Source organism: Schistocerca piceifrons, chromosome 5 (assembly GCF_021461385.2).
Source record: "Schistocerca piceifrons isolate TAMUIC-IGC-003096 chromosome 5, iqSchPice1.1, whole genome shotgun sequence".
Lineage (NCBI taxonomy): Eukaryota > Metazoa > Arthropoda > Insecta > Orthoptera > Acrididae > Schistocerca > Schistocerca piceifrons.
In genome coordinates, this window is record NC_060142.1 from 161,418,514 (window position 1) to 161,522,856 (window position 104,343).

Sequence of the window (104,343 nt, forward strand, 5' to 3'; positions counted from 1 at the left end):
TTTACCCAAAGAGTGTAACTCCACAATAATTTTGATAATTAAAATAAATTAGATCGAAAAGCAATTTACAAAAGAAAAACCTCGAACTGGTTACTATCGTCTTACTATTAACCTGATGGGTCAAACAATTGTATAAGCACGTGGTACTGGTTTCACAAAGTACACCCCACGTGGGTTGAACATAAAGAAAAGTTGCTATATTGAAAAATATTGTCAGACGAGATGTTATAATCTCACGCACATTCGCATTTAAGATTGATGAACTTAGTTAGAGTTACTGATCAACACGTGGTTCGACTTTACTCACAAAGTAGTGACAAAGCAACTACCGGAATATATTCTGAACTTCACACGAGAATTACACTGCGCTGCAATTTAAGATAACATTAGATATTTTAGAGCTAAACCTGAAATAAAGGTGATTAAATTTTCAGTTAGGCTGAACTTAAGAAATCCATTGTCCTACGGACTTAGCAGACACGTGCTTAGCCGGAGATCTTACCACTTCAGACGCTCGCCACGGACCGACTGACCTGGTCCCTTCCTGAAGGTTGGCTCACAAATACAAACGGAAGTGGCCAGAGGGGCAGCTTCCTATACCAACATGACAAAGGACAGACAGGACCATACTAAGGATAGAAACCTCTTTGCTTTTAGAAAGCGTAGCTACCTGTTCCGACGTTGGTCCTACTGTTCTCTAGCAGACAGGCTTGTCTGCTACCCTGAGGCATGCAACTAGAAATACATTTTCTCATTCATCCTCTCACACAGAAGGGAAGGGGGTTGACAGTATCTTATCATATACAGTATATAAAAGAAAGCGGATGTAGGTTCCGTATGAGACTGTGTGACATGAATTACATATAAACTGTGTTTTAAAGTGTAGTAGTGTGACAGATCGTTCTTGTTTATGTGTAAAAGTAACACGTTCCACTACTCAGTCTCCTCCCAGATACTCAGAAACGCCACAGTAAATTTAGAAGAGTAATTTATGCCGTAAATGACAACAGATTTAAAAAATCAAACATGAAAGGAATCCAACAGAGACCTTTCATAACCCCAACGCTCCGGGAAAAGACTGTGCAGGGAATTTTCTTACCATGCTAGGACATTCTCAAGCAGGCTTCTCACACCCAACTTAAACCAAAAATGTAAAGAAAAGGCAAAAGGTCACCAGCTACTTGCTAAAACACAATAATTTCAACACATCTTTAGAATCTACCAATTTCAAAGAGAAAAAAAACAATCTGTGACACCTATTTAAAAGATAGTGTAGACCTAATTCAGTCAGCAAGTAAAAACAATGGTTCCTGTGTCATTAATATGAAAACAATTTCTGGTTGTTACCCTTATGGAGTTCACCAGTATTTGCTCATTGCAAGAGCCAACTGATCACAGGAAAATTTATGACTGTTTATTAACAAGCAAAATTTATGAAAATAGCAAAGGTGCCACAGCAATTAAAAAAGAACATGAAATAACATCAGTATTATAAAGCAGAACATTACAATGCACAATCCGCAAAAGCAAAAAAATGATAAGAGAAAAAACATGTTTTACAAAGTGGTTATCGCAAAAAAATTCTATATCTTATAAAACTAATAATTTGTAGAATTAAAATAACTTTGTGGCACTAATTTAATCACTCTACTATATTTCAGTTAGTTAGCAAACAATGACCACCGTGTCATTATACTGAAACTACAATTAATTATTTGATTATTACCCTTAAGGGGTTCCTCACAATAAATATGCCCCATGCAAAGGCTAATCGATCACAGTCCAATGAGAGTGAATAGCTATCTGACTGATAAACGAAGCGATGCCACAGGAGTGAATTTACGAAACAAAATATCACAAATCTAATACATCACACAAGAACAAACATTGATCAATAAAACAGCTCTGAAAGTACCATAGTCAACATCCAAAAAAAACACCAATGAGTAAAACACCTGCAAAATACAAGAGTCAAAGTCTAAAAAAAACAATAAATAGAACACCTGCAAAATACAAGAGTCAGTCTAATAAACACCAATAAATCGAACCCCTGCAAAAACACACGAGTCAAAGTTTCTCTGACAGAAACACACGTATATGCATTGAACTAAGAACTGTATAATCACTGTTCACTGACACACTCAGTAGTTCCACTGTTCCGAGGCACAATATAAAGAGGGGCGGGGGGGGGGGGGGGGGGGGGGGGGGTCGTCGCCGCAGCTGTCACTAGGGATTATTTTGCCCATCTGTTGCGTGCAATCCCGCCGACTCTGCCCTCTCATGAAGTTTCTCTTGGTGGCCCATGTCACGTACATCTCGATTTGGTTCCATGTTTGTGTTGTCAAATTCGTGCGGTATCCTCGTTTGACACGCCAGGTTGATATTCCTGGGCAAGGATGACACTTAATGGCTCTTCTTTGTGCCACCCTTAGCTACCAGAGAACATCGAACTATGATTTACTGTCGCTTGACAGTGGGCATCCGACAGGAAATGTTGATAGGCGTCGTTGAAGTCTGCCAGTTTCCCTGGACAGTGCGTGTCAAAAGGTTCCACGCCCCTTGTGTCGTTACATTCTTGAGTTATCCTCAAATGGCTCGCCGGTTTGATATTCCTGGGCAAGGATGACACTTAATGGCTCTTCTTTGTGCCACCCTTAGCGAGCAGAGAACATCGAACCATGATTTACTGTCGCTTGACAGTGGGCATCCGTCAGGAAATGTTGATAGGCGTCGTTGAAGTCTGCCAATTTCTCTGGACAGTACGTGTCAAAAGGCTCGACGCCCCTTTATCCCCTGTCTTTGGTCGTTTCACCGCGCACGTCTCGCCACGGTCGCGTGCGTGTGGTGCGTTGCCAGCAGATGGATTTCCGCGCGGTGGACCGCTCGGCCATCTCAGGTCATCGCCTCCAGGAAGGGTCACACGGGGCGGCCGCCCATCAGCTCCAGGTGCAAGGGAAAGTGTTTGTCGCGTGCCCTTCTTTTGTTGTCGACCGCGCTCCCGAAGTGGCCCGGTTGACAGCGTGTCCTGCTGGGAAACCCGCCAGTTTACAACTAGCCCTCCTCCTCGCTGCTCCCGCTGTCTCGTAAGAGTTTAGCCGGTTCGCTTTCACGTTCTCAACTGCATTCATAGAAATTGTTCATCATACTTATGTGATTACAAAATGTCATACATAATACCACTTCGTATTGTCTTTCTCAATTTTTAAGAACGAAAGTGAGACTTTATTTTGTTTTGAAATAAAAAAAATTACATGAATCGACAATATAAAAATAGAAGTTAAATGACTTGAAAATATAAAAAAAATAAAAGTGAAATGACTTGACAGTATAAAAATAAAAATTAAATGAACTGACAATATAATATTTAAATCCACATCACTAATGTGGTTCACTTACGTTTTAATAAATCAAATGCTACTTATTAATTCACTAAAATGAATAGGATTATGCCTTGTGCAAGTATAGGTCAGGACAGCATAGGGTTCACATGTTATTTACACACACACATGCACACCTGTTGTCTATTCTACAAACTAACTACCCATAAACATGCATTACTCAAAATTCTACTTCTATCCACTACTAGTTAATCCAACAAGCTACTTCAATGCTACTTCAACAAAGTGTTTACACCACTACAACATTGTTCTAATTCGTCCTCTTCTTGACGCTCGCGGCATGTCTTGTTACATGATAAATATGGAGAACTTTCCTTAAACATACATAGTAAAAAGAACAATGGTTATTTACACGCCAAAACATTTATACCAGTTGACACACCTGATAAGAGACTCGCAATAACATTTATCATACTCATACATTCACACATGAAAGAGTAAGAAAATTTCATCTAAAATTACGTTATCACAAGAATTAATCACGCAGATGACTCTGAGAACGGTAAAAATATCTGCATTATACAGGTTATACTACATTTTCTTACCCATTTTTCTGCGACTTCGTTCCTTCTTTAAGTTACCTTTCGCTTCCAAATCAGTTATTTCGCCTGTGGTGGTTATTCTGGATTCATTTCTCATGAATGGCAAAATTGTGGTCACCTCTATTCTGTAAAAAAGTTTCATCTTAACATGTTGAACTCACAACAGACACAAAAGATCCGAATCCTCCTGTAGTTTAAATGACAAATGTTTTGCTTCATCCTTATTACCTTAAACCAAGCTTTCCTTCGGTCCCATAATCAAAATTATTTACTCTTCCTCTACATTCAAGAGGGAAATTTCCTCAGTACAAATCATATAGGCTGCAGTGCATCCCGCACCAGCGAAAACAGTAAGCTGTAATGCTCACAGCATCAGCAAAACACATAAACGTCGCTTTTCTAGGACATGTATTAACGCAGAATAATTTTTCAGGCTTTGACACAACATCAATCAAGACTACAAAAAGGATCCATATTTCCGTTCCATTCTCCATTTGCTTGAAAACTGCTCGTCATTTGACTGCCATAATAATATTTCAGGGCCACGTAAATCACACAAACCACAATTCTTCTTTCACCTTGAAGGGAATCAATACACTGACGAAATCCACAGACAGCACTTTACATACTCAGCTATAAAGAACAAAAAAGACACATATCGTCAATATTAACATATTAGTGTATATTGGGAAGCCATTGGTTAAACAATCGTGTTATCGCATCCTGTTTTCAAGATTCCAAACTTACTCATTCCTTTCTCTGAGTTCTCCTATCTTAAAATATTTGTACAACACGCATACTATAGTAAGAGATCCTCATTTATACTGACAGATATAGAATAGTAATAGATAGATAGTAGCACTGAAAGCAGAAAATCGGAAACAAGGCTACTAACAGCTGGGGACCTGGGTTTGCCAGACCCATAATACCCACGGATCGGATATTCCCCTGAGTTTTGCAATAATTCAACACAGATCCCGCTTCCCTCAGGAGCGACTCGTTTCAATTTACACAAAAAAACATAAACAACATTTCACTCGTTCACAAAGAAACCTTTTATCTTCACATTTGAACCAAACTAAATCCTAATTGCACAAGGAAAGAAAAAAAATTAAAACATCACTTCAATCAATCACATAGAAACATCTTTATCACTATTTTTACCAACATATTATTCAAAATGCTTGTGTCACAAATGTAAACTAATCAATTCATTCTCCTCTCTATAAACCCTATGTACTCATTTGCCATGTCGCTCATTTGTTCCGATTGGGCGCCTTCTGCGCTAATCGTTTGTCATTGCCGGTTTTGTTCTTTTCCATTTGCTGGATTATGTTCCACGTTCCACTACTCAGTCTCCTCCCAGATAGTCAGAAACGCCATAGTAAATTTAGAAGAGTAATTTATCCCGTAAATGACAACAGATTTAAGAAATCAAACATGAAAGGAATCCAACAGAGACCTTTCACATTATACCAAAAGGACAGTAATTATTCGAGACATTAAACAGGCACTTCCAGGTAGACTTCATGATTTTTATAAGCATTTTCCTATTACCTAAACATTTATTATGATCCTTATCTTCACTCACGACCCAAAACTATCCTTGGAATTATATTCTCTATGGTGGGACTTATAAGTACAGTATTACGTAAATAATGTGCTTAAATGAAATGTGAACAATACATACTCAAACACGGTTTTCATTTATTCTAAATGTCGTTACCATTTTCATATTACTACAATCATATTATAATTTCCTGCCAATTTATAAACGGACCAGCGTACTGTAGTACGTAATATCATAGGCATATTATGCGTGGAGGTCCATCAATGGAAGGCAGTGCTGATTTTGACGTGTGTAGTGTTGGGCCAACTTTCACAGATGCCCTCAACACGCCCAGTGCATCCTATAGCTGGTGTGTTTATGGTTGGCAGAAGGATGTACCTCCGGTGGACAAGAGCTGGGGGAACTGTAACCGACAGGAAGGTTACCCCTGCATATCACTCAGAGGAGAGGCAACTGGCATTGGGTTTGTTTTTTACTTACCGCGACACACAGTGTGTGAAGTGATGTACCAACTGGCCATTAAAATGGAAACAGACAGATGAACACTAACGAAAAAAGCCGCCCATAATGTAGCAGCAAGAAAAAGACTAAATTTTGCATCCATATCAACAAGTAAACAAGTCACGGCAATACATTAAAGCGTGTCCCATCCTCTTGTCACAGAGCCAGCACCCAGCATTATGCTAGAAATAGTGATGTAACTTCCAGAAAATCATCTGAAGCTGAACCTCAAAAGATTCAAAAACCGATTCATAGAATAACAAACGACTATTCAAAAAAGTTACTGGCAGCATCTTATGTACTTACACTAACATTGTATTCTTCTATGCGTGTACGTTCTATGGCAGCTTCCGACAACTCTCAAACTGCGAAGCATATTAGCCCATTCAACGAAGACCAAGAAAAGGTCGAATAGGGAAAAAATTCATGTAGTCTCAAATTTTTGCACTGTCTGATAGGAGGTAGTGTCCTAAACAACGTACAAAGAATCCTGACCGGTCGAGTGTGAGCATGGAGCTGTGGATGCGTTTAAGTGGCCCTTTTTAATGTTTTTATTTAATACCTCGAAAGTCGCGGCTTCTAACGAAAATGTTTCCCAGTGCAAAATTAAATTACATTGAATTTCCTAATAAAAGGTCAATTCATTTATTTCTCTAGGACCAACAGTGTCCGCGTTGCAGGGCATGAAACACTCACAGATTGTTAAAAGTGCTGTTTTAATGGTATAAAATTAATGTGAGTTATTATATGAAGAGGATTAAGAACAAATATTAAATCTGTGTACCGCACCTAAGTACAGTAGAACCGTACCAAGGGATAAACTGGGGTCTGGGGCTGTGGCAGGTTTGAAAGACGGAGGGGGTGGAGATTAGAAACGTGAGGTCGTCAGATTGCAGTCATGCACCTCCCTCCTTCACAGATCTGCAGACTGAAATACCAGCAGGCGATTCCCCACTCTGTCTGATGCACCAAGTCACAAAAAGCAACTACAGGGTGTTTCACAAAGTTACACCGCCCCTTCCACAACGAGCCTTACCACTCACTTCATTTTTATAACCTGCGATTTTTCCACGCCTTGCAACGCGAGAACTACACTCCTGGAAATTGAAATAAGAACACCGTGAATTCATTGTCCCAGGAAGGGGAAACTTTATTGACACATTCCTGGGGTCAGATACATCACATGATCACACTGACAGAACCACAGGCACATAGACACAGGCAACAGAGCATGCACAATGTCGGCACTAGTACAATGTATATCCACCTTTCGCAGCAATGCAGGCTGCTATTCTCCCATGGAGACGATCGTAGAGATGCTGGATGTAGTCCTGTGGAACGGCTTCTCATGCCATTTCCACCTGGCGCCTCAGTTGGACCAGCGTTCGTGCTGGACGTGCAGACCGCGTGAGACGACGCTTCATCCAGTCCCAAACATGCTCAATGGGGGACAGATCCGGAGATCTTGCTCTCCAGGGTAGTTGACTTACACCTTCTAGAGCACGTTGGGTGGCACGGGATACATGCGGACGTGCATTGTCCTGTTGGAACAGCAAGTTCCCTTGCCGGTCTAGGAATGGTAGAACGATGGGTTCGATGACGGTTTGGATGTACCGTGCACTATTCAGTGCCCCTCGACGATCACCAGTGGCGTACGGCCAGTGTAGGACATCGCTCCCCACACCATGATGCCGGGTGTTGGCCCTGTGTGCCTCGGTCGTATGCAGTCCTGATTGTGGCGCTCACCTGCACGGCGCCAAACACGCATACGATCATCATTGGCACCAAGGCAGAAGCGACTCTCATCGCTGAAGACGACACGTCTCCATTCGTCCCTCCATTCACGCCTGTCGCGACACCACTGGAGGCGGGCTGCACGATGCTGGGGCGTGAGCGGAAGACGGCCTAACGGTGTGCGGGACCGTAGCCCAGCTTCATGGAGACAGTTGCGAATGGTCCTCGCCGATACCCCAGGAGCAACAGTGTCCCTAATTTGCTGGGAAGTGGCGGTGCGGTCCCCTACGGCACTGCGTAGGATCCTACGGTCTTGGCGTGCATCCGTGCGTCGCTGCGGTCCGGTCCCAGGTCGACGGGCACGTGCACCTTCCGCCGACCACTGGCGACAACATCGATGTACTGTGGAGACCTCACGCCCCACGTGTTGAGCAATTCGGCGGTACGTCCACCCGGCCTCCCGCATGCCCACTATACGCCCTCGCTCAAAGTCCGTCAACTGCACATACGGTTCACGTCCACGCTGTCGCAGCATGCTACCAGTGTTAAAGACTGCGATGGAGCTCCGTATGCCACGGCAAACTGGCTGACACTGACGGCGGCGGTGCACAAATGCTGCGCAGCTAGCGCCATTCGACGGCCAACACCGCGGTTCCTGGTGTGTCCGCTGTGCCGTGCGTGTGATCATTGCTTGTACAGCCCTCTCGCAGTGTCCGGAGCAAGTATGGTGGGTCTGACACACCGGCGTCAATGTGTTCTTTTTTCCATTTCCAGGAGTGTATTAGTCCTAGAGAAATAATGGTAGGACCCATTTTGTAGGAAATTTAATGTAGTTTAATTTTGTACCTAGAATCCGTGGTTCTCGAGGTACTCAAGTATACCGTAAGAAAGTGACGCTCACATCCCACAGGTCACGACTTTTAGTATGTTGTTCAGGACACTCCTTACTACCACTGTACAAAAGATTGTGACCACATGATTTTTTTACCCCTAATATTCGTTCGTTGACGGGACTGTATCGAGAGGCCCCTGAAAACCAAGGGACAGCTTGTGTCTCTATCGTGTGTGGAATGATCTGTTGTACAACTTAAATGACTTTCAAAAGTAGACACATATGTTGTCATGGAGCGTCTAAATCCCTGGAAGGTATGGTTCGCTACACCAAATGAACAGAGCCATGGATCTAGAAACCAAAAGCTAGAACGGCTTCCTGGCCAAAAATCTTCGAGGCTGTCGGGTATGTTATGTACTGATTCTCGGTATATGACTGCGACCACAACTTGGCCCTCCAGTAGAATAATTTGTATTTTAGTAGTTGTTTATGCATCCCTTGAGATTTCCAGGAGGCAACATAGCTTACGAATCTTCAGTGGTGATTGTACGCAGAGGGTCTCACATTTGACAGTAACTTAACTCGAGTCTGTTTGCAGTGTCAGAGTTTTTATTAGCTTACTCGGGTCGGAGGTTTTGTGTTGAGGGTGGGTACCACACCGTTGAAGTGTAAGTGATGTGGATGACGACACGAATGCATGTGCTGAGGCTGATGTTAAAGAACAAAGATCATGTGTTCTGTGTTCTTGCGCCATTGTCCCACCACTTTCCACTGTTGGATATGCCTACGCAGATGCTTGTGAAAACTTTTATGACGCTACTGGTGTGGATTTCGACATCACGGTGCTGCTATGCTAATTCACTGCCCAGGCAGAGACGCTACAATTACTGTACTTGCGAGATGATGAAGCCTTCATCAGAGACTGAGAGCCGTAATCGGAAGACAGGAAGCATCATGCCAAAGATGACGATCAGCTACTGAGCCGTGGCGGCTCATATCGATAGTGCCACTCTGGTGGTTTATCTTTCCAGCCACGATCAGGGCGGTAAGCAACGCTCTCTGGGGTCTACGCGAGGAGTAACGAGGCGAGGTCCTGTGGGGGTGTGCTCCGGGACGTGGTGGAAGACGGTTGTTGGGTTGGCACAGCGAGTGTAGGACTGGACCTATCACATGGAGATATACAAGTTGGCTCTGAACGGAAGGCGGCGTAGCAAGCAGCGGGAAGCGGGCGTCCTGTAATTTGTGTGAAGGAGTAACGATTTTTGCATTGGATGTCCCAGAGGTTCCCGAGAGTTGCGGTGGCTGCTTTCGGGGAAGAGAATTGGTAAGAGCATGTGTCTACGTTCTTTTCCGTACGATGTTGCTGCCTGCCGTTATAAACGGCTGAAAATCAGGCGCTTGTTTTGACTATACGGGAACTGGTGATGTAAAATTACATTTGTGATTGAGTCTCACTTGTACTGTGACAATTTAGAGGCGAAAACTGTGGTGGTTTCATTAGGTCTGGTTCTTTGCTGTGCAACTAAGGGAGTCAGTTATTTGGGGTAACTGAGGGAGCACCATTATGTTGGTCTAAGTGATACGTTCTCCACGTTTTGTCTATGGCCTTGCGAATCGAAATCGTGGGGGAGTACATGTGTGAGTAATTTGCTATTGTATTGATGGTTGTGTTTTAAAGACTGTTCTCTGGTGTGTTAAATCACACGCTGATTTGTAGCCAATCTAAACAGAAGTTACCATTGCTACTTGCTTATGTGCTACTGTCCTTATAATTGGCGTTGTTTGTCTTTTTATTGTGGGTGTGCTCATGTTTTTAAAAAAAATAAAATTACGGCTACTATTCACAAGGGTTGTCTAGTAAGGAAATTGCTTATGCTTTATCATATGCTGGTCTGTTTGCCTGTTACATTGGCTTTCTATGCAGTAACTGAAGGAATGTGTATGGTGGTTCAAGATTGTAGGCTGACTAGTATTTGAACTGGTGTTGAGGTTAGGGGTGAGATCGGCATGCTGCAAACCCACACACTGTGCGTGGTTAAATGTTCCGCTATTGGGGAGCCGGCTCTCTGTTCTTGGATTTTGTAAGGATACATGATGAGTGCATCGCTATAGTTTTTAGCGTGCTAAATTTCTGGGTGTTGGTGGCGTCCTAGGGCTAGACTTGTGATTTATGTTATGTTAAAAGGAATTAACTGTACCAAACTTAAGAGAGCTTTTAGTTTGTTTTAGGTCTGTACATGAAATTATGTTGATATTTTGGCGATTGCGGCAATAACTTTCTGTGTGGGAGATCGTCTGAGGGACTTGTATTGTACTGTTGCAGTGCAGTCCATCTGAAACGTCCTGCTTAAAATTTGGGACTGCAGCTCTCTGATGTTATATATTACTGTTTAATCTTAAATGTCTTGGATGTAATATGGTTGTTGAGGATTATGTAATTAATTTTGATCGCTGGTTCCTTAAAGGAAGAATTTCGTTTTAAAATATGTGCTCGGTCAGAGCCTATTTAAATATGATTTTAACTCATCATTCAAATTTTCTAGTCTTGCTTTCTTAAAAGGCTTTCAGTTAAATCATTGCTATTTGCCTGTTTGAATGTTTGAGTGACTTAAAGGAAAAGAATATTATTTTGTAATTTGTACTGATTGTTCCTTTTGGGTAATACCTGACTTATGTGTTCAATAAATGAGCGTCTTGTCAATGGTGATGCACTGCTCTATTGCTAGCCTACCCGTTCCACTCCACAGCCTACTGAGATGCTTTGTGTCGAAATTGTGTTCAGAACACCCCTCTGACCTGACACCTCAGCTACATCTATAACTTGATTTCTGTTTGTGTTATTTACAATGTGGAGCGATTAATTTGACGTCCAAAAAGGCACGGTCATTGGCTTTCAGGCAATGGTGAAAGCTGTTCGTGTGCATCCGTGGTTAAAGTACCCCATGCGTGGCAAAATGGCGCTATCCAAACATGGCGGCCAGTCAGCTGTGATGCAACACGGGCTATAAATGATAGGGGTAAACTTCGGCTGTGAAGATGTGTACTGGCGAGTAGACGTGCAACTGTTGAATAACTGCCTGCCCAAATGAACCAAGGGGCTTCCATCAATGTCTCCTCAACGACTGTTCAGCGAACGTTGCTGTGTATGGGCCTCTGTAGCAGAAGCCTGGTTTAGGCACCCATGCTGATTGCTATTCATCGGTGACGAAGGCTGGAATTTTCACGTTAAAATCTCAACTGGGTGTCCACTGAGTGGCGACAGCTGGCCTTTTTTGGGTGGATAACATTTTATACTGCATCGGACAGATGGCCTTTGGCGTTTACCACTCTCCAACGATCGTCGGAACCAGGCCTGAGAAGGAAGCAATATGCACTGAGGAATAGCATTCCCTGGGTGATCTTGTCATTCTGGAAGAGACAATGGATCAAGATAAGTGTACATCTATCCTTGAGGCTCATGTACGACCCTAATGCAGTTTGTTTTTCCTCGGCGCAATGGTACCTACCAGCAGGACAATGCAATGTGTCACGCAGTTCGCAGTGTACTACTTGGTTCGAAGACTAGCAGGATGAATTTACCATACTCTGCTGCCCACTAAGTCCCCCCAGATTCAAGCCCAGTCGAGAACCTGTGGGAACCGCTTTCACAGGGCTGTTCGTGCCTTGGATCCTCAACCGTGAAACAAGGTCATGGCACTGGAGTTGCGTGGCTCCACGTCCCTGTCAGTAACTTCAAGAAACTCACTGACACACTTCCTACACGTCCGCATTGCTAAAGGTGGTTATTCAGGCTTTTGACAGGTGGACACATTAATGTGACTGGACGCGTAGCTAACACAGTCTCATCTATGTGAGGCTTGAGTTCCTAATTGTTCAAGGGAATTTTAAATCTCGGTGTGCGTGGTATTTGCTGGCAAATAACATACACATACCCACCGCAAACACTAACGCCACCACACAACGAAATGCGACCAACATGAAAAGTTATCGATACTGAATGTTAATTATCAGCAGGTGAGTTATCATTACTTCTGTCCCTCGGTTGCCAGCCGCTGTGGCCGAGCGCTTCTAGGTGCTTCAGTCTGGAACCGCGAGACCGCTACAGTTGCAGGTTCGAATCCTGCCTCGGGCATAGATGTGTGTGATGTCCTTAGGTTAGTTAGGTTTAAGTAGTTCTAAGTTCTAGGAGACTATTGACCTGAGATGTTAAGTCCCATTGTGCTCAGAGCCATTTTTTGTCCCTCAGTTCTTTGACCAGGAAGAGGTCAGGATTCCATGCACATTTTAAGCAGAAACCTTCATAGCTATTTACGAGGGGCGTTTGAAAAGTCCGTGCAAAGTCCGAGAGGTGCCACCACCAGCGCGTATCAAGCTCTGAGTACTATGGGACTTAACATCTGAGTTCATCAGTCCCCTAGAATTTAGAAGTACTTAAACCTAACTACCCTAAGGACATCACATACATCCATGCCCGAGGCAGGATTCGACCCTGCGACCGTAGCGGTCGCGCGGTTCCCGACTGAAGCGCCTGGAACCGCTCGGCGGCGCGTATCGAGGTCATGTTTAGTTAGTAGCATCTTTGGAAAGAACGCACAGCAAGTTTCAGCCATATTGGTTTATTTCTTTGTGTTTGGCATTCGTGTGAATCAAGGAAGTCGAGTGATTGTCAAAAAATGGAAGAAAAAGAATTTCGTGTGGTGATTAAGCATAACTTTATGAAAGGCAAAACGCCTCACTAGACTAATGAGAAGCTTGATAAATATTATTGTGACTCTGCACCTTCTTTTAGAACAGTTTATAAGTGGTTTCAAAATTTTCGGAGTGGCCATGTGGTCACAAGTGATGCTGAACGTTCTGAACGCCCTGTGGAGGTTACGACTCCAGAAATAATTGATCAAATCCATGATATGGTGATGGATGACAGAAGAGTTAAAGTGCGTGAGATTGCTAGTGCTGTGGGAATCCCGAATGAACGGGTACATAATATTTTGCATAAACATTTGGACATGAGAACGCTATCAGCAAGAAGGGTTCCACGATTGCTTACGCTTGACTAAAAACGGAATCGTGTGAAGTGTCGCCAGGATGGTTTGCAACTGTTCCGGAAGAATCTGCAGGACTTTAAGCGTCGTTTCGTCACTGTGGATCAAACATGGATACATTACTACACACCTGAGACCAAAGAACAATCTAAACAATGGGTTACCAAGGGAGAATCTGCACCAAAAAAGGCGAAGGCCATTCCTTCGGCCGGAAAGGTTATGGCGACTGTCTTTTGGGACTCGCGAGGGATAATCCTCGTCACTATCTGGAACAGGTGCATATTATTCATCGTTATTAGACCGTTTGAAAACCGATCTGCAAGAAGAACGCCGGCTGATGGACCGCAGCAAAGTCCTTTTCAATCACTACAATGCAGCAGCACACACCTCAGCAGTAGTGCTCGCAAAATTAGTGAAAATAGGATTCTAACTCGTGTCATACTACCCCCCCCCCCCCTCCCGGTTCCCTATTCTCCAGACTTGGCTCCCTCAGGCTACTATTTGTTCCCCAATTTGAAGAAATGACTTTCGGGACAAAGATTTTATTCAAACGAGGAGGTGGTTGCAGTAACTAATAGCTATTTTGCAGACTTGGACAATTCTTACTATTCGGAAGGGATCAGCAAATTAGAACAACGTTGGACGAAGTGTATAAGTCTAAAAGGAGACTATGTCGAAAAATAAAAAAGGTTTACCCCAAACACGTACGTAGTTTTTATTTTTGCACGGATTTTTCAAACGCCCCTCGTATAAAGTCACTTGCTAATTCAGTCTCAACTCCTTGCTGAGCGTGTGAGACGCGTATGCTCAATTCACCGGTCCTCCACAGTCCTGATGGCCTCACCAGTGTATAACATGCCACAACTGCAAATCGTCCGCCTTATGCAAGCCCTTATTATCCTTTACAGGTACTAAAAGAGCCCTAATCTACAGACCCTGGCCGAAAAACTCACGTGACGTGATGCTTCTGCACAATACGACCAATCCTGTTGAAACGCTGCCCGCATAAGGCAAAAAGGCCTCAGACTTTGGTGCCACCTCGTTATTTTCATCAATCAGGCGATTCACGTTTAGTCGATGGTGCAACGCCTGTCTGACCTGTCCTCCACCATAACCATTCTGGTGAAAGATGACTTCGAGGTGCGCTAACACTGTTGGCAAAGTTTCAGGGTCTGAGATGACGTGGGCCATATGTACCAAAGTACGAGGTACCCCTCCACGCTGAGCTGGATGGTGACAACTATCAGCTTGAACCAAAATCAGTATAAACTGACCTCGAATAAACGGCATATCCCAATTCATCATCAATCTTCCTATTGGACAAAACTTCAAAAATGGGAAGGCAGCCATCCTTCTCCACTTCCATCGTGAAGCGAATATTCGAGTGGATTAAATTAAGATGTTCTAAAAATGTAATTATCAGTGACTGTAGTCAGCTGAATATGGCATACTTGGGGAAACTTGTCTTTCTCGGCGAAATGAAATGTTATACGGTGTTGGCGTGATGTATCCTTGGCGGTAACAATTTTTTGTCCGATGTGCTTATTTTGTATTATTGTTTGCCTCGGCAGATGATTGAAACGGAGATCATGGTGCTCTCACCGATGCAAGTTCTTCCTGTGCAATATTTCAGAGTCGGTGCATTTATTCCGACGTTCCCATTGACGCACTAACATTGAACATAAAGAAAACAAACCTCCAATTTCAGCTTGCTTAGGGTAAATAATGTTGTCCAATGAAATTATGGCTCAAATGGCTCTGAGCACTATGGGACTCAACTGCTGAGGTCATAAGTCCCCTAGAACTTAGAACTACTTAAACCTAACTAACCTAAGGACAACACACACATCCATGCCCGAGGCAGGATTCGAACCTGCGACCGTAGCGGTCACGCGGTTCCAGACTGTAGCGCCTAGAACCGCACGACCACTCCGGCCGGCAATCAAATTAAGTCATAAATACATAGTTTATGAAACAAACGAAATAATTTTAGAGATAAAGATTGACTGCCAGCAGTAGTGGTATGAGCGCCAAGACTGTCAATATCTTACGTCTTAAGGACCTTGACATAGGACCGTAGCAGCAGCTGCCTCGTAGTTATATACAATTATCATGTAGTCCATATTACTAGTATACTTACCCTATTTCATATTCCTAAGCTCTATCGTTCATTACGAAGCGTTGCATGAAGTATGTATGGTTAATGTCTCGCTGTGCACGTGCGGGAAGGAAATAGGATTTCAAAACAAATAGGGTATGTGTGAATTGGTTGAAACCATGTACTTCCTTTTGATCATGGAATAAACTCTAATGAAACTGAGTGATTATTTTTAAAATTCCAGTGAGACTTTCACATAAACTTCTGCCCATTATAGTTCCTCCCACATAATAATGGCATTTCTCAGCGGAAGGCGTCCGCCCCCAGAAGCTGAGTGGCTTCGGCAGGGTAGCTTAGCGTGTTCGGTCAGAGAGTTATCAGCCCTCTGTAATAAAAAGAACTGAGTCAACGGCTCAACACTGAACTAGAACGGGTGTCCTGGGACATCCACATCGAACAAATGCAACGAACAACATCGAACAAAATTAGAACAATTAAAAAAAAAGTGGTCAGCGCGTGAGAATGTCAAACTCGAAGGGCCCGGCTTCGAAATCCGGCTGGGTCGGAGATTTCCTCCGCTCAGGGACTGGGTGTTCTGTTGTCCTAATCATCATCATTTCATCCCCATCAACGCGCAAGTTGCTGAAGTGGCGTCAAATCGAAAGACTTGATCCCGGCGAACGGTCTACCCGACGGGGGGCCATAGTGACACGACATTTACACTTTAGCGCAAGGTCATATCTTACAAATAATGAGAAATTTGGACAAGGGGTTAAGGCTGATTGCTTACATTATAGAAGGTGAATGTTTGTCTTCATCAGGGTTCGTAATGGAAGTCTTTTATTTTTAGGAGCGCTTTACGAAAGATGAATGTCTTAGTTTAATCTGAGTTAGGATTACACCGAAAGAATATGACAGAGTAGATGGACGAAAGCACCTAGATGTTTAGTTCCGTTTGACCTGCTCGTTCGTTGAATAAAACGACAGATCTTTATGTATTAAAAAACAACACCTCATGGACATTGCTTCATTTTGGACACTTTGAAGTAGAAACTTTTATTGGAAGATATCACTCGAAAAGAAATTACCAAACGTGACTCAAAATTTTTCGAAGCAAAGGTATTTAAACAGAACTAATTTTAGCCAGCTAATTTTCACAATACTACGTTCGCTCGAGTAAGTACATGTAACGCCGTCGAGCACTCTGTGTAATATGTACGCCCTTAGCGATAAAGAGTAGATAAGTTCAAGTGGTCATTTCTGATCCATTTAATAAAACAACAATTTGCCTCGGAACTTTAAGTCATTCTCCCTGTTCCACGCAGCGTGTCTCATAACATGACTGATTCTTTATTGTACGTAATGTTGTAATCTGACGTTTGTGTAAAGATTTGTTGTCGTTAAGATGGTGAGACATCCTTCACGGCTATTGTTGAAGTCGGAAACAATGGCGGCTGATTGACGGTGCATTCGGTGACGTGAAATTATGTCCACTTTCCAGGAGCATTGGACACCCTGCCGTAGTCTATTAGGCCGCACCGTACTGTGGGTTTCCCGCGTGGGCCTCTGCCCTACTCAGTCCCCCTTTGTTATCAGATGGTGTAAGTCACTATATTCAGGTTAACAGGGTTTTATTGATGCTTTCAGAAGACAGCCTTTCTTTAGTAACAAGAGCATTGTCTGGAAACTGTTAAACACAAGGAAATTTCTTTCTGACTTCAGCCACTGGAAAATGATGGCGATAGTAAATAAAAGAACTTTCAGCATTGTAGCGCGTCAGCAATCGTAAGTATCGAAATAATTATGAAAAATCCGCCTCGATTGCACAAACTTCCTGGTGTTTACCTATGTTTCAGCGTGGGTAACCACGCCTTCTTCAGAACAAATATATAACAAGCTGTTTTATATTTGTTCTGAAGAAGGCGTGATTACCCACGCTGAAACCTAGGTAAACACCAGGTAGTTTGTGCAATCGAGGCGGATTTTTCATAATTATTTCGATAGTAAATAACGTAACACAGCTGCCTCCTCGACAATTCTGCTGTAGTAATTGAACAATAAATGGCGTTTGGCTTGCGCCAGAGATACGATTAGAGGCCGCATGTTTGCAGTGCTTGCTACGATAACAAGTACCGCCCATATGGCGTCTCAAGGCCAAGGCAGACGACCCTTGGTACAAGGCGATTGAGTATCTAATCGCAACTTATCACGGCTTCAGTAATTATCTGTGGGTTTTTCCGTACTGCTCTGCCTGCCATACTCTATTAGGCTGCACGAGTACTGGGGATTCCCCAAGTAGGCCTCTAGTTCACGCAGTTACCTTTAGATATCAGAGGTAGGGATGAGATTTCCTTATTTCATTTTATTTTCAGACACAACCATACACACACACAATTGAAAAAGACACTGATAGATTGTTGGCTTTCATAGAAATGACGATTGTTAGAGATTTATTGACGATACACGTGGTAAACAGATATAGAGTATACGGTCTTCTCGTAAAAGTTCCTGTTAGGACAGTTAATCTTCACTCTTCACACAGATCTCTTCTTCGCTCGCAGATGAAGCCCAGTTGCGGGCATAAACACTATGGTTAGTGGATCGAATTCAATTGGAATTTCAGTCTCATCGCATTTCTGGAATTCGATCTTTGACATCAGGTGAGCGAGGCCGATTTTGGACTGCAGGAGACCCAGTCTCATGCCTGTGAACAGAAAACGGAACAATTTATGTTTCACTGTCTTAACGTTTAATACGCAGTATAGCGATAACAGCAGGTTTTTACGATGACTGCTGTAGTAAATATAGAACGACGATGATACTTTGCGATAAGGGCGCACAACATTATCATACAACCAAGCTCTCACAAGATACGTATTCAAAAGAATCCACAACTGTAGATACAAGAAAGTATAAAGGAAGCAGTTCAGATTACGTGACAGACTACTTCGGATAATAAACTCCAAACTTACAATTTTCACTCCACAAATGAAACTATTGTCTAACAGTTTTAACTTTAAATTCACTCGTAGTGGAACAAGAGACGCCGAACATTTTCTCCATTCGGGCTACCACAGCAGCATATTTGCTGTAATGTTCTCGGCTCGGCTGTTGTTTACGCGTATTTACTTTATTTAATTTTTCACGGTTGCCCAATTCCGGCCTTATAGAACGTTCTCCTGCGCTGTGGGTGCCAACGCGTCGTAATATATCCGATGCCGGCTGCTAAATAATCGGATATATTATGACATGCCGACACCTACAGCACTTGTGAACGGACTATGAGGCCGAAATCGGCCAATCGTAGGAAATTAAATAAAGCAAATAAGTGTGAACAGCCGAAGTGGAACCATTACAACACCAAATAGTCGCAACGGAAAAAGTAGAGTATTTCGACAATTTTTAACGTAAGAAGGGGAATCCAAATGTAATTATTAGAGCCCGGATTTTATGTAATTACATGTTTTATTCCTTTATATGTAGTTATAAGAAAAAAAAACCAAGAACCACGGACCTTGCCGTTGGTGGGGTGGCTTGAGTGCCTCAGCGATACAGATAGCCGTACCGTAGGTGCAACCACAACGGAGGGGTATCTGTTGAGAGGCCAGACAAATGTGTGGTTCCTGAAGAGGGGCAGCAGCCTTTTCAGTAGTTGCAGGGGCAACAGTCAGGATGATTGACTGATCTGGCCTTGTAACACTAACCAAAACAGCCTTGCTGTGCTGGTACTGCGAACGGCTGAAAGCAAGGGGAAACTACGGCCGTCATGTTTCCCGAGGGCATGCAGCTTTACTGTATGATTAGATGATGATGGCGTCCTCTTGGGTAAAATATTCCGGAGGTAAAATAGTCCCCCATTCGGATCTCCGGGCGGGGACTACTCAAGAGGACGTCGTTATCAGGAGAAAGAAAACTGGCATTCTACGGATCGGAGCGTGGAATGTCAGATCCCTTAATCGGGCAGGGAGGTTAGAAAATTTAAAAAGGGAAATGGATAGGTTAAAGTTAGATATAGTGGGAATTAGTGAAGTTTGGTGGCAGCAGGAACAAGACTTCTGGTCAGGTGAGTACAGGGTTATAAATACAAAATCAAATACAGATAATGCAGGAGTCGGTTTAATAATGAATAAAAAAATAGGAGTGCGGGTAAGCTACTACCAACAGCATAGTGAACGCATTATTGTGGCCAAGATAGACACGAAGCCCACGCCTACTACAGTAGTACAGGTTTATATGCCAACTAGCTCTGCAGGTGACGAAGTAATTGAAGAAATGTATGATGAAATAAAAGAAATTATTCAGATAGTGAAGGGAGACGAAAATGTAATAGTCATGGGTGACTGGAATTCGGTATTAGGAAAAGGGAGAGAAGGAAACGTAGTAGGTGAATATGGATTGGGGCTAAGAAATGAAAGAGGCAGCCGCCTGGTAGAATTTTGCGCAGAACATAACTTAATCATAGCTAACACTTGGTTCAAGAATCATGAAAGAAGGTTGTATACATGGAAGAAACCTGGAGATAGTGACAGGTTTCAGATAGATTATATAATGGTAAGACAGAGATTTAGGAACCAGGTTTTAAATTGTAAGACATTTCCAGGGGCAGATGTGGACTCTGATCACAATCTATTGGTTATGAACTGTAGATTAAAACTTCGAAACTGCAAAAACGTGGGAATTTAAGGAGATGGGACCTGGATAAACTTAAAGAACCAGAGGTTGTACAGTGTTTCAGGGAGAGAATAAGGGAACAATTGACAAGAATGGAGGAAAGAAATACAGCTTTGAGAGATGAAGTAGTGAAGGCAGCAGAGGGCCTAGTAGATAAAAAGACGAGGGCTAGTAGAAATCCTTGGGTAACAGAAGAAATACTGAATTTAATCGATGAAAGGAGAAAATATAAAAATGCAGTAAATGAAGCAGGCAAAAAGGAATACAAACGTCTCAAAAACAAGATCGACAGGAAGTGCAAAATGGCTAGAGGACAAATGTAAGGATATAGAAGGTTACCTCACTAGCGGTAAGATAGATACAGGGTACAGGAAAATTAAAGAGGCCTTTGGAGAACGGAGAACCACTTGTATGAATATCAAGAGCTCAGATGGAAACCCGGTTCTAAGCAAAGAAGGGAAAGCAGAAAGGTGGAAGGAGTATATAGAGGGGGTTATACAAGGGCAATGTACTTGAGGACAATATTATGGAAATGGAAGAGGATGTAGATGAAGATGAAATGGGAGATACGATACTGCGTGAAGAGTTTGACAGAGCACTGAAAGACCTGAGTCGAAACAAGGCCCCGGGAGTAGACAACATTCCATTAGAACTACTGACAGACTTGGGAGAGCCAGTCCTGACAAAACTCTACCATCTGGTGAGCAAGATTTATGAGACAGGCGAAATACCCTCAGACTTCAAGAAGAATATAATAATTCCGATCCCAAAGAAAGCAGGTGCTGACAGATGTGAAAATTACCGAACAATCAGTTTAATAAGTCACGGATGCAAAATACTAACGCGTATTCTCTACAGACGAATAGAAAAACTGGTAGAAGCTGACCTCGGGGAAGATCACTTTGGATTCCGTAGAAATGTTGGACCACGTGAGGCAATACTGACCCTACGACGTATCTTAGAAGCTAGATTAAGGAAAGGCAAACCTATGTTTCTAGCATTTGTAGACTTAGAGAAAGCTTTTGACGATGAGACTGGAATACTCTCTTTCAAATTCTAAAGGTGGCAGGGGTAAAATACAGGGAGCGAAAGGCTATTTACAATTTGTACAGAAACCAGATGGCAGTTATAAGAGTCGAGGGGCATGAAAGGGAAGCAGTGGTTGGGAAGGGAGTGAGACAGGGTTGTAGCCTCTCCCCGATGTTATTCAATCTGTATATTGAGCAAGCAGTAAAGGAAACAAAAGAAAAATTCGGAGTAGGTATTAAAATCCATGGAGAAGAAATAAAAACTTTGAGGTTCGCCGATGACATTGTAATTCTGTCAGAGACAGCAAAGGACTTGGAAGAGCAGTTGAACGGAATCGACAGTGTCATGAAAGGAGGGTATAAGATGAACATCAACAAAAGCAAAACGAGGATAATGGAATGTAGTCGAATTAAGTCAGGTGATACTGAGAGAATTAGATTAAGAAATGAGACACTTAAAGTAGTAAAGGAGTTATGTTATTTGGGGAGCAAAATAACTGATGATGGTCGAAGTAGAGAGGATATCAAATGTAGACAGGCAATGGCAAGGAAAGCGTTTCTGAAGAAGAGAAATTTGTTAACATCGAGTATAGATTTAAGTGCCAGGAAGTCGTTTCTGAAAGTATTTGCATGGAGTGTAGCCATGTATGGAAGTGAAACGTGGACGATAAACAGTTTAGACAAGAAGAGAATAGAAGCTTTCGAAATGTGGTGTTACAGAAGAATGCTGAAGATTAGATGGGTAGATCACATAACTTATGAGGAGGTATTGAATAGAATTGGAGAGAATTTATGGCACAACTTGTCTAGAAGAAGTGATCGGTTGGTAGGGCATATTCTGAGGCATCAAGGGATCACCAATTTAGTATTGGAGGGCAGCGTGGAGGGTAAAAATTGTAGTGGGAGACCAAGAGATGAATACACTAAACAGATTCAGAGGGATGTAGGTTGCAGTAGGTACTGGGAGATGAAGAAGCTTGCACAGAATAGAGTAGCACGGAGAGCTGCATCAAACCAGTCTCAGGACTGAAGACCACATCATCATCATCATAAGAAAAACCGAAATGTCGATGAATTACACTAAAAGGACCCTTATTTCATGGTTTTAAATTACATATTTTGTACAAATTTGTGGTACAATATATATTTCACACTGTTTTACATAATTCTACTTATTTTAATATTATTGCGGGATTATTATAGATTTTCGGAATTCCCATACATTTTCGTTGCATAGGAAGATAGCGGAAAAAATTAAATTGTGTTATTATGTTTCTCACACAGTCGTCACAGCCTTTACATTCAAAGCTAAACTGCACAAGTTCGATGCGGACAACTATGACTTGCTTTAAACCGTTTGCTTTCTTGTTATCAGACGCTTCGCTATGTGTTAACACTCACTTGCATTTACGTTACCTATGGTACCGTTTGCGTCTTCACTGTCATCAAAGCTCTAAACATGGATTTCTATTGACAGTGCCTTAACAACTGATGGCAGATTGGTTCTCTGCCAACTTTGTGATAAGCGAACGGTAGTAACGTGTCGTACTGAACAACATTTACTGAGCAATCTACATATTAGGAAGAAACAATAGATTACTTCAAAGAAACAGGTCCTAATTAAATAGTTGCACGGAGAATCTACACCATCTAACAGAGAATTTTAAAAAGAACCGTGTCTTGCTATGGTTGCAGGAAACATTGCCTGGAACAAAGTTGAAGTACTTGAATTTAAACATTTCTTACAGAAATACCTGAAATGCAGAAGAACCTGAATTTAAACATTTCCTACACAATTACTACAACTGCAACATCACCGACGAGTCAACTCTCAGTAAGAATTACCTGAATTGCTGTTACGTTGACTTGTTAGAAAAAATCAGGGCTGACGTTGGCAAATCACCTACTGTAAACGGATTTCTATGAAGAGACGACGCATGCCGCAGGTTGTTTCTTCACTAATCTAACGATGGGCAAGCTGGACTTTAAGGCTGTATCCAAACGCTATTTAATTAATTGTAAACCTTTGAATGCAACAAATAGTGCAACATTTCGTTAATGATAGACTTAAGACACTACGGCCAGATGGCTTAAAAAGATAGGGTCTTACTGATATACACAGATGCAGCTCCATACATGTTGAAAGCGGGGAAATCGTCTAATGTACTTTATCTAAACTTAGTGTACGTTACGTGAACGGCTCATACAATGCAACGAGTGGCAGAGACATACATAAATTCTCAGACGTAAATTCACTGACATCAGCAATGAAGAAGGTTTTGCTGAAATGTCCTTATCGTGTAAAACGCTACAAGCAGCAGCTACTTGATGCATCTTTGCATCGGGAGCCGTGATAACAAAGTGGGCAACATGGATTGAAGCTGTTGCTTTGTACAGCAAGCACTCTGAAGCTGAGAAGTCCATGATGGAAAACTTTTCTTCTGATCCAGCAGTGTCTGTGAGTAAATCCTTGTCAGCATGCAACAGTTCTAAAGTGCTCAGTTCAGTTTCAGCTAGACAGTATCAAGAAACTGGAGACGTCAAATATGGGTCTCCAAGAGGCAAAATGAAGTTCGGAAGGTCATTATTGTACCAGGTGAAGGGGGTGATGTAGTTTCTAGTAAACTGCAACCTGTGCTGAGTAAGGACCCTGGATATTCAAAGTTTTTTATTTTGTCTCGCTTATTTAATGATGAAATCGTACATAGAACCTCCTGAGAACATTATACGTAGCACCATCACTCTATATAAATATGCACCGTTGATTTCTTGCGAAGTTGAGGGTTTTTCTCTTTTTATAAAGAAATGTTGTCAGACATAAGACTGTGCGTGGCAACAGAACATCTGGAAAAGCGTATTATAATTAATTGTGCATCCCCTTCCATTCTGGCTCAAAAGCTTGAGTAGGAGACACTTGTACTTCAGTATTTTGTAGCAGAAGTGAACTAATTAAGAAGTCGCATAGGGATATTTGTGGTAGCCTGCCTGTGGACTTACATTTTCTAGAAACAAAATAAAATTTGGGATTTTACATATAATTTTTTATTACATATTTATTTATATGTTTAGAATCTCAGTTCGATGCGCAAGTTGCCGAAGTGTCGTCAAATAGAAAGACTTGCACCCGGCGAACGGTCTGCTACGCGGGACGCCCTAGTCCCACAACTAATCTTGGTTGCATAATTATGCACATATTTCTTAATTTGATATTACATGAAATCCGAGGTCTAGTAATTATAATTCCCTAACCTGCCAATGGAGAGGCAATACTGACAGATTCTACTGCTGCGCCTTTATAGCGACCCAGCCATTATAATCTCGTTGTTCACCGTCTCGTAGATCTCTTCTTTCTTTCTTGTCCTAAAGCGGGATGCGGAGTGGACATAGGTGGGGAAATTGAATTTTATTGTCCGAATGATAATAGCCATTTATTCTTGCTGATAGCTTTTTCCTCTATGATAATACTTGACGGATATTATATGCCACAGTCTTCAACTGTTCTGTCTGATCAGCAGTATAATTAAACCTTGGACCATTCCGCACGACGAACTTTCATTTCAGTAAACTTCGTTATCATCCACAGACGAATCAAAGTGTCGGGACCAAAGCATACCTTTCTTTACTAAGACAGCTCGTCAACGACTCTGCCTACCCAGTCTTGCCAGTCCTCCAAAAGGAAATGAGCTAAATGTGACTCCAGTTATATGAAAAACATTGATCAATTTTTACTCACACACAACCCAGAAGGTAATCAACGCTGACATAATTTTGATGGATTTTCTTTGTTACTTTGGAATCAAGTTCTTCAAAAACGTTATTCGAGTTTACTCTCATCAGGTGTGTAATTCAGTTTAAAGCAACGACAGAAAATAATTATTCCACGGGATTTTGCATCATGTCTTAAATGGATGTCTGACGCTTCAATTTAATGGCTTTAAGAGCCAGCGAGAAGATGTATATTTGTTCAATAACGCAAAGCTTCCAGAATGATTTCTAGATGGACTCCAACTTCGAATGCAGTTATAACAATTTGAGATTTTATTTCCGAAACATGAATATCAAGTATCAGACCATATTTAAAACCTCAATATTTTTATCCGTAAACGTATTTAAACTTCTTAGTGCCAGTTTCTTTCTCATAACTTCCTTTTTCTCACAATAAAAATCTGAATAATCTTTCTGCTAGGTGGACCAACTTAAGAATAAACTTCAAAATAATTGCACTGTAATAATACGTTATTTGTCACTCTTAGGAAACTACCGCGCTCAATAGAGATTCGATGTTCATCTCTTAAGTCAGTTGCTGGCATATTGTTTGCTGTAACTGTGAAGCGGATGGCTTCCGATTCATCGTGCATAAATTAAACTCTGCTTTGCCTAGAACAGTTTCCTTCATTATTGTGAAGTTTCGATAATTTGATGATGTCACTTTTGTTCCAAACTGTTTCCAGTAAGGCCCTCAACCGTTCACATTTCGTAGTTGTGGTTTTGGTGTTGTGTGTATGTATGCTGACAAGCCCAGAACACACGCCTATACAGTTTTAGTTTGGTTTGATGTGCTTTATAATAAAATCTAATAATAAATTTTCATGGAATATTGAAGCGGGTTTCGAAATCTTAGTTCAATGCAAACAATTTTCCTTTAATCAATATGGGTTTTAATGCTTTCCTACAATCAAGGAAAAAAGCTAGACAAGAAGTCAAATGATTGTGATAAATCCATACTTCCGGACCCCAGCATAATCACTTCTCTGCGAGCTAAACAGTGTCACAAAGAAGCCACAGTTAAGTCTTAAATCAGTTTTTTTACTGATTTGGCAAAACTATGCCGACCGACTGTTACTGCCCAATCCATTTTTATGCAAACGAACCCACTGTTGTGGCCGGAGACGCAGTTTCACTTTTCTCAATCCTCGCCAATACTGTTGCCGGCTAAGCTCGTATCTAAACATCGATATTCGGACGAGTTGTGAGAACAGCAGCCTTACGTCTTCAACTATACTCTTCCCAGCTAAATGGCGCCGTGGCAAACGCTGGACGGGAAATCGGTTCAAAAACGCCTTCCAGCCATCCAATTTGAGTTTCCGTGATTTTCCTAAACTACTTAAGCCAAAAATCTGGATGGTTGCTTGGAAAGGGCACTGCCAATTTCCTTCCCCATTCTTTCTCAGTCCGAGCTGGTGTTCCATAATTATTCAATGACTTTTTCGTCGACGGGACGTTAAGCTTCAGTCTTCTGATTTTCTACTACACACTGTTTTGTATCAGCTTACTAACGTCACCCCACCAAAAGCTTCAGCTAGGTCGACGTGCTGGTTTTTATAAGCACTGTTTATCGTTTTCAGTACTTTTGCTGTTGCGGACTCCAAAGAACAGTGTGCTAACATGAATAAAATCAAAGGCCTAATAAGATATTCTTGTCAAAAATCACGAGGGACGATGTGAGCTCTTACTCCTATGATCAAGACACGAAGCAACAGTACAGCAAAGGGAAGCTCCTTCGGTACGATAAGTGTAGAAAGCAAAACAGGTGGAAACTAACACTAAATCAGATTCTGTTTTTTTTTTTCGACATTAAAGACGGATCACAAGCTAGGGTTGGGAAAGAACGGCAAAGCAAATCAGCCGCCCCCTTTCAAAGGAATCATCCCTGCATTTGCCTTATCCTAGCGAGGGAAATAGCGGAAAATTTGAATCTGAATGAAAGGCCGCGGATTTGGAGAGGAGGTCATCCAAATACGCGTCCAGTTACACAGAACTGTGATTCGTCACTCGGAGAAATCAGAGATTACGTAACACGACTAACAGGGTGTTTATAGACACTATTGCTTTAAAAATGAGACTCCCCGCGGCGTATCAAGAAGAGTGACTGTATATATCCTCATAGTTTCATCTGAAGGTTCCCCGTGCATAGCTTTGACCGCCAAGGCTTTTTAACATTTACCTGTTCCGCTGGATCCCTCAGTTGAAGGAAGGGTGCTGGAGCTCTGATCGAAATCCTTTTAACTTCTTCTAATATGGGAAAACACCACCAACTAGACTGCTATGCTAATTATAGCTTCTTGTTAACGGAAAGTTAGGAGACTAATAGAAACCTCACATTGTTGGTAGCAACCTATGACGCAAAACAGAGAGAAATATTTCGTCGTGGGATCTTAGCGCACGGTTCTCTAGTTATGGATTAACCTTCCTCCTTGCATCAAATGAAATGCACTCGTAGATCGAAATATACCACCAACGAAATATTTTCCAAATCATCCTACGTCGATTATAATGAAACTGTCGTGAGCATCTACCACAGCTTCTAATACAGCTGAATGACTATTTTTATAACTGAAAACACTTGTTTTTCTGGGAGTTTTAAACAAATGTATTGCTTCCTGCTAACTTTTACTGAATAGACAGACCATTTAATGTTCTATTTGACATACATTAATACAAACGATAAAACCTACGATACAGTAAGTGGATACACATCCTCAATTAAACATTACGCTGATCGTGAAATTATAATACCATCTCTTTAATAGAATCTATAAGATACAGTAAGTCGAGCGATCACAAAAGCCAGTGCGAAATGAACAAAGTGTAAAATTCAGATCTGGGGGTGGGAGGTGTCATACAGGGGCCGGACAAAAATATGCAATACCCGCGAGAAAAGGTTGCTTCAATATAATGCTAGCCAAGCCTGCAGGTCGATCTGTTGCATTTGGCAACGAACGGCACCTGTGCAACGTCCTCAACGTCCTTGCAAGGGTCATTCGTGGTCACAACAGTTTTCTGAATAGTTGCGAGTGCATTACGTCGGAGAGAGGTGTATTCTAAAGTGGCAAATTGTTGGTGTTCGTTTGACGGGTGCTTGCGTAACCAAGATAGCCGAAGTGTCTGGAGTGTCAAGAGGCACCGTATCGAAGATTTATACCGCATACAGGGAAAGTCAAGATACAAAGCGGACGAAAGTATGTTTTGAGTGATCGTGACAGACGCTCAATAAAGAGGATTGTAACGAACAATTAAGGGGACAATAACTGCAAGAGTCACTGTAGATATGAATGTTGCATTCTCGAACCCTGTCAGCACCAAAACAAAACGAAGAGAGCTCCATAACCAGGGAAGTGCAAGGCGAGCTGAAAGTCCAAAACCACTCATCAGTGACGCAAATGCCAGAGCAGGAAAACGTTGTGCTGAAGCCATAGAAAACCTGGACTATGGAGCAATGGAAAAAAGTTATTAGCTCGGATGAGTCTTCTTCGTTACTGCTTCTGGCCGAGTTTACGCCCCAAGAGTGAAGCGTGGAAGGGGTCCGGTGATGATTTGGGTAGCCAAACCGTCGTACACCAAGATCCCTTGGTTACTTTGTAAGATCACATTACTACCAAGGGCTATGTGACCATTTTGGCCGATCAGGTACATCTCAGTGTACAATGTTTGTTCCCCAGTGGTGATGCTATGCTCCAAGACGACAAATGCCCTCTTCACACAGCGCGCATGCTCAGGATTGGTATTGTGAGAACGAGGATGAATTCTTGCATCTCTTTGATGACCAATCACAGTCACCAGATCCCAATATTACTGAGTCTATATCTACATCTACATCTGCATGGATACTCTGCAAATCACATTTAAGTGCCTGGCAGAGGGTTCATCGAACCACCTTCACAATTCTCTATTATTCCATTCTCGCATAGCGCGCGGAAAGAATGAACACCTATATCTTTCCGTACGAGCTCTGATTTCCCTTAGTTTATCGTGGTGATCGTTCCGCCCTATGTAGGTCGCTGTCAACAAAATATTTTCACATTCGGAGGAGAAAGTTAGTGATTGGATTTTCGTGAGAAGATTCCGTCGCAACGAAAAACGCCTTTCTTTTATGATTTCCAGCCCAAATCCTATATCATTTCTGTGACACTCTGTCCCATATTTCGCGGTAATACAAAACGTGCTGCCTTTCTTTGATCTTTTTCGATGTACTCCGTCAGTCCTATCTGGTAAGAATCCCACACCGCGCAGCAGTATTCTAAAAGAGGACGAACAACCGTGTTGTAGGCAATCTCCTTAGTAGGTCTGTTACATTTTCTAAGTGTCCTGCCAATAAAACGCAGTCTTTGGTTAGGCTTCCCCACAACATTTTCTATGTGTTCCTTCCAATTTAAGTTGTTCGTACTTGTAATACCTAGGTATTTAGTTGAATTTACGGCTTTTAGATTAGACTGATTTATCGTGTAACCGAAGCTTAACGAGTTCCTTTTAGCACTCATGTGGATGACCTGTCACTTTTCGTTATTTAGGATCAATTGCCACTTTACTCACCATTCAGATATTTTTTCCAAATCGTTTTGCAGTTTGTTTTGATCTTCTGATGACTTTAGTATTCGATTAACGACAGCGTCATCTGCAAACAACCGAAGGCAGCTGCTCAGATTGTCTCCCAAATCGTTTATATAGATAAGGAACAGAAAAGGGCCTATAACACTACCTTCAGGAACGCCTGAAATCACTTCTGTTTTACTCGATGACTTTCCGTCAGTTACTACGAACTGTGACCTCTCTGACAGGAAATCGCAAATCCAGTCACATAACTGAGACGATATTCCATAAGCACGCAATTTCACTACGAGCTGCTTGTGTGGTACAGTGATCTACTTCAGAGAGAAGACCTCGTGATCGCTCTTCACCTCCATTATCGTTACCTGAACAACCTGCCGCTATTTTGCAGGAGGTCAGTGTAACATTCCCTTGAAAGCAATACAGGACCACATTCATCCATTCCGCTGAAAGCTGTTTTGAATAGCAATGGTTTTCCTCCGTATCAGGCATGATAATATGTTTTTGGTGGTACCATATTTTTCTGCACTGCCTGTAATTAGGCAGGCTATGGAGGTACATCGTTCACGTTGATTAGTAAACCAGCAAAGACTTACTTTCACGAATTGTTGCGTTCTAACGATACTTTTTCACGTAGATTTAAAGTTGAGAACCATGAGATACGAGGCATGTTTGCATCAGGCAATACGACCAGGCTCGATACACAACAAATACTCACAGTTAACGTCTACTTAAAATGTCCTATTGGTTATAAATTACGAGCTGCAACTCAGAACAAACATTAAGACACGGGAAAGGGACATTTCACAGGTTGGATCAGTGAAGAGAGAAGACGTTTTAGTTCAAAATTATTGGTAATAGCAGCGGGACAGCTACCGTCCAAGGTACCTTCTAACAGCCGTGTACCGCAAGTCTATAGAGGAACGGGAGGTTCCAAATGATTGGAAAAGAGCACAGGTAGTTCCAGTTTTCAAGAAGGGACGTCGAGCAGATGCGCAAAACTATAGGCCTATATCTCTGGCATCGATCTGATGTAGAATTTTAGAACATGTTTTTTGCTCGAGTATCATGTCATTTCTGGAAACCCAGAATCTACTCTGTAGGAATCAACATGGATTCCGGAAACAGCGATCGTGTGAGACCCAACTCGCCTTATTTGTTCGTGAGACCCAGAACATATTAGATACAGACTCCCAGGTGATGCCATTTTCCTTGACTTCCGGAAGGCGTCCGATACAGTTCCGCACTGTCGCCTGATAAACAAAGTAAGAGCCTACGGAATATCAGACCAGCTGTGTGGCTGGATTGAAGAGTTTTTAGCAAACAGAACACAGCACGTTGTTCTCAATGGAGAGACGTCTGCAGACGTTAAAGTAACCTCTGGCGTGCCACAGGGGAGTGTTATGGGACCATTGCTTTTCACAATATATATAAATGACCTAGTAGATATAGTCGGAAGTTCCATGCGGCATTTCGCGGATGATGCTGTAGTATACAGAGAAGTTGCAGCGTTAGAAAATTGCAGCGAAATGCAGGAAGATCTGTAGTGGATAGGCATTTGGTGCAGGGAGTGGCAACTGACCCTTAACATAGACAAATGTAATGTTTCGCGAATACATAGAAAGAAGGATCCTTTATTGTATGATTATATGATAGCGGAAGAAACACTGGTAGCAGTTACTTCTGTAAAGTATCTGGGAGTACGATTTGAAATGGAATGATAATATAAAATTAATTGTTGGTAAGGTGGGTGCCAGGTTGAGATTCATTGGGAGAGTCCTTAGAAAATGTAGTCCATCAACAAAGGAAGTGGCTTGCAAAACACTCGTTCGACCTATACTTGAGTATTGCTCATCAGTGTGGGATCCGTACCAGGTCGGGTTGACAGAGGAGATAGAGAAGATCCAAAGAAGAGCGGCGCGTTTCGTCACAGGGTTATTTGGTAAGCGTGATAGCGTTATGAAGATGTTTAGCAAACTCAAGTGGCAGACTCTGCAAGAGAGGCGCTCTGCATCGCGGTGTAGCTTGTAGTCCAGGTTTCGAGAGGGTGCGTTTCTCATGAGGTATCGAATATATTGCTTCCCCTACTTATACCTCCCGAGGAGATCACGAATGTAAAATTAGAGAGGTTCGAGCGCGTACGGAGGCTTTCCGGCAGTCGTTCTTCCAGCGAACCATACGCGACTGGAACAGGAAAGGGAGGTAATGACAGTGGCACGTAAAGTGCCCTCCGCCACACACCGTTTGGTGGCTTGCGGAGTATAAATGTAGATGGAGGTGTAGAACTTTTTGTTATGGATTTCTCTGAAATGGTTACAGTTCAGAGCGAGAAGACGCCCATTGTATTATCAAAAATAAAACCCAAGAACGTGTCTACAGTCAAACACATGGCGTTTACTTCGAGGAAAAGGTCAAATTGCTCCTGTTTCTCGACTCCGGCAACTACAGCAAAACACATCAGCCTGACAGAGGTGAGGACAGTGAGACTTACCTACGCAATTGCGTGGTCCCTCACCGAAGGGAAGATACACGTAGGGATGCCTCTTGGCTTTCTCCTCCTCGGAGAAGCGCTCCGGGTCAAAACGCTCCGGGTCAGGATAGTACTTGGGGTCATGGTGCAGTGCGTAGTTGGACACCGCGACCCCCATGTCCTTGTCGATGACCACCTTGGTGCCTCGAATCTGGTACGGGCGGGTGGTCTTACGTGGGAGGACCGCCACCGGCGGGTACTTCCTCAAGGTCTCTGTAACAAAAAGCCAATAACATTGATAAGTCTATTCTGTGACAATTAGTGACATTTTAAATTGATTATAAAAAAGTAATTAATACACCTTTGCAGGATGCCACAGTGTCATTAACTTTCCAGAAGGAATACTTTTCGCCACTACTACTAATAATTTTACTTTAGATTATTGGCAAATTTCGACAGAAATACCACTATCAAGTGGCAACTGCTACGAGAGATCCTAGAAATATGGCATGTTATCAGAAAATAAATTCAGTTTTCGTTCCATAGAAATAAAAATGATATGACTGTTGTGGATGTGGAACATATCAAAGTATAACATAAAAACATAGAAGATTTGAATATAATACTAAGTTTCGAGATCATTTGTCAGAATAGTGTAAAGAAATGTGATTACATTACAGTAAACTGGAAATGCTAATATTTACAGAATTAGTACAATGTCAGCACTTTTAATGAATTTGTCATAACACAAAATACCTAATCTTGACTGTTGTGACCAAGTGCTGTCAAAATTGAAATCTAACAGACATTTTTACATAAGCTGGTCTAAATGTCCGTTAAGATATTCATCTATAGAGTAGGAGGTGTTGCCTACCAAAAAGTCTTTCAAACTGTGCTTTAACTGGAAGCAACTTTTTAATGGCTGCTGGCAATTTATTGAAAATGTGTGTTCCTGAATATTGGAGGTAAGGTAAGGTAAGTGGTTTTAGTTCTTTATGTAAATTGTTCTTATTACTAGTATTGATATTGTGTATTGAGCTATTGGTTGGAAATAGAGACATATTATATGCATCAAACTTCATTAAGGAATAAATATACTGAGAAGCAGTGGTTAGGATACCCAGTCCCTTCAATAGATTTCTACATGATGTTCTCCAATCTACACCTCAAATGTGTCTTACTACATGCTTTTGCACTCTAAAAACTTTTGCTCAGTTTCATGAGTTATCCCAAAATATGATCCCACATGAAATAATAAAATCAAAGTAAGAAAAGTATGCAAGACTTTTCAGAGTTATGTCTCCTGTATCTAACACCATTTGCGTTGTAAATAATGACTTGTTTAGGCGCTTCAGTAATTCTATGGTATGCCCTTCCCAACTGAATTTAACACTCAGTCTCTTCTATCTGCACATCTTCATATGTTATACACATGCTAAAAGGAAATTCCTTAATGTTTTATAGGTTCTGAATTGCATATAGGGGTCTTTTCAAAGCTTTCAACCATCAATTAATGTCAGTGAAAATTTGATTATCAGCCATTTCTAAATCTGTACTTGACTTGCTATGTATTTCAATGTCTGTATCATCTGCAAACAAAACAAACTTAACATCTGGCAATGTAACAGACGAGATGTCGTTAACGTACACAAGAAAAAAACAACAGACCCAAACTGGATCCTTGAGGAACACCATATGTAATTGATTCCCTATCAGATGAAGACTGATTGCTTACTCCACAGGTATTTGGCAATGACATCCTTTGTTTCCTATTAGTTAGGTAAGACTCAAACCATTTTGCAGCAATGCCAGTGACACCATAAAATTCTGATTTACCTAAGAGAATACTGTAATTCACACAGTCGAAGGCTTTTGACCAGTCACAGAAAATGCCAGTAACATCTAATTTGTTATCTATTAAATTAAATACAGTCTTACTGCATTTGTAAATAGGCTTCCCTGTATCGAAACACTGGAACATAAACTATGACTTGGATAATATTTAGTGGCAGTAAGATGCTTAAGAATATGGTTGAACACAGCCTTTTCAAATATTTTTGAAAAAGCCGGCAAAAATGAAATTGGTCAATAGTTTAATGGTATCTCATTATCCCTTCTTGTAAAGACACTTAGCTTCAGCATATTTCAGCCAGTCTGGAAATGTTCTGCTGATAATAGATTGATTACACAAATAACTTAACACAGAACTCAACTCACATGAACATTCATTGATTAACTTTGTTGATACATTATCATAACTACTAGAATAATTTGATTTTAAGCATTTTATGATGGATGCTACTTCTCTGGGAGAAGTGAGTGTCTTCTAGGCGCGCAGTCCGGAGCCGCCCGACTGCTACGGTCGCAGGTTCGAATCCTGCCTCGGGCATGGATGAGTGTGATGTCCTTAGGTTAGTTAGGTTTAAGTAGTTCTAAGTTCTAGGGGACTGATGACCACAGATGTTAAGTCCCATAGTGCTCAGAACCATTTGAACCATCAAGTGAGTGTCATTTGCATTTCACTGGAGTTATTTTTAGAGACTGGTCTCAAATCTCCCATTGCACTGTATGCTGAACCTTGATAACCTCAAGCTGTCAGTAACAGAAACAAAATACTGATTTATTTTTAGAGCTATCTGTTTCTCTTCCTTTCTGGTCCCATCTGTCTATGCCTTCACTGTATCCCATGTAGTTTTTATTTTGTTGTCTGCTGTAATTATGTTTTTCTCACAATAAAACTGCTTCGATTTCTGTATTAGTTGCTTCAATAGTTCTCAGTATTCTTTGTAACATATGGCAAAGCTTACATCAGAGCAGTTCCTGGATAGTAGAAACAGCTACATTTTTGTCCCACATGATATCTGTATTTCTTGTGTAACCCATGGCTTATTTTTAGACTTCTGTTTGATCTCAGTTACCATTAGGGAAAAACAATTTTTGCAAATGAGGAAGTAACTTTATTAATGAATGCCTCGTATATGTATTTGACTCAGAAGTATCATAAACATCTATCCAGTTCATGTCTTCGAGCAATCTCCTAAAATTCTCAATGAGGAAGTAACTTTATTAATGAATACCTTGTATTTTTAATTGACTCAGAAATATCACAAACATCTACCCAGTTCATCCCTTGGAGCATTCTTACCCTTCTGTGCTCAGATTTAATAAATCTTATATCCTGTCAAGGTTTAACCCTTAACAGAAGATGCATGTCATGACCAGATAGCCCATTTGCTATTGGGTTTGTGATATGATTTTTTCCCATAGATTTGTCTATGAAGGTATTATCAATAGCAGTCTCAGTGCATTTACATACCATAATTGCAAAGCTCACAATAGGAATTAAACTGACTGACAGTGCTACTGATTGCAATAATTGTTCACTGTCGAAACTTTTCAATAAATCTACATTAAAATCACCAGCAACCACTATTTCCTGGTTTTTTATTGTTAGATAGGACAACAGAGCTTCCAGATATTTCATGAAGAGATAAAAGTTTCCTAAAGGTCCCTGTTCTCTTCAAAATGCAATATGTATGACATCTGTACAATGTTTATTTCTTGTGCAATAAACAATTGAAAGTGTTCCCAGACTTTATGTACACCATGTACTTACTATTATAAAGAACTTACTATGAAATGCTACTTCTGTTGCACAAGCTTCTAAGTACTGCTGCCGTGCGGGATTAGCCGAGCGGTCTGAGGCGCTGCAGTCATGGACTGTGCGGCTGGTCCCTGCGGAGGTTCGAGTCCTCCCTTGGGCATGGGTGTGTGTGTTTGTCCTTAGGATAATTTAGGTTAAGTAGTGTGTAAGCTTAGGGACTGATGACCTTAGCAGATAAGTTCCATAAGATTTCACACATATTTGAACATTTTTAAGTGCTGCTCTGAGCAAAACTTGTTAATATCAATATTCTTGAAACTAAAACAGTTTAGGACAAATGTAGGAACTCACCATTTCTCCATATTTTCTCTACAGAAGTAAGAGTCTAAGTTAAATCCTGTAACATTTAACATATCCATACTAGTGGTCCCATGATGTTCAGAGAGGCAGATTATATCAACTGGTTTGCTCAAGTCTAATTCTTCAACACAAATAAGCAACTCATAAGGCTTACTCCTCAGTTCGTGGACATTCTGATGCAATAATGATAAATGATTTTGTGCGCTAGCTGAATTGCAACTGGATGAACCTCATTTTTCTGTCAATTCCTGAACATCTCCAGTTTCAATTAGGAGCTATTTGAATGAATTGTGTAAATTTAAATTTGCTTTCTGGCTAACTGTGTTATCATTATGAATGTCATTTTCAACCTGTCTCTGAACATCTGTTGTTTCTGCCCTCCCTACCCCAAAAAAATAGTTGTCTTGTCGCTTGTAACCACTGGTACTTTACCACATGTGATAGTGCCCAACCTCTTCTTAAGGTATTTGAAAAACTGCTTATTGCTAAGAACTGTAAGGTAATGGACATTTTGGAGAAACTTGAAATCCAGATCAGCGGTGGAAAGATCCAATAGATCTTTTAAATGAGCAAACTGATGTATATTGCAGAAGGTATTTGGAAAACTTTACTCATATTATAAGTGAGTAGGATTGATAGCTTACTTTCTAAAATAATTTATCTGACTGATACGCAAGTTGTTCCAAGCGCTATTTTTAAATAGGGCTGTATTCGTATACTTTTACGTTTGGACCGTAATAGCTTCCATCTAATGTTTTCTGCATTGTTTGGTTTATACACGGAGGCGAGAAAAGTCATGGGTACCTTCTAGTATCAAGTAGGACCTCCTTTTTCCGGCGTAGTGCAGCAACTCGACGTGGCTTGGAATCAACAAGTCGTTGGAAGTCACAACAGAAATACTGAGCCATGCGCCTCTACAGCCGTCCATAGTTGCCAAAGTGTTGCCTGTGCAGGATTTTGTACACGAACTGACCTCTCGATTATGCCCGACAAATGTTCGGTGAGTGGCTAGATTATTCGCTCGAATTGTCCAGAATCTTGTTGCAAACAAACGCGAACAGTTGTTTGGGAACAGTAAGCGAATGATTAAAAATGATCTGCATCTGTATATGTGCATATCGCTATTCCATGACGGTGTCTCCTCAGTGTACGTTGTTCACAGTCCACTAAACAGCTCATATTAGTAATGAAAATTACGCCTTTGCGGCATGTCCCTCTAACCTCAGTGCTTATATCACTTACAATCTGGGTGTAGACGATCTCTGCCGAGGCCCCTGTGAACCGCTAATCAATGTTCAGCTGTTTACGACACATGTGGATATTAGTGCTTGTTGGTGTTTACTATTGTCTGGCAGTGCCTGATGTTAATTCTCTGTTTTAGCTGTTCGTATAGTCTACGGAAATATGATTATCAACGTTACGTCAAACTTTTCTCTGCTGGAACTGTCCTAAGTGAGGAAAATGTGTCACTCGTTTTACAATATGACGCATGTATGGGTAAGAATGTGATAAGATAAGCACTTACGCACGCGATGCAAGTCTTAAGATTACTTTTACTATGACGACTGAGAGTGTTTCCTCTCTTGTCTTTCACATTAGTACATATCTTTGATTTTTCGAGTGCCTCACATTTAAGTAAAAACACTGTGATTCCAGTTGTCATTGGAAAATGAAATGGTATTTTCACCGCAATTGACCAATTGTAGAAAATAAAATTTTTAAATGTCGTGGTTGAATGTATTCCTTCTGTGCATGTACTGTTGTTCCAGGTAATCCGGATGTAGGTTCATGTATGATTCGCATACATCTCCCATCGCGGCACCTCATAGTATCATACGCTGTCGATTGATAAGAGCTACAACTAACCAAACTATTCATGTATCTATTTGCTAAAATAGTTTAAAGATGTACTAAAATGACTCAGATATTCAGTACAATACCGGAAATATGCCCTGCGTCTTCCCAATCCCCAAGGGAGCGATACATAGGGAAGGTGTAGTAGAATATATTTCTCGATTTCTCACGTAATATAGGATTTTTAAACTATATCTACGGTCTTCCGTTAACTGTCTGCGAGAACCTCTGTAGGCAACGAACGAAATATACGTCTATATTCTTCCACAGCAGAAACGACAGTGTCCTTCGTCAGCATTAATTTTGTCATCTTCTTCCTCATTCAGGGGCAGATTGAGCAACGAAGGTACAAGAACTAAATACTTTTCTGGTTCATAACAACAAGCAGAGTAATCCAGAAAAGGGTAATAATCACATGAATTTAACGGAAAGATTTGAGCTGCAAGGTAACGAGAAACTGTAAACCGAACCTATAAACGTTGAAATACAGTGTGAGCGGTGGAACAGATAGCCAGCCACACCCCCAAGGCACCAACAGTATCGCAGCAGAAACGTTGAAGCTAATACTATAAGCAATGCATACGTTACCCGTCCATTGAGTCTCAGAAAGTTGTGAATGGTCAGGGATCGGAATGCCATTACCGTGGAGCTCTTGCTCGTTAACTTGCGAATGAAATTCCGCAAAAAATGAGTACTTGAACATAAATCCGAATGATAGCCAAGCCTGCAGGTTATGTTGTTCTATTTGTTCACGAACAACACCTGTGCAATGACCTCAATACTTTGCGAAGGTCGGGTGTGGACAGAACAGTGTTCTGTGCAGTTGTGTGTGCGTTTTGTCGGAGCTTAAGTGAATTCGAACGTGAGCAAACTGTTGGTCGTGGTACGATGGCTGCTTCCATACGAAGGTCGCCGAAGTGTCTGGAGTTTCAAGAGGCACCGTGTCTAAGATTTACATTGCATTCAGGGAAAGCTAAGTCGTAACGAAGATGAAAGCGTTTGTTGAGTGATCACAGACGCTCATTGAAGAGGATTGTGACGAGAAATAAGGGGATGACAGCTGCAAAACTCACTGCAGAACTGAATGTCGGACTCGCGATGCTTTTCAACACCAAAACAACACGAAAGGAGCTCCATAACCCGGGAATTGCAGGGCTAGTTGGAGTTCCGAATCTACTCATCAGTGATGCAATGACCCATGACGGAAAAACGAGGTGCCGAAGCCATAAAACTTGGACTATGGAGTAACGGAAAAAAGTCATCGGCTAGTATGCTTTTTTCAGCTTCTGACCGAGTTTACGTCCCAAGAGTGAAACATGGCGAGGGTTCGGTGATAGTTTGGGCAGTCATGCCGTGGTATTCCATAAGCCACGTGGGTTTTCCGAAAGGTCTCTTACTGCTAAGGATTACGTGACCATTTTGGCTGATCGGGTCCATTCCATGATACAATGTTTGTTCCCCAATGGTGACGCGACGTACCAGGATGATAGGGCGCCTGTTCTCACCGCTCTCATCATCCAGTACTGGTTTTGTGAACACGTGGGTCAATTGTCGTATCTCCACTGGCCACTACCGCCACCAGATCTTAATATTATTGAGCGCTTCTGGTCTACTTCGGAGAAAAGGGTGCATTATGGCTATTCACCTTCAGATGGTTTCGTGACCCTGTCACTGTTTTGCAGGATGATTAGAAACGAGCGATTTGGAGTGGTGAGTCACGCTATACCCTGTGGCCATCTTCTGGAATGGTTTGGGTTCGACGAATGCCTGGAGGACGTTACTTGCCAGCATGTGTACTACCAACAGTGATGTACGAAGGAGGTGGCGTTACGATATGGGAGTTTTTTAGTGGTTAGGGTGTGGTTCTTTTATTGAGCTTAAGTAAACGCTAAATATGGGAGAACACAGACTTATTTTACGTCACTATGTACTACATACACTAGACGAACTGTTCGGAGACGATAACTGTTCGTATGAGCCTAACAACGCTTCCTTTCGTAAAGCAGCATACGCGAGATAATGGTTTGTGGACAATAACGTTCCTGAAATATACTGGCCTGTCCAGAGTTCCGACCTGAACCCAACTGGACACTTTTGAGATGGGTTAGAATATCGGCTTCGCTCCGGACTTCAGCTTCCAACGTGACTACCACCTCTGGTTTCGGCTTTGGAGGAAGAATGGACTGCCATTCCTCCACGAACACTGAGACACCTCGCTGAAAGTGTTCCCAACAGAGTTGAATCCATCATAGAGGCAAAGCGTGGACACACGACATATGGAAGTGCATTAATAGGTACGCTATCAGATCGTGTACAAACGGTGTAGATACTGTCGATAGCAAGTCATGCTACCGAACCAAGATTCTGCCGGTCTCGGACCATCTCTTCGAAAGCACCCAGTGAGCTCTTTGCTGGTTTCTATTGAGAGATAACGAATTCATATTAAAATACGACACTAACAATGCCTGTAGCGATGTGTTGTCTTAATGTCACGAACATGCGATAGCGGCACGCAGAAGTCGAGTTTGATAGTAAACAGCCAGATGGAAACAAAAAAAAAAAAATGGTTCAAATGGCTCTGAGCACTATGGGACTTAACATCTGAGGTCATCAGTCCCCTAGAACTTAGAACTACTTAGACCTAACTAAGCTAAGGACATCACAGACATCCATCCCCGAGGCAGGATTCGAACCTGCGATCGTAGCGGTCGTGCGGTTCTAGTAGCGCCTAGAACCGCTCGAGCACATCGGCCGGCCTAGATGGAAACCAGGCAATTTGGAGTCCTCTGAAAATTCATGTAGATATAGATGTAGAACATAGCACCGTTATCGTCAGTTTACCGAGATATCAGGCTATACTGCTTACCGTCTAGCTACCTACACAAGCTCAGCAACTCGCTGAAGCCGTTAAACAACAGTAAATTTGACGAAATCTTTGACGAAATCTTTGCTGAATCTAATAAGAGAAATCGCGTCGAAGAGCAGTGGCAGATATGCAGGAACATCAATATTGCATATCTACCAATTTTCGGAAGATTGTAAATGACAATATCAAGACAAATGAGAAAAAACAAAATTCGTCTCTGTCCTACATCAACATGCGAGTTCTGTAGGTAAAAAATTCACGTGCGAAAACGTCACCACAATAGCTGCATTTCTGCGTAGCAAACCATTTATTATAGACCGAACAAATTCAAATTATACCTACATGAAGGAACTTTTTCATCCCGATAAATTTCGATACCTACACACTAAAAACAATACATCAACTTGTGTGATAGGATACACACTGACAAAATGTACATGACCACTACGCCAACCTCGACGATAATTACTGATACACCGAATGTGACAATCATGAAATAAGAACCCAGGAAAAGTATCAAGACACGTACGGTAGCATACCAAAAATTATGACTGGCCACTAACGACGCCACTATATTAAACAAAAAGGATTGCAAGAAGGTAACAACCACAGGAGTCTTTAACACCGTTCAGATTGTAGCCGACGCTGTCCGGCACCGTCGGATAGTAATGGTTTACAACGTGTCCAGTCAATTGAATACGCGACGAATTCGTTTGCCAAGCACTGTCACGGATCTCCACCTACAAACTGTTGGTTGACTGTCCATGAATCTAGGATCTTCCTGAAACTATTATTTGTATTCCATGCAATCTGTATAAGAAATGCTATTCAGCAAAAGAGGGGTCAGGAAACAATAGTAGAGACGGATTCTACTACACCGCCCTCCGCAGGGCACAAAGAACCACCAGGGTGTGCTTAAGCAACAATGAAGCGCCGCCTGGAATATGGCACGCAAAGAAGTATTCTTATTATTATTTATGACTTGATTTGCCTCATGATTGTGCGCTAAGTACAGAGTATCTTACTGACACATAAAGGCATACAGTAAAATGCTGAATAAATGGGTTAATGCACTGTCGTAAACTGGGGAAGTGTGTGCTGTATCCTGTGTCCTTAACTGGTGGAGCTACAGCACTGACCTGAGACGACCTTGTCGAGGTAGGGCATCCCCATGACGGCGTCGTACGTGAAGCGGCCGCCCGTCCTCTGCAGGGTTTCGTCCACCTCCTGTTGGAGCCGCCGCTGCACCTCCGGGTTGAGGGCCAGCTCGTACAGCGCGTAGCTCATCGTCGTCGACGACGTCTCGAAGCCCGCCGCGAAGAACAGCACAGCCTGAGCCGCCAAGTCTCCGTCGGATAGCTCTGCCAACGTAGAGGTCAACATGTACAGTAAGATACGATACCGTGTAAGGTAGGCATGTCGTTTTGATTTTTGTATGTTATCGATGTGCAAATCGGAGAGAGAGCAAGCTATGTTTCTGTTAAACAGACTTTGGTCTTGTTGTGTGGCACAGTCTTCACCTCTGCGCAGTCTGATACATTCTTAATTGAAATGTCGTAGGTGATGCGCGTATTCAGTAGTGATGTGTTGACTTGTGATTGTATCTGTTAGCTGAAAAAACATATATTGTAAGGGACGGCAAAGATGAATACGATGTATATATTGGAAGGCGAAAATAATATAAATTTTGAATAATATTATTTTTGAAAAGAAGACGTACACCAGTGGCAAAAAAAAAAAAAAAAAAAAAAAAAAAAACAGTCAATACCCTCACTGCGCGATAGCGATGGAAATGTTACCGATGATGGTATCACTAAAGCGGAGTTACAAAATACTGTTTTCCGTAATCCCTTCACGAAAGAAGACGAAGTAAATATTCCAGAATTCGAAACCAGAACAGCTACAAGCATGAGTGACATAAAAGTAGATATCTTAGGTGTTGCGAAACAACTCAAATCACTTATGAAAGGCAAGTCTTCCGGTCCAGATGGTATACCAATCAGGTTCCTATCAGAGTACGTAGACACAATAGCGCCTTTCTTAGCAATCATATACAGCCGTTCACTTGACGAAAGATCTGTTCCTAAAGACTGGAAAGTAGCACAGACCACACCAATATTCAAGAGAGGAAGTAGGAGTAACCCATTGAATTACAGACCCATATCACTGACCTCACTTTGCAGTACGATTTTGGAGCATATACTGTACTCGAACATTATAAATCACCTTGAAGAAAATGACTTATTGATACATAACCAACACGGATTCAGAAAATATCGTTCTTTGTACAACACATTCCCATGAAGTAATGAGTGTTGTCGACAAGTAATGAGTGCTGTCTCAGATCCATTCCATATTCCTAGATTTCCAGAAGGAGTTTGATACCGTTCCTCACAATCGACTATTAATCAAATTGCGTGCATATGGGGTATCGTCTCGGTTGTGTGACTGGATTCCTGGTTTCCTCTCAGAGAGGTCACACTTCGTAGTGATGGATGGTAAAGCATCGAGTAGAACAGAAAAGATATTTGGCATACCGCAAGGTAGTGTCACAGGCCCTCTGCTGTTCTGATTTATATAAATGATTTAGGTGATAATCTGAGCAGCCCTCTTAGACTGTTTGCAGATGACGCAGTAATTTACCGTCTAGTAAAATCATCAGTCGATCAATTCCAATTACAAAATGATCCAGAGAGAATTTCTGTATGGTGCGAAAAGTGGCAACTAGCCCTAAACAAAAGTGCGATGTCATCCACATTGGTACTAAAAGAAATCCGATAAATTTGGGTATGCGATAAATCGCACAAATCTAAGGGCTGACAATTCGACTAAATACCTAGCAATTACAATTATGAACAACTTAAATTGGAAAGACCACATAGATAATATTGTGGGGAAGGCGAAACAAAGATTGCACTTTGTTTGCAGAACCCTTAGAAGATGCAACAGACCCACTAAAGAGACAGCCTACATTACACTTGTCCGTCCACTGCTGGAATATTGCTGCGCAGTATGGGATCCTTAGCAGGTAGGATTGACGGAGGATATCGAAAAAGTGCAAAGAAGGGTAGCTCATTTCGCGTTATCGCGCAATAGGGGTGAGAGTGTCACTGATATGATACGCAAGTTGGGGTGGCAGTCACTGAAACAAAGGCGGTTGTCTTTGCGGCGAGATCTATTTACGAAATATCAATCACCAACTTTCTCTTCCGAATGCAAAAATATTTTGTTGACACCCACCTACTTGAGGAAAAATGATCGTCATAATAAAATAAGAGAAATCAGAGCTCGAACGGAAATATTTAGGTGTTCCTTTTTCCCACGCACCATTCGATAGTGGAATGGTAGAGAAGTAGTATGAAAATGGTTCGATGAACCCTTTGCCAGGCACTTAAGGGTGAATTGCAGAGTAACCATGTAGATGTAGATGTAGTTGTAGAAGTCTGAAGTGACACTGTAGCCCTGTGCTAGTTGCTTTTCGAATTGATTATTGTCCGCTAGTTGTCTTTGTTAACTTACTCACAGTTGAGAGAAAGACCACCCCACTTCCCTGAGTCATGGATTAAGATATCAAATGATTAAGCCGTTTGGTTTTATAGAAATTCTCTGTTAACATTGTACCCTTTTCAAGTCATTGTTCACTTTTTTAAGCATAGTACTGTTCAGACCAATGTTATGTGTGAAGATCACGCGAAATTTTACTCTGTCTTCCTGAATACGTACTTCATTCTAAAATCGTTGTCTTGGTATATCACTTTGTAGGAATAGTTTCTCTTCCCTTCCCACTGTTTAAAGAATGTTTATCGTTACGCATTACCACATTGCATCATATTGTATGCAACAGTTTGAATATTGTTTGCAAATTTTATTTAAAAATAGAAGTCTAGCTTAGCCTGTTTGTTGTTTGCTGCTGTGCTTTCGAGAAATCTACAACAATATTGTGAATGTACGTCAATGTCAATGTAAGTCGAAATTTTTATTAGGGCCAGATAATTATTTCACTTTAGTGCGCATTTAATACAAAGATAAGTTGTATTCAGACTAGCTACAGTTCAATTCAAATTCGGTTCTGTTTAGCCAAAGATTAGCATACGGGGTTACAGTTTGTGGCTGAATAGTTTTGGTAATACGTAGTGGGAGGTAAATTTGAACTAAATTTCATACAAAAACATATAGTGGGGAGCTTACAACCGCACGAAACTCAAAAGGCAAGAATACGACTTTGTTAAAACTCGTATTTGAGCAAGGCAATGACTGGTTAAAAACAATACGGAAGCATCAGTACGGAGTTTACGATGCACCAATTGTCCAAATGTAAGATTTATTTAATTTCAAAACACAGCTTGTTTCAGGGATGTAAAAGCTGAAACATAAAATTAGCACAGGTTAACATCTGAGGTCATCAGTCCCCTAGAACTTAGAATTACTTAAACCTAACTAATCAAAGGACATCACAGACATCCATGCCCGAGGCAGGATTTGAACCTGCGACCGTAGCAGCAGCGCGGTTCCGGACTGAAGCGCCTAGAACCGTTCGGTCACAACGGCTGGCTATGAAATAAGATTGTGATCAGGTATGTGGGTCATACGTGAAGAAGCTTTAAAATAAGGTCCAAAGAACATAATGATCAAGAGAATGGGTCATTGAAGTTACCAACGCACCTTAAAAATAACCAACACTCGCTAGGAAGCATCACGGACAGCTGGAATACATTGCATATAGAAGAAAAATGTCGGTTGCTGCCAAATTTAGAAGAGATATTAACATTTAGCGGTTTCAAAGATGAACTAGTCAGCTTGTTACACAAAAGACAGAAGTATCCTTTACGCATTTCTGGCCCACTTTAGCGATATGAAAAGCAGACAGAAGCCTGATATCCTTAGTAGTAATTAAGTTTTGTTTTGATGTTATGTTTAGAATGTTCAAAAATGGTTCAAATGGCTCTGAGCACTATGCGACTTAACTTCTGAGGTCATCAGTCGCCTAGAACTTAGAACTAATTAAACCTAACTAAGTTAAGGACATCACACACATCCATGCTCGAGGCAGGATTCGAACCTGCGACCGTAGCGGTCGCTCGGTTCCAGATTGTAGCGCCTAGAACCGCACGGCCACTCCGGCCGGCTTTAGAATGTTTCTCATTTACAATGTAAGTAGGGAACACATTTTGGAAGGCGGATTAAGCGTCAGTTGTGAGGATTCGATTGGTTACCAATGTTTGCGTATGTGATATGAATGTCAGTGAATGCCACTTTGTGCGAAATTTCAGTAGACTCAAAAATGGTGACTCAGATGTAAAATTGTTTTTAGGTTTTGATTAGAGATATACACGGATGTTGAAATGTCTTTTAGTCGAAAGCGATCGCTGACGGCGCTGATGCGTACGCAAGAAGATACGTGAATATAGGCTCTTTCGGCGTATACTGTTGGAGAAAACTTCTCGGGTATCGAGACGGGTGTCGTAGTTTAAAATACCGTGACGTTTCGACGAGTGTTATACTCATCATCTTCTGGCGAAGTGTCGAGATATACGGATACTTTGATATTTATATTAGTGGACATGCGGATACATTGATATTTATGTTAGTGGAATACCGGGAGGGTACGGCGGTGCAGCTGTAGTAGTGAGGGTAGCGGGTACTCCGTGTAGGCTATCGTGCCGCCTCTTGCTGGCTGGATGGTTGTTTGTGGTCGCACTCCTGTCGCACTGCCGCTAACGTCGGATGCCATGCCGCACTTACTTGGCGTCATTCGTCTCTGTCGACAAGATGTCGTGAACTTATGTTTCAAAGGATCTACATCTACATCTACATTTATACTCCGCAAGCCACCCAACGGTGTGTGGCGGAGGGCACTCTACGTGCCACGGTCATTACCTCCCTTTTCTGTTCCAGTCGCGTATGGGTCGCGGGAAGAACGACTGTCTGAAAGCCTCCGTACGCGCTCGAATCTCTCTAATTTTACATTCGTGATCTCCTCGGGAGGTATAAGTAGGGGGAAGCAATATATTCGATACCTCATCCATGCGTTTAAACTGAGGTGACAAAAGTCATGTGATAGTGATATGCACATGTACAGATGGCAGTAGTATCGCGTACACGAGGTATAAAAGGATAGTGTATTGGAGGAGCTGTCATTTGTACTCAAGCGATTCATGTGAAAAGGTTGCCGACGTGGTTATGGCCGCACGACGGGAATTGACATACTACAAGCGTTTGAAAAGTCCGTGCAAAAATAAAAAATTACTTACATGTTTGGGGTAAACCTCTTTTTAATTTTCGACATAGTCTCCTTTTAGTCTTATACACTTCGTCCAACGCTGTTCTAATTTGTTGATACCTTCCGAATAATAGAAATTGTCCAAGTCTGCAAAATAGCTATTAGTTGCTGCAGTCACCTCGTTTGAATAAAATCTTTGTCCCACCAGCCATTTCTTCTAATTGGGGAACAAACAGTAGTCGGAGGGAGCCAAGTCTGGAGAATAGGGGGGATATGAAACGAGACGGAGTCATATTTCCATTAATTTTGCGACCACAACTGGTGAGGTGTGTGCTGGTGCGTTGTTGTGATGGAAAAGGACTTTTTTGCGGTCCAATGGCTGGCGTTTTTCTTGCAGCTCGGTTTTCAAACGGTCCAATAACGATAAATAATATGCATCTGTAAAAGTTTTACCCTTTTCCGGATAGTCGATGAGTATTATCCCTTCCGAATCCCAAAAGACTCGCCATAACCTTTCCAGCCGAAGGACTGGTCTTCGCCTTTTTTGGTGCAGATTCTCCCTTGGTAACCCATTGTTTAGATTGTTGTTTGGTCTCAGGAGTATAGTAACGTATCCATGTTTCATCCACAGTGACGAAACGACGCTTAAAGCCATGCAGATTCTCCCTGAACAGCTGCAAACTATCCTTGCAACACTTTACACGAGTCCTTGGTCAAGCGTGAGCAGTCGCGGAACCCATCTTGCGGATAGCTTTCTCATGTCCAAATGTTTATGCAAAATATTCGTTCATTCGAAATGCCCGCAGCACTAGCAATCTCATGCACCTTAACTCTTCTGTCATCCATTAATTATTTCTGGAGTCGTAACCTCCACAGGGCGTCCAGAACGTTCAGCACCACTTGTGCCGATATGGCCACTGCGTAAGTTTTGAAACCACTTATAAACTGTTCTAATCGAAGGTGCAGAGTCACCGTAATGTTTATCAAGCTTCTCTTTAGTCTCCTGAGGCGTTTTGCCTTTCGTAAAGTAATGTTTTAATCACCACACAAAGTTCTTCTTCGTCCATTTTTTTGACAATCACTCTACTTCCTCGATTCACACGAATGCCAAACACAAAGAAATAGACCAATATGGCTGAGACTTGGTGTGCGTTCTTTCCAAAGATGCTACTAACTAAACATGACCTCAATACGCGCCGGTGGTGCCATCTCTCGGACTTTGCACGGACTTTTCAAATGCCCCTCGTACTTTGAACGCGGACTGGTAGTTGGAGCTACACGTTTGGGACATTCTGTTTCGGAAATCTTTAGGTAATTCAATACCCCGAGATCCATAGAGTCAAGAGTGTGCCGAGAATAACAAATTTCAGCCGTAACTTCTCACCACAGGCAACGCAGTGGCCGACGGCCTTCATTTAACGACAGAGACCAGAGGCGTTTGCGTACAGTTGTCGGTGCTAACAGACAAGCGACAGTGCGCGAAATAGCCGCAGGAATCAGTGTGGGACGCACGACAGACGAACGTATCCGTTAGGACAGTGCGGCGAAATGTGGCGTTAATGGGCTATGGCAGCAGCCAACCGACGCGAGTGCCTTCGCTAACAGCACGACATCGCCTGCAACGCCTCTACTGGACTCGTGACAATATTGGTTGGACCCTACATAACTGGAAAACTGTGAGCTGGTCAGATGAGTTCCGATTTCTGTCTATAAGAGCTGATGGTAGGGTTCGAATGCGACGCAGACCCCACGAAGCCATGGGCCAAAGTTGTCAAGAACGTACTGTGCAGGCTGATGGTGGCTCCATAATGGACTGCGTCCTCTGTTCCAACTGAACCGATCATTAAACAGAAATGGCTATATTCGGTTAATTGGAGACCATTGCCGTGGAATTACTACGGACGACAATGCGGCCCATGTCACCAGGCCGCAACTGTTCGCGATCGGTTTGAAGAACATTCTGAACAGTGCGAGCGAATGATTTGGTAGCCACCCGGATCGCCCGACATGTATCCTGTCGAATTTTTATGTGACACAACTGAGAGGTCAGTTCGTGCACAACTCCTGCAACGGTAACACTTTCGCAATTATGGACGGCTGTAGAGGAGCATGGCTCAGTTTTTCTGCAGGGGACTTACAGCGACTTTTGGAGTCCATACCACGTTGTGTTGCTGCAGTAAGCCGGACAAGAGGAGATTTGACACGATGTTAGGGGGTATCCCACGACTTTTGTCACCTCACTGTATGATGCTGTCTTAATAGCTGGTTACTCGGCGAAGCACCTCGGTGTTCTGGAAGTCACAGGCGTGGTTTTACTTGAGGTTATGCTGTGCTGTCGGTGATTTTTCTGTCCACCCACTCGCACATCCCCGATGTTCTTCTCACAGCGTTCCGAAATACAGCACTTCGTTTATCCAACGTATTGTTGGCCACGTTCGCAGGCAATTCTGTATATACGCAGTACTTCCATTTTTAGTGGATCTTTCACAGAGCCAAGTCATTCTTTTGTCTTCGGCGGTGGTCAGGTGACGGTTGTTTTGTTGAACTTTTCGAGTAGCCTCGCAATTTTGGCTGAGGGCGGTGCCAGGTATCGGAGGAAAGCGAGTCTCTTGTCTTCTTCTTAGTCTTCCTACTTTCCAGCATCTTACTTCTTCTATAATTCCATAATCTGCGCTTCACTGTATCCATTTTTGCGGATTACTTCCTTCATGTTTTTGGTTCGTTCTGGGGAGATTTTTATCACAGATAATGTGCACCCTTTGTTGCGGGGTGGTACAGCCTCACCCCGCCTCCCACCCCCACCCACCCACTCCGGCCGCCAGCCGGACTGTACGCGGCCGCTCACAGCCATGTGGAGGGGAGCACTCCACTAGTATAAATATCATAGCATCACCATATTGAAGCGCTTCGCCAGAAGTTGGTGAGTGTGACACTCGCCGAAATGTCGCATTATTTGTCCTAACCCTACGCACAGTCATTATGCTAGCTGGGCTGGTGGTAAGACTTTAGACCTCACGAATGATTCATTGCGCTCATTTCATTCGATTTTCTACATCTGCATCTACATCTACGTGGATACTCTGCAAATCACACTTAAGTCTTGGCAGACGATTTATCGAATCACCTTTCTAGTATTCCAATTTCGAACAGCGCTCGGAAAAAACGAGCACCTATGCGTTTCCGTGCGATAACTGATTTCCCTTATTTTATTATGACGATAGTTTCTCCCTATGTAGGTCGGCGTCAGCAGAACATTTTCGCATTCGGAGGAGAAAGTTGGTGATTGAAATTTCGTGAGAAAGTTCCGCCGCAACGAAAAACACCTTTGTTTTAATGATGCCCACTCCAAATACTGTATCATGTTCGTGACGCTCTCTCCCCTGTTTCGGGATAATGCAAAACGTGCTGCTCCTCTTTGAACTTTCTAGATGTACTCCGTTAATTCTATCAGATAAGGATCCCACACCGTGTAGCGGTACTCCAAAAGAGGACGGACAAGCGTAATATAGGCAGTCTCTTTAGTAGATCTGCTACATTTTCTAAGTGTTCTGTGAATGAAACGCAGTCTTTGGCTTGCCATCCCCACAAAATTTTCTGTGTCTTCTTTCCAATTTAAGTTGTTCGTAATTGAAATTCCTAAGTATTTAGTTGAATATACAGACTTTAGTTTTGACTGATTTATCGTGTAACCGATGTTTAACGGATTCCTTTTAGCTCTCATGTGGATGACCCCACACTTTTCATTATTCAGGGTCAATTGCCAATTTTCGCATTACACAAATATCTCCTCTAAATCGTTATATAATTGGTTTTGATCTTCTGATGACTTTACTAGTCGGTAAGCGACAATGTCATCTGCAAGCAACCTAAGACGGCTCCTCAGATTGTCTGCTAAATTATTTATATAGATAAGGAACGCCGGCCGGTGTGGCCGAGCGGTTCTAGGTGCTTCAGTCTGGAACCGCGCGCCCGCTACGGTCGCAGGTTCGAATCCTGCCTCGGGCGTGGATGTGTGTGACGTCTTTAGGTTAGTTAGGTTTAAGTAGTTCTAAGTTCTAGGGGACTGGTGACCTCACCAGTTAAGTCCCATAGTGCTCAGAGCCATTTGAACCATTTGAAGATAAGGCGCAGCAGAGGGCATGTAACACTTCCTTTTGGAACGCCAGAAATCACTTCTGTTTTACTCGATGACTTTCCTTCAGTTACTACGAACTGTGACGGCGAATCACGATTCCAGTCACATAACTGAGACGATATTCCATAAGCACCCAATCAGATTAAAAAGTCGCTTGTGTGGTACAGTGTCAAAAGCCTTCTTGAAATGTACAAACACCCTCCACAACGCTCGACGGCCTGCCTACTCTTGGCTTAGCTGCTGTTATTCCTTCGCGTTTCCACTTCAGAATCTCTTTGTTACTCAGGTGAGATCGAATGTTGTTGTTGTTGTGGTCTTCAGTCCTGAGACTGGTTTGATGCAGCTCTCCATGCTACTCTATCCTGTGCAAGCTTCTTCATCTCCCAGTACCTACTGCAACCTACATCCTTCTGAATCTGTTTAGTGTATTCATCTCTCGGTCTCCCTCTACGATTTTTACCCTCCACGCTGCCCTCCAATACTAAATTGGTGATTCCTTGATGCCTCAGAACATGTCCTACCAACCGATCCCTTCTTCTAGTCAAGTTGTGCCACAAACTTCTCCCCAATCCTATTCAGTACCTCCTCATTAGTTACGTGATCTACCCACCTTATCTTCAGCATTCTTCTGTAGCACCACATTTCGAAAGCTTCTATTCTCTTCTTGTCCAAACTAGTTATCGTCCATGTTTCACTTCCATACATGGCTACACTCCATACAAATACTTTCAGAAACGACTTCCTGACACTTAAATCTATACTCGATGTTAACAAATTTATCTTCTTCAGAAACGATTTCCTTGCCATTGCCAGTCTACATTTTATATCCTCTCTACTTCGACCATCATCAGTTATTTTACTCCCTAAATAGCAAAACTCCTTTACTACTTTAAGTGTCTCATTTCCTAATCTAATTCCCTCAGCATCACCCGATTTAATTTGACTACATTCCATTATCCTCGTTTTGCTTTTGTTGATATTCATCTTATATCCTCCTTTCATGACACTGTCCATTCCGTTCAACTGCTCTTCCAAGTACTTTGCTGTCTCTGACAGAATTACAATGTCATCGGCGAACCTCAAAGTTTTTACTTCTTCTCCATGAATTTTAATACCTACTCCGAATTTTTCTTTTGTTTCCTTTACTGCTTGCTCAATATACAGATTGAATAACATCGGGGAGAGGCTACAACCCTGTCTCACTCCTTTCCCAACCACTGCTTCCCTTTCATGCCCCTCGGCTCTTATAACTGCCATCTGATTTCTGTACAAATTGTAAATAGCCTTTCGCTCCCTGTATTTTATACCTGCCACCTTCAGAATTTGAAAGAGAGTATTCCAGTTAACATTGTCAAAAGCTTTCTCTAAGTCTACAAATGCTAGAAATGTAGGTTTGCCTTTTCTTAATCTTTCTTCTAAGATAAGTCGTAAGGTTAGTATTGCCTCACGTGTTCCAACATTTCTACGGAATCCAAACTGATCTTCCCCGAGGTCCGCTTCTACCAGTTTTTCCATTCGTCTGTAAAGAATTCGCGTTAGTATTTTGCAGCTGTGACTTATTAAACTGATAGTTCGGTAATTTTCACATCTGTCAACACCTGCTTTCTTTGGGATTGGAATTATTATATTCTTCTTGAAGTCTGAGGGTATTTCGCCTGTCTCATACATCTTGCTCACCAGATGGTAGAGTTCTGTCATGACTGGCTCTCCCAAGTAGTTCTAATGGAATGTTGTCTACTCCCGGGGCCTTGTTTCGACTCAGGTCTTTCAGTGCTCTGTCAAACTCTTCACGCAGTATCTTATCTCCCATTTCGTCTTCATCTACATCCTCTTCCATTTCCATAATATTGTCCTCAAGTACATCGCCCTTGTATAAACCCTCTATATACTCCTTCCACCTTTCTGCCTTCCCTTCTTTGCTTAGAACTGGGTTGCCATCTGAGCTCTTGATATTCATACAAGTGGTTCTCTTCTCTCCAAAGGTCTGAGATCGAATGACGAGTCCTATTTCGAAGTCACCGAGCTCTCCTGAGCCCTGGCTGACCTGTTCTGCACTTACCCCTTCTCCCTTCTCTACTGATAACGCACTACCCCCCACCCCTCCGCCCGCCTCCGCCTCCTCTTATACTGGCGCATCCCTCTCACGTCGCATCCATTGGTCAATTCCGCATTGCCTGTCCATATATTTTTGATCAGGTAGTCTTGATAAGGTAGACTTCTCTTACAGATATTTGACAGCTACCAATCATTCTACTGACAGATCGCCCTTGATGTACTCAAAGATATTGTGCCCTTTGACCCATGTACGTATATTACATTACTATTGTCTACGTTGAGAATAAGCTGCCTGCCCTTGCAGCAAGTTTTCCTGCAGTTCTTAAACCGCTAATTGGCCTCCACGGCTACAACCGCGTCTTCTGCAGAGCTCCTCAGAGAGATGCGATCGTTATCTGCAGGTCGTCTATACGTGTATTGGAACAGCCACAATGTTATGACACTTCCCTGAGTAACGCCAGACGCTCCCCAGCAAGGACTCCTATTGAATTCTGTTTGCTAGCTAGTTCTTAAAGTAGTCTAGTAACTGTTTCGCTGTTTTGTGATCACGTATTTTGTTTGTGTTTTCGCCGCTTGTGATGCCTTAGCTAAACACTACGTTTTGCGCTGTCGGCTGTGAATTCATTTCGAACTGTTTCACTAAGTAATAAACAGCGACTCACGCCATAGGACAAGATACAAATAATCGACCTGTTATTTTGTTGTAGGCTTTCCTAGTATTTGCAAATCGCTTCGTACAAATACCGTAACATTTTGTTTTTGAAGTTACATCCAGTCTCCTTTGCCACCCCTATCCAACATAATTACCGCTCCATCTCTAATACTGTCTCCTTTCTGAAACTTCACTCGTGACCTTAGTCTTCCTGACAATTTCTTTGCAACTCCCACAAACTTATTCCTGCTTTTTACAATTATAAACACTATGGAGAAAGACTTCTAATGTGCACTATCGATAACTACAAAAGGGGAACAATATGAATGGAAGGGCAAGAAAGAATTACTCCGTTTAGAATGGGCGTCACGTAGAAACACTATCTTTCTCTTCTACTGTTCTACGTGTACAATAGCTCAAAAGTGTCGGGAAACACCTACGATAATGATCACCAGATGTCAACAGAGGCGAAATCGCCTGTATTTAAGTAGACGGGGAGTACTGTGTTGTTAGTAGAGAAGTTCAATGACTTTGAAGGTCGACTAGTAACTGCGTGTCACCTGACTGAGAAATGCATCGGGGACATTTCAATCATTTTAAAGCTGCCCAAGTCGTCTGTTGTTGGTATGATCGTCAACTGGAAATGCGAAGAAAGAACCATAGCTAAACCAAGACCAGACATGCCTCAAGTACTGATGGATGCCAACCTTCGAACATTGCGGGGGATGGTTGTATAAAAACCCATGATACGAACACATTTCACACCGTCTTACATTAGGTGCAGTAGAGGCACAATTCTGAGACTCTCATTGTTTTCATCAGCACGATGGACCTTGTCATAAAGCAGCATCTGTGAGGCATTAGTTTTGGGACAGTAACATTCCTGAAATTGACTGGTCAGTCCAGAGATGCTACGTGAATCCAATGGAATACTTTTTGGATGAGTTAGAACGAGGACTTCAGTCTAGACCCCAGCGTCCGACGTCAATACTTTCTCCAGTTTCGGCTCATGAGGAGAATGGTCTGCCATTCTCCACGCGCATTCAGACACCTCATTGAATGCGTCCCCAGCAGAGTTTAAGCGTCGAAAAGACAAAGGGTAAACACAGCTCACATTAATATCCGATGATTGGTGCCCTAATACTTTTCATCAGATAATGAATGTCGATGATAGAAGGGAAATAAAAGATGCTGTTCTCAGGTGAGATTATAATTTGGGGTGATGGGGTGAAAATGATAAGATTTACTGATGACACTTTTGTCCCATCTGTAGGTGGGGAAACATTACAGGACCAACTGAATAGGATAAACAGTCTATTGAATCCAGACTGTGGTTTGAGAGTAAACGAAAAGATGAAAGTATTAAGGAGAATCAGAGTGGGGAGTTCGTGGTAAGCTATGTGATGGAATTATGCTGAGTTGGAAGCAAAATAATGTTTGACAGAAGATGTAACAAGCATATTAGAAACGGACTACCAAAGGTGAAGAGAGCATCCTCACCACAAACTGAATACTCTTATCAAACATAGGCCCTAACTCGAGAATAAAATATCTAAACCTCTACATCTGGAATACAGCAATGTATGAAAATTAATCACGTACTATAGGAAAATCTGAAAAGAAGAGAATCGACGCGTTTTAAATTTGGTGTTACAAAAGGATGTCGTAAATTAAGTACACTGATACGATGAGAAATGACGTACTCCACAGAACCGATGAGGAAAAAAATGTATAGAAAAAGTTAAATAGAAGAGGGAATAGGATGACAGAAATTGTGTCAAGACATCACGGAAAGTTTAAATGTTTTGGAGGAAACCGTAGAGTCCATGGATAGTAGGGGAAACATATTAGAATACAGAGAAGAAGTAATTGAGGCTATCGAGTGCAGGTCTACTTTGAGATGAAGCGACTGGGACAGGAGAGAAAACTGTAGTGACCCGTCAAACCACTCGGAAAATTAATAACCGAATAATTAAGAAAACATTATGAATCTCCTTCTAGGACGTTGAACTGAATGTGCACACACTACTGCAGGCAAGACGCCAACACATTAGGAGTATTTCTATGGCTGCGTCATGTAAGCTTGTGAGTGGTTAGAGTAGTATAAGAGGCAGTCAAAGGAAGACGAGACAGATGGAAAAAAGTAAACTGTTTATTATTTCAGAATTAATAGCAATGATTTTTAATACATTTATCCCTCTTAAGGCAAAACGGTCAATGCCTTCACAGGAAAATGTTTGCGGTTGCCTACGAACCATGAGTATAATCATGCGTGCACCTTTTCGGCCGAACCAACTCCTGCAGCGTAGCCGAAGCAACCTGCGAACAAAATGCTTGCCCAAATGTTGCCGAGGTTATTGGACTATTCTCCAGAAGTTTAGCTGGAAAGCCGTCGATTTGCTTCGCACGAAGAGGCGCACTCCTGGGTACAGTCATGGTTCCGTAGGCGAACACAAACATTTTTCCGGGAAAGCATACACCGTTTTGTCTCACAGTGTGCTGCATGTATTAAAAGCTATGGCGATTACTTTTGAAACAATGAACACGTTACTTGCTTTGTTCTGTCTGTCTCGTTTTGTTTTTCGTAATACATATTTACTGAAAGAAATTCAGAGTGGATTTAGGATTAAATAACACAGTAAAAGACATCGTTCATCATTGTTGTTGCGGTGTTTACAGTTTACTTACTCCAGTTACTGTTTTCGTCGTCTTGGGTCTTTGCACTGCCGGACTTCTCGTCGTCCATGAAGCCTCTGTTCTTGAGCTGTATCAGCATGTGCATGAAATCATTGCGTTCCACCTTGTTACGCTCTCGGTAAGTCACTGTATCCCTCACCATATCCTCGAAATACTTCAGAACGTCCTTCCTCCCTATAAACGCCCTGAAATGGGGGGTAGACAGCAAACAACGTTGTTAGTAGCGTAATGACAAAACTAGTGACAGTTAGACAAAACTGTGAAGGACAGAGAATATTACATTATTTGTAGCAAAGTTTTCGTGTTTAATCCTGTGTACTGCAAGTACATACTTTTAGATGTAACGTTGACGCTTTCCTTAGATGTTTTCAACTAGACTTTCGCTCAGTGGTAACACCAGAAGTAGATAAAACATCTGGCTGTAAGTACTGGCAGCATTTTTTCAACTGGACTGTCGCTCAGTGGCAACAACGGAAGTGGACAAAACACTTGGCCGTAAGTACTGGCAGACAGATGTCGTTATTCCCGTTGTGCATATGTGACTTTCAGGTGTAAGTTGAGAGGCGGCATTGTTCAGCTTTCTGAAGAGAATACCACTTACTGAAATGTGTCCTCTTTTCTCAAGAGTTCCTATGGTATAGCTGCTTAATACCGCGAGGTACATTGATGCTAGTCATAGTAAAAAGACGAATGTACACTACTGGCCATTAAAATTGCTACAACACGAAGATGACGTGCTACAGACGCGAAATTTAACTGACAGGAAGAAGATGCTATTATATGCAAATGATTAGCTTTTCAGAGCATTCTCACAAGGTTGGCGCCGGTGGCAACATCTTCAATAAGCTTACATGAGGAGAGTTTCCAACCGATTTCTTATACACAAACAGCAGTTGACCGGCGTTGCCTGGTGAAGCATTGTTGTGATCCCTCGTGTAAGGAGGAGAAATGCGTAACATCACGTTTCCGACTTTGATAAAGGTCGGATTGTTGCCCATCGCGATTCCGGTTTATCGTATCGCGACATTGCTGTCGGCGTTGGTCCAGATCCAATGACTGTTAGCAGAATATGGAATCGGTCGGTTCAGGAGAGTAATACTGAACGCAATGCTGGATCCCAACGGCTTCGTATCACTAGCAGTCGAGATGACAGGCATCTTATCCGCATGGCTCTAACGGATCGTGCAGCCACGTCTCGATCCCTGAGTCAACAGACGGGGACGTTTGCAAGATAACAACCATCTGCACGAACAGTTCGACGACGTTAGCAGCAGCATGGACTATCAGCTCAGAGACCATGGCTGCAGTTACCCTTGAAGCTGCATCACAGACAGGAGCGCCTGCGATGGTGTACTCAACGACGAATGGCAAAACGTCATTTTTTCGGATGAATCCAGGTTCTGTTTACAGCATCGCGAAGGTCGTATCCGTGTTTGGCGACATCGCGGTGAACGCACATTGGAAGCGTGTATTCGTCATCGCCATACTGACGTATCACCCGGCGTCATGGTATGGGGTGCCATTGGTTACACGTCTCGGTCGCATTGACGGCACTTTGAACAGTGGACGTTACATTTCAGATGTGCCACGACCCGTGGCACTACCCTTCATTCGTTCCCTGCGAAACCCTATATTTCAGCAAAATAATGCACGACCGCATGTTGCAGGTCCTGTACGGGCCTTTCTGGATACAGAAAATGTTCGACTGCTGCCCTGGCCAGCACATTCTCCAGAGCTCTGCCCAATAGAAAACGTCTGGTCAATGGTGGCCGAGCAATTGGCTCGTCACAATACGCCAGTCACTACTCGTGATGAACTTTGGTATCGTGTTGAAGCTGCATGGGCAGCTGTAACTGTACGCGCCATCCAAGCTCTGTTTGACTCAATGCCCAGGCGTATCAAGGCCGTTATTACGGCCAGAGGTGGTTGTTCTGGGTGCTGATTTCTCAGGATCCATGCACCCAAATTGCGTAAAAATGTAGCCTCGTGTTAATTCTAGTATAATAAATTTGTCCAATGAATACCCGTTTATCATCTGCATTTCTTCTTGGTGTAGCAATTTTAATGGCTAGTAGTGTGCTTTATTGACACTTTCCTTTTATCCGATGTTAGAAGCTGCCACATCCAACAAGAGCGTCCTATGTTGCAAATCGAACTTGAAGATAAAAGTATGTGTTAAGTATTGAGAGTTATTGTGATGTTTTGTGAAATTATATTTTTTTAGTCAACGTGTAGAAAAGCGCAGTCATAGTTAACGTAAATTATTCACTGGTATGTAACCAGCAGTTAATTCAAAAGGCTGATTTGACTAAAATATTTGTTGACACCATTCTCTGTACTGTTGTACCAATTCGAACCTAGACAGTCAACTTAATTAAATTCGCAAGTTTGATGTATTAAGAAGAAACGGCTAATAAAAGAATAGCCGACAGATATGGACTTACCGCAACCGGCGATATAGATTCGTGGAGAAAGCAACTGCTAAAAATTTAATATGAACCTTTTTAACCTCGCTAATGACAGAGGAAAGTGTATAAGTAGCAGTTTTAATGAACTCAGAGAAGATGTGTTGCGGATTACTTGCTTAAAGGAGCTCCGTAATATTATTCAGTATCATTATCGCTGCAAAAGGTTAGAACAAAGTCGCTGTATATTGCTTATTTTGCGACTCGTATTACGATACTGAGCGAGAGTCAGTACATCAGCAAATTGCTGGAATTAATAGATCGTAGAAAGAAACGTGTAACATGCTAATGGGCTTCGCGATGCATTTGCTTAGGATTCTTTCCCTATACACTCGCCGTTGATAACTGTTTCTAGTGATGACTTCGCGTCTTCAGCGTCGTATTTACATGTTACTGATGATAATTTTGCCTTTCGGTGTCATATCTCACATAGTATTCCGCAATTTGATCCCATATTTATTAATGATAATTGTAAACAACGTTATATCATTCATCATAAACAATAAAGCTTTCCGCCATCTGTATATCTGCGCATGTGCGTGGCCACGGACTCAGGGGGAGCAGGGAATCAAAGAATAAACACAGTAAATGTCAAAAAAATACCTTTACCGTAAAATAAAAACAAAGCAATAACCAAAATAAAGGCAATATTGCAACATGGCTCCTATCGCAGTCTGGTTTTATATTACATCCGTGCCCTAAAAGTGAGTTACTTGCTCCTCAGATAATTTCGTTCGCTGCCGAATCCATCTGCTTGCGAGGCCTGTGTCTGTCTTGATCGCTGGCGAAGCTTTGGGCAGTGAAAGACAGTCAGGGCACGAGCAGCCAAAATTCATTTCTTTACAGAACTTCGGATGGTCGAACAAAGCTTTACTCTTATCCCTGCCTTTTTGTCGAATAAAAGTAATAGACGCTTGTCTCCTGTGTTTCAAGGCGGACGCGTTCTACGTGCTGTGTCACAGGATTTGATGAGGTCGTGGTTTGTCTCGGGCCCGCATTTCATTAAAGTTTCTCTAATTTACATATGCTTCAAGGTTATGAAAAATCCACCTAATTTCTCGTGTCGCATTTTTATTCGTTTTATTGAGGGAACTTAGGAACTTTTTTGGTCCATTCGTTTTCACCAGAGCTCTAGAAAGCCAGTATCCGGTTTTCGTTCATGCGTCTGTGGATATAAGTGACTTAAAATGTCTTTCTCTCACTCGTAATACCACGATTTTGGTCTTTACAACAATATTTTGAAATTATGTCGGGCATCAATATAGAGGTGTCTTGTTGAACCTGTTGGATATGATTTATTACATTCGCCCATGACAGGCAATTCTTTCTGTAGAATCACTTTCTTTAATAATGCTTTCCATTATTTCTGGCGTTCGTAAATTCACTGCTTTTTCTACTAGGCTTTGTCTATGATTCCGTCCACACGTCCCTAATCTGCTCTTATGCTTATTTATGATTCCATGGTGGAAATCCGTCCCATTCACTCACATTGCTTGATCTTCGTGGGCCACTGCACTTCATGTTGCAGAGCTTTTGTTACATCTTTCTTCGAATTTTCACAGCATTGCACGTAAGGCCATATGTTGCAGTTTCTACGAGACATGCAGTTGCAAAAAAAACGTCACCGAAATTCACTTTTTCCGTGACATCAGCTCAAAGGTTACTAGATTTTTCACATATTATAGGTTACAAATGGCAAGGACATTTGCTCTGCAGAAGCGAAATGTATAAGCAAGCCTTAATACACTATGATAATGGCTGTGCAGTGTTTGTAGTCAGTGTCCAGAATCTGAAATCTTACAGTATCATTTCGTAATGACCCCTTTGTTGCGCCTGCGAGAGTTCTGGCACATCCGAAATACTATTATTCAAGTCATATTACGCTTCCAAGAAGCTAGTTTCGATAATTTTTCTGTAAATTTCAGAGCGAACTACACTCCTGGAAATGGAAAAAAGAACACATTGACACCGGTGTGTCAGACCCACCATACTTGCTCCGGACACTGCGAGAGGGCTGTACAAGCAATGATCACATGCACGGCACAGCGGACACACCAGGAACCGCGGTGTTGGCCGTCGAATGGCGCTAGCTGCGCAGCATTTGTGCACCGCCGCCGTCAGTGTCAGCCAGTTTGCCGTGGCATACGGAGCTCCATCGCAGTCTTTAACACTGGTAGCATGCCGCGACAGCGTGGACGTGAACCGAATGTGCAGTTGACGGACTTTGAGCGAGGGCGTATAGTGGGCATGCGGGAGGCCGGGTGGACGTACCGCCGAATTGCTCAACACGTGGGGCGTGAGGTCTCCACAGTACATCGATGTTGTCGCCAGTGGTCGGCGGAAGGTGCACGTGCCCGTCGACCTGGGACCGGACCGCAGCGACGCACGGATGCACGCCAAGACCGTAGGATCCTACGCAGTGCCGTAGGGGACCGCACCGCCACTTCCCAGCAAATTAGGGACACTGTTGCTCCTGGGGTATCGGCGAGGACCATTCGCAACCGTCTCCATGAAGCTGGGCTACGGTCCCGCACACCGTTAGGCCGTCTTCCGCTCACGCCCCAACATCGTGCAGCCCGCCTCCAGTGGTGTCGCGACAGGCGTGAATGGAGGGACGAATGGAGACGTGTCGTCTTCAGCGATGAGAGTCGCTTCTGCCTTGGTGCCAATGATGGTCGTATGCGTGTTTGGCGCCGTGCAGGTGAGCGCCACAATCAGGACTGCATACGACCGAGGCACACAGGGCCAACACCCGGCATCATGGTGTGGGGAGCGATCTCCTACACTGGCCGTACACCACTGGTGATCGTCGAGGGGACACTGAATAGTGCACGGTACATCCAAACCGTCATCGAACCCATCGTTCTACCATTCCTAGACCGGCAAGGGAACTTGCTGTTCCAACAGGACAATGCACGTCCGCATGCATCCCGTGCCACCCAACGTGCTCTAGAAGGTGTAAGTCAACTACCCTGGCCAGCACGATCTCCGGATCTGTCCCCCATTGAGCATGTTTGGGACTGGATGAAGCATCGTCTCACGCGGTCTGCACGTCCAGCACGAACGCTGGTCCAACTGAGGCGCCAGGTGGAAATGGCATGGCAAGCCGTTCCACAGGACTACATCCAGCATCTCTACGATCGTCTCCATGGGAGAATAGCAGCCTGCATTGCTGCGAAAGGTGGATATACACTGTACTAGTGCCGACATTGTGCATGCTCTGTTGCCTGTGTCTATGTGCCTGTGGTTCTGTCAGTGTGATCATGTGATGTATCTGACCCCAGGAATGTGTCAATAAAGTTTCCCCTTCCTGGGACAATGAATTCACGGTGTTCTTATTTCAATTTCCAGGAGTGTATGTTCAGGAAATATCACGAACAAACAAGTTTAAATGTTCAAAATGTGGTAGGCTTTCAACCTGTTCGAAAGTCAGCCATTTCACACATTTGGGAGGTCAAAATCTGCTATTAACTAACTTTCAATACCAAACTGCCCCATTCCGTGCACCATCACACACTTGGATGCTCTTCAACGTGGTCGAGACGTCGCCGCTCTAGTGTGTACCTCTGTTCGATGGCGCTCCTCCAGAGGTCATCCAAAGTGTGGGGAGGGTTCTTGCGACGACGTGTTGGAAGTTTCAACTGATCTCAAGGTGCTGCTTGGGATTCATGTCATCCAATGCTGCAGGCCAATCCATTCTATTGATTCCTGCCTCCTGGAGAAAGGTGTTCACGAAATGGGCACGGTGTGCCCATGCGTTACCGTCTTTAAAGACGAACCCATCGCCGACTGTTGAGCTGATCAGTACGTTGAAGGAACCTGTAGTGATACTGCGTATTCTGAAATTACCCTCGACAGCTATGAGAGTTATGAAATTCGTACGGATATCGGCCAAAAACCTGACTGCCATCCTGTCCTCCACACTCTTCTACTACGCTCATCAGGCTTTAAAGAAATCTTGTTCTTGTCGGTGAAAATATCTCCCGACACCATTCATCCGGGCTTCATTCCAGGTGCCTACCTACTTAGCACTCCACAGTGATGAAGGGTCAGCACCGTTGTTTAGTACTGGATGCCTAGAGGCAAAATTGATCCAGTGGAGACGGTTGCGTACTCACAGCTAATATCCTGGAAACTCCATTGATTTATGGAGTATGTAAAATCCACAAGGAAAGCTTCCTCCTCCAGCCTGTCGTTAAAGGATAGGCCCCCCTACTTACAATCTGGCGAAAACCAGGTCACCTCGTAGGACACACAGAATCGTATGCGAAGGATTCTACTCACTTCGTTCACAGGAGCAGTACGTACAGGATATTGATGTATTGGGCAGCTTCGACATAAAATCTCTCTTCTTCAACTTTCCAACTATCGGCTCCATTCAAGAACGAATACCTCTTGTTAACGGTGACCTGGTGCGGCTATGTTTATCGTCCAACTATTTCATCTGGTGTGATAAATATTACGTAATGAACAAACGTACGGAGTGACAATCGAATCAACACTCTCTCCGACAGCAGAGGACATCTTTATGCAAGCATTTGAAAAAACTGCCTTAATCCACGCGTAATTCCGCCAACATTGTTGGGTGCGACACTTCAGCGACACATTCTTCATTTGGCCGCATGGAGAAGCTGAGTTCCTTCAGAATATCAATTGTTTGGAATGCAGGTGGACGGCGTAGGTTATCTTCAAGCAGAAACTTTCCAACTGTTAGTAATAAAATGATATTTATTAGATATGGACGGCCAGGGTGGCCGAGCGGTTCTAGGCGCTATAGTCTGGAACCGCGTGACCGCTACGGTCGCAGGTTCGAATCCTGCCTAAGGCATGGATTTGTGTGATGTCCTTAGGTTAGTTAGGTTTAAGTAGTTCTAAGTTCTAGGGGACTGATGACCTCAGAAGTTAAGTCTCATAGTGCTCAGAGCCATTTGGACCATTTTTATTAGATATGAAGAAATAATGAACTTCACAAGTCCCCTAAAATACTAAAGTCCAGTCACTGTACCTCTGAGTGAGGCCTACGTAAAGCCCAGAGCTGGCCTACGATGCCTAAGAGCCTGTGTCTCGGAGACGACGGACGAACACTGCAGCTTGTAGACTCGGTCGAAACTGGAGACAGTACGCTACTCGGAGCACTGAAGAGAATTGTCTGCTGTTGCTCAGTGCTCCGGTTTAACGAGGCACCGACCAGTCGCTATCCACGCATGTGATGGCCAGGGACTAGTAGCGGCAGCCCATCGCGGACCTCGGTGTAGTTGGAACTGCCAACCCATACCGCTGCTGCGCTACGATTGTTTCGAGGGCGGCTTATCGATTGTGGAGGGGTACTCTCTGAAGTCACGAGTACCGTCACCACATCAACAATATACATAAGAACATCCATTTCACACTAGAATAAGAAAGTAACAGTGAGATTCTGTTCCTGCTCGTGAAGGCCTACAGCACTCCGATCGACAAACTGGAACACTAGATCTACCGGAAACCTGTCTACGCAAACCAGTACCCACACGCCGAATCCCATCATCTTCCGGCTCAGAGGTATCCCATCTTACATACGCTAACAGGTCAAGCCCATCGCGTCAGTGATAAAAATAGTATCAAATAATAATTAAAAGCGTTGCATTACACCTACCGAGGCATCGGGTACGACAATAAAGCAATAAGAATTCTAACAAGGGAACCTCCCCATCGCACCCCCCTCATATTTAGTTATAAGTTGGCACAGTGGATAGGCCTTGAAAAACTGAACACAGATCTATCGAGAAAACAGGAAGAAGTTGTGTGGAACTATGAAAAAATAAGCAAAATATACAAACTGAGTAGTGCATGCGCAAGATAGACAATATCAAGGAGAATCTGATCTCAGGAGCGCCGTGGTCTCGTGGTTAGCGTGACCAGCTGCGGACCGAGAAGTCCTAGGTCCAAGTCCTCTCTCCAGAGAAAAGTTTAACTTTTTATTTTCAGTTTATGTGACAAAATTATGTTTTCATCACTTTTTTGGGAGTGACTATCACATCCACAAGAAAACCTAAATCGGGCAAGGTAGAAGAATCTTTTTACCCATTCGCCAAGTGTACTAGTTAGGTGGGTCGACGACATATTCCTGACATGTGACGCACATGCTGTCACCAGTGTCGTATTGAATATATCAGACGTGTTTTCCTGTGGAGGAATCGGTTGACCTATGACCTTGCGATCAAATGTTTTCGGTTCCCATTGGAGAGGGACGTCCTTTCGTCAACTAATCGCACGGTTTTGAACTATCCTATAAATTCTTCCAATCCATATGTGGCATACAGCAAACCAGTGCTTAACAGTATTGGTTAAAAATTTTATAGGATAGTATTGATTAAAAACAGTCTTGGTTCCAATTTTTAGTTTTTTATTTTTCAATGACGTGTCTCGCCATATTTAGGCATCTTCAGGTTATGTTTTCTAGATGGACGCGAGACACACCAAGATCTGCATAACGCGTTCCCGTTCACAGGAGCGAGTAACAGAATAAGATGAGGGCTCAGGTAGTAAGCTTAACGCTTATTCTGTTACTCGCTCCTGTGAACGGGAACACGTTGTGCAAATCTTGGTGTCTCTCGCGTCCATGTAGAAAACATAACCTGAAGATGCCTAAATAAGGCGAAACGCGTCGTTGAAAAATAAAAAACTAAAAATTGCAACCAAGACTGTTTTTAATCAATACTATCCTATAAATTGTTTTTAACACGTTTCTGGGATATCGAGTAGTGTAGCGTCCTGGTACGTTTAGGACGAGAACACGAAATGTGAGAGATTCAGGCTGCTTATAATTAAACTGATTGTGCCGTTGTGCGGCCTTTTTACATTGCAAGACGCAGAAACGATGTAACTATCTTCATTAATCGATGCCCTCGCAGAGTATGCTGAAAAAAATAATAGTTTCACTTTATGCCAAAATGTCAGAAAAAGAGCGCTGTAAGCAGCCATAATGTGACATGTTTCCTGTTTTGACGTCAGTGTGCAGTTTGCCGCTTGGTGATGCGTGTTGATTCCTTTTGTGAAGTGGGTATTGGTTTAAAGGCTTAAGAGTACGAAACGGAATGGCTATTGAGAAAAAAGACCGTGTACTGCTGAAGTTGTTTTACCAGTATGTCGGCAATAGCAGCATTGTATTGTGGGAGTATCTCCGAAAGAAACAGCTACAAAGAGGCCCTATGCCAATAAGTGGGCGGAAGAATACGATCAAGAAATATGGAGAAACAGGTGAATTAGGTGGTGCAGCAGGGAGAGGGAGGTGGCCCCTTCCCACGGCAGTTGTTGTATATATATCCGACCGAACAGTAAAAGGCTCAAATTCTATAGCCAGTGCTGGAGCTGTGTCACGGTAATTCTCTCTCCCCTGGTCAACAGTTCGGAAGATTTTGCGGCGAATTTTACTCTGGTATTCCTACAGAATTCAGAATGTGCACCAAAGGAAGCCCACATCGCCTTGACTTCGCCCTTTGCTTTTTTTGGCACACAAGAAAATGGATGTCATGTGGCCCGCGGATGTTCTTTGGTCGGACGAGGCACATTTTAGTCTGCCGGGTGCCATGAATTCATAGAACTGACGCGTATGAGATTCTGCTTCGCCAAATGTTGCGCAGGAACATTCACTGCACTAAGTTTGTTTGACAATGGTGTGATTTCACAAGCTCCGTCGTTCTCGGCACGTTTTTCTTCAAGAATATAACACCTCACGGGCGTGTTAGTTGTACAGTGACACCTTGTGCATCTCATGATCCCATCTTTGTCAGCACGCGACTGTGTCCACACCACTATTTTCATGTAAGATGGGGCGACACCACTTGTCGCTTGCCAGTTGACCGATTTGCTTTGAAAACCTTCCGTAAAGACAGCCTCATCTCTAAGCAATTTCAAGATGTGTGGTCTTCCAGATCCCCCGACCAAAATCCACGTGCCTTCTGGTTCTTGGAATATCTGAAAGACTGTGTATGTCACGGGTGTATCTGAACTCTTCCTGACCTGAAGGATAGCATACGACAACATATCGCTCTGATTACATCGATATGCTGCGAGCAACTGTCGACGACGCTGAGCTAGGGAGCCGAGAGATCATATTGAACACATCTCGTAACTTGTGACCATGCCCTAATAAACATGTCAAAAACACCGTTATCATGTATTTGATCGTTCCTTCCCTTCTCCTGCACCCAGACCACATTATAACTGGTTAAAACGGCATCTTTTCACCTGGTGGCAGAAAGTGGAACTATTTTTTTTTTCAGCATACACTGCGAGCGCACAGATTAATGAACAGAAATAGGATGTTTCAGCCTTCTGCGATGTGCTGCCAAAGCAGAGTTACTAAACATAGCCTTCCGAAATGCCTTCGCAAAAGAAGACGAAGTAAATATTCCAGAATTAGAATCGAGAACAGCTGCCAACATGAATAACGTAGAAGTAAATATCCTCGGAGTAGTGAAGCAACTTAAATCATTTAATATAAGCAAGTCTTCTGGTCCAGACTGTATACCAATTAGGTTCCTTTCGGAGTATGCTGATGCTTTAGCTTCAATCATATACAACCGTTCGCTCGACGAAAGATACGTACCCAAAGGCTGGAAAGTTGCACGGGTCACACCAATACTCAAGAAAGGTAGTAGGAGTAATCCACTAAATTACAGGCCCATGTCGTTAACGTCGATATGCAGCAGGATTTTAGAACATACATTGTATTCGAACATAATGAATTACCTCGAAGAAAACGGTCTATTGACACACAGTCAAGATGGGTTTAGAAAACATCGTTCATGTGAAACACAACTAGCTCTTTTTTCACGTGAAGTACTGAGTGTTATTGACAAGGGATTTCTGAACGATTCCGTATTTCAGGATTTCCGGAAGGCTTTTAACACTGTACCACACAAGCGGCTCGTACTGAAATACCGTGCTTATGGAATATCGTTCAGTTATGTGATTGGATTTGTGATTTCCTGTCAGAGAGGTCACAGCTCGTAGTAATTCACGGAAAGTCATAGAGTAAAACAGAAGTGATTTCTGGTGTTCCCCAAGGTAGTGTTATAGGTCCTTTGTTGTTCCTTATCTATTATAAACGATTTGGGAGACAATCTGAGCAGCCGTCTTCGGTTGTTTGCAGATGACGCTGTCGTTTACAGACAAATAAAGTCATCAGAAGATAAAAAACAAACTGCAAAACGATTTAGAAGAAATATCGGAATGGTGCGAAAAGTGGCAGTTGACCTTAAATAACGAAAAGTCTGAGGTCATCCACATGAGTGCTAAAAGGAATTCTTTAAAATTCGGTTACACGATAAATCAGTCTAATCTAAAAGCTGTAAATTCAACTAAATACCTAGGTATTACAATTACGAACAACTTAAATTGGAAGGAACAATAGAAAATGTTGTGGGGAATGCTAACCAAAGACTGCGTTTTATTGGCAGGACACTTAGAAAATGTAACAGACCTACTAAAGAGACTGCCTACACTACGCTTGTCCGCCCTATTTTAGAATACTGCTGCGCGGCGTGGGATCCTTACCAGATAGGACTGACGGAATACATCGAAAAAGTCTAAGAATGGCAGCACGTTTTGCATTATCGCGAAATATAGGAGAGAGTATTACAGAAATGACACAGGATTTGGGATAGACATCATTAAAAGAAAGGTGCTTTTCGCTGCGACGGAGTCTTCTCACGAAACTCCAATCACCAACTTTCTCCTCCAAATGCGAAAATATTTTGTTGACATCGACCCACATAGGGAGGAACGATCACCAAGATAAAATAAGGGAAATCAGAGCCGGTACGGAAATATATAGGTGTTCATTCTTTTCAAAATGGTTCAAATGGCTCTGAGCACTATGGAACTTAACTTCTGAGGTCATCAGTCCCCTAGAATTTAGAATTACTTAAACCTAACTAACCTAAGGACATCACACACATCCATGCCCGAGGCAGGATTCGAACCTTCGACCGTAGCGGTCGCGCGGTTCCAGACTGTAGCGCCTAGAACCGCTCGGCCACTCCGGCCAGCTGTTCATTCTTTCCGCATGTAGATGTAGATGTAAACAGCCCGTACTGCAGCACTCGGAACACCGTCCGTTTGATTATACCTAGGTATTTAGTTGAATTTACAGCTTACCTACTCTATAATAAAGAGTTGTCCATGTATATTGTAAGTAGCCTGTTCGTATGTTTGTATGTTGGCAGCGCTATAGACTGTAGTTAATGCCGCTGACAGCGCTCTGCGCCTTAGGTAAGAGCCTGCTAGTCCGTCCACCCACAGAGTCTCTTACCTAGGGCGCAGAGTGCTGTCAGCGGCATTAAATACAGTCTATAGCGCTGCCAACATACAAACATATGAACAGGCTACTTACAATACCAACAGACGTATGAGGTTATCTATGAGTGACATACTTATTGACGGAGTCTGACTCAACACATTTGAAAATGTACCGCGCTTTGATAGACAGGGAATCTTTCACAATCACGTAGTGATGCACAGACTGATCGATTCAGAAACGGAAGATATGTTGTCGGTATAAGGGTTTATTCATAAGCACCTCCATAGTTTCACAAGAGGACTGCTCGAAAGCTGCAAGACACACAAAAATGACACATTTCAGTGGCTAGAGCATGTTCCCAAGTTCCAATTGGGCGTATGCACCAAGGTGTAATTGCACTAGGGGGCAGGTATGTCAGAATATGTAAAAAGATCATACGATCCATACTGGCGTTCCGGATTAGCTCGGAACTCAATGAAAAGGTTTCCAAAAGCAGCCTGCTGTTGCGCCTTTCCAGGCAATTTTCGTCAGTGTCTTCAATGAACAACATGCACGTATTGACACTTGTCATGTCACAAGCAGTGCCCACATTGACCACCTCTTACGTGAGTTATAAATTCGAGAGACGCTCTATCCACTGATGTGCGGCTGTTTCCTATATGTCATCTACTTTTCTAGCAGTCGTCTTCCGAAACCCCAGAGATACTTATGAATAACCATGTATATTGACAGAAAGCGGAGTGACGTGGGGAAAATATAATAGGCCTACAAGTTTGTGAGTGATATGACGTAATCACAGGGATTAAAATCAGAGCAGAATGTCCGCACACACACTTTTTGTCTAAAGAGAATCATTGTTTCACATTTTATACACTTCGTTAGGTACCGACAGTTTCCAAAGTGTCTAGCAATCATGCTGCTATTACTCACCTGAAGAGTTTCGCAGTAGGTGGATGGATAGCAAGTAACAGCTGTTCCACCCTGTCCGACGTGTAGAACTCGAACAGTTTGCGGCCCCACACCCGAAACTCGGCGTCCGGATTGCGCTGGCAGTTGCACTCAACGCCGAAGGCGACGCTCCCGATGACGTCTATCGTGAACCTGGCCGAAACGTCGCGAATCTCTACTACTTGTTCCCTCCTCGCTGCATCGTCCAGGACTTCCACCATCTCGCGGCCGCATCTGTCTATCGTCTGCAAGCGTCAAATGTGCAACCATATAAAGCTCTAGACTACACTTCGTCTCGTGGTAAATAAAGTATATGTGCAAAGATGTCCAGGAATAAATTTAGCTTCGAAAGAGGAAAAAACAATAGATGCTGTCCACAGTAAGAATATGTAGGACACCCATGAGCATTTGATGGCTATGAGCGCTATGGGACTTAACTGCTGTGGTCTTTAGTCCCCCAGAACTTAGAACTACTTAAACCTAACTAACCTAAGGACATTACGCACATCCATGCCCGAGGCATGCGGTCGCGAGGTTCCAGACTGTAGCGCCTACAACCGCTCGGCCAATTCGGCCGGCAACCCATGAGCAACTGAACTACATTTAGTTACTGTATTGGAGAAAGAGTGCTTCTGTCACAAAGGCAATTTTAATATTTCATGACGAATAAATCCACTCCAGTTGTATTTGACAAATTATTTATTTGGATAAAGTAGTTCAAATGGTTCAAATGGCTCTGAGCACTATGGGACTTAACTTCTGAGGTCATCAGTCCCCTAGAACTTAGAACTACTTAAACCTAACTAACCTAAGGACATCACACACATCCATGCCCGAGGCAGGATTCGGACCTGCGACCGTAGCGGTCTCGCGGTTCCAGACTGTAGCGCCTAGAACCGCACGGCCACACCGGCCGGCTAAAGTAGTACACATGACCCAGGTGTCAGGATGTAAATCCCATCTTCAGGCGCTTGATTGGGGACGGGAAAGTGCCAGTGAGGTAAAATGTCCAGCAAAGTTATCAAATCTGTTGACCGATCTTGTAAGGCGTCCGCGACATGCTGCGGGCTGGGCATTTATGTGGCCCCGTTTTCCCAGTGTAGTATGGTTGACCCAAAGAACCTTTTCATGCCTCACCCACACGGGATCTTGCACGCTACTAGATAAATTTGCTGGATTTTTTAGATGACTGGGCGATCTTCTCCTATTCAATGAAGCGCCTGAAGGCAGGATTTAATTTACAACCTAAAACCTGGGACGCGTACACGATTTTATCCAAGTAAAGGATTCCTTGAACATAACTGGAGCGGATTTATTGATCACCAAAAAATTTAGCAGCAGTTGTGGATGTTGCCCAAACAGTATGTTATTATTTTAATAGTCGGGGAGTCGGCCGTTGTGACCGATCGGTTCTAGGCGCTTCAGTCCGGAACCCCGCTGCTGCTACGGTCGCAGGTTCGAATCCTGCCTCGGGCATGGATGTGTGTGATGTCCTTAGGTTAGTTAGGTTTAAGTAATTCTAAGTCTAGGGGACTGATGACCTCAAATGTTAAGTCCCATAGTGCTTAGAGTTATTTGAACCATAATAGTCGGGGATCAAGTAACCACGAATTCGACAAATGTACTGGTCATCGGCGCGACAAAAGAGTGCAGAATAAGCAAAATGGTTGGTATCAGCTCACTTGACAATGGACAGATTGCGAATGCCCGACTGTGGGACACTGCATCTCCGAGGATGTTTAAGCACCGAACTTTACATGTGTCACTGTGTTAATTTTGTGTCTTGCATACTTCGATTCCGGGACAACTCACGCTCCCAGAGGAAACCATGATGGCCGAAAAGGTCTTCAAGAAGTATTCTCGTACCGAGGATGTCTATGCGGGAAGAAGTGAACACATATTAGTGTTCCATTTTGCCTCAGCAGCGAAATTTGTAGCATTCTATTTTTGTATCGTGCCCATTCGTGTTTTCGCCTACAATATCTGCTGATAATGGAGGGCTCAGTCGCACTCGAATTGTATCAAAATCATTTAACCAATTCAGCATCACTTCAATTTTAGGACTGATAAATAAACAAAGAAGCAACTCATTAAAAGAGAATAGAGTTTTCCCTGAGATTTATTACAGTTAGAGAAGGGACGTGTTCAAGAAAGGAATATAGATTAACGACGAGGTCATTAGAGAAAGAGCTCTAGATTATATTGGGGCGGGATATTTGTAGTGTTCTATTACACACAATATGGTACAACACACTCTGTATTAAGCAAGAAACATGGATTAAATGTAATCACTTGACAGTTCACAATTCCGGTCCACGCCGGACCGCTGTAAATTGTGAAACACACCGGGGGGAATAATACCGACAGTCCAGGGCAAAGTAAATCCGTCAATAAACCGTAGCATCGCAATCCGAAACACGGTTCAGTGGAGACTCCAGTAAACAGCCAGGTTACATAAGCACAGTGTAAGCGAGGTAGAGACTTTAGCACAGCACGATTCGAAGTCTCTTTCAGCCACCCAGAGGCTGGGCTTTATCTCAGAGCTGCATCTTCAGCAGGAGCCCCGTGCTGACCGCCAGATGAGTCACTGATAGCGGACACGGCAAGCTATCGACTTCGCCCTCGGATGACAGAGATACAGCAACCACTTTATCGGAAAGGTCCTGATAGTCATGTGAAGTGAGTTATATTAGCCACTGAAAACACAAATCAGGATGTCAGGATGGGTAACTTCTGCCCTTCTGACGTAAAATTTAACATAGTCGGGAAAAGATAACATATAACTTCAACAGTGTATTGGAAGTGTCACAGAACTAGATAAATCTTAATCACGAGATCTTTCTTACACAAGAGTGTTAAAAGTATGTATTTAGAAAAGGTACATATTTTTAAAAGAAGTACTAAAATTAGAATCCTTGTTGCGACCTCACAGACGTGCTTGACAAAGCTGTGGTTCCTATACTCTTGTAGTGACTGTTCTTGTTGCTCCCAAGCTGGGCTCAAAATTACACTACTGGCCATTAAATTTGCTACACCACGAAGATGACGTGATACAGACGCGAAATTTAACCGACAGGAAGAAGATGCTGTGATATGCAAATTATTAGCTTTTCAGAGCACTCACACAAGGCTGGCGCCGGTGGCGACACCTACAACGTACTGACATGAGTAAAGTTTCCAACCGATTTCTCATAAACAAACAGCAGTTGACTGGCGTTGCCTGGTGAAAAGGTTGTTGTGATGCCTCGTGTAAGGAGGAGAAATGCCTACCATCACGTTTCCGACTTTGATAAAGGTTGGATTGTAGCCTGTCGCGATTGCGGTTAATCATTTCGCAACATTGCTGCTCGCGTTGGTCGAGATCCAATGACTGTTAGCGGACTATGGAATCGATGGGTTCAGGAGGGTAATAACGGATCGCCGTGCTGGATCCCAACGGCCTCGAATCACTAGCAGTCAAGATGACAGGCATCTTATCTCTATGGCTGTAACGGATCGTGCAGCCACGTCTCGGTCCCTGAGTCAGCCGATGGGGACGTTTGCAAGACAACAACCATCTGCACGAACAGTTCGACGACGTTAGCAGCAGCATGGACTATCAGCTCGGAGACCTTGGCTGCGGCTACCCTTGACGCTGCATCTCAGACAGGAGCGCCTGCGATGGTGTATTCAACGACGAACCTGGGTGCACGAATGGCAAAACGTCATTTTGTCGGATGAATCTAGGTTCTGTTTACAGCATCATGATGATCTCATCCGTGTTTGGAGACATCGCGGTGAACTCACATTGGAAGCGTGTATTCGTCATCGCCATACTGGCGTATCACCCGGCGTGACGGTATGGGGTGCCATTGATTACACGTCTCGGTCACTTCTTGTTCTCATTGACGGCACTTTGAACAGTGGACGTTAAATTTCAGATGTGTTACGACCCGTGGCTCTACCCTTCATTCGATCCCTGTGAAACCCTACATTTCGGAAGGATAATGCCCGACTGCATGTTGCAGGTCCTGTACGGGCCTTTCTGGATACAGAAAATGTTCGACTGCTGCCCTGGCCAGCACATTCTCCAGATCTCTCACCAATTGAAAACGTCTGGTCAATGGTGGCCGAGCAACTGGCTCGTCATAATACGCCAGTCACTACTCTTGATGAACTGCGGTACCGTGTTGAAGCTGCATGAGCAGCTGTACCTGTCAAGCTCTGTTTGACTCAATGCCCAGGCGTATCAAGACCGTTATTACGGCCAGAGGTGGTTGTTCTGGGTACTGATTTCTCAGGATCTATGCACCCAAACTGTGTGAAAATGTAACCACAAGTCAGTTCTAGTATAATATATTTGTCCAGTGAGTATCCGTTTATCATCTGCATTTCTTCTAGGTGTAGCAATTTTAATGGCCAGTAGTGTATGTAGGGATCGAACTGGCTTTTCTGTCTGTTAAATGGCTGATGTGCGCCGGGCTGCTGGAAGTAAATAAGTCTCATACACCTCTCCCTTGAGAGGTAGGTATCGATTTGTTATTATTTTTATTATTATTACAACTTTAGTAGAATTTATTTAGTTATCATAAACATTCATGTTCGACCAATTAGTGACCTGTGTCTTTTTCATCCAGAGAAATTCTTGTCACTGGCGCAAAGTAGTCTCATATGATGCAATTGAAAAAAAGAAGAATGTATGAACTTTTTCTCTATCATTTAGCGTAGCTGACGTATTTGTAGTAAGATTTTGTGTTGTGTGCAGGCAACTCTACCCTGATTTAAATCGGCGTCGGCGTGGTTGGTATCCATAAAGGGTGTGGGCCGTAGATGTGAACGAATAAATTTTTATTCCTTGGCTGCCACTTCGTCTCTGGTGCTAGCGAAGCGATACCGGCTAGGCAGTACAACTTGCGAGTCACTATAGCCCTCAAACAGCTTGTGATGAAGCGGCATCATTAACTGAGTGGTACGTCCGCTTCATTGCCATGGCTGGGGTTATATCACTCCACGTAGTCCGCAGCTGAGAAGCGTAAGGCTAAAGCTATAGTCCTTACTGCCCCGAATTCCGCACCCCAACTGGTGCATGTTAATCTCAGTACAATGTAACTTCTAGCAGTTACTTAATGCTTCGTGTTCGGTCCTGTAAGTTAATGCGCCATCTAATGTTACACACAAGTATTTTGGGATTGTGTAGTTCTCGAGCCTTACTTCCTTCCATGCTTCTTCAGGTGAAAAATACAGGTTTGCGTCTTTGAGCAGTTAGGTTTGAGTTGGTTTTCTTGTAGTAGAGACCCAGTTGTTCAGGAGCTTCTGATACTTTCTTTTCTCCGGTCTCAAAGTGATTTGCTTGAGCTGCGATGGCAAAATCTGTTGCACGTGCGAAAATATACTAGTCGGCACAAATGTGGGTTCTTTACTTTACTCCAGAAGAAGACCGAGTGGATAATGTAACATGTAACATATTAGTTCACATTATTATAATTACATAGGTAAGAAGAATTGCTTAACTTTGCACAATCTATTTTCACAGGAATGTCATGAGTGTTTACAACTGTCTCTGAATATTAACGTATGACTTCAAAACATAGCTCTCTCACTCATAGTACATTAAAAAATAACTTTCACGTAAAGTTCTGCCTAATTCATTGATCGCACAGCTGTCCTACAGGAAGAAGATTCTATCGTCTTAATCGACGATCGCATACTGTGGCCGAGCGGTCCCGTGCTCGGCCGTAAGTAGTACAGAAGTTGCTGCGGCGTAGCGAAACTTTTACCGGTGTAGCTACGTCGTTGTCGTTCATTCGTCTGTGTGGCTTGCAGCGACTACCTTCTCTGTATTTGAGTTGCGACATACCAACCTTTCTTTGGCATCTCATTCTTTGGACGACACCACACAATCATCTGCCGGTGTAAAACTTCGTGTGCTCTCATACAGTGCGGTGGTTCGTTCTTTTGTTTTCTTCACTGGCTTCTTTGCCCTTAAAAATTCTGAAGGAGATTTCCAATCGTTTGTGTCATGCCACTATTTTTACTTAGTTTCTACATTTTCCGTTACAGCTGTTCGTGGTTCACCGTGTCGCAAGCAGGTGATAAGTGTATGAAAACAGCCCCAGTGATTCTTCTCTTCTCGAATTCATCCTTCATGTGTTGTGTTAGTTTCAGTACCTGCGACGTGTCACATCTGCCTGTTCTGATGCCGGCTTTTTGCAGTCTCAGGAAAGGCTCCAGTACGGACTCCGTTTAACGCCCTTCACACATGGTTCGCAGGACATTGTGCGAGAAAAGGGCAAGCTCAGTTTCGCATAGGAAGTTTACTATATTCGAATTAAAGGCATTATTTCGATTATAATAAATTTCATGGCGGCAGGAAAGCTTCCCCACACAAATCAACACGCATTTACAATGTATCGCTTGTGTGAAATAGGTTTCGGCTCATGATACCCTGCTATTCGTGGATGATGGACAACATGAACATTCCATATTTCTAGATTACCGGAAAGAGTTTAACACAGTGCCCTGTTGCACAGTGTTAACGAAGTTCCGAGTATACGAAATAGCTGCCCAGACAGTGAGTGACTTGAAGACTTATTAAATAGCGGAACCCAGTATGTTGTACTGGACGGTGTGTGTTCGCCAGAGAAAAGTGTACCGTCAGAGGTGCCACTGGGAATTGTGATAGAACCGTTCTTCTTCTCCATGTACAACAAATGTTTTGACAGGTAGAGTGACGAGCAGTCTGCAGCTGTTTGCCGATGACGTTGTTGTGCTCTGGAAACTGTCGTCTTTTGCAACTGTAGAGCATTCAGGATGACATAGACAGAATTTCTGCTCGCTGTGATGAATTATAGCTTGCTCTAAATATAGAAAAATGTAAGATATGACGGATGAGTGGGAAAAACAACCCTATAATATTCGAATACAGTACTGATGCTGTGGAGCTTAACCCAGTCATGGCGATTGAATATCCAGGCGTCACGTTGCAAAGCGACATAAAATGGAACGATTAGGTGAGGACTGTGTTATTTCTATTTATCGGGAGAATTCTGGGAAAATATGGTTCCTCTGTAAAGGACTCCGCACGTAAGTGGCGCTGAGCACTATGGGACTCAACTGCTGAGGTCATTAGCCCCTAGAACTTAGAACTAGTTAAACCTAACTAACCTAAGGACATCGCAAACATCCATGCCCGAGGCAGGATTCGAACCTGCGACCGTAGCGGTCGCTCGGTTCCAGACTGTAGCGCCTAGAACCGCACGGCCACTTCGGCCGGCTACACCGCACGTAAGACGCAAGTGTGACCTACTGCCGAGTACCGTTACTACTGGAGTGTTTTGGATTCTCGCCAGGTCGAATTAAAGGAAGACAAAGAAGCAATTCAGGGGCATGCTGCTAGATTTGTTACCGGCAGGTTCGATCAGTACGCGAGTGTCACGGAGACGCTTTGTGCAATGAAATTGGAATACCCGCAGGAAAGGCGACGTTCTTTTCACGAAACACTACTAAGAAAATTTATAAGACCGGTGAAAAATGAAATGAGCGTGTGGCATTGTTGGCCGGGATGCCCCATCTGAAGAAGTTCGGCCGCCGAGTGCAATTCTTATTTCAGTCGACGCCACATTGGGCGACTTGTATGCCGGTGATGAGGAAGAAATTATGATGAGGACAACACAACACCCAGTCCACGAGCGGAGAAAACCTTCAACCCGGCCGGGAATCGAAACCGGGCCCGCTGCGTGGGAGGCAAGCACGTAACCACTTTTTTAAAATTTTGTTCGACATAGTTCGTTGCGTTTTTTGGTCTGGGCGGACGTCACAAGACATCCGTTCAAGTTAATCGTTGATTCCTTGTCTTCAGTTTTTTTTTTTAATTACAGAGAGCACGCAGCCCTCTGACCGAACACGCTGAGCTACCGTGCCGGCGTCAGTTAAGCAGCAGGACTATAGAACTGGTATTTGTGGCTGACTGCAGAGTGATTCTAATGTTGCCAAACTACATTTCGTGTAAGGACCTCTAAGACAAGATAAGAGGAACTAGGGCTCGTACAGATACGTATAGATAGCAGTTGTTTCTTCGATCGTTTACGAGTCGAATAAGAAAGAAAGTGACTAGCAATGACACACGGTGTCCTCCGCCATGCACCTTTTGGTAGCTTGCGGAGTTTGTGTGTAGATGTAGATGCAAATTAAATGAATCGCACCTGCTTTGCGAAGACGACAGGCAGTAAACCGCTTGTTGCAAGTGATTAAGTGATCGAACCCAAACCTCAACGATAACTAAATAAATTCTTCTAAAATGATAATAATAATAATAAAAAGAGTAACAAATAGATTCCTGCCGTAAGGAGATAGGTGTATGAGAAATTGCAGCGCCTCCGTCAGCGATTGGTTTACTTGCAGCAGCCTGGCGCACATCAACCATTTAACGGATAGACAAGACAGTTTGATCACTAGATAATTTTGAGCCCAGCTTGGGAGCAACAAGAACAATCACTGCGCATCATTATCAAGTATGTCTGGCAGGAACGGAACAAGGATTATAATGTTAGTACTTCTTTCCTAAAATGTGTAATTTTTCTAGTTACGTTTTTTTGACACTGTTGTGTGAGAAAGGTCACGTGATTAAGTTTTATCTCGTTCTGTAACTCTTCGGATACACTGTTACACTAAGATGCTGTCATTTCCCAGCCACGCTGAATTATAAGTCAGAAGGGCACACGTTACCCATCCTGACATACTAATTTGTGTTTTCAGTGGCTGCTATAACTCACATTACTTGAATACCAGGATTTTTCCATTAAAGAGGTTGCTGTATTCCTGTTATCTGACGACAATTTTGGTACACACTGTCAAGTCAGAAACACTGTTGTTTCTTTCCAGTCATCACAGTTAACCATTAGTGAGTAGTATAATGAAAGTTTTCTGTGCGCGCCTGACGTCGGAGAAACCAGTGCCTATATTCGACGTAGAGCAGGTGTCATTGTGAAAGTGCAGAGAAGACAAGTTCTGTGGGACACTTCCGTATCTGATTGTACTAACAAATCAAAAAAATGCTAAAGCAATAAATGAAACCCGTAAATTATATGACAGAGATTTTTATCCCTTACCATCACAGGAGACGGATTTTATAGGTAAGCACATGCCAAACAACTGATTAACTGTAGCACGGTATTTCCTGTTCAAACAATGTCATAAGACACTCTGTTGCACTAACTAGGGAGCATTGTCAAGAGTAAATGTACGATCTTGATGAAACTTGGCGGGTGCGCAGAGGGGGCAGAATAATGTAATACGTATTTTTTGTTTGTGCTCAGTTTCACTTTTAAAAGGTAAAACACACCCCGAAAGGTAATTTGACATATTAAGTTTGGAGGGAACATGTTTGAAACACTGATATATAACAAATGTTTTTCATATAAAAGTTGATAACTAATTAAAGTTCTTGAAAACTGTTTTGTCGAATTTTGTAGTAGTCAGAAATTTTGTAAACTACCCCACCACCATTAATTAATTTTAAAAAATGAAAACCTTCGTTACAATAAAATTAAAGAAGTTTTCAAGCTACGTACATCCACGTGTAATAAAGCTAGTTTCAAAAATGTCATTTTTGTAAAATAAGCTGTACACAATGTGCTTGCAGAGTATTTTCAGCATAACTAATTAAAATACCAGAACATTCATTGTTATTCTAGTTACTGTACATATTTTACTTGTATTTGTTTTATGTTTCAAACTGTTATTTTACGTTTTACTTTCTTTTTTTTGTTTTTTAGTTTAGCGTTTCATGTAAGTGTATTTTCTCAATTGAAAATAAAAGGTAAATCATTATTATGACACAAAATCATTACAGTAGTGATAATCTATAGATAAATAGTTATAAAATTTTCTTACACAATGCACATAAAATGAACGATTGTACTTCTGCCTTCAAGCCCTTTGGGTTCACCAGATGAACAAATAAGAAAACATCTATCAAACATCTTTTGTCGTACTCAGGCGTATTTTTACCAGATTTCAGTGCCGGCGCAAGGACATTTGAGGCTTCGAAAAGAGATTCTCGAATTCTCGGTCCAAACTGACCATTAGTTTCTTTTAAAACTATGAAAAGGTGAGTGGTCAATATGAAAACACCCGGGGACAAAGAACTCGTTCATCAGCTGATCCCAAAAGGCTCGAGAGCACAGGTACAGACGTGAGATGTATACGGCTTTCGATCCTGGAAAAACATTGTGAATAGATTTTCAGATGTAGTTCTTTTGAATGATTGTGATGTCACTCTCCGCTTGAGAAACGACATAATCAAGCAGCACTCACTAGTGCACAATCAATGCTCTTCGCCAAGGCTTACCAACGTACTGAAATATGCCTGATACAAATCACAATATTTAGAGGGTCACCCGTGACAGTTTGGAATCCTGTAGATTTTGTTTTACTTTGGGTTCTCCGTCGTGTATATTATGTGAAGGAATTTCGTTCATTTTATGGGCATGGTGCAAGGAAACTTCATGTCTTAAGTATTTATTTACAGACTTGCTGTTACCCGCTGCGTCGCTCGCATATCAGCAGGTTTGTTACGATGAGCGATGGTAGTAAGTAAGCCAGTAATTTTACAAGATGTCTGTGTATTTAGTGGCGTAGAGACGCAAGTACAAAAAATGTATTCAGTGCCGGTATGTAGTTACATAATGAATGCGTTCCTATTATTTTGCTGCATGTCGAACCAGAAATCATGCATTATATTTTTCTATTTATATTTAAAGAACGTCTCGATTCCTTACATTCATGGAGAAGCAAAGTTTTCAGCAGTTTCTCTAGCTCACCTAGTACTGGATGCGAAATTTTGTCACCAGAGCAGCACATACCAACCGTTTCTCTCTTCCATTTTAATACGTTATGGTGCCTTCATTTTTGATTTGTCCCCCTATGATGATTAATTTATGATTGACAGAGTCAGTTAATGTCCGCAGCTCGTGGTCTCGCTGTAGCGTTCTCGATTCCCAACCACGGGGTCCCGGGTTCGATTCCCGGCGGGGTCAGGTATTTTAACCTAGCTCGAGATGTGTTGTTGTGTCAACCCCATTACGGTCGGAGGACCTCCACTAGGACCTTGCCTAGCACGGCGGTGCGGGTCTCCCGCATCGTTCCCCTACGCTCTGCCAAGGAGTATGGGACTTCATCACCATCGTCATCATCATAGTCGGTTAATAGATCAGAATCAAATGCAGCCTCACCAAAAGGCTCCCGCGTTCCATATGTAAAGGTACGGCCCTCTCTTTATGGTACAGCCTTTAAGTGACGCTATCGATGTGATTATTCAAGCCTCTTGGAAGCTGTATAAAATGCGAGTTTGTGACTGTTCTGATGTCTCTGTAGCTGTTACGGCCGCCTGACGTTCTGCATCCAAGTTCCGGCGGATATGAAATTGCTCTGAGGTTTGTTGGATTCGAGGAACTCTCGCAGCTTGAGCTCTCTTAGAACTACGCGCTAAATCAGATGTACATTTACGAAGCTCATAGTAATAGTTTTAAATATAGTTCTCCGGCTTGCTGTCTTATCTTATTGTTATATCTCACACAAAAGTCTCCAGCTAAGCCAGATGGGGTAGGAATTCAATAGCATAAAGCATGCGCGCAGTAACATTGGATTTGCAACGTCACGGAATAACCTACAGACACTAACAGTCGCCGACCATCGCAATTGCGTCGTCTGCATGTCAGTCAAGTAGGCCGTATTTAAAAATGTTGATAATACTAAAAAAATACGACTTCCTAAACTCGTAGCCTATGGTATTCCTAAGGTTCAACCCATCCCCACGCTAAATACGGTTCAGTAGTAGAGTCATGAAAACTTAGCAGTGTGAGTTACTCGTATGTATGAAACACGTTGAGAATTGAATAAGCATTGTATTAACGACGTTGAACCATATTACGTAGAACATATCAACTAACAAAAGCATTTGCACAAATATGGTAAAGCTCAAAAGTGAAACAGAAAATAGTTTTTTTCAAAAAGTAAATATTTTTCCTTAGTTTGCGTAATATTCTTCAAATTAATAAATATCTTGTAATACATACTTTGTAAAGTAACCTACCTTCTTCATCAGGGTTCAAGCTGTCTCACGGCAGATTTCATGGATTCAGCGATTTAGTCGTGGAAACGTAACAGGGCTACTTTCGCATTTATAATATTAGTAAGCATTATCATTACTGTAATGATTTTGTATCATAATAATGAGTTACACATTATTTTCAATTGACAGAATTCGTATAGAAATGGTAAACTAAAAAACAAGCCAAAAATTAATGTAAAACGTAAAATAACAATTTAAAACATAAAAGAAATATAAGTAAAATATATACAATAACTAGGCTAATGGTGAATGTCTAGATATTTTAATTGAGTATGCTGAAAATACTCGGACTCCACATAGTATACAGTTTCTTTTTCAAAAGTGGAATTTCAGAAACCAGGTTTATTACATATGAATGTTCGAATATGTAGCTTGGAAGTTTCTTTAATTTCAGTTGTAACAAAAGTTTATTTATTTCCAAGTCCGTATCGATCTTAGTGCTGAGTTTTCACTCAGACGGCGCTTTGGCGTTAAGCGGTTATTTCCGTGTGTGGTCGCTGGCCGGAGCTTAGCTGGAGGCGTGTGAGGAGGTAAGAGGTGGCTGCCTTGGCACGAAGACAGTTCGGCTCGGCTGGGGTTGTTTGCGTCTGGACGCCGAGTGGGGCCCGATGGGAAGACCGGACCGTGATTTTACGGTTAATAGTGTGGACAGCGACGTGTTGTGCCGTTTAACTTGATTCGCAAGGGGAGCAAAATCCCGCCTGTTGTAGTTTGTCGAGCCTGAGTTTGAAATGCCTTCTATGTGCGGCGGGATGCCATTTCGTCTTCCTGTCTCTCCGTCGCTGGGATTGTTATCCTCGTTTACCGTCCCATGGATGTATATCGATGGGGTACGCTGCTCTCCGTACTCTGCTAGACGCTGGTGATGGAAGTGCGTCGTTCAGCGGCACCTTAGTCTGGGTGCTTTATGTTTGATCTTCAAGTGCATAGTCTTCGAGTGGCACTCCTTAGAGTTTGCCTTGCGCGGTTAGATTGGAGTTTATTTTGTCTTGTGGTGCTTCCGCTTTTCGTTAACGAAGGTTAAGCTTGATTCGGCACTCCGTACGACGCTTGGCACCTCAGCAGGCGGGTCGTAGCCACCTTCGCGACTAAACGGAAGCCTTTGGACTGAGATGTCTTGTGTTTTGCATATTGTTCATAAATTGTTGTTTTGATATTAAGTTGGCTGAGGTTTCCTATGGATTTCCAGGCATTTGATCTGTTATCCGGCCCGGGCTAGGTCTCGTTATTTTAAAAGTCGGTCCTTGTTTTGGCTTAGTACGATTTTGGTTTACTGCCTGGTGGCTCTGGTAGTACGCCGGGTCGCTGTGGTTGTGTTGCATTTCGTATGGGGCTGTGTGCTCGTTGCCGTGGAGTACCATTGTGCGAACTGCTTCACTGGGGAGTACTGATCGGGCCATTCTTGGCCCTCTGCTGTATGAAATGATTTTATTATTATTTTAAAGTAACATTATCACTTAAATGATTTAATTCTTGTTGCATTAATTGCAACTTGGGTAGTGAGAAATTTAGTAGTGTAATTACGTAAGATTTAATAGGGGCACATGCCCCTTTACCTGTTTCGTAATCTGTTAATTACCGAAAGATCTTAAGCTTATAGTCATATGATGTGATTTTCTTAAATTATTGTATTTTTATGTCATGTTATTGTTTTTTTTTAATTTGCTGATCACTGGTCTACTGTTCCAAGTATTAAAATGCTTCAGGTAGCTATCACTTGGGTGTAACGCGCGGAACCGCAACGCAGAGAGTGCCTTACGTGTCCGTTGTTTGTTTTGGTGCAACTGAGTTAAGTATTGTGTTGCCTCCTCCCTTGCGGCCCCGTCGTGTTCTTTTCATAAACATTTCCTTCAAGGCATTTTAGTTAATTTTATTCTAGTATTATTTTAATTTCTTACATTGGAAAAATTGTGCGGCCTTCATTATGCACACTGTTCGTCATAGCGGAGTTGATGTGCCACTGTAATTTCTTAAACTCCATTGTGTGTGCCCTTCGTGATACATATTGTTTGTCATAATAGATTTGAGTATGGCAATTATAATGTCTCATATATCATGATGTGCGTGTGTAATGGTGCAATAAATGGATGATTGTTATTTCCGTTTTTGGCGCCCTTCATGCCTCCTTTCTTGTCCCTATTGGTACGCTATCCTTGTACTTGTGTTGGTAAACCACATCAGTTTTCCTTTTTCAAAATTAATTGATGGTGATAGGATAATTTGCAAAATTTCAAACTATTACAAAACTCAATTATGCAGTTTTCAAGAACTTTAATAGAATGGCGTGTGACGAGGACCTCCCGTCGAGTAGACCGCTCGCCTGGTGCAAGTCTTTCGATTTGACGCCACTTCGGCGACTTGCGGGTCGAAAGAACTTTAATTACACATCGACTTCCACATGCGAAATATTTGTATACCTCATCGTTTTTAAGGTATTCCCACCAAACTTAATATGCCAGATTTCCTTTCGGAGCGTGTTTTACCACTTAAATGTGACACTGGGCGCAAGCAAAAATATTCGTGTCGCATTATTGTGCCCCTCTACACACCCGCCAGGTTTCATCAAGATCGTTTTTTTTACTCTTGGGCACGTTCCTTTGTAAGTGATAACAATAAGTTACCAGTTGGTCAAAATGCGTCAGTGACATACGATATAACGTCAAATACTTCTCAGGTTCCAGGGGACCGATGACCTCGCTGTCCCTTCCCCAAAACACTGGTAGCAGTTACTTCTGTAAAATATCTGGGAGTATGCGTGCGGAACGATTTGAAGTGGAATGATCATATAAAATTAATTGTTGGTAAGGCGGGTACCAGGTTGAGATTCATTGGGAGAGTGCTTAGAAAATGTAGTCCATCAACAAAGGAGGTGGCTTACAAAACACTCGTTCGAACTATACTTGAGTATTGCTCATCAGTGTGGGATCCGTACCAGATCGGTTTGACGGAGGAGATAGAGAACATCCAAAGAAGAGCGGCGCGTTTCGTCACAGGGTTATTTGGTAACCGTGATAGCGTTACGGAGATGTTTAATAAACTCAAGTGGCAGACTCTGCAAGAGATGCGCTCTGCATCGCGGGGTAGCTTGCTCGCCAGGTTTCGAGAGGGTGCGTTTCTGGATGAGGTATCGAAATATATTGCTTCCCCCTACTTATACCTCCCGAGGAGATCACGAATGTAAAATGAGAGAGATTAGAGCGCGCACGGAGGCTTTCAGACAGTCGTTCTTCACGCGAACCATACGCGACTGGAACAGGAAAGGGAGGTAATGACAGTGGCACGTAAAGTGCCCTCCGCCACACACCGTTGGGTGGCTTGCGGAGTATAAATGCAGATGTAGAAAATCAGCCAACCATTAGGTTCCACTTGAGGTATCTCGTAAAGGCAAGTGAACATACCCAAACCTTAGTCTAACTAATTGCTATCGCCAATTCTTTATTTTTTATATACTTCGTTTCTTCATCATGAGCACACAATTAATTTCTCTGTGAGACTTGAGCTCTGTGCGCCAAAGACAGATTGGAGGAACATGTATAAAGTTACTACATCATTCACACGCAAATACGTCAGCTAATGAAATTCACACGGCGAAGAAACAAAACTTAACCTCACTTTGATTCCATTTCATTCTTACAGTGCGCTGATAAAAGTTGATATCATACCAGAAATTGTATCATTACATTGTACTGACATTGTATAGCCGCTGATTGCTATCAGACGTCGCCATGTTTTAAAAATTTAATTTCTGCTCACCTCGAACATCATTTTTAATTTCCCCGAGGTAAACGCCGGGGTCAGCTTGGAGCGCAGCCTCTTCCACTTGCTGCCGTTAAGGAACAGCAGGTGGTGGTTGAGCGGCTCGCTGTCATCGAACGGTATGCACCTGTCCTGGAAGGCGTCGAAGTCCTTGACCAGAACGTCGCGAATGATATCTGGGTCGAAGACCAGGAAGGCTGGTGCGAAGAGTACGTAAATCCCGAGGAAGGGCTTGTCTATGACAAGAGAAAGCTGTGGAGGAGCGCAGTTCAGCGGAAAAGCATCATGGAAACAAAAACAATAACAAAAAGCAATAAGCACAGCGATGCAGAAAACAGTAGAGAATGCACATACGTACCTCGGTATCGTTTGTAGATTTCGTGTAGCTGAAGTTCAACTCGCTTCTTTCCGAATAAAGCCTCTTTTTCCACACTCCCGAAAGGGAAAACTGCTTCGGCCTGTGGAACGCCCCTTTTCGTCCAGTAGGAATACCAGGAGAGGAAATAGAGGTAGACAGCGACGGACAGTACTAAGAACAGGCCCGCTGTAGCTCCCCACCACGATTCCAGCACAATCGCCATGACGCTCATGATGGAGCTAGCGGTGCCCACCTGTTATCACGTAGCCTTGCTGACGTCGGCCTGAAATGAAAGACATTGGAACAGAAACAGGAAGTTTACAATAATGCTTCTACTACAATATTTACTAACAACTATTGGCTACCTGCCAATTAGGATGCTCCGAAAAAACCGTTTACGCATTAAGAGAACATTCTAATGGGCAATATTTGCTCATGAATGAAGACGCAATTGCTGTAACGTTACTCAGTAACCCCCACAGGTTGGATTCACCTTCTCTGTTAAAACATATTTTTTGTTTTATCTCAGAAATTGTACGACAAAAGTGTAAAAAACATACTTGAAAGTCTCTTCGGGTTTGCTGCTGGATCCTAAAATCAACTCAGTTCAATGTTTCGGCGATCCAACATCTTCAGGAGAACGCTGCTTCTGCTGATGAGATTCGCTGCGAACTCCGGTAGCAAACCGAAAAAGACTTTCAGGACTTACTACGCCGGGAATGCCTACGAAGTCGCATGTAGGAAACGTGACACTAAATGGCGTGGAGTTGCACTAAATCTAAAATCGTCGACCCTCTGTAACAACTGCATGCTATCTCGTCCAAACCACTCTTATAAAAGCAAAGCTAAGTTTCCTTAAACCGAAGCTAAATATATCGTCCTCTTCCGCAAGAACGTTACATCAGTTCACCTAAACAAACCCATACGTGTCGCAGCCACAAGAGAAACCATAATCCGTTTCATAACCACAGGTCTCCAATATATCATCACTTTCGACGACCTCGTATCCTCCAACAAGTAATAGCTGCTTCTTCCGTATTCCATCTTAGTGCCACATAGACATGCACTCTAACAGTCACTCCCATTTCACCTACCCCCCTTCTACAAACGCTTTTGTAATCTCAGTCCCTTCTCAGTCTGCGCACCATCACTGCCATCAAGTACTGGCTCCCCATCACAATCACAGCTTCATCTTATTCCTTTATTCCAACCCTTGCAGTACACACATCACACATGCAGAATTCACTTCTCCAGTCCACTCGCGTACTTTAGCCACACTTGTCGAGCCTCCTTTTGCAGTACTACACTTCCATTCCATCCGGTGTTTTTTAGCTACAGTTCTTCATATAGCCACTGGAAACGACCCTCAGTCTAAACACAGCACCTCCTGCATCAACACCATCAGCTGTATAACAGCTCCAAATGCATCATTCTCGAAGACATACATCACTACATCTTAACTACCCCACTGTTATCGTTGTTGTGTGGCCTTCAGTCCGAAGACTGGTTTGATGCAGGTCTCCATGCTGCTCTAGCCTGTGCGAATCTTTTCGTCTCTGCGACCCATACTTTTCCGAATCTGCTTACTGTGTACATCTCTTGGTCTCCTCTAAGATTTCCCCCCCCCCCCCCCCACGTTTCCCACCAGTACTAAATTGGCGATTCCTTGATGTTACAGAATGTGTCCTAGCAATTGAGCCCTTCTTTTGGTCAAGTTGTCCCACAAATTTCTTGACTCTCCAGTTCTATTTAGTAATTCCTCATTAGTTACTTGATCGACCCATCTAATCTTCGACATTCTTCTTTAGCACCACGTTTCTAAAGCTTATATTCTCTTTTCATCTGAACTGTTTATCGTCCATGTTTCACTTCCATACACGGCTACACTCCAGAAAAATACCTTCAGAAAAGACTTCCTAGCACTTAAATCTATATTCGATGTTAATAAATTTCTCTTCTCCGGAAGTACTTTACTTGCCATTGCCAGTCTACATTTGATATCTTCTCTACTTCGGCCGTCATCAGTTACTTTGCTGCCCAAATAGTAAAACCCATCTACTACTTTAAGTGTCTCATCTCCTAATCTGATTCCCTCAGCATCACCTGATTTAATTCGACTACAGTCCATTACCCTTGTTTTCCTTTTGTTGATGTCCATATTACATCCTCCTTTCAAGACACTGTCCATTCCGTTCAACTTCTCTTCGAAGTCCTTTGCTATTTCTGATAGAATTACAATGCAATCAGCAAATCTCAAAGTTTTTGTTTCTTCACCCTGGACTTTAATTCCTAGTCCAAATTTTTTCCTTCATTACTTGCCCTATATAGAGATTGAATAACATCGCGGATGGGCTTAAACTCTGTGTCACTCCCTTCCCTTTCGTGCCCCTCGACTCTTACAACTGCCATCTGGTTTCTGTACCATTCTTAAATATCCCTTCACTCCCTGTATTTTATCCCTGCTACCTTCATAATTTTAAACACAGTACTCCAGTCAACACTGTCAAAAGATTCCTCCAAATCTACAAATACTATAAATGTAGGTCTGCCTTTGCTTAACCTGTCTGCTACGATAAGTCATAGGGTCAGTTTTGCCTCGAGTGTTCCAACTATTCTCCGGAATCCTGACTGACCTTCCCGGAGAGTTGCTTCTACCAGTTTTTCCATTCTTGCGTAAAGAATTCATGTTAGTACTTTCAAACCATGACTTATTAAAGTGGTAGTTCGGTAACTTTCACACCTGTCGACAACTGCTTTCTTTGGAATTGAAATTACTATATTCTTCCTTAAATCTGAGGGTATTTCGCGTATATTATACATCTTGCACACCAGATGAAAGAGTTTGTCGTGGCTGGCTCTGCCAAGGCTATCAGTACGTCTAACGGAATATCGTCTGCTCCAGGGGCCTTGTTTCGGCTTAGATCTTTCAGAGCCCTGTCGAGTTCTTCTCGCAGTATATCTCCCGACTCATCTTCACCTACATCCACTTCCCTTTCTATAACGTTGCTTTCAAGTTCATCTCTCTCTGTATATTCCATCCACCTTTCATCTTTCCCTTGTTTGCTTAGGACTGGTTTTCCATCTGACCTATTGATATTCATACAGATGCTTCTCTTTCCCCGAAGTCCTCTTTAATTTTCCTCTAGGTGATATCTATCTTTCCCCTAGTGAAATACGGTTCTAAATCGTTACGTTTGTCCTCTAGCCATTCCTAGTCATTGTTCACATCCTGTCAGTCTCATTTTTTTAACGTTTGTATTCCCTTTCACTTGCTTCATTTGCTGCATTTAAAGTTTTCTCCTTTCATCAATTAACTTCAGTATACCTTTTGTTAGCCAAGGGTTTTTACTACGCCTTGTATTTTTACCTATTTGATGCTCTAGTGCCTTCACTATTTCATCTCTTAAAGCTACCCATTCCTTTCCCCTGGTTTAGTCAACCGTTGCCTAACGCTCCCTCTGAAACTCTCTACCTTTGGTTCTTTCAGTTTATCCAGGTCCCATCTCCTTAATTTCCTAGCTTTTTCCAACTGCTTTAGTTTTAATCTACAGTTCATAACCAATAAATTGTTGTCAAAGATCACAACTGACTCCTGTGAATGTCTTACAATTTAAAATCTGGTTCCTAAATCTCTGTCCAGCCATTATACAGGGTGGTCCATTGATCATGACCGGGCCAAATATCTCACGAAGTAAGCGTCAAACGAAAAAACTACAAAGAACGAAACGTGTCTAGCTTGAAGGGGGAAACCAGATGGCGCTATGTTGGCCCGTTAGATGGCGCTGCCATAGGTCAAACGGATATCAACTGCATTTTTTTAAATAGGAACCTCCATTTTTATTATGTATTCGTGTAGTACATAAAGAAATATGAATGTTTTAGTTGGACCACTTTTTTCGCTTTGTGACAGATGGAGCTGTAATAGTCACAAACATATGGCCCACACTTTTAGACGAACAGTTGGTAACAGGTAGGTTTTTTAAATTAAAATACAGAACGTAGGTATGTTTGAACATTTTATTTCAGTTGTTCCAATGTGATACATGTACCTTTGTGAATTCATCGTTTCTGAGAACGCACGCTGTTACAGCATGAGTACCTGTAAATACCACTGTAATGCAATAAATGCTCAAAATGATGTCCGTCAACCTCAATGCTTTTGGCAGTACGTGTAACGACATTCCTCTCATCATCAAGAAGTTCGCCTTCCGTAATGTTCGTACATGCATTGACAATGCGCTGACTCATGTTGTCAGGCGTTGCCGGTGGATCACGATAGCAAATACCCTTCAACTTTCCCCACAAAAAGAAATCCGGGGACGTCAGATCCGGTGAACGTGCGGGCCATGGTATGGTGCTTTGACGACCAATCCACCTGTCGTGAAATATACTATTCAATACCGCTTCAGCCACGCGCGAGCTATGTGCCGGACATCCATCATGCTGGAAGTACATCAAGATTCCGTCATGCAGTGAAACATCTTGTAGTACCATCGGTAGAACATTACGTAGGAATCAGCATACATTGCACCATTTAGATTGCCATCGATAAAATGGGGGCCAATTGTCCTTCCTCCCATAATGCCGCCATACATTAACCCGTCAAGGTCGCTGATGTTATACTTGTCGCAGCCATCGTGTATTTTCCGTTGCCCAATAGTGCATATTATGCCGGTTTACGTAACCGCTGTTGGTGCATGACGCTTCGTCGCTAAATAGAACGCGTGCGCCGGCCGCGGTGGTCTCGCGGTTCTAGGCGCGCAGTCCGGAACCGTGCGACTGCTACGGTCGCAGGTTCGAATCCTGCCTCGGGCATGGATGTGTGTGATGTCCTTAGGTTAGTTATGTTAAAGTAGTTCTAAGTTCTAGGGGACTGATAACCACAGCAGTTGAGTCCCATAGTGCTCAGAGCCAGAACGCGTGCAAAAAATCTGTCATCGTCCCGTAATTTCTCTTGTGTCCAGTGGCAGAACTGTACACGACGTTCAAAGTCGTCGCCATGCAATTCCTGGTTCATAGAAATATGGTATTGGTGCAATCGATGTTGATGTAGCATTCTCAACACCGACGTTTTTGAGATTCCCGATTCTCGCGCAATTTGCCTGCTACTGATGGGCGGATTAGCCGCGACAGCAGGTAAAACACGTACTTGGGTATCGTCATTTGTTGCAGGTCGTGGTTGACGTTTCACATGTGGCTGAACACTTCCTGTTTCCTTAAGTAACCTAACTATCCGGCGAACGGTCCGGACACTTGAATGATATCGTCCAGGATACCGAGCAGCATACATAGCACACGCCCGTTGGGCATTTTGATCACAATAGATATACATCAACACGATATCGTCCTTTTCCGCTATTGGTAAACGGTCCATTTTAACACGGGTAATGTATCACGAAGCAAATAACGTCCGCTCTGGCGGAATGTTACGTGATACCAGGTACTTATACGTTTGTGACTATTACAGCGCCATCTATCACAAAGCGAAAAAAGTGGTCCAACAAAAACATTTATATTTCTTTACGTACTACACGAATATGTAATAAAAAATGGGGATTCCTATCTAAAAAAAACGCACTTGATATCCGTTTGACCTATGGCAGCGCCATCTAGCGGGCCAACCATAGCGCCATCTCGTTTCCCCCTTCAAGCTAGACGAGTTTCGTTCTTTGTAGTTTTTTCGTTTGATGCTTATTTCGCGAGATGTTTGGCCCGGACACTATCAATGGACCACCATGTATAATCAGTCTGAACCCTACTGGTGTCTTCAGGTCTCTTCCACGTATACAAACCTCTTACATAATTCTTAAACCAATTGTTAGCGAAGCTCAAATTATGCCCTCCTGACCGGCCATCCTGCTGTTACCGCTTCTATACTGACAACACGATATTTTTATATTGGCGCATCCGCTTCTCGTGATGTCTGAGCAGCAGTCAGGTTGTCTGCAGATGACGCTGTCGTTTATCGCCTAGTAAAGTCATCAGACGATCAAAACAAATTGCAAAACGATTTAGATAAGATATGTGTATGGTGTGGAAACTGGCATTTGACCCTAAATAATGAAAAGTGGCCGGCCGGGGTGGCCGAACGGCTCTAGGTGCTACAGTCTGGAATCGCGCGACCGCTACGGTCGCAGGTTCAAATCCTGCCTCTGGCATGGATGTGTGTGATGTCCTTAGGTTAGTTAGGTTTAAGTAGTTCTAAGTTCTAGGGGACTGATGACCTTAGAAGTTAAGTCCCATAGGGCTCAGAGCCATTTGAACCAATGAAAAATGTGTGATCATCCACATGAATGCTAAAAGGAACCCGTTAAACTTCGCTTACACGATAAATCAGTCAAGCCTAAAGGCCGTAAATTCAACTAAGTACCTAGGAATTATAATTACAAATAACTTAAATCGGAAAGAATGCATAGAAAATGTTGTGGGCTAGGCAAACCAAAGACTGCGTTTTTGGCAGAACACTTGTAATAGATCTACTGAAGAGACGGCTGTCCGTTCTCTTTTGGAGTACTGTTGCGCGGTCTGGGATCCTTACCATGTAGTATCAACGGAGTACCTCGAGAAAGTTCAAAGAAGAGCACCATGTTTCGTATTATCGCGAACTAGGGGAGGGAGGGTCACTGACATGATACAGGATTTGGAGTGGACATTATTAAAAGAAAGGCGTTTTTAGTTGTGGCGGAATCTTGTTAGGAAATTTCAATCACCTGCTTTTTCCTCGGAATGCGAAAATATTTTGTTAACGCTGGCCTATGTAGGGAAAAACTATCATCATAATAAAATAAGGGACTTCAGAGCTCGCACAGAAATATATAGATGTTCGATTTTTCCGCGCGCTGTTCGAGATTGGAATAATAGAGAATTATTTTGAACGCGGTTCGATGAACCCTCTGCGATAACTTAAGTGTAATTTGCAGAGTATCCATGTAGATAGTGTACATGTTGAACAGCAGAAGAAGAAGACTGTGTTCTTCCCTTATCCCCTTTCTAATCGAAGCACCTACACTTTGCTCTTCCACGCTTATTGTTCCTTTTGGTCTTGTCGATATTCTATATTACTTGTCTTTATCAGTAGGTATACAATTATAATAAGCTGCCAAGCAATTGTGAAGATGATTATGACTGAAGTTTAAAGGGAGAGAGTATCTGGGTGGAGCAGTATCTCAACTGACATTGGTAGGAAAGAAAATTGGATATGACATTAATGAAAAATACAAAACGGTATGGTATTTTCAAGAAGCGATTTACAAATACTTGTAAACATACATCGGAAAGGTTGGTAGATTATTTGTATCTTTTTCTTTGACTTGGGACGCAGTTTATTACATCGTTAACAGTTCCAAATGAAATCACGACCTCCAGCACAAAACATAGTATTTATCTGAGTTTAGTAAGCAACGATAAACATAATCAAAACACGTGATCACAGAATACCTGAACAGTTACGAGGCACTCGCTCGGATACTCCGACTCCCGGTGTCCGGAAAATTATGATCAGAAGGAGCGTTTACCTGCTGCCGATTCGCTTTCTTTTACGTAATGAATCAACAATAAAGAAGAAAAGGAAAAGAAGAATCGTACTAGTAATGGCATACGAATTGTGAACCTGTGCTCAATCCTGGAAACAGTGAAGAACTGACAGTTCAGTCCTTTCCTGTTTTTGTCCGTGAGCACCTGCTACTTTGAGGGCGCACGCAAACTGGTGAGCATCATACACCATTTTTAATAACCGATGTCCCTTTGATCATAGATGACTGATGCAGACACTACATAAAACAGCTTAGAGAGTTTTATAGAAGATGCTGTTAGCTTATACTGTTGTATCACGTCTTTTAGAAATATTTCATACGGCGTCAGTAATGTGACACCACGTAACTCACGGTTATATTTACTTAACACCCTTGAAAAAAATCAGTTTCCAGCCTGAGTGAATATAACTTTTTGGGCTTCATACAGTCATTACAGAGGGAAAACGTCATATTTCTGAAAGTGTTTCAGATATTTTATAGCAGCGATACGCGAGGACTGCTGTTGCCAGTATCGCCTCGAGAGTGTGTAGCTCCTTAAGAAAGGAAACAGTAACAGGTGGCAGAAAGGTAGTGAATGCGTAAATGCTAATGGCAAACTTATTCTGCAGATAATATTTGCTGAGGAATCGACAGGTTTTGCACAATGGAACCAACAACAATTCAAATGTTTGTATGAGGGCGGCTGAAGAACCTAATACTTTTGTTGAAAGAAATACTGAGTGTCCTATCTCAGTTAATAAGTAAGGTAGGCCTCACTGACGGCCAACATGCAGATCCAGTTACAGTGGATGTCTTTAGTGCATTTAGTAGGATACATACCGTAATCATTATTAACACTCATAAATAAGTCAGATAAATGTAAAGTGCTTGTTGACAGTGGTGGTAAGTTCACTACAAGTGGGATAAATAGAGCCATTAACTCATTTTATTCAATCCGAGCAGACTCACCTTGAGGCAAACATTTGATTCAATATTTCAAATTGCCGTTATTGGATACAAAATTGCGTAAGGCACTTATATCCGATGGTTTTGAAAATTCGTTCCTAAGCAGCACAAATTATGAAGTGTTTAAACAGCTTCTGGAAACGGCTGCTGACTAATAGTTTCTAAAAAGAAGTACTTGTGGTAAAGACGTGAATGATATCACTTCAAAACATGTGACTTTTCGGTAAATATTTTTCACAGTTTCTCTAAAACAGGGAACAAACACTGTGTAAACTATAGTAAACGGGAGTTACTCACATTTTCAAAATACATGTAGATTTTTAAGTAATGGTGTGACTCCTTCTAACGTTTACCTTACTGGGTGTAGTTTTTTCTGTACCGTGTAACACAAAAGCTGCATTTTTGACATTGGATCAAGCTCTAAATCTGTATATTTCACAAAACCATGAAAATGAAGCACGAAGGTAAGTTGTGTTTAAAGTAACACCGTTGAAGAGTAATTATAGCTCTATTCTCCCTTCTTAGTTGCTCTACATCGCAATGTAATCTGTGTGAAATGCTCAATACACGACAGGTCATACGTTAGCATCGCAATTTCACACTGGAAGAAACGACTAGAATTACCACCGCTGTCGCGCCCGTGACTACACATAGCACTCAGGGTGTGACGTCACTACATCTACATCTACATCCATACTCCGCAAGCCACCTGACGGTGTGTGGTGTAGGGTACTTTGAGTACTTCTATCGGTTTTCCCTTCTATTCCAGTCTTGTATTGTTGCAGGCCCGCTCTCACAGAGGCCTCGGATAAACTCGCCAAATCCCTTACTGCTATTCGAGAGGAATACACAGTGTTCCAATACCGGCTGTCACTCTGTCCTTCTCTCTCGGCAACATAAGTAACTGAAATATGATACTGTGTTCTTCACGTACTCACCTCACCCATCGAAACGATGCAGGAATGTATCGGAAAGGAAGCCCATTTGAATCAGTTTTTCGAAGCAGTACACCAAAAGGAAAGTAAAGGCAACAAGCAAAAGACAGTTTGTCAGAATAAAACCAGTAAAGGCAGTAACAAGGCGAATGCGTCGCCCGGGAAATTTACTTCAGCTGCACGTACTCACCACTAGACTGCTGGAGTCGACCAGGCCTCCGGTAGAATGGTGACGACTAGGCCTCTGATGAGGCCGACCGGCAACTTCGCAGTCAGAATTACTTGTGGTTTACGTACGTATCTCCGAATCAATCTGATACGAAGGCGTCAAGGTCAGTTTTTGTATTCTTATCAAACACTCTTCTACGGTTATCACGAATACCTCTCACATCAAGCACTCTCCATATGAAAAGATATTCAAATTATTATCTAGCTCTAACGCTGCGCTATTTTGTGTAAGTGTGTTAACAATGGTTACAGATTTCGCTGAAGCCTAACAAATTGCACCATGATATTGAAAAGTCAGCGGATTTCAGCGTTGTGGAAACAGTCCCTATGACAATTAGGTACACATTTTGTAGGCTGTTGAATTTATTGACATCAGTTTATGTGAAAAAAGGGGCTGCAGGCTTGGGATTCTAAATTATCCGTAGTGACGAATTAGTTTCCTACTCCACACTACTGATGTAAGCTAATCCCGCAGGTACACGATGTAGACCATAGCAGTACTGTTTGTTTGCCTCTTCACCTCCATACTCTGCAATGAATTCCAAGCGAGATTGCGTTGATGGTTACGACACAGGACTCGCATTCGCTGGAATTGGGTTTGACGTAACGTTCCGGTAAAGAGATTTAGAGTTTCGTTGGTTTCCCTAAATCGCTTAAGACGAGTGCCGGGATGCTTCCTTTGAGAAGGACAAGACCTATTTCTTTCCACATCCTTGTAATAACCGACCTCGCCCTTAAAGAGCTCATCGTCGAAGGGGCATGAAATGTTAATATTCCTTTCTTTGATGTTTCCTTACTTCTTTACAATGGTTTGGACAGGCAATTAACCCAGGCTCTTGTCTTTGTGGGCAGTGCACCTACCGACAGAGCCTCTCTCCGAATGCTAGTTTAAAAAATCGTGGAATACCCATTACTCCCTTTCGAGTTTCAACATTTTGTTGATGCAGGAGCAGCAATCTTTTTAATATTTCATGAAGCCCTTAATAATGAATCTGTCACAGATGCAGTTCGTATGTTTGTGCGACTAGTTTCGAACTAACTGGTTCAGTCTCAAACCTGGCCTACCGAAGCTGCACTGAAAGTGCCTGATCTTAAAAACGAACATCAAAATGGCAATGCGTGCTTTGTAAAGAAAGTGTTCGCAGATGACTGTCACAATCAACATGCGCCTCCGTAGCAAGTCAGAATCTATGTTCCCGTATTTGGTGTTTCCTTACGTAAGTTTGATTCGGACTCACAAAGTAGGCACATGTTGATTGTCACAGTCATCTGCGAACACTTTACAAACCATGTATTGCCATTTTGACGTCTGTTATTAAGATAAGGCGCTTTCAGTGCAGCCTCAGCAGGCCAGGCTTCAGAATGAACCAGTTAGTTCGAAACTAGTCTGTGGTATCGATAGCTACGATGCCACGGCGTAGGTGCAAGTTCATAGGTTGGCACTACGACACCGACACCGACGACAGCACCCTCTAGCAGGCGCTGTCCAGATCTACGAGTTCCACTCCAGATTCTACCCATTTGATCAAGAGCAGACGGCCGGGACACTTCGCTTCTACTTCAGAGGGTGTTGGCTTGCTATTGAGACTTTGCACTATTTGCGACGGGTCGAAGGCTTTGCTCATCATTGCAAAGTTATGTAACCATTTATTAACTTGTTTTTGCCTACGGTAAACATCTATAATTCACACTGCAGTACCGAGAGATTTTCACGTTTTCCTGCTCCTACTCTCTTTCTTCATTCGGCCAACCTTTCAGTTTTCAGAAGCAGACCCACGCGCCGCCTTCCATACGGGATACAAAATAGTCACCAAACATATGTACTGCAACTGTGACAGATTTCCAACATCCCCCAGGCTGTGGCTAAGCCATGTCTCCGTAATATCCTTTCTTCCAGGAGTTTGGTTCTGCGTGGTTCGCAGAAGAGCTTCTGTGAAGTTTGGATGTTAGGAGACGAGGTATTGGTAGAATTGAAGCTGTGAGGGCGGGTGGTGAGTCGTGCTTGTGTAGCTCAGATGATAGAGCACTTGCCCGCGAAAGGCAAAGGTCCCGAGTTCGAGTCTCGGCCCGGCAAACAGTTTTAATCTCCCAGGAAGTTGCTTATGACAGATTTGTTAATAAAAGCCTCATGAAACGTACTACTCCAAAAATAGGAAACAGCCTCTGCTACAAGTGTGTAGTTAGTACTGATGCGTTTCACGCGGTTAGCGCATCTGTTGATTATCTTGAACAGCGGAGGCCGGATTAGTCACATTAAAAAGCCATTGATATGATGCTGTTAAAGTGGAAACCGCAGTCGTCAAATACGGAAGCAGGAAAGCCAAACTGTGGCAATATGAGGTGCGAAAATAGGTTAGCAGTCATAGCCATGTATCACAGTGGTAAAAAAAATACTGCTCTAGACAACGTATACGCTGAATCCACTGGTCGGACCGTGGACTGATGCGAGAACGAGTACAAAGATCGTCGGCTTGAACTAGTATGGAGGATGAAAACGGCGGGGTCCTTTTGAAAGCAGCATTCCAGGTGTCTGCCTTAGTACACTGACGGAAGTAGGAAAATCTTACACCATGAAGGACCAATCCGATATCTATCAAACATTGTGAAGATGTTTATAATACAGCGGGTTCTAAATGGTTGGCCTCTCGTTCCATTCGAATCTAAACACCCCACCTATAGGGTGACAATTATTGAACTACATGAAAAAAACGTAAACTAGTTACAAACTGCTGCTTGTATATACTTAATTCAACATGTAAACGTCATTACAGATATTCAGATTTAGGTTGTGACATGTTCAATATGCCTGCCATCGTTGGCGATGATGTGGCGCAGACGAATAGCAAAATTCTGCATGGCCCGCTGAAGTGGCTGAACGTCGATGCTGTCGATGACTTCCTGAGTGGTTGTTTTCAGCTCATCGATGGTTTTGGGGTTATTCGTTCATATGGCTCTGAGCACTATAGGACTTAACTTCTGAGGTCACCAGTCCCCTAGAACTTAGAAATACTTAAACCTAACTAACCTAAGGACATCACACATAGCCATGCCCGAGGCAGGATTCGAACCTGCGACCGTAGCGGACTCGCGATTCCAGACTGTAGCGCCTAGAGCCGCTCGGCCACCCCGGCTGGCTTTGGGGTTATTGCTGTACACCTTTTCTTTAATATAGCCACACAAAAAGGAGTCACATGTGTTCAGATCCGGAGAATAAGGCGGCCGATCGCGGTACAGGCCTCTGGGTACCCCAGAACAAGAATGAGGTCCCCAAAGTGTTCCTTCAGGACATGAAACACTCTCCTGCTCCGATGGCGGCGAGCTTCGTCCGGCATGAACCACATCTTGTCGAAATCAGTGTCACTTTGGATAACGGGTACGAAAAACCTTCGCGTACCATTCGCTTTCACCGTGCCATCAAGGAATATCGCCCCGATTATTCCGTGACTGGACTTTGTCCACTACACAGTCACCCATTGAGGGTCAAGAGGCTTCTCGATCGAGCAGTGCGGATTCTCAGTCCCGCAAATGCGCCGATTTTGCTTATTGACGAGCCCATTTAAATGAAAGCTGGCTTCGTCGCTAAACCAGATTCAACGTCCTAACGCAACCCGTTCAGAAGTTATGGCGGCTTTATTTCTTATAAATCAATAAATGTTACCCTGTAAATAGAGTATGAAATGAAACAAACTGTCTGAAATGTTAAACTTTTCTCATTTGAAGAAGCATCATCGGTTACGAGTGACGGCTACATCTCTCTAGCTTTGCTTCTTTTGCCAAAACACAGTATAATTTGCACAAACTCACCTTGCAATAGCTATAACAGCAGAATCCTGAAAGAGACGTCTTATTACTCAAGCAATTGGCCACGAGACAGAACAGTAACTTACAGAAAACCCCACTGTGTCCGTTGACAGTACCCCAACAGAAGAATTTCAAATTGTTCCTGTAGGAAAATTCTCTTTTCACTAGCTGTCGAAGACTCTTAAGAAATTACCCAGTAATGGTTTGAAAAATAAAATAAAATGTATAGCTACTGCTATATCATTGTAGATAACAAAGTTCTGTATGTTAAACAAATGCGTATGATTTTGGTAAACATTTTTGGAATACAGTGATCAATTAATTGTTATATTTAGATTAAAGTTCAGTCTTGATCACGTTATGTTTTTTATGGCAATGTTCTTTATAGCATTAAGTTAGCAACCAATAGTACGTTCCACACTATGTATATCTGAATAACTGATGAGACTGCTGATGCAGCATATCTTACATACATTACTTTTGCCATGGGTATAACTAATCTTATATTTTTTTAAAAACACAAAAGAGTAGATGCTTTTATTATAAAATTTCGTCAAAAAGGTCGTAATAATATTTTTCGCGAAAATCTAATTGTTCATTGAGCAGCATTGATGATTTGGTTTTCAAATGAGCATATATCTCGATTTCTTCTAGGATATTCATAAGTAAGCCTTTATTTGCATAATGAAGCACTTGTAAATTCTGTTGTACTGTCCCCTCAGCATGATTATTGAATGTTATATGATGACCAAAAACAGACTTTGTTCGTGAGGTACCTGACGTATGTTCTTTGTACCTTACTGCAAAATTTCGACCTGGTTGGCCGATATATATTTTCTCACAGTCTCTACATTGGATCTTGTATACTCCTGATCTGGTAGATTTTCCATTATCTTTATTTACGGTATGTCTTAATTTTTGTTGTAAAGTATTGTCAGTTGTAAATGCTATTGTTATTCCAGAATTTTTGAATAAGTTAGTGATTCTATCTGATAACGTGATCAAGACTGAACTTTAATCTAAATATAAATGCGTATGATCATTTGCCAAAACCTCGTTTCGGTATCCCAAACGGTTTACGAGGTGTGAGGGGTATTATGAATATTTCATTCTCGCGCAGATGCAACCGGAAGCGAACGCCCTTCATAAAATCCATTATCACGAGATTGGAGGCTGATATTGATTTCTTCCTAAGTTTAAAGAAAGTTTCAGTGTTAGCTACATTTCATACACTAGACACCAGACACCACCTTTGTTTACCAAATATGACAATTTACATGTGATGTGTTTTGACGGAGAAAGGAGCCTGTGACCACTGGAGACCGTGCCACAAGTTACGCCAAAATCGTACACATTACATACATGCGTCATACGAACAGTCGTGAATCCGTATGATGATGAAGATTTAAACCGTCGAAACGCGTTGTGGATATAAATAGTCACCGCAAATCCTAACCTAAAATGTTCACACTTAAAAAAGTAGAAAAAAAGAGACTGTTACAGTATAGTACATAAGGCAACTGAAAGAAAGACACTATGAGACGAACAGAAATTACGCTGACGTCACCGTGATTTATCATGGTTCCGTGGACATTACAAAAGGAGGGACATGGCTCTTAATACGATATGTGATTACCAATGACAACAATGCTTGCTCTGCAACGTGTTCCCACGCTGATCACAAGTTTGGTGAGGTGTTCTTGTACCAGGGCGTTCCATCCCTCCACGAACGCGAATGGCACGTGGACGAATTGCAGTACGTCTCCCCAAGGCATGCCCATGCGGTCGTTGGGATTTATGTCGCCGCAAAGGACAACTCAGTCCATTCGCCGAATATCCTCTCGTTCTCGGAGCTCCTCCATGTGCGCTATTTAGTGTAATCGCACATTGGCATCCATAAAAGTGAAGTCAGGGCCGAATGCACTCTTGAAAACACGCATGAAGGGAAGAAGTACAGTGCCACAGTAATGTTGACCGGCGAATGTACCGTATCCAAATATTTGTAGGTCAGTACGCCTAAGCAATATTACGCCTCCCCACGTCATAGCACCTGGACCACCAAAACGATCATGCTCGACAATGTTCCTGGGTGCATTACGTGTTCCCACTTCTCGCCATTTGAGGGTACGTCCAGAGTTATTACCGAGCCTGAGTCTGCTCTCATCCGAGAGGAGCACGTGACCCTGCTCCTGGTAGATTTAGTCCCTATGCTCCTGATACCATCACAAACAGTGCCGCAGACGTGCAGGTATCAACGGAACACAACGTAATGGTCGCCGAGCAAAGAGACCACCCGCCTGCAGTCACCGTGCCCTGCAATCCTAGTTTCAATTGCAACTAGTGTTTGTCGTGGGTCTCTTCGTGGCTGTTGGACAATGTAGAAGCCATCTGCTGCTTTAGTTGACCGTGGTCGACTGCGTCCTCTCCTTCGGGCAGCAGTACTCGTGGTTTGGAACGCTCCCCAAGAGCCTGAAACAGTGCTGGGAGCAGTACCAAACTCCAGGGCTACACTCGTAACACTTCGTCCTTCTTCCAGTTTCCCTATGATTCTTTCCCGTGTGAAGTCGTCCAGATGTTTCCTCCGGATCGTGTTGTAAAGAATAACAGCACCGCATTGCACCATTACCGCTCGTTGACTGACACACACTACCTTTTCTCGTTCTTTTAGGTGTTGTTGTGTCAGACCCATTTGATGCTACAGTCACGCTGACACCACACCCTGTGGCTTCCAGTCTCCTGTGAACGACTATGGGAGCTCTGGCAACATGGTACCGAACTTTCAGCCATTTCTACCACGTTTTTAATGTATTATGTTACTTTATCTACACTCATGCTTATAAATAATGGATAATTGCAGAATGTGGTGCCACACAACGTGGCACTTCCCTAAACTGGTGCTAATAAAAATGGTTCAAATGGCTCTGAGCACTATGGGACTCAACTGCTGTGGTCATAAGTCCCCTAGAACTTAGAACTACTTAAACCTAACTAACCTAAGGACAGCACACAACACCCAGCCATCACGAGGCAGAGAAAATCCCCGACCCCGCCGGGAATCGAACCCGGGAACCCGGGTGGTGCTAATAGCATAGTCACATAGGGAACACACACGACACAGATCTATAACTCCACGGTATTGGTGATAAGTTGAGAAAACCGTCCAGAGACACATGTGGTACAAAACGCCACGGTATCCTGCACATGTACCCCGACATCAATATGGGATATGATCGCCATGCACAGTACACAGGCTGCACAACGCGTTGGCATAATCTGGATCAGGTGGTGGAGCAGCTGCTGGGGTATAGCCTCCCATTCATGCACCAGTGCCTGTCGGGACTCCTGAAGTGTCGTAGGGGTTCGAAGACGTGCAGCGATGCGTCGACCGAGAGCATCCCAGACGTGCTCGATAGGGTGTAGGTCTGGAGAACAGGCAGGCCACTCCATTCGCCTGATATCTTCTGTTTCAAGGTACTCCTCCACGATGGCAGCTCGGTGGGGTCGTGCGTTATCGTAGATCAGGAGAAAGGTGGGACCCACTGCACCCCTGAAAAGGCGGACATATTGGAGCAAAATGACCTCTCCATACATCTGACCTGTTACAGTTCCACTGTCAAAGACATGCAGGAGTGTACGTGCACCAATCATAAACCCAACCCACACCATCAAACCACTACCTCCATTCAGGACATTAAGGGGTTGGTATCTGGTTTCTGGTTCACGCCAGATGAAAACCCGGCGAGAATCGCTGTTCAGACTATACCGAGACTCGTCTGTGAACATAACCTGGGACCACTGTTCCAATGACCATGTACTGTGTTCTTGACACCAGGTTTTACGGGCTCTTCTGTGACCAGGGGTCAGTGGAATGCACCTTGCAGGTCTCTGGGCGAATAAACCATGTCTGTTCAGTCGTCTGTAGACTGTGTGTCTGGAGACAGCTGTTCCAGTGGCTGCGGTAACGTCCCGAGCAAGGCTACCTGCAGTACTCAGTGGCCGTCTGCGGGCACTGATGGTGAGATATCGGTATTCTTGTGGTGTTGTACACTGTGGACATCCCGTACTGTAGCGCCTGGACACGTTTCCTGTCTGCTGGAATCGTTGCCATAACCTTGAGATCACACTTAGTGGCAGACGGAGGGCCCGTGCTACGACCTGCTGTGTTTGACCAGCCTCCAGATGCCCTAGTATACTACCCCTCATAACGTCATCAATATGTGTTCTTTGAGCCATTTTCAACACAGTCACGATTAGCACGTCTGGAAATGTCTGCACACTTACTCGTTGCACCGTACTCTGACATGTCCCAACACACCTCTGCGTATGTGGA

The 104,343-nt window shown here is 42.8% G+C and overlaps 1 protein-coding gene across 1 annotated transcript; it reads right to left on the bottom strand.

The window, feature by feature from the left end:
- Positions 1–18,251: 18,251 nt before the first annotated feature.
- Positions 18,252–86,795, bottom strand: LOC124798833 (cytochrome P450 6k1-like). The gene is made up of 7 exons (XM_047262364.1): positions 86,573–86,795; positions 86,212–86,450; positions 70,332–70,594; positions 56,646–56,839; positions 42,035–42,256; positions 32,233–32,484; positions 18,252–18,421 (listed from the first exon to the last, which is right to left on the bottom strand). The coding sequence occupies exons 1-7, from the start codon at positions 86,793–86,795 to the stop codon at positions 18,252–18,254; spliced, it is 1,563 nt and encodes a 520-aa protein (XP_047118320.1).
- Positions 86,796–104,343: the final 17,548 nt, after the last annotated feature.

Coding starts and splice junctions, on each gene's coding strand:
- LOC124798833 (XM_047262364.1), bottom strand. CDS start 86,795: ATGGCGATTGTGCTGGAATCGTGGTGGGGAGCTACAGCGGGCCTGTTC. Junction 70,595..86,211: donor AATTAAAAATGATGTTCGAG/GTGAGCAGAAAT, acceptor TGACGCTTGCAG/ACGATAGACAGATGCGGCCG. Junction 56,840..70,331: donor CCTACTGCGAAACTCTTCAG/GTGAGTAATAGC, acceptor CCCCCATTTCAG/GGCGTTTATAGGGAGGAAGG.